We start from the raw sequence: 144,179 nt of genomic DNA, 5'->3' as shown, positions 1-144,179 counted from the left end.
TCCACATTCTCAGTTCCGAGAGATAAGTTTGTGTGAAAGCCCACCTTCAGCTATCTTGTTGGGAACACAAAGTTTCTTTTCAGTTGCAAACAACAATCCATATATCTATATGGGGAGGTTGTTGATTGAAATCGCTTTTACATTGAAAACTGCAGGATGTTCAAACCGGTACTAAGAAAGGTACTGAGAAATCAGAGTATGAGTTTCTCTTGCAACCGAAAAATTTGTGCTGGATGAACGAATGTTTCTCCACATGCTCAGATCTTAGAGATAAGTGTGTGTGAAAGCCATCCTTCACCTATCCTGTTGGGAACACAAAGATTTTTTTCACTAGCAAACTACTCTCCATATATATATAAGGAGTGGTTCAAGCTCCAATACTGTTTCACAGTGATAAGTAGAGGGATTTGAAACTGGCACTATGAAACAGACTGAGAAAGGACATTAAAAGTTCTGCAAATCTTTCCCTTTGTGCTAGATAAATGAACGTCCCTCCACATGTGCATTTTGTGAGAAAAGTTTGTGTGAAAGCCGTCTTTCACCTATCCTGATTGGAGCACAAAAATTTTTCGCTTCCAAACTACACACCATATATATATAAGGGGTGTTACAAGCTCCAAAACGGTTTTGATGTCTCTCCACATACTCAGTTCTGAGAGAAAAATTTGTGTGAAAGCCGTCCTTCACCTAGCTTGTTGAGAACACAAATATTTTTTTCACTTGCAAACTACACTCCATATATATATAAAGGGTGGTAAATCTCCAAAATGGTTTTACAGTGATAACTACAGGAAATTCAAGCTGGCACTATGATACAGTATGAGAAATAACAGTAAAAGTTTCCCCTGCAATTCGTTCCATTTGTGCTAGATAAACAAACGTCTCTCCACATCCTCAGTTCTCAGAGATAAGTGTCTGTGAAAGCTGAACTTCAGTTATCTTGTTGGGAACACAAAGATTCTTTTCAGTTGCTAACAACATTCCATACATATATATGGGGTGTTACTTCCTTCAACTCGGCTTTAGGAGGTAAACTGGAGGAACTTCAAACCAGCAATGGGAAACAGAATGAGAAACCAGAGTAAAAGTTTCTCTTAGAACCAATTCCCTATGTGCCAGACGAATGATCCACTGTCCACATGCTCAGATGTGGGAGATAATTGTGTGTGAAAGCTGTCCTTCACCTAGCTTGTTTTGAACACAGTTTCTATTCAGTTGCAAATTACACTGCATACATATATATGGGGAGGTGCTAACTTCAACTCTGTTTTACAGTGAATAATAGAGGAACTTCAAACCAGCAGTAGGAAACAGACTGTTAATCAGGAGAAATTTTCCTGCATCCCTTTCCCTTTGTTTCAAATGAACAAACGTATCTCCACATGCTAAGTTCTGAGAGATAAGTGTGTGTGAAAGACATACTTCAGCTAATTTGTTGGGAACGTAAAGATTCTCTTTAATTGCAAACTACAATCCTTACATACATATGGGGATGTACTATCTCCACCTCGGTTTTACTGTGAAAAATGCAGGATCTTCAAACCGGCACTAGGATACACACTGAGAAACCGGAGTTATAGTTTCTCCAGTGACCCGTTCCCTTCATGCATGTTGAATGAACGTCTCTACCCAAGCTCAGATCTGAGAGATAATTGTGTGTGAAAACCGTCCTTCACCTAGCTTGTTGTGAACACAAATATTCTTTTCAATTGCAAAATACAATACATGCATATATATGGGTAGGTGTAGCTTCACAAAGATTTTAAAGTGAAAAATGCAGGAAGTTCAAACTGGCAGTAGGAAACAGACTGAGTATCCAGAGTAAAAGTTTCACATGTAAACCTTTCTCTTTGTGCAAGATAAACAAACGTCTATCCAGATGCTCAGTTCTGACAGATAAGTGGGTGTGAAAGCTGTCCTTCACCTAGCTTGCTGGCAACACATATTTTTTTACATATGCCAACAACACTGCATACATAAATAAGGGACGGTACTAGATCCAACTCAGTTTTCCAGTGAAAACAACAGGAACTTCGAATAAGCACTAGGAAACAGACTGAGAAACCAGAGTGAAAGTTTCTCCTGCATCCCATTCAATTTTTACCAGACGTTCGAATCTCTCTCCACATGCTCAGTTCTGAGGGATAATAATCTGTGAAAGCCGTCCTTCACTAAACTCGTTGGGAACACAAAATTTCTTTTCAGTTGCAAAATACACTCCATACATATATATGGGGAAGTACTAGCCCAAATCGGGTTTTCAGTGAAAATTCAGGAAATTCCAACCGGCACTAGGAAACAGAATGAGAAACCAGATTAAAATTTCCCCTGAAACCCGATCCCTTTGTTCTAGGTGAATGAACGTCTCTCCACATGCTCAGTTCTGTGATAAAACTGTGTGTGAAAGCCGTCCTTCACCAAACTTGCTGGGAACACAGAATTTCTTTTCAGTTGCAAACTACACTCCATACAGATATATGGGGAGGTACTAGCTCCAACTCTGTTTTTCAGTGAAAACTTCTGGAAAATGAATCCGGTACTAGGAAACTGACTGAGAAACCAGAGTAAAAGTTTCTCCTGCAACCAGTTCCTTTTTGTGCCATATGAATGAATATCTCTCCAGATTCTCATTTCTGAGAGATAATGTTTGTGATAGCCATCCTTCACCTAGCTTGCTGGGAACCCATAGTTTTTTTCTATTGCAAACTACACTCCATACATAAATATGGGTATGTACTAGCTCCAAACTGCTTTTCCAGTGAAAACTGCAGGAACTTGAAACCGGCACTTGGAAACATACTGACAAAAAGTTTCTCCTGCGACCCGATACCTTTTGGCCAGATGAACGAATATGTCTCCAGTTGCTCAGTTCTGAGTGATAAATGTGTGTGAAAGCCGTTCATAAACTAGCATGTTGGGAACACAGAGTTTATTTCCAGTTGCAAACTATAATCCATACATACATATGGGGAGGTCTAGCTCCAAAAAGTTTTTACTGTGAATAATGAAGGAACTTCATTCTGGCACTAGGAAACAGACTGATATACAAGAGTAAAAGTTTCCCTGCAACCTGTTCCATTTGTGATAGATAAATGACATTCTCTCCACATGCTCTGTTCTGAGAGATAATTGTGTGTGAATATAGACCTTCATCTAGCTTGTTGGGAACACAAAGATTCTTTAACTTAGTAAAAAACTCTCCATAAATTTATATGGGGAGGTAGTAGCTCCAACTCTATTTTACAGTGGAAACTGCTTGAACTTCAAATGGGCACTATGAAACAGACTGAGAAACCAGCGTAAAAGTTTCTCCTGTCACCCTTTCCCTTTGTGCTGGATGAACAAACGTCTCTCCACATGTTCAGTTCTGAAGAGATAAGTGAGTTTGAAAGCCGTCCTTCTCCTAGCTTTTTGGGAAGACAAAGATACATTTCAGTTTCAAACTTCACTCCATACATATATATGGGGACGTACTAACTAGATCTCTGTTTTTTAGTGAAAACAGGAAGAACTTCAAACTGGCACTAGAAACAGAATGAAAAATCAGAGTAAGTGTTTCCCTGCAACCCGTTCCCTTCGTGCAAGATGAATGAAGGTCTCTCCACATGCTCAGTTCTTATAGATAATTGTGTTTGAAAGCCATCTTTCACCTTGCTAGTTGAGCACACAAAGTTTCTTTTAAGTTGCAAACAATAATCCATATATATATATTTGGAAGTACCAGCTCCAACTCGATTTTCCAGTGATTACTGAAGGAATTGAAACCTGCACTAAGAAACAGACTGAGAAAGCCGTGTAAAAGTTTCAACTACAACCAGTTCCCTTTTAGCTAGATGTAACAAAGTCTCTCCACATGCTCAGTTGTGAGAGATAATTTGTGTGAAAGCCGACCTTCAGCTATCTAGTTGGGAACACAAAATTTCTTTTCAGTTGCAAACAACTCTCCATACATACCTATTGGGAGGTTGTAGTTTCAACTCGGTGTTACTGAGAAAAGTGCAGGAATTTCAAACTGGCACTAGAAAAGAGACTGAGAAACCAGAGTAAGAGTTTCTCCTGCAGCGAAACTCTTTGTGCTAGATGAACGAACGTCTCTCCACATGCTCACTTTTGAGAGATATGTGTGTGTGAAAGCCGTACTTCACCTAGCCTGTTGGGATCACAAAGTTTCTTTTACCTTGCAAACTACACTCCATAAATATATAAGGGTTGGTACAAGGTCCAACACGGTTTTATTGTGAAAACTACAGGAAATTCAAACCAGCAGTATGAAACAGACTGAGAAACAATATTAAAAATTTCCCCTGCAAATCGTTCCCTTTGTGGAGGATGAACGATCGTCTCTCCACATGCTCAGGTCTGAGACATAAGTGTGTGTGAAAGCCGTCCTTCACTTAGCTTGTTGGGAACAGAAATTTTCTATTAAGTTGCAAACTACACTCCATACATATATACGGGGAGGTACTAGCAACCAATCGGTTTTATAGTGAAAACTGCAGGATCTTCAAACCGGCACAGGGAAACAGACTGTGAAAGAAGGGTAAACGTTTCTCCTGCAACCAGTTCCATTTGTGATAGTTGAACGAAAGTCTCTCCACTTGCTCAGTTCTGATAGATAAATGTGTGTAAAAGCCGACCTTCAGCTAGCTTGTTTGGAACACAAAATTTCTTTCTATTTGTATTCAACACTCCATACATATATATGGGGAAGTCGTAGCTTCAAATCGGTGTTACAGTGAAAACTGCAAGAATTTCAAACTGGCCCTAGGAATTAGACTGAGAAACCAGAGTAAGAAATGCTTCTGCAACTGAACCCTTTGTGCTAGATGAACGAAAGTCTCTCCACATGCTCAGTTCTGAGGGATAATTGGCTGTGAAAGCCTTCCTTCACCTATCCTGTTGGGATCACAAAGATTCTTTTCACTTGCAAAACAAACTCCATGTATTTATTAGGCGTGGTACAAACTCCAATATGGTTTTACAATGAAAACTACAGGAAATTCAAACCGGCACTATGAAACAGACTTAGAAAAAATAGTAAAAGTTTCTCCTGCAAATCTTTCCCTTTGTGGTGGCTGAATGATCATCTCTCCACATGCTCAGATCTGAGAGATAAGTGTGTGTGAAAGCCGTCCTTCTCCTTACTTGTTGGGAACACAAAGATTCATTTCAGTTGAAAACAACACTCCATACATATATAAGGGGAGGTACTTGCTTCAACTCGTTTTTTAGTTGTAAATGGCACGAACTTCAAAGCGGCAATGGGAAAAAGTCTGAGAAACCAGAATGAAAGTTTCTCTTAGAACCAATTCCCTATGTGCCTGACGAATGAACCTCTTTCCACAAGCTCAGTTCTGAGAGAAAATTGTGTGTGAAAGCCGTCCTTCACCTTGCTTGTTGGGAACACAGTTTCTTTTCATTTGCAAAATACACTCCATACATATAAATGTGGAGGTACTAGCTCCAAATCGGTTTTTCAGTGAAAATTGCAGGAAAATCAAACCAGCAACAGGAAACAGACTGAGAAACCTGAGTAAAAGTTTCTCCTGCATCCTGTGCCATTTGTGCAAGATGAACGATCGTTTCACCACATTCTCTTTCTGAGAGATAATTTTCTGTTTAAGCAGTCCTACACCTAGCTTGTTGTGAACACAAAGTTTCTTTTCACTTGCAAATTACACTCCATACATATATATGGGGAGATACTTGTTTCAAAAGTGTTTTACAGTGAAAACTGTTTGATCTTCAACCGGGTAATAGGAAAAAGACTGAAAACAATAGAATAATTTCACCTGCAACCCAATCTCTTTATCTCAGATGAATGATCCTCTATCCAGATGCTCATTTCTCAGTGATAAATGTGTGTGAAAGCTGTCCTTAAGCTAGAATGTTGGGAACACAAAGTTTCTTTTCATTTTCAAACTACACTCCATACATATATATGGGGAGTTCTAGCTCCAACAATGTTTTAATGTGAAAAATGCAGGAACTTCCAACAAGCTCTAGGAAACAGACTGAGTACCCAGAGTAAAAGTTTCCCCTGCAAAACATTCCCTTTGTGTCAGATGAACAATTGATTCTCCACAAGTTCAGTTCTGAGAGTTAAGTGTGTGTGTAAGCCTTCCTTCACCTAGCATGTTGGGAAAACATAGTTTTTTCCATTTGTGGAATACACTGCATAATTATATAAGGGGAGGAATTAGCTCCAACTCGTTTTTTCAGTGAAACTACAGGAAATTCAAACCGGCACTATGAAACAGAGTGAGAAACAACATTAAAAGTTTCTCCTGTGAACCGTTCCATTTGTGGTGGATGAACGACTTTCTGTCCACATGCTCAGTTCTGAGAGATAAGTGTGTGTGAAAGCCGTCCTTCAATTTGGTTGTTGGGAACACATAGTTTCTATTAAGTTGCAAACTACACTCCATACATATATACGGGGAGGTACAAGCTCCAACTCGGATTTATAGTGAAAATTGCAGGATCTTCAAACTGGCACTTGGAAACAGACTGAGAAACGAGAGTAAATGTTTCTCCTGCAAGCCATTCCATTTCTGCTAGATGAAAGAAAGTCTCTCCAAATGCTCAGTTCTGAGAGAAAAGTTTGTGTGAAAGCCGTCCTTCACCTAGTTTTTTGGGAACAGAAAGTATCTTTTAAGTTGCAAATTATACTCTTTGCATATATATGGGGAGGTACTATCTTCAACACTGTTTTACAGTGAAAAATGCAGGAATTTCAAACCGGCACTACGAAATAGACTGAGTACCCAGAGTAAAAGTATCTCCTACAACCCATTCCATTTATGCCAAATGAAGGAACATCCCTCCACATGCTCAGTTCTGAGAGATAATTGTGTGTGAAAGCCTTCCTTCACCTAGCTTGTTTGGAATTCAAAGTTTCTTTTGTGTTGCAAACTACACTCCATACATTAATATGGTTAGGTTCTAGCTCCAAATTGGTTTTCCTGTGAAAATTGCAGGAAGTTCAACCCAGCACTAGGAAACACACTGACAAACCAGAGAAAATTTTCCCCTGCAATCAGATCCCTTTGTTCCATATGAATGACCCTCTATCCAGATGCTCATTTCTGAGTGAAAAATGTGTGTGAAAGCCGTCCTTAAACATGTTAGGAACACAAAGTTTCTTTTCAGTTGCAAACTACACTCCATACATATATGTGGGGAGGTCTAGCTCCAGCAAGTTTTACTGTGAAAAGTGCAGGAAATTCAAAACGGCACTAGGAAACAGAGTGAGAAAGATGAATAAAAGTTTCCCTGCAACCCGTTCCCTTTGTGCTAGATGAACAATCGTCTCTCCACATGCTCAGTTCTGGGAGATAAGTGTGTGTGAAAACCTTCCTTCACCTAGCTTTTTGGGAACACAAAGTTTGTTTTACATCGTAGACTACAATTCATACATATATTTGGGGAGGTACTAGTTCCAACTCTGTTTTACAGTGAAATCTGCAGGAACTTCAAACTGGCTCCAGGAAACAGACTGAGAAACCAGAGTAAAAGTTTCTTCTGCCACCCGTTCCCTTTGTGCTAGATGAATGATCGTCTCTCCGCATACTCAGTTCTGAGAGATAAGTGTGTGTGAAAGCCATAATTCAACTAGCTTGTTAGGAACAGAAAGTTTCTTTTCTGTTGCATACTTCACTTCATACATGTATATGGGTAGGTACTTGCTAGAAGTCGGCTTTGCTGTGAAAATTGCAGGAACTTCAAAGCGGCACTAGAAACAGACTGAAAAACCACATTAAATGTTTCCCTGCAATCCGTTCCCTTTGTGCAAGATGAACGAAAGTCTCTCCACATGCACAGTTCTGAGAGATGTGTGTGTGTGAAAGTCGTCCTTCACCTAGCTTGTTGAGAACACAAAGTTTCTTTTCAGTTGCCAACAACACTACATATATATATTTGGGATGGTACAAGCTCCAAATCCGTTTTCCCGTGAATACTGCTGGAACTTCAAACCGGCACTTGGAAACAGACTGAGAAAGCCGAGTAAATGTTTCTCCTGCAAACCGTTCCCTTCATGCTAGATGAACGAACGTCTCTTCACATGCTTAGTTCTGAGAGATATGTGAGTGTGAAAGCCGTACTTCACTTAACTTGTTGGGAACACAAAGTTTCTTTTAAGTTGCAAACTACCTTCCATACACAAATATGGGTAGGTACTATCTCCAACTCAATTTTCCAGTGAAAACTGCAGGAACTTTTAACCAGCACAATGAAACAGACTGAGAAACCAGAGTAAAATTTCTCCTGCCACCCGTTCCCTTTTGCTTGATGAACGATCGTCTCTCTTCATGGTCAGTTCTGAGAGATAAGTGTGTGTGAAAGCCGTCCTTCACCTAGCATTTTGGGGCCACAAAGTTTATTTTCAGTTGCAAACTACACTCCATACATATATATGTGGAGGTACTAGCTCCAACATGCTTTTACAGTGAAAACTGCAGGAACTTCAAACCGGCACTAGGAAATTGACTGAGAAACAAAATTAAAACTTTCTCCTGCTACCCGTTCCCTTTGTGATAGATCAAAGACCGATTCTCCACATGCTCATTTCTGAGAAATAAGTGTCTGTGAAATCCTTCCTTCACCTAGCTTGTTTGGAACACAAAGTTCCTTTTCATTTGCTAACTACACTGCATACATATATATGGGGATGTACTAGCTTCAACTCCTTGTTACAGTGAATATGGGAAAAATTCTTACTGTGTGGGAAGGTCAAAGCTCCCTCCACGAAGAAACCTGGGGACACAGATGTTTTCTTGTACTATGAAGTACAGTGAATAACTTCCCTGTCCATTGGAATACACTCACTGCTACTTGGGTTTCAGGTCAAACTCCCGCCTTTCCCTGTATACCCGCCCCAGTAAACACTCAAGGAATGCATGCAAAGGACTTATATCAGATACAAGAAGCTGCTGTCAGATGACGGAACCTCACGAAAGTTAGCATTCCTTAACAAGTCTGAATGTGTAATGGCGGGGCTAGTCTCCTCCACACAGGTACTTGGGGTCACAATTGTTCCCTGGTAGGAGGATCTCATTAATTACCTCCCCTTTTCTTGGGGAGGAACTCAGTGTTTCTTGGCTTTCCAGAACAACCCCCAAATTTCCCTGTCTGCATGCCCGAGGCAGCACTCTGTGAAGGCACGTGAATGTCTTCTTAGAAATCCAAGGTGCTGCAGACCGAATACGGACTTGCCCCATACTCAGCATACAGGAAAATATTTGAGTGTGTATGGGAGTTTGTGAGCCACCCTTCATGCAGTTACCTGGGGTCTCAGGTGTTCCCTGGTTGGTGAAATTCCTCTAATTACCTCACCTTTGTATCAGAAGCAGGCAGTTACTTGGCTTTCCAGCCCATCCCAAATCTTTCCCAGGCAGCTTGCCCTAGGAAACTCTCAGGGAAGACACTATAGGGGCAAGGAGTAGATTCCAGGCACTGGTGAAAGAAGACAAATCCTCTGCACACTTAGCATTCTGGAACACGCTGAGGATGGGGAGTAAGTGGATAGCCGCAATCCACACATCTTCCTGGGGAAACAGGTATTCCCTGGTAGTGGGAGTTTAGCTAATTACCTCCCATGTCCATGAGGTGGCACTCGCTGCTACTTGGCTTTCTAGGAAACCCAGCATTTCTCTGGAAGCTCACCATTTGAAACACTCAGGAAATCCAAGTGAAGGGCTTCTAGGAGATCCCAGGAAGTACTGACAGAAGATGGAATCTCCAGACAATCAGCAATCCAGAACATGGCTGAGTTTGTGGGGGAGGGGCGAGATGCCCTCCACGCAGCAAACTTAGGTCACAGGTATTCCCTAGCAGGGGCATTCCACTAACAACCTCACCTATCCATGCAGAGAGACAAGCTGTTACTTGGTTTCCAGCCCAACCCCTGCCTTTCCTTTGCAGCATGCCCTAGGAATCACTCAGGGAAAGCACGAGAAAGTTTTCTAGGAGAACCCAGGAGCTGCTTATAGAAGATGGGACTTCCCCACAAACAGCATTCCAAAACAAGTCTGAGTGTGTGGGTAAAGTTGGGTGCCACCCAACTTGCAGGAATCTGAGGTCACAGTGTTAACAGTTAGGGGGATGTCCATTAATCACCTCCCCTGTCCATGGGGAGGCACTCGCTTCTACTTGGATTCCTAGTCCAAACCCCGAATTCCCTGGCAGCCCGCCTTGGAAACTCTCAGGGAGGGCACGCGAAGTGCCTCTAGGAGATCCCAAGCCCTGCTGAGACAAGACGGAACCTCCCCACACTAGCATTCTGGAACACATTTGAGTGAGTGGGGGAGTTGTTGTAGCACCCTCCACACAGCAACCTGGGGTCACAAGTGTTCCCTGCTTAGGGGAAATCCTCTAATTACCTCTCTTTGCATGGGATGCACTCACTGATACATGGCTTTCGAGCCCAACCCTTGCCTTTCCTGGCAGACCTCCCTAGGAATCACTCAAGGAAAATACGCAAAATGCTTCTAGGAGATCCCAGGCCTTGCTGAAAGAAAACAGAATCTTCCCACACTCAGCATCCCGGAATACAACTGAGTATTTTCAGTAGAGGATGTGCCACTCACCACGCAGCTGCCTGAGATCACAGGTGTTCCCTGGTCTGGGGGAGTCCACTAAATATATATCCTGTCTATAGGGGGCACTCACTGCTAATTGGCTCACTAGCCCATTCCCCGGCTTTCCATGGAAGCCAACACAGTGAAACACACAGGGAAGAGACGCAAAGGCTTCTTGGTTATCCCAGGCTCTGCTGACAGAAGACGGAACCTCCCCACACTCAGAATTCCGGACCAAAGCTGAGTGTGTGAGGGAAAGGGCAAGGCGCACTTCAGGCAAAAACCTAGGTTCACAGTTGTTCCATTACAGGGGTTTGTTCACTAAATACCTGAAATTATGAAAATGAGGCACATGCAGCTACTTGGCTTTTCAGCACAAACCCCACATATTCCTGGCAGTCTGCCCTAAGAAACACTAAGGTAATGCACACGAATAACTTCCAGGAGATCCCAGACACACCTGACAGAAGATGGAACCTCCCCACACTCAGCATTTGGGAACATTGCTGAGTGTGTGGGAGAGTGGGTGAGGTGCCCTCCACGCAGCTACCTGAGGTCACAGATGTTCCGTTGTCAGGAGGTTCCACTAATTCCCTCCCAAGTCCATGGGGAGACACTCGCTATTTCTTGAGTTTTGAGCCCTAACCCAGCCTTCCTCTTGCAGCCCGCACTAGGAAATTCTGAGGGAAGTCAGGCAAAAGACATCTAGGAGATCCCAAGTGCTGCTTACCGAAGACTGAACCTCCCCACACTAAGTATTCGGGAACACATCTGAGTGTGTGGTGGAGAGTGTGAGGTGCCTACATGAAGCAACTTGAGGTCATAGATGTTTCCTTGTAGGGGGAACTCCACTGAAAACCTCCCCTGTCCATTGGGAGACACTCGCTGCTACTTGGATTCCAGGCCCAACTCCCGCCTTTCCCTGTAAGCCCGCTCGAGGAAACACTCAGGGAATGCACACGAAGGGCTTATATCAGTTCCCAGGCGTTGCTGTCAGAAGACGGAACCTCACAAAACTTAGCATTCCTGAACCAGTCTGAGTGTGCATTGGAGGGATGAGGGTCATACACGCAGCTAATTGGGGTCACAAATGTTCCCTTGTAAGAGGATGTGCGTTAATAACCTCCCCTGTGATTGGGGAGGAACTCGGTGCTACTTGGCTTCCCAACCTAACCACCTAACTTCCCTGTTTGCACACCCTATGAAACACTCAGGGAAGGCACGTGAAAGTCTTCTTGGAGATCCCAGGTGCTGCAGACACAATACGCATCTGCCCCATACTCACCATACAGGAAAATATTTGAGAGTGTGGGGGAGATGATGAGCCGCCCCCCTTGCAGTGAACTGGTGTCTCATGTGTTCCCTTGTCTGTGGAAATCCTCTAATTACCTTACATGTGCATATGAAGCCCTCACTTTTACTTACTTTCCAGCCCATCCCGCTACTTTCCCTGGCATCTTGCCTTGGAAACATTCAGGGAAGAAACATTAAGGGCTTCATGGGGATCCCAGGCACTGGGGACATGAGATAAAAGCTCCGCACACTAGCATTCCTGAACACAGCTGAGGTAGGGGTGTATGTGGGGAGTCGCACTCCATGCAGCAACCTGGGGTCACAAGTGTTCCCTGCTTGTGGAAATCCTCTAATTACCTCTATTTCCATGGGATGCACTCACTGATACTTGGCTTTCGAGCCCAACTATTGCCTTCACTGGCAGCCCGCCCTAGGATCACTTAAGGAAAATACGTGAAGGGCTTCTAGGAGATCCCAGTCTTTGCTGATAGAAGACAGAACCTCCCCACACTCAGCATTCTGGAACACATATGAGTGTGTGAGGGAGTTGGGGAGCAAACATCCAAGCAGCTAACTTGGTTCAGAGGTATTTCCTTGTACGGGTAAGTCCACAAAATAACTCCACCATCAATGGGGAGGAACTGGATGCTACTTGAATTTCCATTCTAACCCCCACCTTTCCCTTGAAGCCCACCCTAGGAAACATTCAGGGAAAGCATGCAATGGCTATTAGGGGATGGCAAGCGCTGTTAAGAAAAGACAGAACCTCCCCACACTCAGCATTCCAGAACACATCTGAGTGATATTGGGTGGTGGGGAGCCAAAATTCACTCAGCTAACTGGGGTTATATGTGTTCCCTGGCAGGGGGAATTTCGGTTATTACTTCCAATGTCCATGGGGAGGCACTAGCTTCTTCTTCAATTTCCACCCCAACCCTCGCATTTCCCTGGAAGCCCGCCCTAAGAAACTCTGAAAGAAGGCAGGCAAAGGGCTTCTAGGGGATCCCAGGCACTTCTGGCAAAAGACTTATCCTCCCCACACTCAGTAATCAGGAACAAGGCTGAGTGAGTTCTGGAGGTGGGAAGCCACCCTCCACACAAATAGCTGGGGTCACAGGTGTTCCATGGTAGGGGGAACTCTGCTAATACCTCCCCTGTCAATGAGGAGGCAGAAGCTGCTTCTTAGCTTTCCAGGCAAACCAACGCTTTTCCCTATCAACCCACTCTTGGAAACACTCAGTGTTTGAATGCAAAGGGCTTCTTTGAGACCCCAGGCGTTTCTGAAAAGACATGTATCCTCCCCACACTCAGCCTTCAAGAACACATCTGAGTGTGTGTGATAGGTGGGGAGCTGCCCACCTAGCAGCTCTATTTGGTCAGAGGTGATCCCTAGTACTGGTAATTCCGCTAAATACCTCCCTTTTCAATGTTGAGGAACAGGAGTTTACTTGGAATTCCAATCCTACCCCAACTTTTCCCTGGCAACCTGCCCTATGAAACTCTCAGGAAATGCACACGAGTGGCTCCTAGGAAATCCCACGTGCTGCTGACAAAAGACGGAACCTCCCAAATCTCAGCACACAGGAACATGTCTGAGTGTGTGGGAGAGGGGGCGAGGAGCCTCCAGACAAATACCTGGGGTCAGAATAGTTCCCTGGTAGGAGAAAGTCCTCTAATTACCTCCCCTGTCCTTGGGGAAGCACTCGGTGCTCCTTGGGTTTGCAGCCCAATGACCTAATTTGATTGGCTGCCAGCCGTAAGAAATACTGAAGGAAGGCATGTGAAAATCTTCTAGGGGTTCCCAATCTCTGCTGACAGAAGAAGGACCCTCCCCACAATCATTATTCCAGAACACAGCTGAGTGTGTGGGGGATATTGGGACATGCCTTCCATGCAGTTACGTGGTGTCACAGGTGTTCCCTTTTATGGGGTTGTCCGGTAAATACCTCCAGAGTCCTTGGGGGGAACTCATGGATACTTGGCTTTCCAGCTCAACCCAAACATTTCCCTGGAAATCTGTGCTAGATATCACCCAGGGAAATCATGCAAAAGGCTTCTCAGTGATCCCTGGCACTGCAGACATAAGATGGATCCTCCCCACACTCAGTGTACCGGTACAAGTCTGAATTTGTTGGGGAGGTGGGGAGACACCCTTCATGAGGTTACCTGGGGTCACAGGTGTTTCCTGGTAGGGAGAATTTCACTAATTACTTCCCAATTGTATGGGAAGCACTCACTGCTACTTGGGTTTCCAGCCCATCCTGAACCTTACCCTGGCAGCTAGCACTTGGAAACACTCAGTGAAGACATGCGAACAGCCCCAAGGATATCCCAGACACTGGTGAAAGAAGACGAATCCTCTGCACACTCAGCATTCTGGAACACGTCTGAGTGTGTGGAAGAGGTGGCATTCCACGCTCCACACAGTTTCCTCAGGACACACATATTACCTGTTAAGGGGGATTCCGCTAAATACCTCCCTTGTCAATGGGGAGCCACTCACCACTACTTGGATTTCAAGCTCAACCCCCACATTTCCCAGGCAGCCCACACTTTGAAACACTCATGGAATGCCCATGAAGGGATTCTATGTGATCCCAAGCACTCCTGACTGATGTCGGAATCTCCCAACACTCAGCATTTGGAAACATGACTCAGTGTGTGTGAGAGGTGGCGAACCACACTCCACTCAACTACCTGGGGTCACAGGTGTTCCCTGGTAGGGGAATGTAGGTAATTACCTCCCCTGTCCATGGCAAGGCAGTCACTTCTAATTGGCTCACCAGCACAAACCACACATTTACCTGGATCCCGCCCTAGGAAACACTCATGGTAATCACGTGAAGGGCTTCATGGAGATCCCAGGCTCTGCAGACAGAATAAGGATCTGCCCCATACTCAGCGTACAAGAAAATGTTTCAGTGTGTGAGGGAGTTGGTGAGCCTTCATTCATGCAGCTAACAGGGGTCTCAGATGTTCCATGGTCAGTGGAATTCCACAAATTTCATCGCCTGTGTATGTGAAGCACTCACTGTTACTTGGGTTTCCAGCCCATTCCTCATCTTTCCCTGGCAGCTTGCCCTAGGAAACACTCAGGGAAGACACGCTAAGGTCTATAAGGAGATCACAGGCACTGGTGAAACAAGGTGAAACCTCAGCACACTCAGCATTCAGGAACACGGCTGAGGTTGGGGAGTATTTGGGGAGACACACACCACGCAGCTTCCTGGGGACACAGGTGTTCCCTGGTCTTATTGAGTCCACTAAATATATCCCCTGTCCATGGGGAGGCACTCACTGTTAATTAGTTCACCAGCACAATCCCCGGCTTTCCCTGGCATTCAGCCCTCTGAAACACACAGGAAAGGCACACAAAGGCTTCATGGTTATCCCAGGCTCTGCTGACAGAAGGCGGAACTTCCCCACACTCAGAATTCTGGACCAAAGCTGAGTGTGTGAGGGAAAGGGCAAGGCGCACTTCAGGCAGATACCTAGGGTCACAGGTGTTTCATGGCAGGGGTTTGTCTGCTAAATACCTCAAATTATCAAAAGGAGGCACACGCTGCTGCTTGGATTTCCAGCACAAACCCCGTATTTTCCTGGCAGTCTGCCCAAAGAAACACTCAGGGAATGCACACGAATGGGTTCCAGGAGCTCACAGGCACTCCAGACAGAAGACAGAACGTCAACAAACTAAGAAATTGGGAACATTGCTGAGTCTGTGGGAGAGTGGGCGAGGTGCACTTCACAAAACTAACTGAGGTCAAAGATTTTTCATGGTAGGGGGAATCCACTAATATCCTCCTGGGCCATGGGGAGACACTCACTCTTACTTGTGTTTCCAGCCAAACTCAGCCTTTTCCTTGCAGCCAGCACTAGGCAACTCTGAGTGAAGTCACGTGAAAGACATCTAGGAGATCCCAGACGCTGCTTACAAAAGACTGAACATCCATACACTCAGTATTCGGGAACACGTCTCAGTGTGTGGTGCAGTGTTTGAGGTGGCTCCAAGAAGCTAAATGAAGCCACATGTGTTCCCTTGTAGGGGGAAGTCCACTGAATACTTCCCCAGTCCATTGGGAGGCATTCGCTGCTACTTGGACTTCAGGCCCAAACCCCGCCTTTCCCTGTAAGACCGCCCCAGGGAACACTCAGGGAATGCACGCAAAGGGCTTATAGCAATTCACAAGTGCAGCTGTCACAAAACAAAACCTTAAGAAACTTAGCAATCCTGAAGATTTCTGAGTAATTATGGGAGTTGCGAGTCTCCTCCATGCAGCTACTTGTGGTCACAACTTTTCCCTGTTAGGAGGATGTCCGTTAATTTCATCCCCCGTGCTTGGGGACGAACTCGTTGCTACTTGGGTTTTCAGCCAAACCACAGAATTTCCCTGTCTGCACGCCCTATGAAACACTCAGGGAAGCCACGCAAATGGCTTATAAGAGATCCCAGGTGCTGCAGACAGAATACGAATCTGCCCCATACTCAGCATACAGGAAAAATTTTGAGTTTGTGGGGCAGGTATTGAGCCACAAATTATGCAGCTACCTGGGGTCTCAGGTGTTCCTTGGTGGGTGGAATTCCTCAAATTACCTAGCATGTGCATGTGACTCACTCACTGCTACTTGGCTTTCTAGAATATCCCGAGTCTTTCCATGGCAACTTGCCCTAGGAATCTCTCAGTGAAGACATGCTAAGTGCTTCAAGGAGATCCCAGGCACTGGTGACAGAAGATGAAACCCCCGCACACTCAGCATTCCGGAACAAGGCTGAGGTTGGGGAATAGGTGGGGATCCACAATCCATGCAGCTTCCTGGGGACACAGGTATAACCTGTTAGGTGGAGGTCCGCTAATTACCTCCCCTGTACATGAGGTGGCACTAACTGCTTTCTGGCTTCCCATGAAATCCTGCATTACCCTGGCAGCTCGCCCTATGAAACACACAGGAAAAGCAAGTGAAGGGCATCTAGGAGATCCCAGGACATACTGACAGAAGATGGATACTCCCCACAATCAGCAATCTGGAACATGCCTGAGTGTGTGGGTGGGGGCGAGGTGACATACACACAGCAAACGTAGGTCACAGGTGTTCCCTGGTAGGGGTATTCCACTAATAACCTCCCCTGTCCATGCAGAGAGACAAGCTGTTACTTGGCTTTCCAGCCAAGCCCCTGCCTTTCCTTTGCAGCACGCCCTAGGAAACACTCAGGGAATGCACGAGAAAGATTTCTAAGAGAACCCAGGAGCTGCTTATAGAATACGGGACCTCCCCACACTCAGCATTACAGAATACTTCTGAGGGTTTGCGTGATTTGGGGTGCCGCCCAGCATACAGGTATGTGAGGTCACAGTGTTAAGTGTTAGGGGGAAGTCCGTTAATTACCTCCCCTGCCCGTGGGGAGGCACTCGATTCCACTTGGATTTCAAGACAAACCCCGACTTCCCTGGCAGCCTGCCCGAGGAAACTCTCAGGGAGGGCACGCGAAGTGACTCTAGGAGTTCCCAGGCCCTTCAGAGAGAAGACAGAACCTCCCCACTCTAGAATTCCAGAACAAGTTTGAGTGTGTGGGGGAGGTGGTTTAGCACCCACTATGCAGCAACCTGGGGTCACAAGTGTTCCCTGCTTTAGGGAAATACTCTAAATACCTCTATTTGCATAGGATGCACTCTCTGATACTTGGAATTTAAGCACAACCCATGCCCTTCCTGGCAGCCCGAACTAGGAATCACTCAAAGAAAATACATGAAGTGCTTCTAGGAGATCCCAGGCCTTGCAGACAGAAGACGGAACCTCCCCAACCTCAGCATTCTTGAACACATCTGAGTGTGTGAGGGAGGTGGGAACAGACATCCAAGAAGCTATATTTCTTCAACGTGATTCCTTGTAAGTGTAAGTCCGAAAAATATCTCCACAATCAATGGGGAGGAACAGGATGCTACTTGGATATCCATCCCAAACCCCACCTTGCCCTGGAAGCCCGCCTTAGGAAACAATCTGGGAAAGCAAGCAATTTCGAATAGGGGATGAGAGTCGCTTCTTTCAAAAGACACAACCTCCCCACAATCATCATACCAGAAGATGTCTGAGTGTGTCTGGGAGATGGGGATCCACAATTCACCCAGATAACTGGAGTTATATGTGTTCATTTATAGGGGGAATTTCGCTTATTACCTACCCTGTCCATAGGGAGGCACTCGATGCTACTTGGATTTCCTGCCCATCCCTCGCATTTCCCTGGCAGCCTGCCATAGGAAACACTCAAAAAAACCTGGTGAATGGTTTCTAGGTGATCCAGGACCTTCTGGCAAAAGACATATCATCCCCAATTTCAGCAATCCAGAACAAGCGTGAGTGAGTTGGGGAGGAGTGAAGCCACCCTCCATGCAGCAAGCTGGGGTCACAGGTATTCCATGGTAGGGTGAACTTTGCTAATACATCCCCTGTCAATGAGGAGGAACACTCTGTTACATGGCTTTCCAGGCAAACCAACGCTTTTCCCTGTCAAGCCACCATAGGAAACAATCAGTGTTTGAACAGAAAGAGCTTCTTGGAGACCCCAGGCGTTGTTGACAAGTGACGGAACCTGCCAACTCTCAGCTTTCTGGAACAAATATGACTGTGGGTGATATGTGGGAAGCGGCCAACCTGGAAGCAATACTTGGTCACAGGTGTTCCCTTCTACTGGTTATTCACTTAAAACCTCCCTTTTCAATGATGAGGAACAGGTGGATACTATGATTTCTGATCCATCTCCCAATTTTCCCTGACATCCTGCCCTAAAAAACACTCAGGGAATGCACGCAAATTGCTTCCAGGAAATCCCAGGAACTCCTGACAGAAGACGGAACCTTTACAAACTCAGCAATTGGGAACATGGCTGAGTGTGTGGGATAGTGGGCGAGGTGCAATCCACGCAGATATATTAGGTCACAGATGTTCCATGGTAGGGGGAATCTGTTAATATCCTCCCCAGTTCATGGGGAGACACTCGGTATTACTTGTGTTTCCAACCCAATCCCAGCCTTTTACTTGCAGCCCACACTAGGACACTCTGAGTGAATTCACGTGAAAGACATCTAGGAGACCTCAGGCCCTGCTTACTAAAGACCGAACCTCCATACACTCAGTATTCGGGAACACGTCTGAGTGTGTGGGGGAGGGTGTGAGGTGGCTCCACGAAGTTAAATGTGGTCACAAATGTTCCCTTGTAGGGGGAAGTCCACTGAATACATCCCCTGTCCATTGGGAGGCATTCGCTTTTACTTGGATTTCAGGCCCAACCCCCGCCGTTCCCTGCAAGACCGCCCCAGGGAACACTCAGTAAATGTACGTGAAGGGCTTATAGAAATTCCCAAGTGCAGCTTTCAGAAAACGAAACCTCAAGAAACTTAGAATTCCTGAAGTAATCTGTGTACTGATGGGAGTTGCGAGTCTCCTCCATGCAGCTACTTGGGGTCACAACTTTTCCCTGTTAGGAGGATGTCCGTTAATTTCCTCCCCTGTGCTTGGGGACGACCTTGGTGATACTTGGGTTTCGAGCACAACCACCGAATTACCCTGTCTGCACACCATATGAAACCGTTAGGGAAGGCACGCTAAGGGCTTCCTAGAGATCCCAGGCACTGCAGACAGAATACGGATCTGCCCCATACTCAACATACAGGAAAATTTTGAGTGTGTGGGGGAGATAGTGAGCCACCGTTCATGCAGCTACATGGGTTCTCAGGTGTTCCCTTTTTGGTGGAATTCCTCTTTACCTAGCATGGGCTTGTGACTCACTCGCTGTTACTTGGCTTTCGACACCATCCCGAATCTTTCCATGGCAACTTGCCATAGGAATACCTCAGGGAAGACATGCTAAGTTCTTCAAGGATATCCCAGGCACTGGTGAAAGAAGATGAAACCTCTGCACACTCAGCATTCCTGAACAAGGCTGAGGTTTGGGATTATGTGGGGAGACAAAATCCACGCGGTTTCCTGGGGACATAGGTATACCCTGTTAGGGGGAGTTCTGCTAATTACCTCCCCTATACATGAGGTGGCACTCACTTCTACTTGGCTTCCCATGAAATAACGCATAACCCTGGCAGCTCGCCCTATGAAACACACAAGAAATACATGTGAAGGGCTTCTAGTAGATCTAAAGGCCTACGGAAAGAAGATGGAAACTCCCCACAATCAGCAATCTGGAACATGCCTGAGTGTGTGGGGGGGCTAGGTGCCCTACACACAGCAAATGTAGACCAAAGGTGTTCCCTGGTAGGGGTATTCCACTAATAATCTCACCTGGCCATACAGAGACACAAGCAGTTTCTTGGGTTTCCAGCCAAACCCCTTCCTTTCCTTTGCAGCATGCCCTAGGAAACTCTAAGGGAATGCATGAGAAATTTTTCTAGGAGAACCCTGAAGCTGTTTATAGAAGCCGGGACCTCCCACACTCAGCATTCCAGAATAAGTCTGAGTATTTGGGTGAGGTGGGGTGCCGCCCAGGTCACAGTGTTAAGTGTTAGGGGGAAGTCCATTAATTACCTCCCCTGTCCATGGGGAGGCACTCACTTCTACTTGGATTTCTAGACCAAACCCCGAATTCCCTGGCAGACCTCCCTAGGATAATATCTTGGAGGGCAAGCGAAGTGCCTCTAGGAGATCCCAGAACCTGCTGAGAGAAAACAGAACTTCCCCACTCTAGCATTCCGGAACACGTTTGAGTGTGTGGGGGAGGTGTTGTAGCGCCCTCTATCCAGCAACCTCGGGTCACAAGTGTTCCCTGCTTGAGGGAAATCCTCTAAATACCTACTTTGCATAGGATACACTTCCTGATACTTGGCTTTCAAGCCCAACCCTTGCCCTTCCTGGCAGCCGGATTTAGGAATCACTAGAGGTAAATAAGTGAAGGGCTCCTAGGAGATCCCAGGCCACGCTGACAGAAGATGAAACCTCCACACCCTCAAGTTATGGAACATATATGAGAGTGAGACTGATTTGGGAACATACATCCAAGAAGCTATATTTGCTCAACGTAATTCCTTGTACGTGTAAGTCTGCAAATTATCTCCGCAGTTAATGGGGAGGAACAGGATGATACTTGCATTTCCATCTCAAACCCCAACTTTCCCTGGAAGCCCGCCCTTGGAAACATTCTGGGAAAGCAAGAAATGGTTATTAGGGGATGCCAGTCGCTGCATACAAAAGACACAACCTCCCCACAATCATCATACCAGAAAATGTCAGAGTGGTTTTGGGAGATGGGGATCCACAATTCACGCAGCTACCTGGGGTTATATGAGTTCTTTATGGGGGTAATCCGCTTATTACCTCCCCAGTCCATAGGGAGGCACTTGCTGTAACTTGGCTTTCCTGCCCTTCCCTCATATTTCCCGGGCAGCCTGCACTAGGAAACACTCAATAAAGCAGGTGAAGGGCTTCTAGGTGATCCAGGTGCTTCTGGCAAAGACTTATCATCCCCCCAATCAGCTATCCGGAATAAGTGTGAGAGATTTGGGGAAGTGGATAGCAGCCTTCCACACAGCTAGATGGGGTCACAGGTGTTCCATGGTAGGGTGAACTTCGCTAATACATCCCCTGTCAGTGAGGAGGCAAACGCTCTTACTTGGATTTCCAGGCAAACCAACTCTTTTCCCTGTCAGTCCACCCTAGGAAACACTCAGTGTTTGAACACAAAGGGCTTCTTGGACACCCCAGGTATTGCTGACAAGAGACGGAACCTGCCAACTCTCAGCATTCTGGAACATATCTTAGTGTGTGTGATATATGTGGATCGGCCAACCTGGATGCAATATTTGGTGACAGGTGTTCCCTACTACTGGTAATTCCGCTTAGTACCTCCATTGTCAATGATGAAGAACAGGTGGATACTTGGGTTTCCAAACCAACCCCCACTTTTCCCTGGCATCCCGCCCTAAGAAACACTCAGGGAATGCACGTGAATTGCTTCCAGGAGATCCCAGGCACTCCTGACAGAAGATGGAACTTCTACAACTCAGCAATTGGGAACATTGCTGAGTGTGTGAGAGAGTGGGCGAGGTGCACGTCACGCACCTAACTGAGGTCACAGATGTTCCATGGTAGGGGGAATCTGCTAATTTCATCCCCAGTCCATGGGGAGACTCTCACTTTTACTTGTGATTCCTGCCCAAACCCAGCGTTTTTCTTGCAGCCCACACTAGGAAACTCTGAGTGAAGTCACCCAAAAGTCATCTAGGATATCTCAGGCGCTGGATACAAATGACTGAGCCTCTATACACTCAGAATTCTGGAACAAGTCTGTGTGGGGGATGGTGTGAGGTGGAACCACGAAGCTACCTGTGGTCACAGATGTTCCCTTGTAGGGTGAAGTCCACTGAATACTTCCCCAGTCCATTGGGAGGCATTCACTGCTCCTTGGATTTCAGGCCCAAACATAGCCTTTCCCTGTAATACATCCAAGGTAACACTCAGGGAAAGCACATGAAGGGCTTATAGCAATTCCCTTGTGCAACAATCAGAAAATGAAACCTCAGGAAATATAGCATTCCTGAAGAATTCTGAGTATATATGGAAGGGACGAGTCTCCTCCATGCAGCTACTTGGGGTCACAACTTTTCCCTTTTAGGAGGATGTCCATTAATTTCCTCCCCCGTGCTTGTGGAGGAAATCAGTACTACATGGGTTTGCAGCCAAACCACCGAATTTCCCTGTCTGCACGCCCAATGTAACACTCAGGTAAGGCACGAGAAGGGCTTCTTAGAGTTCCCAGATGCTGCAGACAGAATACGGATTTGCCCCATAATCAGCATACAGGAAAATTATTAGTGTGTGCAGGAGACTGTGAGCCAACATTCATGCAGCTACCTGGGGTCTCAGGTGTTCCCTGGTCGGTGGAATTCCTCAAATTACCTAGCATGTGCTTATGACTCACTCGCTGTTACTTGGCTTTCTAGACTATCCCGAATCTTTCCATGGCAACTTGCCCTAGGGATCTCTCAGGGAAAACATGCTAATTGCTTCAAGGAGATCACAGGCACTGGTGACAGAAGACGAAACCTCCGCACAATCAGCATTCCAGAACAAGGCTGAAGTTTTGGAGTATGTGGGGAGCCGCAAAACACACAGGTTCCTGGGGACACAGGTATACCCTGTTAGGGGGAGTTCCGCTAATTACCTCCCCTGTACATGAGGTGGCACTTGCTGCTACTTGGCTTCCCATGAAATCTAGCTTTACCCTGGAAGCTCGCCCTATGGAACACACAGGAAATGCAAGTGAATGGCTTCTAGAAAATCCCAGGGCCTACTGACAGAATACGGAAACTCCCCACAATCAGTAATCTGAAACATGCCTGAGTGTGTGGGTGTGTGCGAGGTGCACTGCACGCAGCAAACGTAGGTCAGTGGTGTTCCCTGATAGGGTTATTCCACTAATAACCTCACCTGCCCATGCGGAGAGACAAGCTTTACTAGGCTTTCCAGCCAAGCCCCTGCATTTCCTTTGTAGCACACCATAGGGAACTCTCAGGGAACGCACGAGAAAGTTTTCTAGGGGAACCCAGAAGCTGCTTATAGAAGACAATACCTCCCACACTAAGCATTCCAGAATAACTCTGAGTATTTGGGTGAGGTGGGGTTCCGCACAGCTTGCAGGTACCTGAGGTCACATTGTTAATCGTTACGGGGAAGTCCGTTAATTACCTCCCATGTCCGTGGGGAGGCACTCACTTCTACTTGGATTTCTATTCCAAACCCCGACTTCCCTGGCAGCCCGCCCTAGGAAACTCTCAGGGAGGGCACGAGAAGTGCCTCTAGGAGATCCCAGGCCCTGCTGAGAGAAGACAGAACCTCCACACGCTAGCATTCCAAAACACGTTTGAGTTTGTGGGGGAGTTGTTGTAGCGCCCTCTACACAGCATCATGGGGTCACAAGTGTTCCCTGCTTGAAGGAAAACCTCTAATTACCTCTTTTTGCTTAGGATGCACTCGCTGATACTTGGATTTCAAGCCCAACCATTGCCTTTCCTGGTAGCCCGACCTAGGAACCACTCAAAGAAAATACGTGAAGGGCTTCTAGGGATTCCCAGTCCTTGCTGCCAGAAGACGGAATCTCCCCACCCTCAGAATTCTGGAACATATCTGAGTATGTGAAGAATTTGGGAACAGACATCCAAGAAGCTACATTTGTTCAACGTGTTTCCTTGTACGTGTAAGTCCGCAAAATATCTCAACCATCAATGGGGAGGAACAGGATGCTACTTGGGTTTCCATCCCAAACACCAGCTTGCCCTGGAAGCCGGCCCTAGGAAACATTCTGGGAATGCAAGCAATGGCTATTAGGGGATGTCAGTCGCTGCTTACAAAAGTCACAACCTCCTCACACTCATCAAACCAAAAGACGTCTGAGTGTGTTTGGGAGATGGGGATCCACAATTCACCCAGATAACTGGGGTTATATGTGTTCCTTTGTAGGGGAAATTCACTTATTACCTCCAATATCCATCAGGAGGCACTCGCTGCTACCTGCCTTTCCTGCACATCCTTAGTATTTCCCGGTCAGCCTGCCCTAGTAAACACTCAAAAAAGCAGGTGAAGGGCTTCTAGGTGATCCAGGCACTTCTGGCAAAGTCATATCATCCCCCCACTCAGCAATCCGGAACAAGTGTGAATGAGTTGGGGAGGTGGGAATCTGCCCTCCACGCAGCTAGATGGGGTTGCAGGTGTTCCATGGTAGGGTGAACTTCACTAATACATCCCCTGTCATTGAGGAGGTACATGCATTTACCTGAATTCCCAGGGAAACCGAAGCTTTTCCCTGTCAGCCCACCCTAGGAAACACTCAGTGTTTGAAAGCAAAGGGCTTCTTGGAGACCCCAGTCGTTGCCTTCACGAGATGGAACCTGCCAACTCTCAGCATTCTGGAACAAATCTTAGTGTGTGTGATATATGTGGAGCGGCCAGCCTGGAAGCAAAATATGGTCACAGGTGTTCCCTACTACTGGTTATTCCACTAAAAACATACCTTGTCAATGGTGAGGAACAGGCGGATACTTGGATTTCCAAACCAACACCCTATATTCCCTGGTATCCCACCCTAAGAAACACTCAGGGAATGCACGTGAAATGCTTTCAGGAGATCCTAGGCACTCCTGAACAGAAGACGGAACCTCCAAAATATCAGCAATTTGGATCATTGATGAGTGTGTGGGAGAGTGGGTGAGGTGACTTCCATGCAGCTTTCTGAGGTCACATATGTTCAAAGTTAGGGTTAATCCACTAATTTCCTCCCCAGTCCATGGATTTACACTCGCTATTATTTGTATTTCCAGCCCCAAACCAGCCTTTTCCTTGCAGCCCACAATAGGAAATTCTGAGTGAAGTCACCTGGAAGACATCTAGGAGATCCCAGGCGCTGCTTAAAAAAGATTGAAACTTCATACACTCAGTATTCGGGAACACGTCTGAGTGTGTGGGGGAGGGTGTGAGGTTACCCCACAAAGCTACATGAGGTCACAGATGTTCCCTTGTAGGGGGAAATCCACTGAATACCTCCCCTGTCCATCGGGAGGTTTTCACTGCTACTTGGATTTCAGGCCCAACTCCCACCTTTCCCTGTAACCCCGCCCCAGTAAACACTTAGGGAATGCACACGAAGGGCTTATAGCAGTTTACATGAGCAGCTGTCAGAAGACGAAACATCACAAAAATTAGCATTCCTGAAGAATTCTGAGTACATATGGGAGGGGCGAGTCTCCTCCACCCAACTGCTTGGGGTCAAAACTTTTCACTTTTAGGAGGATGTCGGGTAAATTCCCCCCCTGTACATAGGGAGGAACTCAGTGCTACTTGGGTTTCCAGCCAAACCACCGAATTTCCCTGTCTGCACGCCCTATGAAACACTCAGGGATGGCCCACGAAGGGCTTTTTAGAGATCCCATGTGCTGCAGACAGAATACAGATCTGCGCCATACTCAGCATACAGGAAATAATTTGACTGATTGGGGGAGGCAGTGAGCCACCATTCATGCAGCACCTAGAGTCTCAGGTGTTCCCTGGTCGGTGGAATTCGTATAATTACCTCGCATGTGCACGTGAATCACTCGCTGTTACTTGGCTTTCTAGCCCATACCGCATCTTTCCCTGGCAGCTTGCCCTAGGAATCTCTCAGGGAAGACATGCAAAGTGCTTCAAGGAGATCCCAGGCACTGGTGAGAGAAGACAAAACCTCCGCACACTCAGCATTCCGGAACAAAGCTGAAGATAGGGAGCAGTTTGTAAGCTTCACTCTATGCAGCTTCCTAGAAACACAGGTATTCCCTTTTAAGGGAGGTCCACTAATTACCTCCCATTTACATGAGGTGGCACTCACTGCTACTTGGCTTACATTTAAATCATGCATTACTCTGCCAGCTCACCGCGTGAAACACAAAGGAAATGCAATCGAAGGGCTTCTAAGAGATCCCAGGACCTACTGACAGAAGACAGAGACTCCCCACAATCAGCAATCTGGAACATGGCTGAGTATGTGGGGGTGGGGCCAGGTGACCTACACGTAGCAAACGTAGGTCACAGGTGTTCCCTGGTAGGGGTATTCCACTAATAACCTCACCTGTCCATGCAGAGAGACAAGCTGTTACTTGGCTTTCCAGCCAAGCCCCTGCCTTTCCTTTGCAGCATGCCCTAGGAAACACTCAGGGAATGCACGAGAAAGATTTCTAAGAGAACCCAGGAGCTGCTTATAGAATACGGGACCTCCCCACACTCAGCATTACAGAACACGTCTGAGTGTTTGGGTGAAGTGGGGTGCCGCCCAACATGCAGTTACCTGAGGTCACAATGTTAAGTGTTAGGGGGAAGTATGTTAATTACCTTCCCTGCCAGAGGGAGGCACTCACTTCTACTTGGAATTCTAGTCAAAACCCCGACTACTCTGGCAGCACAGCATAGAAAACTCTCAGGGAGGGGACGAGAATTGACTCTAGGAGATCCCAGGCCATGCAGAAAGAAGGTGAAACCTCACCACTATAGCAATTTGGAACACATTTGAGTGTGTGGGGAAGTTGGTGTTGCACACTCTACGCAGCCACCTTGGGTCACAAGTGTTCTCTGCTTGAGGGAAATCCTCTAATTACCTCTGTTTGCAAAGGATGCAATCCCTGATACTTGGCTTTCAAGACCAAGCATTGAACTTCCTGGAAGGCCTACCTAGGAATCACTCAAGGAGAATACATGAAGGGCTTCTAGGAGATCCCTGGCCTTGCTGAGAGAAGACGGAAACTCCTCATCTTCAGCATTCTGGAATACATCTGAGTGTGCGAGGGAGGTGGGAAAAGACATCAAAAAAGCAATATTTGTTCAACGTGTTTCCTTGTACGTGAAAGTCCGTAAATTATCTCTGCTGTCAATGGGGAGTAACAGGACGCTACTTGGATTTCCATCCCAAACCACACCTTGCCCTGGAAGCTCGCCCTAGGAAACATTCTGGGAAAGCAAGCAATGGCTATTAGGGGATGCCAGCCGCTGATTAAAAAAGGCACAACCTCCCCACACTCATCATTCCAGAACACGTCTGAGTGTGTTTGGGAGTTGGGGGTTCCACAATTCACGCAGCTACCTGGGGTTATATGTGTTCCTTTATAGGGGGAATTTCGCTTATTACATCCCCAGTCCATAGGGAGGCACTCACTGCCACTTGGCTTTCCAGACCATCCCTCACATTTCCCTCGGAGTCCACCCTAGGAAACACTCAAAAAAGGCAGGTGAAGGGCTTCTAGATTATCTAGGCACTTCTGGCAAAAGACATATCATCCCCGATTTCAGCAATCCGGAACAAGCTTGAGTGAGTTGGGGAGGTGGGAAGCCACCCTCCAAGCAGCTAGCTGGCGTCACAGGTGTTCCATGTTAGGGTGAACTTCGGTAATACATCTCCTGTCAATGAGGAGGAACATGCTGTTACGGGGATTTACAGGCAAACTGAAGGTTTCCCCTGTCAGCCCACCCTAGGAAACACTCAGTGTTTGAACACAAAGGGCTTCTTGGAGACCCCAGGCGTTGCTGACAAGAGATGGAACCTGGAAACTCTCAGCATCCGGAACATATCTGAGTGTGTGATATATGGGGAAAGGCCAATCTAGAAGCAAACTATGGTCACAGGTGTTCCCTACTACTGGCAATTCCACTAAATAAATCCCTTGTCAATGATGAGGAACAGGTGGATACTTGGATTTCCAATGCAACCCCCCCTTTTCCCTGGCATTCCACCCATAGAAACACTCAGGGAATGCACGCGAATTTCTTCGAGTAGATCCCAGGCACACCTGATAAAAGACGGAAAGTCTACCAACTCAGCAATTGGGAACATTGCTGAGTGTGTGGGAGAGAGGACGAGGTGCACAGCACAGTTTTCTGAGGTCATATTTGTTCCATGGTAGAAGGATTCTGCTAATTTCCTCCGCAGTCCATGGGGAGACACACGCTATTACTTGTGTTTCCAGCCCAAACTCAGCCTTTTCCTTGCAGCCTGCAATAGGAAACTCTGACTGAAGTCACGTGAAAGACATCGAGGAGATCCTAGGCGCTGCTTACAAAAGACTGAACCTCCATACACTCGGTAATCTGGAACACGTCTGAGTGTGTGGGGGAGGGTGTGAGGTTACACCACGAAGATACCTGAGGTCACAGATGTTCCCTTGTAGGGGGAAATCCACTGAATACCTCCCCTGTCCATCGGGAGGTTTTCACTGCTACTTGGATTTCAGGCCCAACTCCTGCCTTTCCCTGTATCCCTGCCCCAGTAAACACTTAGGGAATGCACACGAAGGGCTTATAGCAGTTCACATGAGCAGCTGTCAGAAGATCAAACATCACAAAACTTAGCGTTCCTGAAGAATTCTGAGTACCTATGGGAGGGGCAAGTCTCCTCCATGCAGATACTTGGGGTCACAACTTTTCACTCTTAGGAGGATGTTGGTTAAAATCCTCCCCTGTACATGGGGAGGCACTCAGTGCTACTTAAGTTTCCTGCCAAACCATGGAATTTCCCTGTCTGCACACCCTATGAAACATTCAGGGAAGGCACATGAAGGGCTTTTTAGAGATCCCAGTTGCTGCAGACAGAATACAGATCTGCCCCATACTCAGCGTACAGGAAAATTTTTGAGTGTGTAGGGGAGACAGTGAGCTGCCATACATGCAGCTACCTGGAGTCTCAGGTGATCTCTGTTCGGTGGAATTCCTCTAATTACCTAGCATGGGCATGTGAATCACTCATTGTTACTTGGATTTCCATCCCATCCCACGTCTTTCCCTGGCAGCTTGCCCTAGGAATCTCTCAGGGGAGACATGCAAATTGCTTCAAGGAAATCCCAGGCACTGGTGACAGAACACGAAACTTCCGCTCACTCAGCATTCCAGTACAAGGCTGAAGTTGGGGAGCAGGTGGGTAGCCGTACTCCACGCAGCTTCCTGGGGACACAGGTATTCCCTTTTAGGGGGAGTTCTGCTAATTACCTCCTCTGTACATGAGGTGGCACTCACTGCTACTAGGCTTCCCATGAAAACTTTCATTAACCTGGAAGCTAGCCCTATGAAACACATAGTGAATGCAAACGAAGGGCTTGAAGGAGATCCATGAACCTGACAGAAGATGGTAACTCCCCACATTCAGCAATCCGGAACATGGCTGAGTGTGTGGGGGTGGGGCCAGGTGCACTTCACGCAGCAAACTTATGTCAAAGGTGTTCCCTAGTAGGTGTATTCCACTAATAACCTCACCTGTCCATGCAAAGAGCCAAGCTGTTACTTGGATTTCCAGCACAGCCCCTACATTTCCTTTGCAGCACGCCCTAAGAAACACTCAGGGAACGCATGAGAAATTTTCCTAGGAGAACCCAGTAGCTGCTTACAAAAAACTGAACCTCCCAACAGTCAGCATTCCAGAACACGTCTGAGTGTTTGGGTGAGTTGGGATGCCGCCCAAATTGCAGGTTCCTGAGGACACAGTGTTAACTGTTAGGGGGAAGTCCGTTAATTACCTCCCCTGCCCATGGGGAGGCACTTGATTCTACTTGGATTTCTAGTCGAAATCCCAACTTCCCTGGCAGATCACCCTAGGACAATCTCAGGTAAGGCACGCAAAGTGCATCTAGGAGACCCCAGGCCCTGCTGAGAGAAGACGGAACCTCCTCATTCTAGAATTCTGGAACACTTTTGAGTGTGTGGGGGAGGTGGTGTAGCACCCTCTATGCAGCAACCTGTGTTCACAAGTGTTCACTGCTTGAGGGAAATCCTCTAAATATCTCTCTTTGCATACGATGCACTCAATGATACTTGGCTTTCAAGCCCAACCATTTTTCTTCCTGGCAGTCCGACTTAGGAATCACTCAAGGAAAATACATGAAGGGCTTCTAGGGGATCCCAGGCCTTGCTGACAGAACACGGAAACTCCACACCCTCAGCATTATGGAACAAATCTGAGTGTGCGAGGGAGGTGGGAAAAGACATCAAAAAAGCAATATTGGTTCAACGTGATTCCTTGTATGTGAAAGTCCACAAATTATCTCTGCCGTCATTGGGGAGTAACAGGATGGTACTTGGATTTCTATACCAAACCACACCTTGCCATGGAAGCCCGCCCTAGGAAACATTCTGGGAAAGCAAGCAATGGCTATTAGTGGATGCCAGCCACTGATTAAAAAAGGCACAACCTCCCCACACTCATCATTCTAGAACACGTCTGAGTGTGTTTGGGAGTTGGGGTTCCACAATTCATGCAGCTACCTTGGGTTATATGTGTTCCTTTATAGGGGGAAGTTCGCTTATTACCTCCCCTGTCCATAGGGAGGCACTCGCTGCCAATTGACTTTCCAGCACAACCCTCGCAATTCCCTCACAGTCCTCCCTAGGAAGCACTCAAAAAAGGCAGGTGAAGGGCTTCTAGGTTATCCAGGCCCTTCTGGCAAAAGACGTCATCCCCGATTTCAGCAATCCAGAACAAGCATGAGTGAGTTGGGGAAGTGGGAAGCTGCCCTCCACGCAGCTATCTGGGGTCACAGGTGTTCCATGGTAGGGTGAACTTCACTAATATATCCCCTGTGAATGAAGAGGAATATGCTGTTACATGGATTTCCAGGCAAACCAAAGTTTTCCCCTGTCTGACCACCATAGGAAGCACTCAGTGTTTGAACACAAAGGGCTTGTTGGAGACCCCAGGCGTTGCTGACAGGAGACGGAACCTGCCAACTCTCAGCATTCTGGAAGAAATCTGAGTGTGTGTTATATGTGGGGTGTGGATAACTTGGAAGTAATATATGCTCACAGGTGTTCACTACTACTGGTAATTCCCCTAAATACCTCCCTTATCAATGATGAGGAACATGCAGATATTTGCATTTCCAATTCAACCCCCAATTTTCCCTGGCATCCCGCCCTAAGAAACACTCAGAGAATGCAGGTGAATTGATTGCAGGAGACCCTATGCACTCCTGACTGAAGACAGAACCTCTACAAACTCAGCATTTGGCAACATTGCTGAGTATGTGAGAGAGTGGGCAAGGTGCCCAGCATGCAGCTTTCTGAGGTCAATTTTGTTCCATGGTAGGAGTATTCCACTAATTTCCTCCCAAGTCCATGGGGAGACACATGTTTTACTTTTGTTTCCAGCCCAAACCCAGCATTTTCCTTGCAGCCCGCACTAGGAAACTCTGAGTGAAGTCACGCGAAAGTCATCTAGGAGATCCCAGGCACTGCTTACAAAAGACTGAACCTCCATACTCTCAGTATTCGGGAACATGTCTGAGTGTGTGGGGGAGGGTGTGAGGTGACTCCATGAAGCTACCTGATGTCACAGATGTTCCCTTGTAGGGTTAAGTCCACTGAAAACCTTCCCTGTCCATAGGAAGGCATTCGCTGCTACTTGGATTTCAGGCCAAAGTTCGCCATTCTCTGTAAGCCCACCCCAGGAAACACTTAGAGAATGCACACGAAGGGCTTATAGCAGTTACCTGGAGCAGCTGTCAGAAGACAAAGCCTCAGGAAACTTAGCATTCCTGAAGTATTTTGAGTACCTATGGGAGGGTGAGTCTCCTCCAAGCAGATAATTGGGGTCACATATTTTCCCTGTTAGGAGGATGTCTGTTAAATTCCTCCCCTGTGCTTGGGGAGGAACTCGGTGCTACTTGGGTTTCCAACCAAACTACCAAACTTCCCTGTATGCACGCCCTATGAAACACTCAGGGAAGACACGCGAATGGCTTCTTAGACATCCCAGATGCTGCAGATAGAATACAGATCTGCCCCATACTCAGCATACAGGAAATATTTTGAGTGTGTGGGGGAGATAGTGAGCCACCATTCATGCAGCTACCTGGAGTCTCATGTGATCCCTGGTCGGTGGAATTCCTCTAATTACCTAGAATTTGCGTGTGAATCACTCAGTGTTACGTGGATTTCCATCCCATCCCGCATCTTTCCCTGGCAGATTGCCCTAGGATTCTCTCAAGGAAAACATGCAAAGGGCTGTAAGGAAATCCCACGCACAGTTGACAGAAGATGTAATATTCGCACAATCAGCATTCCTTTACAAGGCTGAAGTTGTGGAGAATGTGGGGAGCCGCACTAAATGCAGCTTACTTGGGACATAGGTATTCCCTTTTAGGGGGAGTTCCGCTAATTACCTCCCCTGTACATGAGGTGGCACTCACTGCTACTTGGCTTCCCATGAAATCCCACATTAATCTGGCAGCTCGCCCTATGAAACAAATGCAAGCAAATGGTTTCTAGGAGATCCCAGGACCTACTGACAGGAAACTCCCCACAATCAGCAATCCAGAACATGGCTTTTGTGTGGGGGTGGGGCAGGGTGCCCTACATGCAGCAAACACAGGTCAAAGGTGTTCCCTTTAGTGGTATTCCACTAAAAACCTCATCTGTCCATGCAGAGAGACAAGCTGTAACTTGGCTTTCCAGCCCATCCCCTGCCTTTCTTTGCAGCATGCCCTAGGAAACACTCAGGGAACGCATGAGAATGTTTCCTAGAAGAATCCAGGGGCTGCTTACAGAAAACGGGACTTCAACACACTCAGCATTCCAGAACACGTATGAGCGTTTGTGTGAGGTGGGGTGCCACCCAAATTGCAGGTTCCTGAGGTCACAGTGTTAACTGTTAGGGGGAAGTCTGTTAATTACCTTCCGTGCCCATGGGGAGGCACTCGCTTCTACTTGGATTTCTAGCCCAAACACCAACTTCCCTGACAGCTCACCCTAGGAAACTCTCAGGGATTGAATGCGAAATGCCTCTAGGAGATCCCTGGCCCTGCTGAGAGAAGACGGAACCTCCCTTCTCTAGCATTCCTGAACATGTTTGAGTGTGTGGAGTAGGTGGTGTAGCGCCCTCTACACAGCAACTTGGGGTCACAAGTGTTCCCTGCTTGAGGAAAATCCTCTAATTACCTCTCTTTGCATACGATGCACTCGCTGATATTTGGTTTTCAAGGAGAACCCTTACCCTTCCTGGCAGAATGACTTAGGAATCACTGAAGGAAAATACATCAAGGGATTCTAGGAGATCCCAGGCCTTGCTGACAGAACACGGAAACTCCCCACCCTCAGCATTCTGGAACAAATCTGATTGTGGGACGGAGGTGGGAACAGACATCAAAGAAGGTATATTTGTTCAAAGTGTTTCCTTGTACGTGTTACTCCTCTAATTATCTCCACCGTCATTGGCGAGGAACAGGATGCTACTTGGATTTCCATCCCAACCCACATCTTGCCTGGAAGCCCGCCCTAGGAAACATTCTGGGAAAGCAAGCAATGGTTATTAGGGGATGCCAGCCGATGCTTACAAAAGGCACAACCTCCCCACACTCATTATTCCAGAAAACGTGTGAGTGTCTTCGGGAGTTGGGGTTCCACAATTCATGCAGCTACCTGGGGTTATATGTGTTCTTTATAGGGGGAAGTTCACTTATTACCTCCCCTGTCCATTGGGAGGCACTCGCTGCTACTTGGCTTTCCAGCCCAACCCTCGCATTTCTCTATCAGTCCACCCTAGGAAACACTCAAAAAAGGCAGGTGGAGGGTTTCAAGGTGATTCAGGTGCTTCTGGCAAATACATATCATCCCCAATTTCAGCAATCCAGAACAAGCGTGAGTGTGTTGTGGAGGTGGGAAGCCACCTTCCACGCAGCTAGCTGGGGTAAAAGGTGTTCCATTTTAAGGTGAACTTTGCTAAGACATCCCCTGTCAATGAGGAGGAACACGCTGTTACTGGGATTTTCAGGCAAACCAATGCATTTCCCTGTCAGCCTACCCTAGGAAAGACTCAGTGTTTGAACGCAAAGGGCTTCTTGGAGACACCAGGCATTGCTGACAAGAGAGGGAACCTGCCAACTCTCAGCATTCTGGAACAAATCTCAGTGTGTGTTGTATGTGGGGAGTGGCCAGCCTGGAAGAAATATATGCTCACAGGTTTTCCCTACTACTGGTAACTCCCCTAAATACCTCCCTTTTCAATGACGAGAAACAGGCAGATACTTTGATTTCCATTCCAACCCCCTCATTTCCCTGGCATCCTGCCCTAAATAACACTCAGAGAATGTACGTGAATTGCTTCCAGGAGATCTCAGGCATTTCTGACTGAAGACGGAACCTCTAAAATCTCAGCAATTGGGAACATTGCTGAGTGTGTGGGAGAGTGGGCGAGGTGCCCTCCATGCAGCTATCTGAGGTCACATATGTACAATGGTTGTGGGATTTCGCTAATATCCTACATATTCCATGGGGAGACACTCGCTATTACTTGTCTTTCCAGCCCAGTCTATGCCTTTCCCTTGCAGCCCACACTAGGAAACTCTGAGTGAAGTCACGTGAAAGGCATTTCGGAGATCTAAGGTGCTGCTTCCAAAGAATGAACCTCCATAAACTCAGTATTCGGGAACACGTCTGAGTGTATGGGGGAGGGTGTGAGGTGACTCCACGAAGCTACCTGAGGTCACAGATGTTCCCTTGTAGGGGGAAGTCCACTGAATACCTCCCCAGTCCATTGGGAGTCATTCACTGCTACTTGGATTTCAAGACCAACTCCTGCCTTTCCCTGTAAGCCCGCCCCAGGAAACACTTAGTGATTGCACATGAAGGGATTATAACAGTTCCAAGGAGCAGATGTCAGAAGATGAAACCTCACAAAAGTTAGTATTCCTGAAGAATTCTGAGTAGCTATGGGAGGGGCGAGTGACCACCATGCAGATAAATTAGGTCATATCTTTTCCCTGTTAGGAGGATTTCTGTTAAATTCCTCCCCAGCGCTTGGTGAGGAACTCAGTGCTACTTGGGTTTCCAGCAAAACCACCGAATTTCCATCTCAGCACGCCCTATGAAACACTAAGGGAAAGCACGTGAAGGGCTTCTTAGAGATCCCAGGAGCTGCAGACAGAATAAGGATCTGCACCAAACTCAGAATACAGGATAAATTTTGAGTGTGTGGGGATGATAGTGTACCGCCATTCATGCACCTACCTGGGGTCTCATGTTTTCCGTGGTTGGTGGAATTCCTCTATTTACCTAGCATATGCATGCATATCACTCGCTGATATTTGGAATTCCAGATCATCCGGCATGTTTCCATGGCAGATAGCCCTAGGATTCTCTCAGGGAAGACATGCCAATGGCTTCAAAGTGATCCCAGGCACTGGTGACAGAAGACGAAACCTCTGCACACTCAGCAGTCCGGAACAAGGTTGAAAATGGGGAGCATTTGTGGTTACGCACACCACACAGCTTCCTGGGGACACAGGTATTCCCTTTTTGGGGGAGGACCGCTAATGCCCTCCACTTAACATGAGGTGTCATTCACTGCTACTTGGCTTCCCATGGATTCCCACACTAAACTGGCAGCTCGCCCTATGAAACACATAGTAAATGCAAGAGAAGGGCGTCTAGGAGATCCCAGGACCTACTGACAGAAGATGTAAACTCCCGTAGCAGATGGGGAGCTGCTCTCCACGTAGCTTCCTGGGGACAAAGGTATTCCCTTTTTGGGGGAGGTCCTGTAATTAAACCCACTTTACATGAGGTGTCACTCACTGCTACTTGGCTTCCCATGAAATCCCACATTTCTCTGGCAGCTCGCCCTATGAAACACAGAGGAATTGCAAGTGAAGGGTTTCTATGATTTCCCAGGACCTACAGACAGAAGATGGAAACTCCCCACAATCAGCAATCTGGAATATTGCTGAGTGTGTGGGGGTGGAGGCGATGTGCGCTACACGCAGCAAACGTAGGTCACAGGTGTTCCCTGGTAGGGGAATTCCACTTATAACCTCACCTTTCCATGCAGAGAGACAAGGTTTTACTTGGTTTCCAGCACTGCCCCTGCATTTCCCTTGCAGCACACCCTAGGAAACACTCAGGGAACGCACGAGAATGATTTCTAAGAGAACCCAGGAGCTGCTTGTATAAGACGGGACCTCCAAACACTCAGCATTCCAGAACACGTCTGAGTGTTTTTGTGAGGTGTGGTTCGGCCCAGCATGCAGGTAAATGAGGTCACTGGGTTAACTGTTAGGGGGTAGTCCATTAATTACCTCCCCTATCCGTGGTGATGCACTCGCTTCTACTTCAATTTCAAGTCCAAACCACGTCTTCGCTGGCAGCCTGTAATAGGAAATTCTTAGAGAGGGCACGTGAAGTTCCTGTAGGAGTTCCCAGTCCCTGCTGAGAGAAGAAGGAACCTTCCCAATCTAGTATTCTGGAACATATTTGAGTGTGTGGGGGTGGTGGTGAAGCGCTCTCTACGCAGCAACCTGTGGTCACAAGTGTTCCCTGCTTGAGAGAAATCCTCTAATTACCTCTCTTTCCATACGGAGCACTCGCTTATAATTGGCTTTATAGACCAACCCTTGCCCTTCCTTACAGCCTGACCTAAGAATCACTGAAGGAAAATTCGTGAAGTTCTTCCAGGATATCCCAGGCGTTGCTGACAGAAGACGGAACCTCCCCACCCTCAGCATTCTGGAACAAATCTGAGTGTTTGAGGGAGTTGGGAACAGACATCGAAGAAGCTCCATTTGTTCAACGTGTTTCCTTGTACGTGTAATTCCGCAAAATATCTGTGCCATCAATGGGGAGGAACAGGATGCTACTTTGATTTCCATACCCACCCAATCTTGCCCGGGAAGCCCACACAAGGAACCATTCAGGGAAAGCAAGCAATGGCTATTAGGAGATGCCTGTCACTGCTTAAAAAAGACACAACCTCCCCACACTCATCATTCCAGAACACGTCTGAGTGCGTTTGGAGTTTGGGATCCACAATTCATGCAGCTATCTGGGGTTATATGTGTTCCTTTATAGGGGCAATTTTGCTAATTACTTCCCCTGTCCATGGGGAGGCACTTGCTACTACTTGGTTTCCAGCCCATCACTCGCATTTCCCGGGAAGACTGCGCCAGTAAACACACAAAAAAGGCAGGTGAAGGGCTTCTACCTGATCCAGGCGCTTCTGTCAAAAGACATATCATTCCCAATCTAAGCAACCCGGAGCAAAAGTGAGTGAGTTAGTGGGGTGGGAAGACGCCCTCTATGCAGCTAGCTGGGGTCTCAGGTGTTCCATGGTAGGTTGAACTTCGCTAATACATCCCCTGTCAAAGAGGAAGAACACACTGTTATGTGGATTTTCACTCAAACCAATGCTTTTCCCTGTCAGCCCACCCTAAGGAACACTCAGTGTTTGAACACCAATGGTTTCGTGGAGACCCCAGTATTTTCTTACAAGGGACAGAACTTGCCAACTCTCATCATTCTGGAACAAATCTGAGTGTGTGTTGTATGTGGGGAATGGCCAACACAACAGCAATATATGCTCACAGTTGTTTCCTACTAGTGATAATTCCGCTAAATACCTCCCTTGTCAATGATGAGGAACAGGCACATACTTGGATTTCCATTCCAAACCCCTCTTGTCCCTGGCATCCCACCCTAAGAAACACTCAGGGAATGCACATGAATTGCTTCCAGGAGATCCCAGGCACTCCTGATTGGAGACGGAACCTCTACAAACTCAGCAATTGGGAACATTGCCCAGTGTGTGGGAGAGTGGGCGAGGTGCAGTCCATGCAGATTTCTGAGGTCACATGTGTTCCATGGTAGGGTGAATCCGCTAATTTCCTCCCCAGTCAATGGGGAGACACTCGCTATTACTTGTGTTTCCAGCCCAAACCCAGTCTTTTCCTTGCAGCCCACAATAGGAGACTCTGAGTGAATTCACGCAAAAGACATCTAGGAGATCCCAGGTGCTGCTTACAAAAGACTGAACCTCCATACTCTCAGTATTTGGGAATACATCTGAGAGTTTGTAGGAGGGTGAGAGGTGACTCCATGAAGCTACCTCAGGTCACAGATGTTCCCTTGTAGGGGGAATTCCACTGAATACCTCCCCTGTCCATTGGGAGGCATTTGCTGCTGCTTGGATTTCAGGCACAACTGCCGCCTTTCCCTGTAAAACCACCACAGGAAACACTTAGTGAATGCACGCGAAGTTGTTATATCACTTACCAGGAGAAGCAGTCAGAAGACGAAACCTCACGAAACTTTGCATTCCTGAAGAATTCTGAATACCTTTTGGAGTGGCGAGTGTCCTCCTTGGAGATACTTGTGTTCAAAACTTTTCCCTTTTATGACAATATCCGTTAATTTCCTCCCCTGTGCTTGGGGAGGAACTCGGTGCTACTTGGGTTTAGAGCCAAGCCACCGAATTTCCTTGTCTGCATGCACTATGAAACACTCAGTGAAGTCACGCGAAGGGCTTCTTAGAGATCCAAGGCACTGCAGACAGAATACGGATCTACCCCATACTCAACATACAGGAATTATTTTGAGTGTGTGGGGGATATAGTGAGTCGCCATTCATGCAGCTCTCTGGGGTCCCAGGTGTTCCCTGATCGGTGGAATTCCTCTAAATACCTAGCATTTGCATGTGAATCACTCGCTGTTTCTTGGCTTTTCAGCCCAACCCGCATCTTTCCCTGGCAGCTTGCCCCAGGTATTTCTTAGTGAAGACATGCTAAATGTTTCAAGGAGATCCCAGGCACTGGTGACAGAAGACGAATCCTCCACACAGTCAGCATTCTGGATTAAGGCTTATGTTGGGGAGCAGATGTGGAGTCTCTTTCCACGCAGCTTACTGGGGACACAGGTATTCCCTTTTTGGGGGAGATCCACTAACTACCGCCACTGTATATTAGCTGTCACTCACTGCTACTTGGCTTCCCATGAAATCCTGCATTACCCTGGCAGCTCACCCAATGAAACACACAGGAAATGCAAGTGAACGGCTTCTAGGAATTCCCAGGGCCTACTGACAGAAGACGGAAACTCCCCAAAATCAGCAATCTGGAACATGGCTGAGTATTTGGGGGTGGGAGCGAGGTGCTCTACACTCAGCAAACGTAGGTCACAGGTGTTCCCTGGTAGGGGAACTCCACTAGTAAACTCACCTATGCATGTGGATAGACAAGCTGTTACTTGGCTTTCCAGACCTGCTCCTGCCTTTCCCTTGAAGCACGCTCTAGGAAACACTCAGGGAACACAAGAGAAAGATTTCTAGGAGAACCCAGGTTCTGCTTATAGAAGACGGGACCTCGAAACACTCATCATTCCAGATCAAGTGTGAGTGTTTGTTTGAGGTGGGGTGCTGCACAACATGCGGGTAAATGAGGTCACTGTGTTAACTTTTAGGGGGAAGTCCGTTAATTGCCTCCCCTATCCGTGGTTATGCACTCACTTCTACTTCAATTTCTAGTCCATACTATGTCTTCGCTGGCAGCCCATCCTAGGAAACACTCAGAGAGGGCACGAGAAATTCCTGTAAGAGATCCCAGTCCCTGTTGAGAGAAGAAGGAACCTCCCAATTCTAGCATTATGGAACACATTTTAGGGTGTGGGGGAGATGGTGAATTGCTCTCTACGGGGAATATATGTAATTACCTCCCCTGTCCATGGGGAGGCACTCAATTTTAATTGGCTCACAAGCCCAAACCCATCATTTCCCTGGAGTCTGCCCTAGGAAATACTCATGGTAATAACACGAAGGTCTTCTAGGATTTCCAGACGCTTAAGATAGAAGACCTCACCTCCACACACTCAGCAATGTGGAACTAACCTGTGTTTGTGGGGGAGTAGGTGAGCCACCATCCAGGAGCTAACTGGGATCACAGGTGTTCCCTTGTAGGAGGAACTCTGCTAATTATCTCATTGTCCATGGGGAGGCACTCGCTGCTACTTGGCTTTCCAGATCATCCCCCACCTTTTCAATGCAGCCCTTGCTAAGAAACACACAGGGCAGACACACGAACAGATTCTAGGTGATCCCAGGTGCTGCTGACTGATGACGGAACCTCCCCACACTCAGCATTCCAGAATACGACAGAGTGATTGTCGAAGAGGGCGTGCCACACTCGAAGCAGCTACCTGAGGTCATAGGTGTTCCCTGGTCTGGAGAATTCCTCTAAATTTCTCCCTTTCCATGGGGAGGCACTTGCTGCTAATTGGCTCACCAGCCCAATCCCCGTTTTCCCTGGCACACAGCCTTCTGAAACACACATGGAAAGCATGTGAAAGGCTTCTTGGTTATCCCAGGCTCTGCTGACACAAGACGGAACATCCCCACACTCAGAATTCCGGAACACATGTGAGTGTGTGAGAGAAAGAGAGAGGCGCCCTCCAGGCAGGTACCTAGGGTCACAGGTGTTCCATGGCAGGGGGTTGTCAGCTAAATACCTCAAATTGTCATGCAGAGACAAGGGCTGTTACTTGGCTTTCAAGTAGAAACCCCTCATATTCCTGGCAGTCTGCCCTTACACTCAGGGAATGCACACGAAAGTCTTCCAGGAGAACCCAGGCACTCCTGACAGAAGATGGAACCTCCCCACACTCAGCATTTGGGAACATTGCTGAGTGGGTGGGAGAGAGGGCTAGGTGCCCTCCACAGAGCTACCTGAGGTCACAGATGTTCCATGGTAGGGGGATTTTGTTAATTTCCTCCCCAGTTCATGGGGAGACACCTGCTATTACTTGAGATTCCAGCACAAACCCAGCCTTTCCCTTGCAGCCTGCACTAGGAAACTCTGAGGAAAGTCACACGAAAGACATCTAGGATATCCCAGGCACTGCTTATAGAAGACTGAACCTCCCCAAACTCAGTATACGGGAACAATTCTGAATGTGTGAGGGAGGGTATGAGGTGCCTCCATGACGGTACCTTAGGTCACAGATATTCCCTTGTAGGGGGAATTACACTGAATACCTCCCCTGTCCTTTGGGAGACACTCACTGCTACTTCGATTTCAGGCCCAACTCCCGCCTTTCCCTCTAAGCCCACGCCAGGAAACACTCAGGCTATGCACCCGAAGGGCTTATATCAGATCCCAGTTGCTGCTGTCAGAAGACGAAACCTCATGAACTTTAGCATTCCTGAACAAACCTGAGTGCGTATGGGAGGGGCCAGGCTCTTCCACACAGCTATTTGGGGTCACAATTGTTCTGTGGTAGGAGGATGTCCATTAAATACCTGCCATGTGTTTGCAGAGGAACTCGGTGATACTTGGCTTTCCAGCCCAACCACAGAATTTCCCTGTCTGCACGCCCTAGGAAACACTCATGGAAGGCACATGAAAGGATTCTTGGAGATCCCAGGTGCTGCAGACAGAATACGGTTCTACCCTAAACTCAGTGTAGAGGAAAAAGTTTGAGTGTGTGGGGGAGTTGGTGAGCTGCAATTCATGCAGCTACCAAGGGTCTCAGGTGTTCCCTGGTAGGTAGAATTCCTCTAATTACTTCACCTCTGCATGTGAAGCACTCGCATTTACTTGGATTTCCAGCCCATCACGCAACTTTCCCTGTCAGCTTGCCGTAGGAAACACTCATGGAAAACAGGCTAAGGATTGCAAGGAGATTCTAGGCACTGGTGACAGAAGACCAAACTTCCGCACACTCAGCATTCTGGAACATGGCTGAGGTTGGGGATTATGAGGGGAGCTGCACTCCACGCAGGTTCCTGGGGACAGAGGTATTCCCTGGTAGGGGAAAGTACGCTAATTTCCTCCCTAGTCCATGGGGAGGTACTCGCAGCTAATTGGCTCACCAGCCCAATCCCCATATTTCCCTGGTAGCCAGCCCTCTGAAACACACAGAGAAGGCACCCGAAAGGCTTCTTGTTTATCCCAGGTGCTGCTGACAGAAGACGGAACTTCCCCACACTCAGAATTCCGGAAAATATCTGAGTGTGTGAGAGAAAGAGTGAGGCGCCCTCCAGGCAGATACCTAGGGTCACAGGTGTTCTAAGGCAGGGGGTTGTCCGCTAAATACCTCAAATTATCATGCCGAGTCACACATTGACACTTGGATTTCCAACACAAATCCAGTATTTTCTTGGAAGTCTGACCTAAGAAACACTCAGCGAATGCACAGGAAGGAATTCCAGGTGATCCCAGGCACTCCTGACAGAAAACGGGACCTTCCCAGACTCAGCATTTGAGAACGTTGCTGAGTGTGTGGGAGAATGTGTGAGGTGCCCTCCACACAGCTACCTGAGGTCACAGATGTTCCATGGTAGGGGGATTCTGCTAAATTCCTCCCCAGTCCATGGGGTGAAACCCACAATTAATTGAGTTTCCAGTACAAACCCAGCCTTTCCCTTGCAGACTGCACAAGGAAACTCTGAGGGAAGTCACATGAAAGACATCTAGGTGATCCCAGGTGCTGCTTATAGAAGACTGAACCTCCCCACACTCAGTATTCGGGAACACGTCTGAGTGTGTGGGGGAGGGTGTGAGTTGCATCCACGAAGCTACTTGTGGTCACAGATGTTCCCTTGTAGGGGGAAGTCCACTGAATACCTCCCCTGTCCATTGGGAGGCATTCGCTGTTACTTGGATTTCAGGCCCAACTCCTGCCTTTACCTGAAAGCCCACCCCAGGAAACACACAGGGAATGCACATGAAGGCCTTTTAGCAGTTCACAGGAGCAGCTGTCAGAAGATGAAACCTCACAAACTTAGCATTCCTGAAGAATTCTGAGTACATATGGGAGGGGCGTGTCTCCTCCAAGCAGCTACTTGGGGTCACAACTTTTCCCTGTTAGGAGGATGTCCGTTAATTTCCTCCCCTGTGCTTGGGGAGGAATTCAGTGCTACTTGGGTTTCCAGCCAAACCACGGAATTTCCCTGTCTGCACGCCCTATGAAACACTCAGTGAAGGCACACAAAGGGCTTCTTAGAGATCCCAGGTGCTGCAGACAGAATACGAATCTACCCCATACTCAGCGTACAGGAAAATATTTCAGTGTGTATGGGATTTGGTGAGCTACCCTTCATGCAGTTACCTGTGGCCTCATGTGTTCCCTGGTTGGTGAAATTCCTCTAATTACCTCTCCTGTGCATGTGAAGCATGTGGTTACTTAGCATTCTAGCCCATCCCAAATCTTTCCCTGGCAGGTTTCCCTTTGAAACACTCAGGGAAGACTCGATAGGGGCTAGAAGGAAATCCCAGTCACTGGTGACAGAAGACGAAATCTCCACACACTCAGCATTCTGGAGCATGGCTGACATTGGGGAGTAGTTGGAGAGCCTCAATCCACACAGCTTCCTGGGGACACATGTATTGTCTGGTAGTGGGACTTCCGCTAATTTCCTTCCATGTCCATACGGTGGCTCTCGCTGCTACTTGGCTTTCCAGCAAACCCAGCATTTCTCTGGCAGCTCGCCCTTTGAAACACTCAGGAAATGCAAGCAAAGGGCTTCTAGGAGATCCCAGGAGCTACTGACAGAAGACGGAAACTCCCCACAATCAGCAATCCAGAACATGACAGTTTGTGGGGGAGGTGGCGAGGTGCCCTCCATGCAGCAAACGTAGGTCACAATGTTTCCTGGTAGGGGTATTCCACTAATAACCTCACCTATCCATGTGGATAGACAAGATGTTATTTGGCTTTCCAGTCCAACCCCTGCCTTTCATTTGCAGCACGTCCTAGGAATCACTAAGTGAAAACATGAGAATATTTTCTAGGAGAACCGAGGAGCTGCTTATAGAAGACGGGACTTCCCCACACACAGCATTCCAGAACACGTCTGAGTGTTTGGGTGAGGAGGGGTGCCTCCCACCATGCAGGTACCTGAGGTCACAGTTTTAACTGTTAGGGGGAAGTCAGTTAATTACCTCCCCTTTCCATGGAGAGGCACTTGCTTCTACTTGGATTTCTAGTCCAAACCCAGACTTCCCTGGCAGCCCGCCCTAGGAAACTCTCAGGGAGGGCACGTAAACTGCCTCTAGGAGATCCCAGGCCCTGCTGAGAGAAGGAACCTCCCCATATTAGCATTACGGAACACATTTGACTGTGTGGGGGAGGTGGTTTACAGCACTCCATGCAGCAACCTAGTGTCACAAGTGTTCCCTGCTTGGGGGAAATCCTCTAATTACCTCTCTTTGCATGGGATGCAATCGCTGATGCATGGCTTTCGAGCCCAACCCTTCCCTTTCCTGGCAGCCCTCCCTAGGAATCACTCAAGGAAAATATGCGAAGTGCTTCTAGGGGATCCAAGGCCTTGCTGACAGAAGACGGAACCTCCCCACCCTCAGCATTCTGGAATACAACTTAGTGTTTTTGGTAGGGGTTGTGCTGCACTCCACACAGCTGCCTGAGGTCACAGGTGTTCCCTGGTCTGGGGGATTACACTTAATATATACCCTGTCCATAGGGAGGCACTTGCTGCTAATTGGCTCAACAGCACAATCCTCGGCTTTCACTGGCAGCCAGCCCTCTGAAACACACAGGGAAGGCACACAAAGCGTTCTAGGTTATCCCAGGCTCTGCTGACAGAAGATGGAACATTCCCTCACTCAGAATTCCAGACCAAATCTGAGTGTGTGAGGGAAAGGGCAAGGTGAACTTCAGCCAGATACCTAGTGTCACAGGGGTTCCATGACAGGGGTTTGTCCGCTAAAAACCTGAAATTATGAAAAGAAGGCACTCACAGCAACTAGGCTTTCCAGCATAAACCCCGCATTTTCCTGGCAGTCTCCCCTAAGGAACACTCAGGGGATGCACACGAAGGGCTTCCAGGAGATCCCAGACACTCCTGACACAAGAGGGAACTTCCACACACTTAGCATTTGGGAACATTGCTGAGTGTGTGGGAGAGTGGGTGAGGTGCCCTGCATGCAGCTATCTGAGGTCACATATGTTCCATGGTAGGGGGATTCCGCTAATTTCCTCCCCAGTCCATCGGGAGGCGCTCGTTATTACTTGAGTTTCAAGCACTAACCCAGCCTTTCCCTTCCAACCCACATTAGGAAACTCTGAGGGAAGTCACGCGAAAGACATCTAGGGTATCCCAGGCACAGCTTACCGAAGACTGAACCTCCCCACACTCAGTATTCGGGAACACGTCTGACTGTGTGGGGGAGGGTGTGAGGTGACTCCACGAAGCAACCTGAGGTCACAGATGTTCCCTTGTAGGGGGAACTCCTCTGAACTCCTCCCCTGTCCATTGGGATACACTCGCTGCTACTTGGATTTCAGGCCCAACTCCCGCCTTTCCCTGTAAGCCCAACCCAGGAAACATTCAAGGAATACACGGGAAGAGCTTATATCAGATCCCAGGTTTTGCTGTCAGAAGATGGAACCTCACGAAACTTAGAATTCCTGAACCAGTCTGAGTGCGTATTGGAGGGGCCAGGCTCCATCATGCAGCTAATTGGAGACACAACTTTTCCCTGGTAAGAGGATGTCCGTTAATTACCTCCCCTTTGCTTGGGGAGGAACTCTGTGCTCCTTGGCTTTCCAGCCCAACCACAGAATTTCCCTGTCTGCACGCCCTAGGAAACACTCAGGGAAGGCATGTGAAAGGCTTCTTGGTGATCCCAGGTGCTGCAGACAGAATATGCATCTGCGCCATATTCAGCATACAGGAAAAATTTTGAGAATGTGGGGGAGTTTGTGAGCCACCCTTCTTGCAATGAACTGGGGTCTCATGTGTTCCCTTGTCTGCGGAATTCCTCTAATTACCTTGCTTATGGATATAAAGCCCTCGCTTTTACTTGGCTTTCCAGCCCATCCTGCATCTTTCCCTGTCATCTTGCCTTGGAAACACTCAGGGAAGACACGATAAGGGTTTCATGGGGATCCCAGGCACTGGGGACATGAGACAATACCTCCGCACACTCAGCATTCCCGAACATGGCTGAGGTTGGGGAGTATGTTGGGAGTCGCACTCCATGCAGCAACCTGCGGTCACAAGTGTTCCCTGCTTGGGGGAAATCCTCTAATTACCTCTATTTCCATGGGATGCAATCACTGATACATGGCTTTTGAGCCCAAATCTTGCCTTCCCTGGCAACCCGCCCTAGGATCTCTAAAGGAAAATACGTGAAGGGCTTCTAGGAGATCCCAGTCCTTGCTGACAGAAGACGGAACCTCCTCACACTTAGCATTCTGGAACACATCTGAGTGTGTGAGGGAGTTGGGGAGCAAACATCCACACAGCTTTCTTGGTTCAGAGGTGTTTCCTTGTACAGGTAAGTCTACAAAATAACTCCGCCGTCATTGGGGAGGAACTGGATGCTACTTGGATTTCCATTCCAAACCCCACCTTTCCCTGGAAGGCCGCCCTAGGAAACATTCAGAGAAAGCATGCGATGGCTATTAGGGGATGCCAAGCACTGCTAAAAAAAAAAAAAGATCCTCCCCACACTCAGCATTCCAGAACACGTTTGAGTGAGTTTGGGAGGTGGGGATCCACAATTCACGCTGGTACCTGGGGTTATAAGTGTTCCCTGGTAGGGGGAAGTTCGGTTATTACTTCCAATGTCCATGGGGAAGCACTAGCTGCTACTTCAATTTCCAGCCCAACCCTCGCATTTCACTGGCAGCCCGCCCTAGGAAACACTCAGAGAAGGCAGGCAAAGGGCTTCTAGGGGATCCCAGGTGCTTCTGGCAAAAGACTTATCCACCCCACACTCAGCAATTAGGAACAAGGCTGAGTGAGTTCGGGAGGTTGGAAGCTGCACTCCACACAGCTAGCTGGGGTCACAGGTGTTCCATGGTAGGGGGAAATCCGCTGATACCTCCCATGTCAATGAGGAGGCACAAGCTGCTTCTTGGCTTTCCAGGCAAACCAACGCTTTTCCCTATCAGCCCACTCGAGGAAACACTCAGTGTTTGAAAACAAAGGGCTTCTTCAAGACCCCAGGCATTGCTGAAAAGAGATGTATCCTCCCCACACTCAGCCTTCAAGAACATATCTGAATGTGTGTGATAGGTGGGTAGCTGCCCACCTCACAGCTATATTTGGTCAGAGGTGTTTCCTAGTACTGGTAATTCTGCTAAATACCTCCCTTTTCAATCTTGAGGAACAGGCGGATACTTGGAATTCCAAACCTACCCCAACTTTTCCCTGGAATCCCGCCCTAGGAAACTCTTAAGAAATGCATGCGAGTGGTTCCTAGGAGATCCCACGCAATGCTGACAAAAGATGCAACCTCCCAAATCTCAGCACACAGGAACATGTGTGAGTGTGCGGTGGAGGGGGCGAGGCACCACCAGACAAATACCTGAGGTCACAATTGTTCCCTGTTAGGAAGAAGTCCTCTAATTACCTCCCCTTTCCTTGGGGAAGGACTCGGTGCTCCTTGGGTTTGCAGCCAAATGACCTAATTTGCTTGGCTGCCAGCCATAAGAAACACACAGGGAAGGCAAGCAAAGGGTTTCTAGGGGATCCCAGGCTCTGCTGACAGAAGATGGAACCTCCACACAATCACACTTCTGGAACAAGGCTGAGTGTGCTGGGGATATTGGGACCCACACTTCATGCAGTTACGTGGCGTCAAAGGTGTTCCCTGTAAGGGGGTTTTCCAGTAAATACCTCAAGAGTCCTTGGGAGGAACTCATGGATACTTGGCTTTCCAGCTCAACCCTCTCCTTTCCCTGGAATTCTGTGCTAGGTATCACCCATGGAAATCACGTGAACAGCTTCTCAGTGATCCCTGGCGCTGCAGACATAAGATGGATCCTCCCCACACTCAGGGTACGGGAACAAGTCTGAGTGTGTTGGGAATGTGAGGAGCCAACCTTCATGCAGTAACCTGGGGTCACAGGTGTTCCCTGGTCTGGGGAAGTTCGCTAATTACATCCCATTTGCATGGGAAGCACTCTCTGCTACTTGGGTTTCCAGCCCATCCAGCACCTTACCCTGGCAGCTAGCACAAGGAAACACTGAGGGAAGACACGCGAATGGCTTCAAGTATATCTCAGTCACTGGTGAAACAATACAAATCCTCGGCACACTCAGCATTCTGCAACATGTCTGAGTGTGTGGAAGAGGTGGCATTCCGTGCTCCACACAGCTTCCTGGGGACACACGTATTCCCTGGTAAAGGGAAGTCTGCTAAATACCTCACTTGTCAATGGGGAGCACTCAATACTACTTGGATTTCAAGCTCAACCGCCACTTTTCCCAGGCATCCCGCCATTTGAAACACTCAGGGAATGCACATGAAGGGCTTCTAAGAGATCCCAGGTGCTCGTGACTGATGTCGGAAGCTCCCCAACGTCAGCATTCTGAAACACGCCTCAGTGTGTGGGTGAGGAAGTGAGCCACACTCCACTCAACTAACTGGGGTCACAGGTGTTCCCTGGTAGGGGGAATGTAGTTAATTACCTCCCTTGTCCATGGGGAGACACTCATTTCTACTTGGCACACCTGCCCAACCCCTGCATTTCACTGCAACCTGCCCTAGGGAACACTCACGGTAATCACGTGAAGGGCTTCTAGGAATACCAAGCACTGATGTTAGAAGACTTCAACTCCCAACACTCAGCAATGCGGAACAAATCTTAGTGTGTGGGGGAGGAGGCGAGCCACCCTCCAGCAGCCAAATGCGATCACAGGTGTTCCCATTTAGGAGGAACACCGCAAATTATCTCATTGTCCGTGGGGAGGCACTCGCCTTATTTGTCTTTCCAGCCAATAACCTTCATTTTATTTGCAGCCCGCGCTAAGAATCACACAGGGCAGACACGCAAACAGAATCTAAGTGATCCCAGGTGCTGTTGACTGAAGATGGAACCTCCCCACACTCAGCATTCTGGAATACAACTGAGTGTGTCAGTAGAGGGCGTGACATGCTCCACGCAGCTACCTGAGTTCACAGGTGTTCCCTGGTCTGGGGAATTCCACTAAATTTCTCCCTGTCCATGGGGAGGCTCTTGCTGCTAATTGGCCCACCAGCCCAATCCCCATATTTCCCTGGCAGCCAGACCTCTGAAACACACAGGGAAGGCACACGAAAGGCTTCTTGGTTATCCCAGGTGCTGCTGACAGAAGATGGAACTTCCCTACACACAGAATACTGCAACAAATCTGAGTGTGTGAGAGAAAGGGCAATGCGCAATTCAGGCAGATTCCTAGAATCACAGATGTTCCATGGCAGGGGGGGTTTCAGCTAAATACCTGAAATTATCATTAGGAGGCATGCACTGCTACTTGGCATTCCAGCACAATCCCAGCATTTTCCTGGCCGTCTGCCCTAAGAAACACTCAGGGAATGCACACGAATTGCTTCCAAGTGATCCCAAGCACTCTTGCCAGAAGACGGAATGTCCCGACACTCAGCATTTGGGAACATTTATAAGTGTGTGGGAGAGTGGGCGAGGTGACTTCCACAGAGCTAACTGAGACCACAGATGTTCCATGATAGGGGGATTCCGCTAAATTCTTCCAGGTCCATGGGGAGACACTCGCTATTACTTGAGTTTCCAGCCGAAATCCATCCTTAACCTTGCAGCTCCCAATAGGAAACTCTGAGTGAAATCATGCTAAAGACATCTGGGAAATAACAGGCACTGCTTACAGAAGACTGAACCTCCCCACACTCAGTATTCGGGAACACGTCTGAGTGTGTGGCGGAGGGTGTGAAGTGACTTCACGAAAATACCTCAGGTCACAGAAGTTCCCCAGTAGTTTGAAGTCCCCTGAATATCTCCCCTGTGCATTGGGAGGCATTCACTGCTACTTAGATTTCAGGCCCAACTCCCGAATTTACCTGTAAGCCCACCCCAAGAAACACTCAGGGATCACACGCGAAGGGCTTATTGCAGTTCCTAGGCACAGCTGTCAGAAGACGGAACCTCACGAAACTTAGCATTCTGAACAATTGTGAGTGCCTATGGGAGGGGCGAGTCCCCTCCACGCAGTTACTTGGGGTCAAAACTGTTCCCTGTTAGGAGGATATCCATTAATTACCTCCCCTGACCTTGGGGAGGAACTCGGTGCTACTTGGGTTTCCAGGCAAACCACCGAATTTCCCTGTCTGCACGCCCTATGAAACACTCAGTGAAGGCACGCGAATGGCTTCTTAGAGATCCCAGGCGCTGCAGACTAAATACGCATCTGCCGCATACTCAGCATGCAGGAAAAATTTTGAGCGTGTGGGTGAGTTAGTCAGCCGCCATTCATGCAGCTACCTGGGTACTCAGGTGTCCCCTGGTCAGTGGAATTCCTCTAATTACCTCGCATGTGCACCTGAATCACTCGCTGTTACTTGGCTTTCTAGCCCATACCGCATCTTTCCCTGGCAGCTTGCCCTAGGAATCTCTCAGGGAAGACATGCTAAGGGCTTCAAGGTGATCCCAGGCTCTGGTGTCAGAAGACGAATCCTTCACACAATCAGCATTCCGGAACACGGTTGAGGTTTGAGAGTAGGTGGGAAGCCGAACTCCATGAAGATTCCTGGGGACACAGATATACCTTTGTAGGGGGAGGTCCGCTAAATTCGTCCCAAATGCATGAGGTGGCACTCGCTTCTACTTGGCTTCACACGAATTACCACATTATCCAGGTAGCTCGCCATTTGAAACACACAGGAAATGTAAGCGAAGGGCTTCTAGGAGATCCCAGAAGCTGCTGACCGGAAATGAAAACTCCCCACCATCAGTAATCTGGAACATGGTTGAGTGTGTGGGGATTATGTCGCAAACTTAGGTCACAGGTGTTCCCTGGTAGGAGTATTCAACTATTAACCTCATCTGTCAATGCGTAGAGACAAGCTGTTACTTGGGTTTCCAGCACAGCCCCTGCTTTTCCTTTGCAACACGACCTAGGAAACACTCAGGGAATTCATGAGAAATTTTTCTAGGAGAACACATGTGCTACTTATGGAAGACGGGACTTCCCCACACTCAGCATTCCATAACACGTCTGAGTGTTTGGGTGAAGTGGGGTGCCACACAACATGCAGATACCTGAGGTCACAGTGTTAACTGGTAGGGGGAATTCCATTAATTACCTCCCCTCTCCGTGGGGAGGCACTCGCTTCTACTTGGATTTCTAGCCCAAACGCCGACTTACCTGGCAGCACACCAAAGGAAACACTCAGAAATGGCACGTGAAATGCCTCTTGGAGATCCCAGTCCCTGCTGAGGGAAGACAGAACCTCCCAACACTAGCATTACGGAACACGTTTGAGTGTGTGGGGGAGGTGGTGTACCGCCCTCTACATAGCAATCTGGGGTCACAAGTGTTCCCTGCTTGAGGGAAATCATCTAATTATCTATCTTTGCATGGGATGCACTCAGCGATACTTGTCTTTGAGCACAACCCTTGCCCTTCCTGGCAGCCCGCCCAAGGAATCACTCAAAGGAAGAATGTGAAGGGCTTCTAGGAGATCCCAGACCTTGCTGACAAAAGAAGAAACCTCCCCACACTGAGCATTCTGGAACACATCTGAGTGTGTGAGGTAGGTGTGAACAGATATCCACGAAGATTCATTGGTTCAAAGGTGTTTCCTTGTAGGGGTAAGTCTACAAATTATCTCCACCATCAATGGGAAAAAAGAATGCTACTTGGATTTCCATCCCAACCCCCACCTTGCCCTGTAAGACTGTCCTAGGAAACATTCTGCGAAAGAAGGGAATGGCTGTTAGGGGATGAAAGTCGCTGCTCACAAAAGACACAATCTCCCCACAATCACAATTCCAGAACACATCTTAGTTTGTTTGGGTGTTGGGGAAAACGATTCATGCAGCTACATGGCGATATATGTCTTCCTTTATAGGGGGAAGTTTCCTTATTACCTCCTCAGTCCATGTGAAGGCAGTCCGTGCTACTGGGATTTCCAGCACAGCCCTCACATTTCCCTGACACCCAGCCCTAGGAAACACTTAAAGAAGGGAGTCGAAGGACTTCTAGGGGATCCAGGCTCTTTTGGACATAGACATATCATCCCACAACTCAGCAATTCGGAACAAGCCTGAGTGAGTTGGGGAGGTGGGAAGCCGCCACCCACGTAGTTAGCTAGGGTCACAGGTATTCCATGGTAGGGGAATCTCCGCTAATATATCCCCTGTCAATGAGGAGGAACACATTTTTACTTTAATTTCCTGGCAAACCAATGCTTTTCCCTGTCAGCCCCCCTGGGAAACACTCAGAGTTTGGAACCAAGAAGCTTCTTGGAGACCACAGGCATTGCTGACAAGTGACGGAACCTGCCAACTCTCAGGATACTGGAACAAATCTGAGTGTGTGTGATATTTGGGGAGCGGGCATCCTGGCAGCCGTATTTGGTCACAGGTGTTCCCTAGTACTGGTAATTCCGCTAAATACCTCCCTTGACAATGATGAGGAAAAGGAGGATAATTGGTATACCAATACAACCCCACTTTTCCATGGCATTCCACCATATGAAACACTCGGGGTATGAAAGCAAATGTCTCCTAGGAGATCCCATGCACAGTTGACTAAAGACGGAACCTCCCAAATCTCAGCAGTGCGGAACACGTCTGTGTGTGCATGGGAGTGGATGAGGCACCGCAAAGAAATACCTGGGGTCACAATTTTTTCATGGAAGGAGGAATTCCTCTAATTACATCCCCTGTCCTTGGGGAAGGACTCGGTTCTCCTTTGGTTTCAGCCTTTCGACTTAATTTCCCTGGCTTCCAGCCGTAAGGAACGCTCACAGAAGGCATGCAAATGGCTTCTAGGGAATCCCAGTCTCTCCTGAAAGAAGACGGAACCTCCCTACAATCACAATTCCGGAAAAGAGCTGAGAGGGTTGTGGATATTGGGAGCCACCCTCCACGCAGTTACGTGGCTTCACAGGTGTTCCCAGTTAGGGGGTTGTCCTGAAAATACCTAAAGAGTCCCTTGTAGGATCTCGTGGATACTTGGATTTCCAGCTGAACCGCCTCCATTCCCTGGAATACTGTGCTAGTTATCACCCACAAAATCACGTGAAAGGCTACTCGTTGATCCCTGGCATTGCAGACATAAGGTGGACCCTCTCCACACTCAGCGTACTGGAACAAGACTGAGAGTGTTGGGGAAGAGGTAGCCAAACTACATGGAGTTAGCTTGGATCACAGGTATTCCGTGGTCTGGGGAAGTTTCCTAATTACTTCCCATTTACATGGGAAGCACTCACTGCTTCTTGGTTTTCAAGCCAATCCCACACCTTAACCTGGAAGCTAGCACTAGGAAAATCTCAGGGAATACACGTGAACAGCTTCAAGGATATCCTAGGCACTGGTGAAATAAGACGAATCCTCGGCACACTCAGCATTCCAGAACACGTCTGAGTGTGTGGATGAGGTGGCATTCCGTTGACCAGGCAGTTCCCTGGGGACACAAGTATTCCCTTGTAAGAGGACATCCGCTAAATACCTCCCATGTCAATGGTGAGCCACTCTGTGCAACTCGGATTTCAAACTCAACCCCAACATTTCCCAGGCAGTCTGCTCTCTAAAACACTCAGGGCATGCAAAGAAACTTTTTCTAGGTGATCCCAGGCAATGCTGACTGAATCCGGAGCCTCCCCACAATCAGCATTCCGGAATACGACTGAGTGTCTTTGTTAGAGGGCGTGCCATACTCCACCCAGCTACCAGAAATCACAGGTGTTCCCTGGTCTGTGGAAGTCCAATAAATTACTCCCTAGTCCATGGGGAGGCACTGTCTACTAATTGGCTCACCAGCTATTTCCCCGTGTTTCCCAGTCAGCCAGCCCTCTGAAACACACAGGGAAGCACGTGAAAGGCTTCTTGGTTATCATAGTGCTGCTTACAGAAGATGAAACTTCCTCACAATCAGAATACTTGAACAAATCTGAGTGTGTGAGAGAAAGGGCAATGCGCAATTCAGGCATATACCTAGGGTCACACGTGTTCCATGGCATGGGGTTTTCCGCAAAATACCTGAAATTATCGTTAGGAGGCATGTGCTGCTACCTGGCTTTCCAGCACAATCCCAGCATTTTCCTGGCCGTCTGCCCTAAGAAACACTCAGGGAATGCACACGAATTGCTTCCAAGTGATCCCAAGCACTCTTGCCATAAGACAGAATGTCCCGACACTCAGCATTTGGGAACATTTATTAGTGTGTGGGAGAGTAGGTGAGGTGACTTCCACGCAGCTAACTGAGATCACAGATGTTCCCTGGTAGGGGGATTCCAATAAATTTCTCCCAAGTCCATGGGGAGACACTCGCTATTACTTGAGTTTCCAGCCGAAACCCATCCTTAACCTTGCAGCTCCCACTAGGAAACTCTGAGTGAAATCATGCTAAAGACATCTGGGTGATAACAGGCACTGCTTACAGAAGACTGAACCTCCCCACACTCAGTATTCGGGAACACGTCTGAGTGTGTGGCGGAGGGTGTGAAGTGACTCCACAAAAATACCTGAGGTCACAGAAGTTCCCCAGTAGTTTGAAGTCCCCTGAATATCTCCCCTGTCCATTGGGAGGCATTCACTGCTGCTTAGATTTCAGGCCCAACTCCCGAATTTACCTGTAAGCCCACCCCAAGAAACACTCAGGGATCGCACGTGAAGGGCTTATTGCAGTTTCTAGGCACAGCTGTCAGAAGACGGAACCTCACGAAACTTAGCATTCTGAACAATTGTGAGTGCCTATGGGAGGGGCGATTCACCTCCATGCAGATACTTGGGGTCAAAACTGTTCCCTGTTAGGAGGATGTCCGTAAATTTCCTCCCCTGTGCTTGGGGAGGAACTTGGTGCTACATGGGTTTCCAGGCAAACCACCGAATTTCCCTGTCTGCACGCCCTATGAAAATCTCAGTGAAGGCACATGAATGGCTTCTTAGAGATCCCAGGCGCTGCAGACAAAATACGCATCTGCCGCATACTCAGCGTGCAGGAAAAATTTTGAGCGTGTGCATAGTTTTTGAGCCGCCATTCATGCAGCTACCTGAGGACTCAGGTGTTCCCTGTTCGGTGGAATTCGTCTAATTACCTTGCATGTGCACGTGAATCACTCGCTGTTACTTGGCTTTCTAGCCCATACCGCATCTTTCCCTGGCAGCTTGCCCTAGGAATCTCTCAGGGAAGTCATGCTAAGTGCTTCAAGGAGATTTCAGGCACTGGTGACGGAAGACCAAACCTTCGCACACTCAGCATTCCGGAACATGTTTGAGGTTTGAGAGTAAGTGGGAAGACGCACTCCACACAGATACCTGGGGACACAGATATTCCTTAGTAGGGGGATGTCTGATAAATTCCTCCTAAGTGCATGAGTTGGCAGTCACTTCTACTTGGCTTCCCACGAATTCCTGCATTATCCTGGCAGCTCTCCGTTTGAAACACACAGGTATTGCAAGCGAAGGGCTTCTAAGGTATCCCAGAAGCTGCTGACTGGAAAGGAAAACTCCCCACCTTCAGCAATCCGGAACATGGTTGAGTGTGTGGGGATTAGGTCAGCAAAATTATGTCACAGGTGTTCCCTGGTAGGGGTATTCAACTATTAACCTCATCTGTCAATGCGTAGAGACAAGCTATTACTTGGGTTTCCAGCACAGCACCTGTATTTCCTTTGCATCACGACCTAGGAAACACTCAGGGAATTCACGAGAAATTTTTCTATGAGAACCCAGGAGCTACTAATGGAAGACGGGACTTCCCCACACTCAGCATTCCATAACACGTCTGAGTGTTTGGGTGAAGTGGGGTGCCGCCCAACATGCAGGTACCTGAGGTCACATTGTTAACTGTTAGGGGGAATTCCATTAATTACCTCCACTCTCTGTGGTTTGACACTCGCTTCTACTTGGATTTCTAGTCCAAACGACGAATTCCCTGGCAGCCCGCCCAAGGAAACTCTCAGAGAGGGCACAAGAAATGCCTGTTGGAGATCCCAGTCCCTGCTGAGGGAAGACGGAACCTCGCAACACTAGCATTCCGGAACACGTTTGAGTGTGTGGGGGAGGTGTTGTAACGCCCTCTACACAGCAACCTGTGGTCACAAGTGTTCCCTGCTTGAGGGAAATCATCTAATTATCTCTCTTTCATGGGATTTACTCGACTATACTTAAATTTTGAGCCCAACCCTTGCCCTTCCTGGCAGCCCACCCAAGGAATCACTCAAAGAAAGAACGTGAAGGGCTTCTAAGAGATCCCAGGCCTTGCTGACAGAAGACAGAACCTCCCCACACTCAGCATTCTGCATCAAATCTGAGTGTGTGAGGGACGTGGGAACAGATATCCACGAAGATTCATTGGTTCAAAGGTGTTTCCTTGTACGGGTAAGTCCATAAATTATTTCCACCATCAATGGGAAAACAGGATGCTACTTGGATTTCCATCCCTACCCCCACCTTGCCCTGTAAGACCGCCCTAGGAAACATTCTGGGAAAGCAGGCAATGGGTATTAGGGGATGCCAGTCGCTGCTCAAAAAAGACACAATCTCCCCACAATCATCATTCCAGAACTCATCTTAGCTTTTTGGGAGTTGGAGAAAACATTTCATGCAGCTACATGGGGATATATGTCTTCCTTTATAGGGGAAGTTTCCTTAATACCTGCCCAGTCCATTTGAAGGCAGTCACTGCTACTGGGATTTCCAGCACAACCCTCACATTTCCCTGACATCCAGCCCTAGGAAACACTTAAAGAAGGGAGGTGAAGGACTTCTAGGGGATCCAGGCTCCTTTGGAGATAGACATATCATCCCACAACTCAGCAATTAGGAACAAGCCTGAGTGAGTTGGGGAGGTGGGAAGGCACCCTGCACGTACCTAGATGGGGTCACAGATATTCCATGGTAGGGTGATCTCCGCTAATACATCCCTTGTCAATGAGGAGGAACACAGTTTATCTTGGATTTCCAGGCAAACCAACGCTTTTCCCTGTCAGCCCCCCTAGGAAACACTCAGAGTTTGAAACCAAAGGGCTTCTTTGAGAACACAGGCGTTACCAACAAGAGAAGGAACTTGCCAACTCTCAACATACTGGAACAATTCTGAGTGTGTGTGATATGTGGGGAGTGGACAACCTGGCAGCAGTATTTGGTCACAGGTGTTCCCTAGTACTGGTAATTCCACTAAATACCTCCCTTGTCAATGATGTGGATAAGGCGGATACTTCGTTTACCAATCCAACCCCCAGTTTTCCGTGGCATACCGCCATAAAAAACACTCAAGATATGCAAGCAAATGTCTCCTAGGAGATCCCATGCACTGTTGACAAAAGACGGAACCTCCCAAATCACAGCAGAGCGGAAAAAGTCTGTGTGTGTTTGGGAAGGGATGAGGCACCTGAAAGAAATACCTGGGGTCACAATTTTTCCCTGGAAGGAGGAAGTCCTCTAATTACATCCCCTGTCCTTGGGGAAGGACTCGGTGCTCCTTGGGTTTCAGACTTTCTACCTAATTTCCCTGGCTGCCAGCTGTAAGAAACACTCACGGAAAGCATGAAATGGCTTCTAGGGGATCCCAGACTCTCCTGAAAGAAGGCTGAACCTCCCCACAATCACAATTCTGGAACAGAGTTGAGTGGGTTGGAGATATTGGGAGTCACACTCCACGCGGTTACGTGGATTCACAGCTGTTCCCTTTTAGAGGGTTGTCCTGAATATTCCTCCAGATTTCTTTGCAGGATCTCGTGGATACTTGGATTTCCAGCTGAACCCCCTCAAATCCCTGGAATTCTGCGCTAGTTATCACCCATGGAAAACACGTGAGAGGCTTCTTGTTGATCCCTGGCATTGCAGACATTAGGTGGACCCTCCCCACACTCAGCATACCGGAACAATTCTGTGTGTGTTGGGGAGGAGGGGGCCAAACTTCATGCAGTTACATGGGGTCACAGGTATTCTGTTCCTGGGGAAGTTCATTATTTACTTCCCATTTGCATGGGAAGCACTCACTTCTACTTGGGTTTCCAGCCCTTCCCACACCTTAACCTGGAAGCTAACACTAGTAAACACTCAGGGAAGACACGTGAATGGCTTCAAGGATATCCCAGGCACTAGTGATAAAAGATGAATCCTCGGCACACTCAGCATTCCAGAACACGTCTGAGTGTGCAGATGAGGTTGCATTCCATGGTACAGGCAGTTTCCTGGGGACACACGTATTCCCTGGTAAGGGGACATCCGCTAAATACCTCCCTTGTCAATGGTGAGCCACTCTGTGCTACTTGGATTTCAAGCTCAACCCCCAAATTTCCCAGGCAGCCCGCTCTCTGAAACACTCAGGGAATGCAAACGAATGGCTTCTAATTGATCCCAGGCGCTCCTGACTGATATCAGAATCTCACCAATCTCAGAATTCGGAAACACGCCTAAGTGTGTGGGGGAGGTGGCAAAACGCACTCCACTGAACAACCTGGGGTCACAGGTATTCTTTGTAGGGGGAATGTAGAAAAATACCTCCCCTGTCCTTGGGGAGACCCTCGTTTCTATGTGGCTCACCAGCCAAACCACCCATTTCCTTTGAGGCCGCCCCAGGATACAATCACGGTAATCAAGTGATGGCTTTCCAGGGTATTCCTGACGCTGCTGATAGTAGACCTCACCTCCCAACCCCCAGCAATGCAGAACAAAGCTGAGTGTGTGGGGGAGTATTCAAGCCACACTCCAGTAGCTAAATGGAATCACAGGACTTCCCACGTAGGAGGAACTCCACAAATTATCTCATTGTCCATGTGGAGGCACTCACTGCTACTTGGATTTCAGGAACATTCCCCACATTTTCCTATCAACCCATGCTGTGAAACACACAGGGAAGTCACATGAAAGTCTTCTAAGTGATCCCAGGCACTGCTGCCTGATGACAGAACCTCCCCATACTCAGCATTCTGAAATACAACTGAGTGTTTTCACTAGTGGGCTTGCCGTGTTCCATGCAGCTGCCTTAGGTCACAGGTGTTCACTGGTCTGGAGAAGTCCAATAAATAACTCCCCTGTCCATGGAGAGGCACTCACTACTAATTGGCTCACCAGCCCTTTCCCTGGGTTTCCCTGTCACCCAGCCCTCTGAAACACACAGGGAAGCACGTGAAAGGCTCCTTGGTTATCCCAGGTCTGCTTACAGAAGACGGAACTTCCTCACAATCAGAATTCTTGAACAAATCTGCGTGTGTGAGAGAAAGGGCAATGCGCACTTGAGGCAGATACCTAGGGTCACACGTGTTCCATGGCAGGGGGTTTTCCGCTAAATAACTGAAATTATCATTAGGAGGCATGCGCTGCTACCTGGCTTTCCAGTACAATCCCAGCATTTTCCTGGCCATCTGCCCTAAGAAACACTCAGGGAATGCACACGAATTTCTTCCAAGTGATCCCAAGCACTCTTGCCAGAAGACAGAACGTCCCCTCATTCAGCATTTGGGAACATTGGTGAGTGTGTGGGAGAGTGGGTTAAGTACATTCCACGGAGGTACCAGAGATCCCAGATATTCCCTGGTAGGGGGATTCCGCTTATACCCTCCCAAGTCAATGGAGAGGCACTCGCTATTACTTGAGTTTCCAGCCCAAAGACAAACTTACCTTTGCAGCCCGCACCAGGATACCCTGAATGAAATCACGTGAAAGACATCTAGGAGATCCCAGTGCTGCTTAGAGAAGACTGAACCTCCCCACACTCAGTAATCGGGAACACGACTGTGTGTATGCGTCAGGGTGTGAGGTGAGCCCATGAAGCTACATGAGGTCACAGAAGTTGTCTTCTAGGGGGAATTCCACTGAATGCCTCCCCTGCTCATTGGGAGGCATTCACTGCTACTTGGATATCAGGCCCAACTCATCCCTTTCCCTGAAAGCCCGACGCAGGAAACACTCAAGGAATGCACGGGAATGGCTTATAGCAGTACACTTGCGCAGCTGTCTTAAGACGGAATCTCATGATACTTAGCATTCCTGAAGAATTCTGAGTGCCTATGGGAGGGGAGTTTCCTCCATGCAGTTTCGTGGGGTCACAACTGTTCCCGGTTAGAAGGATGTCCATTAAATACCTCCCCTGTGATTGGGGAGGAACTCGGTGCTACTTGGGTTTCCAGGCAAACCATCTAATTTCCTTGTCTGCACAGCCTATGAAACACTAAGGGAAGGCACGCAAAGGCTTCTTAGAGATCCCAGGTGCTGCAGGCAGAATACGCATCTGCCCCATACTCAGCATACAGGAAAAAATTTGAGTCTGTGGGGGAGTTGGTGAGCCACAATTCATGCAATTACCTTGGGTCTCAGATGTTCCCAGGTCGGTGGAATTCCTTTAATACCTCGAATGTTCATGTGAATCACTCGCTGTTACTTGGATTTCCAGCCTATCCCACATCTATCCCTGGCAGCATGCCCTAGGATACTCTCAGGGAAGACATGATAATGGCTTCAAGGAGATCCCAGGCTCTGGCGTCAGAAGACAAAACATCTGCACAATCAGCATTCTGGAACATAGCTGAGGTTGGGGAGTAGGTGGGAAGCCAAACTCCACACAGATTCCTGGGGAGACAGGTATTCCTTTCTAGGGGGAAGTCCATTAATTACCTCCCCATTACATGAGGTGGCACTCGCTGCTACTTGGCTTCCCATGAAATCCCGCATTACCCTGGCAGCTCGCCATTTGAAACACACAGGAAATGCAAGCAAAGGGATACTAGGTTATTCCAGGAACTGATGACCAAAGACAGAAACTCCCCACAATCAGCAATCAGGAACATGTGTGTGTGTGTGTGGGTGGGGTGTGGTGCTCTCCATGTAGCAAACTCTGATCACAGGTGTACCCTGGTAGGGGTATTCCACTATTAACCTCACCTGTCCATGTGTAGAGACAAGCTGTAACTTGGCTTTCCAGCACAGCTCCTGCATTTCCTTAGCAGCAGGCCCTAGGAATCACTTAGGGAAGTCACGAAAAGTTTTTAGGAGAACCCAGGAGCTGCTTATAGAAGACGAGACCTCCCCACACTCAGCATTCCAGAACACGTCTGAGTGTTTGGGTGAAGTGGGGTGTCGCCCAACATGCAGGCATCTGAGTTCACAGTGTTAAATATTAAGTGGAAGTCCATTAATTACCTCCAATGTCCCTGGGGATGTACTTGCTTCTTCTTGTAATTTAAGTCTAAACTCCGACATGACTTGTGGCCCACCGTAGCATACTCTCAGGGAGGGCCCACGAAGTTCCTCTTGGAGATATCAGGCCCTTCTGAGGGAAGACGGAACCTCCGAACACTAGCAATCTGGAACACATTTGAGTGTTGGGGGGGTGGTGTACCGCACTCTAGGAAGCAAACTGGCGTCAAAAGTATTCCCTGATTGAGGGAAATCCTCGAATTTCCTCCCTTTGCATGGGATGCACTCGGCGATACTTGGCTGTCGAGCCCAACCCTTGCCCTTCCTGGCAGCCCGCTTGTGGAATCACTCAAAGAAAGTACATGAAGGGCTTCTAGGAGATCCCATGCCTTGCTGACAGAAGACAGAACCTCCCCACACTCAGCATTCTGGAACACATCTGAGTGTGTGAGGGACGTGGGAACAGACATCCATGAAGATACATTGGTTCAAAGGTGTTTCCTTGTATGGGAAAGTCCGCAAATTATCTCCACAGTCAATGGGAAGAATATGATGCTACTTGGATTTCCATCCCAAACCCCACCTTGCCCTGGAAGCCCGCCCTAGGAGACATCCTGGGAAAGCAGGCAAAGGCTATTAGGGGATGCCAGTCGCTGCTTACAAAGGACAAAACCTCCCCACACTCATCATTACAGAAAATATCTGAGTGTTTTTAGGGGTTTTGGGGAACCAAAATTCACGCAGCTACCTGGGGTTATATGTCTTCATTTATAGGGGGAGATTTGCTTATTACTTCCTCAGTCCATGGGGAGTCACTCACTGCTACTTGGCTTTCTAGCCCATCCCTCATATTTCCCAGGCAGCCTGCACTTGAAACACTTAAATAAGGCAGGTGAAGGACTTCTAGGGGATCCAGTCTCTTCTGTCCATAGACATATCTTCCCCAGTCTCAGAAATCTGTAACAAAACTTAGTGAGAAGTGTAGGTGGGAAGCCACCATCCACGCAGCTAGCTGGGGTCACAGGTGTTCCATGTTAGGGGGATCTCCTCTTATACAAACCCGGTCAATGAGGAGGAACACGGTTTTACCTGGATTTCCAGGCAAACCAATGCTTTTCCCTGTCAGCCACCCTAGGAAACCCTCACTCTTTGCAAAGGGCTACTTGGAGACCCCAGACGTTGCTGACAAGACACGGAACCTGCCAACTCTCAGCATACCGGAACAAATCAGAGTGTGTGTGATATTTGGGTAGCAGACAACCTGGCAGCAATATTTGGTCTCAGGTGTTCCCTAGTACTGGTAATTCCGCTAAGTACCTCCATTGTCAATGATGAGGAAAAGGCGGATACTTGGTTTTCCAATCCAACCCCCAGTTTTCTGTGGCATCCCGCCATATGAAACACTCAGGGCATGCAAGCAAATTTCTCATAGGATATCCCACGTGCTGTTGACAGTAGACGGAACCTCCCAAATCTCAGCAGAGCGGAACATGTCTGTGTGTGCATGGGAGGGGATGAGGCACTGCAAAGAATTACCTGGGGTCAAAATTTTTCTCTGGAAGTAGGAAGTTCTCTAATTACATCCCCTGTCCTTTGGGAAGGACGCAGTCTCCTTGGGTTTCAGCCTTTCAACCTAATTTCCCTGGCTGCCAAGCATAAGAAACCCTCACGGATGGCATGCAAATGGCTTCTAGGGGATCCCAGTCTCTCCTGAAATAAGACAGAACCTCCCCACAATCACAATTCTGGAACAGAGCTGAGTGGGTTTGGGATTTTGGGAGCCACACTCCACATAGTTACATGGCGTCACAAGTGTTCCCTGTTAGGGGGTTTTCTGGTAAATACCTCCAGAGTCCTAGGGAGGATCTCGTGGATACTTGGCTTTCCAGCTGAACCCCCTCCATTCCCTGGAATTCTGCGCTAGTTATCACCAACAGATATCACGCAAAGGCTTCATGGTGATCCCTATCTATGCAGACAAATGATGGATCCTCCCCTTTCCCACCATGCGGGAACATTCTGAATGTGTTGGGGAGGAGGGAGCCACAATTCATGCAGTTACCAGTGGTCACAGGTTTTCCTTGGTCTGAGGAAATTTGCTAATTATTTCCCATTTGCATGGGAAGCACTCCTTGCTACTTGGGTTTCCAGCCCATCCCAAACCTTAACCTGGCAGCTAGCAATAGGAAACACTCAGTGAAGACACGTGAATGGCTTCAAGGATATCCCAGGCACTAGTGATAAAAGATGAATCCTCAGCACACTCAGCATTCCAGAACACGTCTGAGTGTGTGGATTAGGTGGCATTCCATTGTCCAGGCAGTTTCCTGGGGACACACGTATTCACTTGTAAGGGGACATCAGTTAAATACCTCCCTTGTCAATGGGGAGCCACTCAGTGCTACTTAGATTTCAAGCTAAGCCCCCACATTCCCCAAGCAGCCCGCTCTTTGAAACACTCAGGGAATGCACACAAACGGCTTCTAATTGATCCCAGGAGCTCCTGACAAATATCAGAATCTCACCACACTCAGAAAACGGAAACACGACTAAGTTTGTGGGGGAGGTGGCAAAACGCACTCCACTCAAAAACCTGGGGTCACTGGTGTCCCTTGGTAGGGTGAATGTAGGTAAATACCTCCCCTGTCCTTGGGGAGACACTCATTTCAACGTGGCTCACCAGCCCAACCCCCATATTCCCTTGGAGCCCAACCTAGGTTACAATTACGGTAATCACATGATAGCTTTCTAGGATATTCCAGATGCTACTCTTAGTAGACCTCACCTTCCAAAACTCAGCAATGCAGAACAAATCTGAGTGTGTGGGGGAAGATGCAAGCCACCATCCAGCAGCTAAATGGACTCACAGGACATCCCATGTAGTAGGAACTCCAGAAAATATCTCATTGTCCATGTGGAGGCACTCATTTCTACTTGGGTTTCAGGAACATCCCCAGCATTTTCCTGTCATCCCATGCTGTGAAACAGACAGGGTAGGCACACGAAAATCTTCTAGGTGATCCCAGGCTCTGCTGACTGAAAATGGAACCTCCCCACACTCAGCAATCTGGAATACGACTGAGTGCTTTCACTAGAGGGCATGCCGAGTTTCACGCAGATGCCTTAGCTCAGAGGTGTCCCCTGGTCTGGGGAAGTGCACTAAATTAATCCCCAGTCCATGGGGAGACACTCGCTTCTACTTGGCTCACCAGCCCAACCCCTGCATTTCCCTGGAGCCCGCCCAAGAAACAATCACGGTAATCACGTGATGGCTCTCTAGAATATTCCAGAAGCTGCTGAGAGTAAACCTCACCTCCCAAAACTCAGCAACGAGGAACAAAGCAGTGTGTGGGGTTGAGGATGCAAGCCACTCTCCAGCAGCTAAATGGGATCAATTGTGTTCCCTTGTACGAAGAACTGCATAAATTATCTCATTATCCATGTGGAGGCACTAACTGCTACTTGGCTTTCACTTGCATCCCCCATGTTTTCCTGGCATCCCATGCTTTGAAACATACAGGGCAGGGACATGAATGTCTTATAGGTGATCCCAGGCCCTGCTGACTAAACACGGAACCTCCCCACAATCAGCATTCTGGAATAAGACTGATTGTTTTAAGTAGAGGGTGTGCCGAGTTCCATACAGTTGCCTTAGGTCACAGGTGTTCATTGGTCTGGGGAAATCCACTAAATAACTCCCCTATTCATGGGGAGGCACTCACTGCTCATTGGTTCACCAGCTCAATCCCCGGATTTCCTGTCAGCCAGCCCTCTGAAACACACAGGGAATGCACGAGAAAGGCTTCTTGGTTATCCCAGGTGCTGCTTACAGAAGAAGGAACTTCCCCACCCTCAGAATTCTGGAACAAATCTGAGTGTGTCAAAGAAAGGGCAATGCGTAATTCAGGCAGATACTTATGGTCACAGGTGTTCAATGGCAGGGGGTTGTCCGATAAATATATTAAATTATCATTAGGAGGCACATGCTGCTACTTGGCTATCCAGCAAAATCCCAGCATTTTCCTGGCAGTCTGCCCTAAGAAACACTCAGGGAATGCATACGAATTGCTTCCAAGGGATGCCAAGCAATCCTGCCAAAAGACAGAACCTCCCCAATCTCAGCATTTGGGAACATTGATGACTGTGTGGGAGAGTGGGCGAGGTGCCTTCCACGCAGCTACCAGAGATCACAGATGATCCATGGTAGGGGGATTCTGCTAATTTCCTCCCCAGTCCATGGGGAGTCACTCGCTATTACTTGAGTTACCTGTCCAAACACAAACTTACCCATGCAGCCCCCACTAGGATACCCTGAAGGAAGTCACACAATAGACATCTAGGAGATCCCAGCGCTGCTTAGAGAAGACTGAACCTCCCCACACTCAGTATTCGGGAACATATCTGAGTGTGTGCAGGAGGGTGTGAGGTGAACCCACAAACCTACCTGAGGTCACAGAAGTTCCCTTCTAGGGGAAGTCCCCTGAATACCTCCCCTGCCCATTGGGAGGCATTCACTGCTACTTGGATATCAGGCCCAACTCACGCCTTTCCCTGTAAGCCTGCCTCAGTAAACACTCAGGGAATGAACACGAAGGGCTTATAGCATTTCCCAGGTGCAACTGTCAGAAGACGGAACCTCACAAAACTTAGCATTCCTGAAGAATTCTGAGTGCCTATGGGAAGGGTGAGTCTCCTCCACGCAGTTACCTGGGATCACAACCTTTCACGGTTAGGAGGATGTCCATTAATTACCTCCCCTGTGCTTGGGGAGGAACTCGGTGCTACTTGGGTTTCCAGGCAAACGACTGAATTTCCCTGTCTGCACACCCTATGAAACACTCAGGGAAGGCATGCAAAGGGCTTCATAGAGATCCCAGGAGCTGCAGACAGAATACGCATCAGCCCCATACTCAGCATACAGGAAAAAATTTTGAGTGTGTGAGGGAGATGGTGTGCCAAATTTCATGCAGATACCTTGGGTCTCAGGTGTTCCCTGGTCGGTGGAATTGCTCTAAATACCTCGCATGTGCATGTGAATCTCTTGCTGTTACTTGGATTTCCAGACAATCCCGCATCTTTCCCTGGCAGCATGCCCTAGGAATCTCTCAGGGAATACATGTTAATGGCTTCAAGGAGATCCCAGGATCTGGTGAGAGAATATGAAACCTCCCCACAATCAGCATTCCGGAACATGGCTGAGATGGGGAGTAGGTGGGAAGCCGCACTCCACGCAGATTCCTGGGGACACAGGTATTCCTTTCTAGGAGGAAGTCCATTAATTACTTCCCCCTTACATGAGGTGACTCGCTGCTACTTGGCTTCCTACAAAATCCCACATTAACCTGGCAGCTCGCCATTTGAAACACACAGGAAATGCAAGCAAAGGGCTTCTAGGAGATTCCAGGAACTGCTGACCAAAGACAGAAACTCCCCACAGTAAGCAATCAGGAACATGGGTGTGTGAGTGGGGGTTGTGGCGAATTGCCCTCCATGAAGCAAACTCGGATCACAGGTGTTCCCTGGGAGGGGTATTCCACCATTAACCTCACCTTTCCATGCATAGAGACAAGGTATATGTTGGTTTCCAGCAGAGCTCCAACATTTCCTTTGCAGCACGCCCTAGGAAATATTTAGGGAATTCATGAGAAAGTTTTCTAGAAGAAACCAGGAGCTGCTTATAGAAGACGGGACCTCCCCACACTCAGCATTCCAGAACATGTCTGAGTGTTTGGGTTAAATGGGGTGCCGCCCAAACTGCAGGTACTTGAGGTCACAGTGTTAACTGTTAAGGGGAAGTCCATTAATTACCTCCCTTGTCCGTGGGGAGGCACTCACTTCTACTTGGAATTTAAGCCCAAACTCTGACTTGCCTTGTGGCCCGCCCTAGGAAACTCTCAGGGAGCGCACACGAAGTTCCTCTTGGAGAAACCAGGCCCTGCTGAGGGAATACGGATCCTCCCAACACTAGCAATCCGGAACACATTTGAGTGTTGGGGAGGTGGTTTACCACCCTCTACGCAGCAAACTGGGGTCACAAGTATTCCCCGCTTGAGGGAAATCCTCGAATTACCTCTCTTTGCATGGGATGCACTCGGCGATACTTGGCTGTCGAGCCCAAACCTTGCCCTTCCTGGTAGTCTGCCTGAGGAATCACTCAAGGGAAGAACGTGAAGGGTTTCTAGGAGATCCCATGCCTTGCTGACAGAAGACAGAAACTCCTCACACTCAGCATTCTGGAACACATCTGAGTGTGTTTGGGAGGTGGGAACAGACATCCACGAAGGTACATTCGTTCAAAGCTGTTTCCTTGAATGGGTAAGTCTGCAAATTATCTCCACAGTCAATGGGAAGAATATGATGCTACTGGATTTACATCCCAACCCCCATCTTGCCCTGGAAGCCCACCCTAGGAGACATCCTGGGAAAGCAGGCAAAGGCTATTAGGGGATGCCAGTCACTGCTTACAAAAGACACAACCTCCCTACACTCATTATTGCAGAAAACACCTGAGTGTGTTTGGGATTTGGGGAACCAAATTCACGCAGCTACCTGGGGTTATGTCTTCCGTTATGGGGGAGATTTGCTTATTACTTCCCCAGTTCATGGGGAGTCACTCGCTGCTTCATGGCTTTCCAGCTCAACCCTCATAATTCCCAGGCAGCCCGCACTTGAAACACTTAAATAAGGCAGGTGAAGGACTTCTAGGTGATCCAGGCACTTCTGGCAATAGACATATCTTCCCCACTCTCAGAAATACGGAGCAAAACTGAGTGAGATGGGTAGGTGGGAAGCCGCCCTCACGCAGCTAGCTGGGGTCACAGGTGTTCCATGGTAGGGGGATCTCCGCTTATACATACCTGGTCAATGAGGAGGAAGATGGTTTTACCAGGATTTCCAGGCATACCAATGCTTTCCCTGGTCAGCCACCCTGGGACACACTCATTCTTTGACTGCAAGGGGCTACTTGGAGACCCCAGATTTTGCTGACAAAAGATGGAATCTGCCAACTCTCAGCATACTGGAACAAATCTGATTGTGTATGATATGTGTGGAGTGGACATACTGGCAGCAAAATTTGGTCACAGGTGTTCCCTAGTACTGGTAATTCCGCTAAGTACCTCCATTGTCAATGATGAGGAAAAGGTGGATACTTGGTTTACCAATCCAACCCCCACTTTTCTGTGGCATCCTGCCATAAAAAACACTCAGGGCATGCAAGTGAATTTCTCATAGTAGATCCCACGTGCTGTTGACAGAAGACGGAACCTCCCTAATCTCAGCAGAGCGGAACAAGTGTGTGTGTGCATGGGAGGGGATGAGGCATTGCAAAGAAATACCTGGGGTCAAAATTTTTCTCTGGAAGTAGGAATTTCTCTAATTACATCCCCTGTCCTTCGGGAAGGATGCAGTTCTCCTTGGGTTTCAGACATTCGACCTAATTTCCCTGGCTGCCAGCCATAATAAACCCTCACGGATGGCATGCAAATGGCTTCTACAGTATCCAAGTCTGACCTGAAAGAAGACGGAACCTCCCTACAATCACAATTCTGGAACAGAGCTGAGTGGGTTGGGGATTTTGGAAGCCACACTCCACACAGTTATATGGCCTCACAGGTGTTCCCTGTTAGGGGGTTCTCCTGAAAATAACTCCAGTGTCCTTGGGAGTATCTCATTGATACTTGGATTTCCAGCTGAACCCCCTCCATTCCCCGGAAGTCTGTGTTAGTTATCACCCACGGAATTCACACGAATGGCTCTTCATTGATCCCTGTTGCTGCAGATATAAGGTGGACCCTCCTCAAACTCAGCGTACCGGAAATAGTCTGAGTGTGTTGGGGAGGAGGGAGCCACACTTAAAGAAGTTACCTTGGGTCACAGGTATTCCGTGGTCTGGGGAAGATCGCTAATGACTTCCCATTTGCATGGGAATCACTCACTGCCACTTGTGTTTCCAGCACATCCAACACCTTAACCTGGAAGCTAGCACAAGGGAACACTCAGAGAAGACACGTGAACGGCTTCAAGGATATCTCAGGCACTGTTGAAAAAAGACAAAACCTTGGCACACTGAGCATTCCAGAACACGTCTGATTGTGTGGATGAGGTGTCATTCCGTGTTCCAAGCAGTTCCCTGGGGACACACATATTCCCTGTTAAGGGGATATCCGCTTAATACCTCCCTTGTCAATGGTTAGCCACACAGTGCTGCTTGGATTTCAAGCTCAACCCCCACATTTCCCAGGCAGCCCCCTCTCTGAAACACTCAGGGAATTCACACAAACGGCTTCTAAGTGATCCCAGGCGCTCCTGACTGATATCAGAATCTCACCAACTCAGAATTCGGAAACACGACTCAGTGTGTGGGGAAGGTGGCAAAACGCACTCCACTCAACAACCTAGGGTCACAGGTGTTCTTTGCAGGGGGAATGAATGTAAATACCTCCCCTGTCCTTGGGGAGACTCTCATTTCTATGTGGCTCAAAATCCAAACCCCCCATTTCCTTGGAGCCCCAGGAATCAATCACGGTAATCACACGATGGCTTTCAAGGATATTCCAGACGCTGTTGATAGAAGACCTCACCTCCCAACCCTCAGCAATGCGGAAAAAAGCTGAGTGTTTGGGATAGGAGTCAAGCCACCCTCCAGCAGCTACATGGAATCACATTACTTCCCATGTATGTGGAACTCCACACATTATCTCATAGTCCATGTGGAGGCACTCACTGCTACTTGGCTTTCAGGAACATCCCCCACATTTTCCTGTCATCCCATGCTGTGAAACACACATTTAAGTCACACAAATATCTTCTAGGTGATCCCAGGTACTGCTCACTGAAGACGGTTCCTCCCCACACACAGCATTCTGGAATAAGACTGAGTGTTTTCACTTGAGGGCGTGCCGAGTTCCACGCAGCTGCTTTTGGTCACAGGTTTTCACTTGTCTGGGGAAGTCCTCTAAAATTATCCCCGTCCATGGGAAGGAACTCGCTGCTCATTGGCTCACCAGCCCATTCCCTGGATTTCCCTGTCAGCCAGCCCTCTGAAACACACATGGAAGCACGAAAAATGATTCTTTGTTATCCCAGGTGCTGCTTACAGAAGACGGAACTTCCCCACACTCAGAATTCTGGAACAAATCTGAGTGTGTGTTGGAAAGGTCAATGCACACTTCATGTAGATACCTAGGGTCACACGTGTTCCATGGCAGGGGGTTTTCCGCTAAATACCTGAAATTATCATTAGGAGGCATGTGCTGCTTCTTGGCTTTCCAGCACAATCCCAGGACTTTCCTGGCAGTCTTCCCTAAGAGACACTCAGGTTATGCGCACAAATTGCTTTCAAGTGATCGCAAGCGTTCTTGCCAGAAGACTGAACGTCCCAACAATAGCATTCTGAAACGTTTGAGTGTGTTGGAGAGGTGTTGTACCGCCCTCTACACAGCAACCTGGGGTCACAAGTGTACCCTGCTTGAGGGAAATCATCTAATTACCTCTCATGCATGGGATGAACTCGCTGATACTTGGCTGTCGAGACAAACCTTGCCCTTCCTGGCAGCCCACCCAAGGAATCACTCAAAGAAATTATGAGAAGGGTTTCAAGGTGATCCCAGGCCTTGCTGACAGAAGACGAAATCCCCCTCATTCAGCATTCTGGAACTCATCAGACTGTTTGAGGGATATGGGGACAGATTTCCAAGAAGATACATTTGTTCAAAGTTGTTTCCTTGTATGAGTAAGTCAGTAAAATATCTCCACCGTCAATTTGAAGAAAAGGATGCTACTTCTATTTCCATCCCAAACCCCAAATTGCCCTGGAAGCCAGCCCTAGGAAACATTCTGGGAAAACAAGCAATGGCTATTACGGGATGCCAGTCGCTGTTTACAAAAGACACAACCTCCCCACACTCATCATTCCAGAAAAGATCTTAGTGTTTTGGGGAGTTGGGGAAAACAATTCATGCAGCTACATGGGGATATATGTGTTCCTTTACAGGGGAAAGTTTCCTTATTACCTCCCCAGTCCATGTGGAGGCAGTCACTTCTACTGGGATTTCCAGCACAACCCTCACTTTTCCCTGGCACACAGCCCTAGAAAGCACTTAAAGAAGGCAGGTGAAGGACTTCTAGGGGACCCAGGCTCTTTTGTCCATAGACATATCTTCCCCAATCTCAGTAATCCAGAACAACACTGAGTGAGTTGGGGAGGTGGGAAACCACCCTCTATGTAGCTAGCTGGGGTCACAGTTGTTCCATTGTAGGGGGATCTCCACTAATACATCCCAGGTCAATGAGGAGGAACACGCAGTTACTTTGATTTCCAGGCAAACCAACGCTTTTCCCTGTCAGCCCACCTTAAGGACCACTCAGTGTTTGAATGCAAATGGCTTCTTGGAGACCCCAGGCATTGCTGACAAGAGACGGAACCTGCCAACTCTCAGCATTCTGGAAGAAATCTGAGTGTGTATGATATATGGGGAGTTGCCAACCTGGCAGCAATATTTGGTCATAGGTGTTCCCTAGTACTGGTAATTCCGCTAAATACCTCCCTTGTCAATGATGAGGAACAGGTGTATACTTGGATTTCCAACCCAACCCCCACTTTTCTGTAGCATCCCGCCATAAGAAACACTCAGGGTATGCAAGCAAAAGTCTCCAAGGATATCCCATGCATTGCTGACAAATGATGGAACCTCCCAAATCTCAACATAGTGGAACATGTCTTTGTGTGCATGGGAGGGGATGAGGCACTGCAAAGAAATACCTGGGGTCACAATTATTCCCTGGAAAGAGGAAGACCTCTAATTACCTCCACTGTCCTTGGGGAAGGACTCGGTGCTCCTTGGGTTTCAGCCTTTCTACCTAATTTCCCTGGCTGCCAGATGTAAGAAAAACTCACGTAAGTTATGCGAAGGGCTTCTAGGGTTTTCCAGTCTCTCCTGAAAGAAGACGGAACCTCCCCACAATCACAATTCCAGAACAAACCTGAGTGGGTTGGGGATAATGGGAGCCGCCCTCCACGCAGTTACGTGGCATCACAGGTGTTCCCTGTTAGGGGGTTTTCCTGTAAATACCTCCAGAGGTCTGGGGAGGATCTTGTGGATACTTGGCTTTCCAGCTGTACCCCCTCCTTTCCCTGGTAGTCTGCACTAGGTATCACCCACGGAAATCAAGGAACATCTTCTCAGTTATCCCTCTTTTTGCAGGCATAAAATGGACCCTCCCCACACTCAGCGTACTGGAAAATTTCTGAGTGTTTTGGGGAAGATGGAGCCACAATTCAAGAAGTTACCTTGGGTCACAAGTGTTCCGTGGTCTGGGGAAGTTCGCTAATTACTTCCCATTTGCATGGGAAGCACTCACTGCTACTTGGGTTTCCAGCACATCCCGCAACTTAACCTGGCAGCTAGCACTAGGAAACACTCCGGGAATACACGCAAACAGGTAGTATGATATCCCAGACACTGGTGAAAGAAGATGAATCCTACGCACACTCAGCATTCCAGAATGCTGGAATTCTGAGTATGTGGGCGAGGTGGTATTCTGCACTAAAAGCAGCTTCCTGGGGACAGACGTATTCCCTGGTAAGGGGACATCCACTAAATACCTCCCTTGTCATTGGGGAGACACTCAATGCTACTTGGATTTCAAGCTCAACCCCCAAAATTCCCAGGCAGCACGCTCTTTTAAACACTCAGGGAATGCACACGAACGGCTTCTATTTGATCCCAGGCGCTCCTGACTGATATCAGAAACTCCCCACGCTCAGAATTCAGATACACGCCTAAGTTTTTGGGTGAGGTGGCAAAACGCACTCCACTCAACAACCTGCATTCACAGGTGTTCCTTGGTTTGGGGAATGTAGGTAAATACCTCCCCTGTCCTTGGGGAGACTCTTGTTTCTACGTGGCTTACCAGCCAAACCCCCACATTTCCCTTGAGCCCTCCCTAGGAGACAATCACGGTAATCATGCAATGGGTTTCTATGATATTCCAGACGCTGCTGATTGTAGACCTCACCTCCCAACCCTCAGAAATGCAGAACAAAACTGTTTGTGTGGTGGAGGAGGCAAGCCACCTTCCAGCAGCTAAATGGAATCACAGGACTTCCAATGTAGGTGGAACTCCACAAATTATCTCATTGTCCATGTGGAGGCACTCACTGCTACTTGGCTTTCAGGACAATCCCCCGCATTTTACTGTCATCCCATGCTGTGAAACACACAGGGCAAGCACACGGATGTCTTCTAGGTGATCCCAGGCACTGCTGACTGAAGACGGAACCTCCCCACACTCAGCATTCTGGAATACAACTGAGTGTTTTCTCAGGAGGGCGTGCTGAGTTCCACGCAGCTGCCTTAGGTCACAGGTGTTCACTTGTCTGGGGAAGTGCACTAAATAAATCCCCTGCCCATGGGGTGGCACTCACTGCTAATTGGCTTACCAGTCCAATCTTTGGCTTTCCCTGGCAGCCAGACCTCTGAACCACACAGGGCAGGGATGCGAATGACTTCTAGTTGATCCCAGGTGCTAATGACTGAAGACGGAACCTCCCCAATCTCAGCATTATGGAATAACACTGAGTGTTTTTGGTAAAGGTCGTGCCACACTCCACACAGCTGCCAGAGGTCACAGGTGTTTCCTGGTATGGGGAAGCCCACTAAATAACTCCCAGTCCATGGGGAGGCACTCACTGCTAATTGGCTCACCAGCCCATTCCCCGGCTTTCACTGGCAGCCAGCCTTCTGAAACACACACGGAAGGCATGCAAAAGGCCTCTTGGTTTTCCCAGGTACTGCTGACAGAAGACGGAACTTTCCCACAATCAGAATACAGGCACACATCTGAGTGTGTGAGAGAGAGGGCAAGAAGTAATTCAGGCAGTTATCTATGGTGACAGCTGTTCCATGGCCTGGGGTGTTCCAATAATTACCTGAAATAATCATGAGGTTGCACTCACTTCTATTTGAATTTCCAGCACCCTCCCAGCATTTCCCTGGCTGTCTGCCCTAAGAAACACTCAGGGAATGCACACGAATTTCTTCCAAGTGATCACAGGCACTCCTGACACAAGACGGAACCTCCCCACACCCAGCATTTGGGAACATTGATGAGTGTGTGAGTGAGTGGGTGATGTGCCCTCCACGCAGCTACTTGAGGTCACAGTTGTTCCCTTGTAGGGGGAAGTACACTGAATACCTCCACTGTCCATTGGGAGGCATTCACTGCTACTTGGATTTCAGGCCAAACTCCCGCCTTTCCCTGTAAGCCCCCCCCCCAGGAAACACTCAGGGAATGCACTCGAAGTGCTTATAGCAGCTCCAATGTGCAGCAGTGAGAAGACGGAACCTCACGAAACTTAGCATTCCTGAACAATTCTGAGTGCCTATGGGAGGGGCGAGTCTCCTCTATGCAGCTACTTGGGGTCACAAGTGTTCCCTGTTAGGAGGATGTCCGTAATTACCTCCCATGTTCTTGGGGAGGAACTCAGTGCTACTTGGGTTTCAAGGCCAACCACCGAATTTCCCCGTCTGCACGCCCTATGAAACAGTCAGGGAAGGCACACGAATGGCTTCTTAGAGATCCCAGGTGCTGCAGACAAAATACGGATCTGCCCCATATTCAGCGTACAGGAAAAATTTTGAGTGTGTTGGTGAGTTTTTGAGTAACCATCCATGCAGCTACCAGGGATCCCAGGTGTTCCCTGGTTGGTGGAATTCCTCTAATTACCTCGCAAGTTCATGTGAATCACTCACTGTTACTAGATTTTCCAGCCGATCCTGCATCTTTCCCTGGCATCTAGCCTTAGGAATCTCTCAGGGAAGACATATTAAAGGCTTCAAGGGGATCCCAGGCTTTGGTGAAAGAAGATGAATCCTCGACACACTCAGCATTCCAGAAGAAGTCTGAGTGTGTGGAAGAGATGGCATTCCATGCTCCAGTCACCTTCCTGGGGACACAAGTATTCCCTGGTAAGGGGACATCCACAAAATACCTGTCTTGTCATTGGGGAGCCACTCAGTTCTACTTGGATTACAAGCTCAAACCCCGCATTTCCCAGGCGGCCCACTCTTTGAAACACTCAGGGAAATGCACATGAATGGCTTCTAAGTTATCCCAGGTGTTCCTGACTGATATAGGAATCTCCCCACACTCAGAGTTCGGAAACACGCCAAAGTGTGTGGGGAGTTGGCAAAACGCACTCCACTCAAATACCTTGGGTCACAGGTGTTCCCTGGTATGGGGAATGTAGGTAAAAAGCTCCCCTGTCCTTGGAGAAGCACTTGTTTCTTCGTGGCTCACCAGCCCAAAGCCCGCATTTCCCTGGATTCCACCCTAGGAAACAATCACGGTAATCACGTGATGGCTTTCTAGGATATTCCAGACGGTGCTGATAGAAGTCCTCACCTCTCAACACTCAGCAATGCGGAACTAAGCTGAGTGTGTGGGGGAGGGGGCGAGCCACCCTCCAGCAGCTAACTGGGATCACAGCTATTCTCATGTAGGAGGAACTCCACAAATTATCTCATTATCAATGTGTAGGCACTTGTTGCTACTTGGATTTTAGCCCCATCCACCGTCTTTTCCTGGCAACCCGCACTATGAAACATACAGGGAAGGCACACAAAAGTCTTCTAAGTGATCCCAGGCCCGGCTGATTGAAGACAGAACCTCCCCACCCTCAGCATGTGGGAACAATGCTGAGTGTGTTGGAGAGTGGGCAAGGTGACCTCCACACAGCTGCCTGAGGTCACAGGTGTTTCCTTGTTTGGGGAATTCCACTAAATATCTCTCCTGTCCATGGGAAGGCACTCCCAGATAACTGGCCCACAAGCCCAATCCCCAGTTTTCACTGGCAGCCAGCCCTCATAAACACACACGGAAGGCAAACAAAAGGCCTCTTGGTTATCCCAGGTGCTGCTGACAGAAGACGGAACCTCCCCACACCCAGCATTTGGGAACATTGATGAGTGTAAGGGATAGTGGGTGATGTGCCCTCCACGCAGCTAGCTGAGGTCACAGATGTTCCATGGTAGGATGATTCCGCTAATTTCCTCCCCAGTCCATGAGGAGACACTTGCTATTACTTGAGTTTCCAGCAAAATCCCAGCCTTTACCTTGCACTCCCAACTAGGAAACTGTGAGGGAAGTCATGCAAAAGACATCTAGGAGATCCCAGGAGCTGCTTACAGAAGACTGAACCTCCCCACACTCAGTATTCGGGAACATGTCTGAGTGTGTGGGGAAGTGTTTGAGGTGACTCCACGAAGCTACAGGAGGTCACAGATGTTCCCTAGTAGGGGGAAGTCCACTGAATACCGCCACTGTCCATTGGGAGGAATTTGCTGCTACTTGGATTTCAGGCCCAATTCCTGCTTTTCCCTGTAAGCCCGCTCCAGGGATCACTGAGGGAATGCACGCAAAGGGCTTATAGCAGTTCCCAAGTGCAACTGTCAGAAGACGGAACCTCACGAAACATAGCATTTCTGAACAAGTCTTAGTGCATATGGGAAGGGCGAGTCTTCTCCATGCAGCTAATTGTGGTCACAATTGTTCCCTGGTAGGAGGATGGCCATTAAATACCTCCCCTGTGCTTGTGGAGGAACTCAGTGCTATTATGTTTCCAGCCAAACCAAAGATTTTCCCACACTACAGGCACTGTGAAACACTCAGAGAAGGCACACAAAGGGCTTCTTGTAGATCCCAAGTGCTGCAGACAGAATAATGATCTGCCCCATACTCAGCATACAGGAAATAGTTTGAGTGTGTTGGGGAGTTGTCGAGCCGCACTTCATGCAGCTACCTTGGGTCTCAGGTGTTCCATGGTCGATGGAATTCCTATAATTTTCTCACCTGTGCATGTGAAACACTCGCACTTACTTTGTTTTCCAGCCCATCCCGCATCATTCCCTGGCAGCTTGACCTAGGAAACACTCAGGAATGACAGGGTAATTGCTTCAAGGCATCCAAGGCACTGGTGATAGAAGACTAACTTCTGCACACTCAGCATTCTGGAACAAGGCTGAGGATGGGGAGTAGCTGGAGAGCTAAACTCCACGCAGCTTCCTTGGGGCACAGGTATTCCCTGGTAGGGGAAGTCTGCTAATAACCTCCCATGTCCATGAGGTGGCACTCACTGCTACTTGTCTTTCCAGAAACCCACATTTCGCTGGCAGCTCGCCCTTTGAAACACTCAGGAAATGCAAGTGAATGGCTTCTAGGAGATCCCAGGATCTAATGACAGAAGACGGAACCTCCACACAATCAGCAATCTGGAACATAGCTGAGTGGGTGTGAGATGGGGTGAGGTGCCCTCCACTCAGCAAACTTAGGTCACAGGTGTTATGTGGTACGGGTGTTCCACAATTTAACTCCTCTGTCCATTTCGAGAGACAAGTTTTTACTTGTCTTTCCGGGCCAACACCTGCCTTTCTTTTCAGCACACGCTACGAATCACTCATGGAAGGTATGAGAATGTTTTCTAGGAGAACCAAGGTGCTGCTTATAGAAGACGGAACCTCCCCACACTCAGCATTCCAGAACAAGTTTGAGTGTGATGATGAGGCGGGGTTCCGCCTGAAGTCAAATTGTTAACTGTTAGGTGGATATCCATTAATTACCTCCCCTGTCTGTGGGGAGGCACTCAATTATACTTAGATATCAAGTCCAAACCCCGACCTCCCTTGCAGCCCGCCCTACAAAACACTCAGTTTGGGCACGCAAAATGATTCTAGGAGATCCCAGGCCCTGGTGAGAGAAGACAGATCCTCCCCACACTAGCATTCTGGAACACGTTTGAGTGTGTGTGGGAAGTGCGGTACCGCCCTCCACCCAGCATTCTGAGGTCACAAGTGTTCCCTACTTGGGGGAAATCCTTTAATAACCTCTCATTGCATGGGATGCACTCGCTGATATTTAGCTTTCGAGACCTACCCATGCCTTACATGGCAGTCTGCCCTAGGAATCACTCATGGAAAATACACAAAGGACTTCTAGGAGATCCCAGGCCTTGCTGACAGAAGATGGAACCTCCCCACACTCAGCATTCTGGAACTCATCTGAGAGTGTGAGGGAGGTGGGGAGCAGACTTCCACACAGCTACCTTGGTTCTCATGTGTTTTCATCAATGGGAAAGTCCTCAAAATATCTCTGAGGTCAATGGGTTGGAACAGGATGCTACTTGGATTTCCATCCCAACCCCCAAATTTCCCTGGAAGGCGACCCTATGAAACATTCTGGGAAAGCAGTCAATGGCTATTAGGGGATACCAGGTGCTGCTTACAAAAGACACAACCTCCCCACACTCAGCATTCCAGAACATGTCTGAGTGTGTTTGGGAAGTGTGGAGCCAGAATTCACGCAGATACATGGTGTTATAAATGTTCCCTTGGAGGGGGAAGTTCGCTTACTACCTCCCCTTTCCATGGGGAGGCACTCGATGCTACTTGGCTTACCAAAACAACCCTCCATTTCCCTGGCAGCCTGCCCTTGGAAACACTCAAAGAATGAATGTGAACGGCTTCTATGGGATCAAAGGTGATTCTGGCCATTAATTTAACTTTCCCAATCTCAGCTATCCGGTACAAGGCTGAGTGAGTTGGGGAGGTGGGAAGCCGCCCTCCACACATCTAACTGGGGTCACAGGAGTTCCATGGTAGGGGGAAATCCACTAATATCTCCCCTGTCAATGAGGAGGAACACACTGTTACTTGGCTTTCTAGGCAAACCAACTCAGTTCCCTGTCATCCCACTCTAGGAATCACTCAGTGAACGCAAAAGGCTGTACGGAGACCCCACGCGTTGCTGACAAGAGAAGGAACCTCCCAACACTCGGCATTCAGGCACAAATCTGAGTGTGTGTGATAAGTGCGGAGCTGCAAACCTCGCAGCTATATTTGTTCACAGGTGTTCTCTAGTACTGGTAATTCTGCTAAATATCTCCCTTGTCAATGTAGAATTACAGGCGGATACTTGGATTTCCAAACAACTTCTAATTTTCCTTGGTATCCTGCCCTAGAAACACTCAGGATATGCACGTGAATGGCTCCTAGGAGATCCCAAGCGCTGCTGACAAAAGACGCAATCTCCCAAATCTCAGCAAACCACAACACATCTGAGTGTGTGTGGGAGGGAGCGAGATGCCTCCAGATAAATACCTTGGGTCACAATTGTTCCCTGTTAGGAGGAAGTCCTCTAAATACCTACTCTGTCCTTGGGGAAAGACTCAGTGCTCCTTGGTTTTTCAGCCCAATGAACTAATTTTACTAGCTTCCAGCCGTGAGAAACACTTAGGGAAGACAAGCAAAAGGCATCTAGGGGATCCATGTCTCTGCTGATAGAAGATGGAACCTCCCCACAATCCCTATTCTGTAACACGTCTGAGTGTGTGGGGGATATTTGGAGCCACCCTCCAAATGGCGTTACATGGTGTTCCCGGTTAGGGGATGTCCAGGAAATACCTCCAGACTCCTTGGGAAGAACAAGTGGATAGTTGTCTTTCCAGATAAACCCCCTCCTTTCCCGGGAAGTCTGCGCTAGTCATCACCCAGGGAAATCATGCAAATGGCTTCTCGGTGATCCCTGGTGCTGCAGACATAGGATGCATCCTCCCCACACTCAGCGTATGGGAACAAGTCTGAGTGTGTTGGAGATGGGGGGTGCCAAAGTTCATGCAGTTACCTGGGGTCACAGTTGTTCCCTGGTCTGGTGAAGTTCGCTAATTTCTTCTCATTTACATGGGAAACACTCACAGCCAGTTGAGTTTCCTGCCCATCCCACACCTTAACTTTGCAGCTAACACTAGGATAAACACAGGGAAGACACTTGAATGGCTTCAAGGTTATCCCAGGAAGTGGTGAAAAAGACGAATCCTTGGCACACTGAGCAATCTGGAACATGTCTGAGTGTGTGGAAGAGGTGACATTCCGTGTTCCACAAAGATTCCAGGGGACACACATATTACCTGGAAGTGGGAGTCCGCTAAATACCTCCCTTGTCAATGGGGAGCCACTCAGTGCTAATTGGACTTCAAGTTCAACCCCCACATTTCCCAGGCAGCCCGCCCTTTGAAACACTCAGTGAATGCACATGAAGGGCTTCAGAGAGATCCCAGGCTCTCCTGACTGATGTCGGAATCTCCCCAACTGAGCATTCTGAAACATGACAGAGTGTGTGGGGGAGGTAGCGAGCCACACTCCCCTCAAATACCTGGGGTCACAGGTGTTCCCTGGTAGGGGGAATGTAGGTAATTACCTACTCTGTACATGGTGAGGCATTCGCTTCTACTTAGCTCACCAGCAGAACCTACGAATTTCCCTGCAGCCAGCCCTGGGGAACACTTAAATAATCATTGCAAATGGCTTCTTGGAGATCCCAGGCACTACAGACAGAATAAAGATCTGCCCCATACTCAGCGTACAAGAAAATATTTGAGTGTGTGAGGGAGTTGGTGAGCCACTCTCCTTGCAGCTACCTGGGGTATCAGGTGTTCTCTTTTCAGTGGAATTCCTCAAATTACCTCACCTGTGCATGTGAAGCACTCGCTGTTACTTGGCTTTCCAACCCATTCCGCATATTTCCCTGGCTGCTTGCTCTAGGAAACTCTCAGGGAAGACATGATAAGGGCTTTAAGGAGCTCCCAGGCACTGGTGACAGAAGACGAAACCTCAGCACACTCAGCATTCTGGAACACAGCTGAGGTTGAGAAGTAGGTAGGGGGCCACACTCCATGCAGCTTCCTGGGGTCACAGGTATTCCCTTGTATGGGAAGGTACGCTAATTAACTCCTCAGTCCATGAGGTGGCACACGCTGCTACTTGGCTTTCCAAAAACCCCCTTATTTCCCTGGCAGATCGACCTTTATAACACTCAGGAAATGAAAGCGAAGGGCTTCTAGGAAATCCAAGGAGCTACTGACAGAAGACGGAACCTCCACAAAATCAGCACTGGGGATCATGCCTGAGTGGGTTGGGGAGGGGCGAGGTGACCTCCATGCAGCAAACTAAGGTCAAAGGTGTTACATTGCAGGGGTATTCCTCTAATTACATACCCTGTCCATGCAGAGAGACAAACTGTAACTTGGCTTTCCAGCTCAACCCTTGCCTTTCTTTGCAGCACGACCTAGGAAACACTCAGGGAAGGCACAAGAAAGTTTCTAGGAGAAACCAGGAGCTGCTTATAGAAGACGGACCCTCCCAACACTCAGCATTCCAGAACACGTCTGAGTGTGTGGGTGTAATGGAATGCCGCCCACCATGCATGTATCAGAATTAATGTTGTTAACAGTTAGGGGGAAGTCCTTTAATTACCTCCCCTCTTCGTGGGAAGGTACTCACTCCTGCTTGGCTCAGCAGCTGAACCCCTGCATTTCCCTGTGGCCCGCCCTAGGAAAAACACACGGTAATCATGGGAAGGGCTTCTAGGATATTCCAGGCACTGCTGATAGAAAACCACACCTCCCCACACTCAACAATGTGGAAGAAGTCTGAGTCTGTGGGGGAACAGTCGAGCCACCCTCCAAAAGCTAACTGCAATCACAGGTGTTCCCTTGTAGGAGGAACTCCACTAGTTATCTCATAGTCCTTGGGGAGGCACTTGCAGCTACTTGGCTTTCCAGCCTATCCCCCTCCTTTTCCTGTCACCCCACGCTAAGAAACACACAGGGCAGGCACGTGAACCACTTCTAGGAGTTCCCAGGCACTGCTGACAAAAGACGGAACCTCCCAAATCTCAGCAAACTGGAACACGTCTGAGTGTGCGGGGGAGGGTGCGAGGTGCCTCCACACAAATATCTGGGGTCACTATTGTTCCCTGGTAGGAAGAAGTCCTCGAAGTCCTCTAAATACCTACTCTGTCCTTGGGGAAAGACTCGGTGCTCCTTGGGTTTTCAGCCTAATGAACTAATTTTCCTAGCTTCCAGCCATGAGAAACACTCAGGGAAGACACGCGAAAGGCATCTAAGGGATCCCTGTCTCTGGTGACAGAAGAAGGAACCTCCCCACAATCCCTATTTCAGAACACGTGTGAGTGTGTGGGGGATATTTGGAGCCACCCTCCATGCAGTTACATGGCATCACAGGTGTTCCCTGTTAGGGGGTTGTCCAGTAAATACCTCCAGACTCCTTGGGAAGAACACATTGATACTTGTCTTTCCAGCTAAACCCCCTCTTTCCCAGGTAGTCTGTGCTATTTATCACCCAGGGAAATCACAAAAACGGCTTCTAATTGATCCCTGATGCTGCAGACATAAGATGGATCCTCCCCACACTCAGCATTCCAGAATAAGACTGAGTGTTTGTTGTAGAGGTCGTGCCAAACTCCATGCAGCTACCTGAGATCACAGATATTCCCTGGTCTGGGGAAGTCCACTAACTACCTCCCCTGTCCATGGGGAGGCACTCGCTACTAATTGGCTCACCAGTCAAATCCCCGTGTTTCCCTTGCAGCCTGCCTTCTAAAACATACAGGGAAGGCACATTAAAGGCTTCATGGTTATCACAGGCACTGCTGACAGAAGACGGAACTTCCCCACACTCAGAATTCTTGAACACATCTGAGTATGTAAGAGAAAGGGCTAGGCGCCCTCCAGGCAGATACCTAGGGTCATAGGTGTTCCATGGCAGGGGTTTGTCGGCTAAATACCTGAAATTATCATGTGGAGACACGCACTGCTACTTGGCTTTCCAGAACAAACCCCACATTTTCCTGGCATTCTGCCCTATGAAAGACTCAGTGAATGCACGTGAAGGGCTTCCAGGAGATCCCAGGCATTCCTGATAGGAAACGGGACCTCCCCACACTCAGCATTCTGGAACACATTTGAGTGTGTGAGGGAGGTGGGGAGCAGACAACCACGCAGCTACCTTGGTTCACAGGTGTTTCCTTGTATGGTTATTCCGCAAAATAATTCCACCATTAACGGGGAAGAACAGGAGGCTATAACCCAAACTTTTCCCTGGAAGAGCACCTCAAGAAACATTCAGGGAAAGTATGCAATAGCTATTAGGGGATGACAAGCACTGTTACAAAAGACAGAACCTGCCCACACTAAGCATTCCAGAACATATCTGAGTGAGTTTCAAATTTGGGGAGCCAAAATTCACGAAGCTACATGAGGTTTTAATTGTTCCCAGGTAGGGGATATTTCTCTTATTAACTCCAAATTCCATGGGGAATCACTCGCTGCTACTTGGTTTTCCACCCAACACTCGCATTTCCCTTGGAAGCCCGCCCTAGGAAACACTCAAAGAATGCAGGCGAAGGGCTTCTAGGGGATCCCAGGTGCTTCTGGCAAAAGACTTATCCTCACCACTCTCACCAATCTGGAACATATCTGAATGAAATCGGGAGGTGGGAAGCCACATTACACGCAGCTAGCTGGAGTCACAAGTGTTCCATTGAAGGGGAACTCTGCTATTAACTCCCCTGTCAATGAGGAAGAACATGCTGCTACTTGAATTTCAAGGGAAACAAACGCTTTTCCCTGTCACCGCATGTTTGGAAGCACTCAGTGTTTGAATGCAAAGGGCTAATTGGAGACCCCAGGCGTTGCTGACAAGAGATGGATCCTCCCAACTCTCAGCATTCTGGAACACATCTGAGTGCGTGTGATAGGTGGGGAACTGCCCACCTCGCAGCTATATTTGGTCACAGGTGTTCACTAGCACTGATAATTCCACTACATAACTCCCTTGTCAATGCTGAGAAACAGGTGGATAATTGGATTTTGAAACTAAACTCCACTTTACCTTGGATCCATCCTAGGAAAACACTCAGGGAATGAATGCGAATGGCTCCTAGGAGATCCCATGCACTGCTGAAAAAAGAAGGAACCTTCCAAATCTCAGCACACCAGAAAATATCTGAGTTGTGGGGGAGGTTGCGAGGCACCTCCAAATAAATACCAGGGGTCACTATTGTTCCCTGGTAGGAGTAAGTCCTCTAATTTACTCTTCAGTCCTTGGGGAAGGACTCGGTGCTCCCTGGGTTTGCAGCCCAACGACCTAATTTGCCTGGAATCCAGCCATAAGAAACACTCAGTGAAGGCATATGATGGGCTCCTAGGGGATCCCAGGATCTGCTGACAGACGATGGAACCCCCATACAATCACAATTCAGGAACACGGCTGAGTGTGTGCATTTATAGGGAGCCACCCTCCACACTGTTATGTGGTGTCACAGGTGTTCCAAATTTGGGGGTTTTCCGGTAAATACCTTCAGATTCTAAGGGAGGAACTCATGAAAAATTGGACTTACAGCTCAACCACCTCCTTTCCCTGGAAGTCTGCGTTATTTATCACCCATGGAAATCACGCAAACGGCTTCTAATTGATCACTAGGGCTGCAGACATAAGATGGATCCTCCCCACACTCAGCGTACAGGAGCAAGACTGAGTGGGTTGGGGAGGTGTGGAAACACCCTTCATGAAGTTACCTGGGGTCACGGGTGTTCTGTGGTCTGGGGAAGCTCGCTAATTACTTCCCATTTGCATGGGAGGCACTCACTGCTACTTGGGTTTCCAGCCGATCCTGCAGCTTATCCAGGCAGCTAGCACTAGGAAACACTCAGGGAAAACACGCAAATGGCTTCTTGTTAACCCCAGGTTCTGCTGACACAAGACGGAACTTCCCCACACTCAGAATTCCGGAACACATCTGAGTGTGTGGGAGAGTGGGCGAGGTGCCCTCCACACATCTTCTTGAGGTCACAGATGTTCCCTGGTATGGGGATTCCGCCAATTTCATTCCCAGTCCATGTGGAGACACTAGCTTCTTCTTGGCTCACCAGTCCAAGCCCCGCATTTCCATGAAGCCCGCCCAAGAAACAATCACGATAATCACGCGATGGCTTTCTAGGATATTCCAGACGCTGCTGATAGTAGACCTCACCTCCAAAAACTCAGCAATGAGGAAACAAGTGAGCATGTGGGGGGAGGAGGAGAGCCACCCTAAAGCAACTAAATGGGATCACTGGAGTTCCCTTGTAGGAGGAAATCCACAAATTATCTCATTGTCCATGTGGAGGCACTCGCTGCTACTTGGCTTTTAGGCCCATCCCCCGCATTTTCCTGGCATCCCGTGCTGTGAAACACACAGGTCAGGCACGTGAACTTCTTCTACGTGATCCCAGGCACTGTTGACTGAAGACGGAACCTCCCCACAATCAGCATTCTGGAATACAACAGAGTGTTTTTGGTAGAGGACGTGACGTGCCCAAAGCAGCTGCCTGTTGTCACAGGTGTTAACTGGTCTGGGGAACTCCACAATATATATACCCTGTCCATGTGGAGGCACTCGCTAATAATTGGCTCATGAGCTCATTCCCCGGCTTTCACTTCCATCCAGCCTTCTGAAACACACAGGGAAGGCACATTAATTGCTAATTGTTTATCCCAGGCACTGCTGACAGAAGATGGAACTTCCAGACACTCAGAATTCTGGAACACATTTGAGAGTGTGAGAGACAGGGCAATGCAGAATTCAGGAAGATACCTACGGTCACACGTGTTCCATGGCATGGGGTTGTCAGCTAAATACCTGAAATTATTTTTAGGAGGCACGTGCTGCTACTTGGCTTTCCAGCACAATCCCAGCATTTTCCTGGCAGTCTTCCCTAAGAAACACTCAGGGAATGCACACGAATTTCTTCCAAGAGATCCCGGGCACTCCTGACAGAAGACGGAACCTCCCCACACCCAGCATTTGGGAACATTGATGAGTGTGTGAGTGAGTGGGTGATGTGCCCTCCACGCAGCTACTTGAGGTCACAGATGTTGCTTGGTAGGGGGATTCTGCTAATTCCTTCCCGAGTCCATGGGGAGACACTCGCTATTACTTGAGTTTCCACCCCAAACCAATCTTTTCCCTTGCAGTCCCCACTACGAAACTCTGAGGGAAGTCATGCGAAAGACATCTAGGAGATCCCTGGTGCTGCTTACAGGAGACTGAACCTCCCCACACTCAGTATTCAGGAACACGTCTGAGTGTGTGGGAGGATGTGAGGTGACTCCACGAAGCTACCTGAGGTCACAGATATTCCCTTGTAGGGGGAAGTCCACAGAATACCTCCCCTGTCCATTGGGAGGCATTGTCTTCTACTTGGATTTCAGGCCCAACTCCCACCTTTCCCTGTAAGCCCGCCCCAGGAAACAATCAGGGAATGGATGCGAAGGGCTTAAACAGTTCCCATTTGCAGCTGTGAGAAGACGGATCCTCACGAAACAGCATTCCTGAAAAATTCTGAGTGCCTATTGGTGTTGCGAGTCTCCTCCATGCAGCTACTTTTGTTCAAACTGTTCCGTGTTAGGAAGATATCCGTTAATTACCTCCCCTGTGCTTGGGGAGGAACTCGGTGCTACTTGGGTTTCCAGCCAAACCAAGGAGTTTCCCTGTCTGCACGCCATATGAAACACTCAGGGAAGGCACGTGAATGGCTACTTAGAGATCCCAGTTGCTGGAGACAGAATACGCATCTGCCCCATACTCAGTGTACAGGAAAAATTTTGAGTTTTTGAGGGTGTTGGTGAGCCACAATTCATGCAGCTACCAGGGGTCTCAGGTGTTCCCCGGTTGGTGGAATTCCTCTAATTACCTCGCATGTGCATGTGAATCACTCACTGTTACTTTGATTTCCAGCCCATCCCGCATCTTTCCCTGGCAGCTTGCCCTAGGAATCTCTCAGGAAAGACATGTTAATGGCTTCAAGGAGATCCCAGGCATTGGTAAAAGAAGACGAATCCTCAGCACACTCAGCATTCCGGAACACATCTGATTGTGTGGAAGAGGTGGCATTCCACGCTCCAAGCAGCTTCCTGGGGACACACTTATTCCCTGATAAGTGGACATCCGCTAAATACCTCCCTTGCCAATGCGGAGCCACTCAGTGCTACTTGGATTAGAAGAAAACCCCCCATATTTCCCAGGCAGCCCGCTCTTTGAAACACTTAGGGAATACACCTATATGGCTTCTAAGAGATCTCAGGCGCTCCTGACTCATATCGGAATCTCCCCACACTGAGAATTCGGAAACAAGCCAAAGTGTGTGGGGAGTTGGCAAAACGCACTCCACTCAAAAATCTTTGATCACAGGTGTTCCCTGGTAGGGAGAATGTAGGTAAATAGCTCCCCTGTCCTTGGGGAGGCAATCGTTTCTATGTGGCACACCAGACCAAACCCTGCATTTCCCTGAATTCCACCCTAGGAAACAATCACGGTAATCACGTGATGGCTTTCTAGGATATTCCAGACGCTGCTGATAGAAGACATCACCTCTCAACACTCAGCAATGCAGAACTAAGCTGAGGGTGTGGGTGAGGGTATGAGCCACCCTCCAGCAGCTAACTGGGATCAAAGCTGTTCCCTTGTTGGAGGAACTACACAAATTATCTCATTGTCCATGTGGAGGCACTCACTGCTACTTGGCTTTCAGGCCCATTCCCTGCCTTTTCCTGGCAGCCCGCATTAGGAAACACACAGGGCAGGCACACAAACGGCTTCTAGGTGATTCCAGTCCCTGCTGACAGAAGATACAACCTCCCCACTATCAGCATGTGGGAACAATCCTGAGTGTGTGGGAGAGTGGGCGAGGTGCCCTCCACGCAGCTGCCTGAGGTCACAGGTGTTTCCTGTTCTGGGGAAGTCCACTAAATACCTCTCCTGTCCATGGGGAGGCACTCCCCGCTAATTGGATCACCAGCCCATTCCCCGGCTTTCACTAGCAGCCAGCCCTCTGAAATACACACGGAAGGCATGCAAAAGGCCTCTTGGTTATACCAGGTGCTGCTGACAAAAGACGGAACTTCCCCACAATCAGAATTCTGGAACAAATCTGAGTGAGAAAGAGGGCAAGGAGCACTTCAGGCAGTTACCTAGGGTGACAGCTGTTCCATGGCCTGGGGTGTTCCACTAATTAACTGAAATTATCATGAGGTGGCAAACGATTTTATTTGGCTTTCCAGCACACTCCCATCATTTTCCTGGCATTCTGCCCTAAGAAACACTCAGGGAATTCACATGAATTTCTTCCAAGTGATCCTAGGCACTCCTGTCAGAAGACGGAACCTCCCCAAACCCAGCATTTGGGAACATTGATGAATGTGTGGGAGAGGGGGCGATGTGCCCTCCATGCAGCTACCTGAGGTCACAGATGTTCTATGGTAGGATGTTTCTGCTAATATCCTCCCCAGTCCATAGGGAGACACTCGCTATTACTTGTGTTTCCAGCCAAAACCCAGCCTTTCCCTTGCAGCCTCCACTAGTAAACTCTGAGGGAAGTCATGCAAAAGTCAACTAGGAGATCCCAGGCGCTGCTTACAGAAGACTGAACTTCCCCACACTCAGTATTCAGGAACACGTCTGAGTGTTTGGGAGGATGTGAGGTGACTCCAGGAGGCGACCTGAGGTCACAGATGTTCCCTTGTAGGGGGAAGTCCACTGAATACCTCCCCTGTCCATCGGGAGGTTTTCACTGCTACTTGGATTTCAGGCCCAACTCCTGCCTTTCCCTGGAAGCCCGCCCCAGGAAACACTCAGTGTATGCATGCGAAGGGCTTATATTAGATCCCTGGCGCTGCTCTCAGAAGATGGAACCTCACAAAACTTAGCATTTCTGAACAAGTTTGATTGCGTATGGGAGGGGCGAGTATCTTCCACTCAGCTAATTGTGTCACAATTGTTCCCTGGTAGGAGGATGGCCATTAATTACCTCCCCTATGCTTGAGGAGGAACTCAGTGCTCTTTGGTTTCCAGCCAAACCAAAGATTTTCCCTGTCTGCACGCCCTATGAAACACTCAGTGAAGGCACGCAAAGGGCTTCTTGGAGATCCCAGGTGCTACAGACAGAATAAGTATCTGCCCCATACTCAGCGTATAGGAAATAGTTTAAGAGTGTGGGAGAGTTGGTGAGCCGCCATTCATGCAGCTACCTTGGGTCTCAGGTGTTCCTTGGTGGATGGAATTCCTATAATTTCCTCATCTGTGCATTTGAAACACTCGCAGTTACTTTGTTTTCCATACCATCCCGCATCTTTCCCTGGCAGCTTGACCTAGGAAACAGTCAGGGATGACAGGGTAATTGCTTCAAGGCATCCAAATCACTAGTGATAGAAGAGAAACCTCCTCACACTCAGCATTCCAGAACACGGCTGAGGTTGGGGAATAGGTGGGGAGCCACACACCATGCAGATTTCTGGTGGCACAGGTATTCCCTGGTAGGGGAAGTCCGCTAATTTCCTCCCTTATCCATGGGTGGCACTAGGTGCTACTATTCTTTCCAGGAAAACCAACATTTTGCTGGCAGCTCGCCCTTTGAAACACTCAGGAAATGCAAGCGAATGGCTTCTAGGAGATCCCAGGATCTACTGAAAGAAGATGTAACCTCCTCACAATCAGCAATCCGGGACATGGCTGAGTGTGTGAGGAATGGGGCGAGGTGCCCTCCACTCAGCAATCTTAGGTCACAGGTGTTATTTTGTATGGGTGTTCCGCAATTTAGCTCCCCTGTCCATTTCGAGAGACAAGGTTTTACTTGTCTTTCCGGGCCAACCCCTGCCTTTCTTTTCAGCACACCCTACGAATCACTCATGGAAGGTATGAGAATGTTTTCTAGGAGAACCAAGGTGCTGCTTATAGAAGACGGAACCTCCCCACACTCAGCATTCCAGAACAAGTTTGAGTGTGATGATGAGGCGGGGTTCCGCCTGAAGTCAAATTGTTAACTGTTAGGTGGATGTCCATTAATTACTTCCCCTGTCTGTGGGGAGGCACTCAATTATACTTAGATATCAAGTCCAAACCCCGACCTCCCTTGCAGCCCGCCCTACAAAACACTCAGTTTGGGCACGCAAAATGATTCTAGGAGATCCCAGGCCCTGGTGAGAGAAGACAGATCCTCCCCACACTAGCATTCTGGAACACTTTTGAGTGTGTGTGGGAAGTGCGGTACCGCCCTCCACCCAGCATTCTGAGGTCACAAGTGTTCCCTACTTGGGGGAAATCCTTTAATAACCTCTCATTGCATGGGATGCACTCGCTGATATTTAGCTTTCGAGACCTACCCATGCCTTACATGGCAGTCTGCCCTAGGAATCACTCATGGAAAATACACAAAGGACTTCTAGGAGATCCCAGGCCTTGCTGACAGAAGATGGAACCTCCCCACACTCAGCATTCTGGAACTCATCTGAGAGTGTGAGGGAGGTGGGGAGCAGACATCCATGCAGCTACCTTGGTTCTCATGTGTTTTCATCAATGGGAAAGTCCTCAAAATATCTCTGAGGTCAATGGGTTGGAACAGGATGCTACTTGGATTTCTATCCCAACCCCCAAATTTCCCTGGAAGGTGGCCCTATGAAACATTCTGGGAAAGCAGTCAATGGCTATTAGGGGATACCAGGTGCTGCTTACAAAAGACACAACCTCCCCACACTCAGCATTCCAGAACATGTCTGAGTGTGTTTGGGAAGTGTGGAGCCAGAATTCACGCAGATACGTGGTGTTATAAATGTTCCCTTGGTGGGCGAATTTCGCTTACTACCTCCCCTTTCCATGGGGAGGCACTCGATGCTACTTGGCTTACCAAAACAACCCTCCATTTCCCTGGCTGCCTGCCCTTGGAAACACTCAAAGAAACTTCCAAATGATTTCTAGGGGATCACAGGTGCTTCTCGCCAATTAATTTATCCTCCCCCACTCAGCTATCCAGAACAAGGCTGAATGAGTTGTGGAGGTGGGAAGCCGTCCTCCACGCAGCGAGCTTGTGTCACAGGTGTTCCATTGTAGGGGAACTCCTCTAATACCTCCCCTGTGAATGAGGAGGGACACGCTGCTTCTTGGCTTTCTAGGCAAACCAACTCAGTTCCCTGTCATCCCACTCTAGGAATCACTCAGTGTTTGAACGCAAAAGGCTGCTTGGAGACTCCAGGCATTGCTGACAAGAGAAGGAACCCCCCAACACTCAGCATTCTGGCACAAATCTGAGTGTGTGTGATAGGTGCGGAGCTACACACCTCACAGCTGTATTTGGTCACAGGTGTTCTCTAGTACTGGTAATTCTGCTAAATACCTCCCTTGTCAATGTAGAATTACAGGCGGATACTTGGATTTCCAAACCAACTCCCAATTTTCCCAGGCATCCCTCCCTAGAAACACTCAGAAAATGCACGCGAATGGCTTCTATGAGATCCCATGCGCTGCTGATCAAAGACGGAACCTCCCAAATCTCAGCAAACCAGAACAAATCTGAGTGTGTGGGGGAGGGAGCGAGGTGCATCCAGACAAATATCTGGGGTCACAATTGTTCCCTGTTAGGAGGAAGTCCTCTAAATACCTACTCTGTCCTTGGGGAAAGACTCGGTGCTCCTTGGGTTTTCAGCCCAATGAACTAATTTGCCTAGCTTCCACCCATGACAAACACTCAAGTAAGACACACAAAAGGCATCTATGGGATCCCTGTCTCTGCTGACAGAAGAAGGAACCTGCCCACAATCCCTATTCCGGAACACGTCTGAGTGTGTGGGGGATATTTGGAGCCACCCTCCATGCAGTTGGGTGCCGTCACAGGTGTTCCCTGTTAGGGGGATCTCCGATAAATACCTCCAGACTCCTTGGGAAGAACTCATGGATACTTGTCTTTCCAGCTAAACCCACTCCTTTCCCTGGAAGTCTGTGCTAGTAATCACCCAGGGAAATAATGCAAACGGCTTCTTGGTGATCCCTGTGGCTGCAGACATAAAATGCATCCTCCCAACACTCAGCATACGGGAACAAGTCTGAGTGTGTTGAGAATTTGGGGAGCCAAACTTCATGCAGTTACCTGGGGTCACAGTTGTTCCCTGGTCGTGGGAAGTTCGCTAATTATTTCTCATTTGCATGGGAAGCACTTAATGCCATTTGAGATTTCAGCCCATCCCGCACCTTAACTTTGCTGCTAGCACTAATATACACACAGGGAAGACACACAAAAGGCTTCAAGGATATCCCAGGAACAGTTTAAAGAAGACGAATCCTCCACACACTCAGCATTCTGGAACATGTCTGAGTGTATAAGAGGTGGCATTCAGTGCTCCACACAGATTCCAGGGGACACACGTATTACCTGGAAGTGTGAGTCCGCTAAATTCCTCCCTTGTCATTGGGGAGCCACTCAGTGCTACTTGGATTTCAAGCTCAACCTCCACATTTCCCAGGCAGCCCGCCCTTTGAAACACTCAGTGAATGCACACGAAAGGCTTCTAAGAGATAACAGGCGCTCCTGACTGATGTCAGAATCTCCCCAACTGAGCATTCTGAAACATGACAGAGTGTGTGGAGGAGGTGGCAAACCACACTCCACTCAAATATGTGGGATCACAGGTGTTCCCTGGTAGAGGGAATGTAGGTAATTACCTCCCCTGTACATGGCGAGGCACTCGCTTCTACTTAGCTCACCAGCACAACCTACGAATTTCCCTTAAGCCCGCCCTGGTGAACACTTTAAATAATCAATGCAAAGGGCTTCTAGGAGATTCCAGGTGCTGCAGACAGAATAAGGATCTGCCCCATACTCAGCGTACAAGAAAATATTTGAGTGTGTGAGGGAGTTAGTGAGCCACTCTTCTTGAAGCTACCTGGGGTATCAGGTGTTCCCTGGTCAGTGGAATTCCTCAAATTATCTCACCTGTGCATGTGAAGCACTCGCTGTTACTTGGCTTTCCATCCCACTTTGCATATTTCCCTGGCTGCTTGCTCTAGTAATCACTCAGGGAAGACATAAGGGCTTTAAGGAGCTCCCAGGCACTGGTGACAGAAGACGAAACCTCTGCACACTCAGCATTCTGGAACACAGCTGAGGTTGAGGAGTAGGTGGGGAGCCGCACTCCATGCAGCTTCCCGGGGTCACAGGTATTCCCTTGTATGGGGAGGTACGCTAATTACCTCCTCTGTCCATGAGGTGGCACTCGCTGCTACTTGGTTTCCAATAACCCCCGCATTTCCCTGTCAGCTCGCCCTTTATAACACTCAGGAAATAAAAGTGAAGGGCTTCTAGGAGATCCCAGGAGCTACTGACAGAAGACAGAACCTCCCCAAAATCAGCATTCAGGAACATGGCTGAGTGGGTGGGGGAGGGGTGAGGTGACCTCCACGCAACAAACTAAGGTCAAAGGTGTTACATTGAAGAGTTATTCTTCTAATTACCTACCCTGTTCATGCGGAGAGACAAGCTGTTACTTGGATTTCCAGCCCAACCCTTGCCTTTCTTTGCAGCACGACCTAGGAAACACTCAGTGAATGCACGAGAAATTTTTCTAGGAGAAACCAGGAGTTGCTCATAGAAGACGGAACCTCCCAACACTCAGCATTCCAGAACACGTCTGAGTGTGTGGGTGTAATGGGATGCCGCCCACCATGCAGGTACCTGAATTAACAGTGTTAACTGTTAGGGGGAAGTCGGTTATCTCCCCTCTTCATGGGAAGGCACTCGCTCCTACTTGGCTCACCAGCCGAATCCCTGCATTTCCATGCGGCCCACCCTAGGAAAAACACACAGTAATCACGCGAAGGGCTTCTATGATATTCCAGGCACTGCTGATAGAAAACCTCACCTCCCCACACTCAGCAATGTGGAAAAAGTCTGAGTCTGTGGGGGAACAGCTGAGCCACTCTCCAGCAGCTAACTGCTATCACAGGCATTCCCTTGTAGGAGGATTTCTGCTAGATATCTCATAGTCCTTGGGAAGGCACTTGCTGCTACTTGGCTTTCCAGCATATCCCCCATCTTTTCCTGGCAGCCCACGCTAAGAAACACACGGGGTAGACACTTGAATGTCTTCTAGGTGATCCCAGGAGCTGCTGAACAGAAGACGGAACCTCCCTACACTCAGCATTCTGGAATAAGACTGAGTGTGGTAGAGGATGTGCCGCACTCCATGCAGCTACCTGAGATCGCAGATCTTTCCTGGTCTGGGGAAGTCCATTAAATACCTCCCCTGTCAATGGGGAGGCTCTCGCTACTAATTGGCTCACCAGCCCAATCCCCGTCTTTCCCTTACAGCCAGCCCTCTAAAACATACAGGGAAGGCATGTGAAAGGCTTCTTGGTTATCCCAGGTGCTGCTGACAGAAGACAGAACTTCCCCATACTCAGAATTCCAGAACACATCTGATTATGTGAGAGAAAGTGCGAGGCGCACTCCAGGCAGATATCTAGGGTCATAGGTGTTCCATGGCAGTGGTTTGTCCGCTAAATACCTGAAATTATCATGCAGAAACATGCGCTGCTACTTGGCTTTCCAGAAGAAACTTCACATTTTACTGGCATTCTGCCCTATGAATGTCTCAGTGAATGCACATGAAAGGCTTCCAGGAGATCCCAGGCACTCCTGACAGAAAATGGGACCTCCCCACACTCAGCATTCTGGAACACATTTGAGTGTGTGAGGGAGGTGGGGAGCAGACAACCACGCAGCTACCTTGGTTAACAGGTGTTTCCTTGAACGGTTATTCCACAAAATACTTCCACAGTTATTGGAGGAAGAACAGGAGGCTACTTTAATTTCCAGACCAACCCCCAATTTTCCCTGGAAGAGCACCCTAAGAAACATTCAGGGAAAGCAGGCAATTGCAATTTGGGGAAGACAAGCGCTGCTTACAAATGACAGAACCTCCCCACACTCAGCATTCCAGAACATATCTGAGTGAGTTCAAAACATGGGGAGCAAAAATTCATGAAGTTACATGAAGTTTTAAGTGTTCCCAGGTAGGGGAAGTTTTGCTTATTACTTTCAAAGTCCATGGGGAAGCACTCGCTGCTACTTGGTTTTCCACCCAACCCTCACATTTACCTTGGAAGCCCGCCCTTGGAAACACTCAAAGAATGCAGGTGAAGGGCTTCTAGGGGATCCCAGGTTCTTCTGGCAAAAGACTTATCCTCACCACTCTCACCAACCCGGAATATATCTGAATGAAATCGGGAGGTGGGAAGCCATATTACACACAGCTAGCTGGGGTCACAGGTGTTCCATTAAAGGGGAACTCCGCTAATAACTCCCCTATCAATGAGGAAGAAAACGCTGCTACTTGGATATCCACGGAAACAAACGCTTTTCCTTGTCAGCCTACACTTGGAAGCACTCAGTGTTTGAATGCAAAGGGCTACTTTGAGACCCTAGGCGTTGCTGACAAGAGATGGATCCTCCCAACACTCAGCATTCCGGAACACATCTGAGTGCGTGTTATAGGTGGGGAACTGCCCACCTCGCAGCTATATTTGGTCACAGGTGTTCCCTAGCACTGATAATTCCACTACATACCTCCCTTGACAATGTTGAGGAACAGGTGGATACTTGGATTTCCAAACTAACCCCCACTTTACCTTGGCATCCATCCTAGGAAAACACTGAGGGAATGAATTTGAATGGCTCATAGGAGATCCCATGTGCTGCTGACAAAAGAAGGAACCTTCCAAATCTCAGCACACTGGAACATATCTGAGTTGCAGGGGAAGGTGCGAAGCGACTCCAAACAAATACCAGGGGTCACAATTTTTCCCTGGTAGGAGTAAGTCCTCTAATTTACTCCTCAGTCCTTGGGGAAGGACTCGGTGCTCCCTGGGTTTGCAGCCCAACGACCTAATTTGCCTGGATGCCAGCCATAAGAAACACTCAGTGAAGGCACATGAAGGGCTTCTAGGGGATCCCAGGATCTGCTGCCAAAGACAGAACCTACCCACATTCAAAATTCTGGAACAGAGCTGAGTGGGTGTGGGATATTCGGAGCCTAGGGAAATGCATCTTTCCCTGGCAGCATGCCCTAAGAATCTCTCAGTAAAGACATGCTAAAGATTTCAAGGAGCTGCCAGGCAATGGTGACAGAAGACGAAATCTCCACACACTCAGCATTCCGGAACACGGCTGAGGTTGGGGAGTTGGTGAGAAGCTGCACTCCACAGAGTTTCCTGGGGACACAGGTATTCCCTGGTAGGCGGAGGTCAGCTAAATACCTCCACTTTCCATGAGGTGGCTTGCTGTTATTAGGTTTCCCATGATATCCTGCATTACCCTAGCATCTCGAAATTTGAAACACACAGGAAGTGCAAGTGAAGCGCTTCTAGGACATCCCAGGTGCTGCTGACAGAAGATGGAAACCCTATAATCAGCAATCCGGAACATGACTCAGGGTGTGGGGGTGGGGGCGAGGTGCATTCCACACAGCAAACTTAGGACATAGGTGTTCCCTCGTAGGGGTATTCCAGTAATAACCTCACCTGTCCATGCGGAGAGACAAGATTTTACTTGGATTTCCAGCCCAGCCCCTGCATTACCTTTGCAGCATACCCTAGGAAAACATCAGGAAGGAACGAGAAAGATTTCTAGGAGAACCCAGGAGATGCTTATACAAGACGGGACCTCCCCAAACTCAGCATTCCAGAACAAATCTGAGTGTGTGGGTGATGTGGGGTGCCGCCCAACATGCAGGTACCTGAAGTCACATTGTTAACTGTTAGGGGGATGTCCTTTAATTACCTCCCCTGTCAGTGGGGAGGCAATTGCTTCTACTTGGATTTCCAGTCCAAACCACGAATTCCCTGGCAACCCGCCCTAGGAAACTCAGGGAGGGCACGCAAATTGCCTCTATGACATCCCAGGCCTTGCTGAGAGAAGATGAAACCTCCCAACACTAGCATTCCGGAACACGTTTGAGTGTGTGGGGGAGGTGGTGTAGCGCACTCTATGCAGCAAACCGGGGTCACAAGAGTTCCCTTCTTGAGGGAAATCATCTAATATCCTCTCTTTGTATAGGATGAACTTGCTGATACTTGGCTGTCAAGCCCAACACTTGCCCTTCATGGCAGCCCACCCAAGGAATCACTCAAAGAAAACACGTGATGATCTACTAGGAGATCCAAGGCCTTGCAGACAGAAGACTAAACCTCCCCACACTCAGCTTTCTGGAACACATCTCAGTGTGTGAGGGAGTTGGGTATAGACATCCACGAAGCTACATTGGTTCAAAGGTGTTTCCTTGTATGGGTAAGTCCGCAAAATATCTCTGCCATCAATGGGGAGGAACAGGATGCTACTTGGATTTCCATCCCAACCCCCACCTTGCGCTGGAAGCCCACCCTAGGAAGCATTCTGGGAAAGCAAGCAATGGCTATTAGGGAATGCCAGTCGCTGCTTACAAAAGACAAAACCTCCCCACACTCATGATTCCAGAACACGTCTGAGTGTGTTTGAGAGTTGGGGAACCACAATTCACGCAGCTAACTGGGGTTATATGTCTTCCTTTATAGGGGAAAGTTTGCTTATTACCTCCCAGTCCATGAGGAGGCACTCGCTGCTAATTGTCTTTCCAGGACAACCCTCACATTTCCCTGGCAGCTCGCCCTAGGAAACACTAAAAGAATGCAGGTGAAGGGCTTCAAGGGGATCCAGGCTTTTCTGGCCAAAGACATATCATCCCCACTCTCAGCAATCCAAACGAAGCCTGAGTGAGTTGGGGAGGTGAGAATCTGCCCTCCACACAACTAGCTGTGGTCACTGGTGTTCCATGATAGGGGGAAATCCGCAAGTACCTCCCCGGTCAGTGAGGAGTAACACTCTGTTACTTGGATTTACAGACAAACCAACGCTTTTCCCTGTCAGCCCACCGTAGGAAACACTCAGTGTTTGAATGCAAAGGGCTTCTTGGAGACCTCAGGCGTTGCTGACAAGAGAAGGAACCTTCCAACTTTCAGCATTCCGGAACAAATCTGAGTGTGTGTGGTATGTGGGGGGCGGCCAATCTGGCAGCAATATTTGGTCAAAGGTGTTCCCTAGTACTGGTAATTCTGCTAAATACCTCCCTTGCCAATGATGAGGAACAGGCAGATACTTCGATTTCCAATCCAAAACACAATTTTCCCTGACATCCCACTGTAAGAAACACTCTTGGAATGCAAGCGAATGGCTTCTAGAAGGTCCAAAGCGCTGCTGACCAAAGATGCAACATCCCAAATCTCTGCACAGCCGAACACGTCTGTGTGTGCATGGGAGGGGATGAGGCACCGCAAAGAAATATCTGTTGTCACAATTGTTCCCTGGAAGGAGGAAGTCCTCAAATTACCTATTGTGTCCTTGGTGAAGGAGTCGGTTCTCCTTGGGTTTGCAGGCCTTCGACCTAATTACCCTGGCTGCCAGCAGTAAGAAACATTCACTGAAGGCATGCAAAGGGGTTCTAGGGGATCCTAGTCTACCCTGACAAAAGACAGAACCTACCCACATTCAAAATTCTGGAACAGAGCTGAGTGGTTGTGGGATATTGGGAGCCGCCCTCCACGTAGTTATGTGGCGTCACAGGTGTTCCCTATTAGGGGGTTGTCCTGTAAATACCTCCAGAGTCCTTGGGAGGATCTCATGGATACTTGGCTTTCCAGCTCAACCCCCTCTTTCCCTGGAAGTCTGCGATAGTAATCACCCAAGGAAATCACGCCAACTTCTCGGTGATCCCTGGTGCTGCAGACATAAGATGGATCTTCCCCACACTCAGCATACCGGAACAAGTCTGAGTGTGTTGGGGAGGTGGGGGGACACCCTTCATGCAGTTACATTGGGTCACATTTGTTCCATTTTCTGGGGAAGTTCGCTAAAAACTTCCCATTTGCATGGGAAGCACTCACTGCAACTTGGGTTTCCAGACCATCCCGCACCTTAAACTGGCAGTTTGCACCAGGAAACTTTCAGGAAAGACACGCGAATGGCTTCAAGGATATCCCAGGCACTGGTGAAAGAAGAAGAATCCTCGGCACACTCAGCATTCCGGAACACGTTTGAGTACATGTAAGAAGTAGCATACCGTGCTCCAAGCAGCTTCCGTGAGACACACGTATTCCCTGGTAAAGTGACATCTGCTAAATACGTCCCTTGTCAATGGGGAGCCACTCATTGCTACTTGGATTTCAAGCTCAACCCCCGCATTTCCCAGGCAGCCCGCTCTTTGAAACACTCAGGGAATGCACATGAAGGGCTTCTAAGAGATCCCAGGCGCTCCTGACTGATGTCGGAATCTCCCCTACTGAGCATTCTGAAACATGACTGAGTGTGTGGAGGAGGTGGCGAACCACACTCCACTCAAATATGTGGGATCACAGGTGTTCCCTGGTAGGGGGAATGTAGGTAATTACCTCCCCTGTACATGGTGAGGCATTCGCTTCTACTTAGCTCACCAGCACAACCCACGTATTTCCCTAAGCCTACCCTGGGAAACACTTGAAGTAATCATGCAAAGGGCTTCTTGGAGATCCCAGGCACTGCAGACAGAATAAGGATCTACCCCATACTCAGCATACAAGAAAATATTTGAGTGTGTGAGGCAGTTGGTGAGCCACTATTCTTGCAGCTACCTGGGGTCTCAGGTGTTCCCTGGTCAGTGGAATTCCTCAAATTACCTCACCTGTGCATGTGAAGCACTCGCTGTTACTTGGCTTTCCATTCATTCCCGCATATTTCCCTGGTTGCTTGCCCTAGGAAACACTCAGGTAAGACATGAACAGGGCTTTAAGGAGATCCCAGGCACTGGTGACAGAAGACAAAACTTCTACACACTCAGCATTCCGGAACATGGCTGAGGTTGGGGAGTATATGTGGAGCTGCACTCCATGCAGCTTCCTGCAGTCACAGGTATTCCCTGGTGCAGGGAGGTCCACTAATTCCCTCCACTGTCCATGAGGTGGCACTCACTGCTACTAGACTTTCCAAAAAACCCCACATTTCCCTGGCAGCTCACCCTATAATAGACTCAGGAAATGAAAGTTAAGGGCTTCTAGGTGATCCCAGGAACTAAAGACAGAAGACTGAAACTCCCCTAAATCAGCACTCGGGAACATGACTGAGTGTGTAGGGGATGGGCGTCATGACCTCCACACAGCAAACTAAGGTCAAAGGTGTTACCTTGTAGGGTTATTCCTCTAATTACCTACCCTGTCCATGCGGGAGAAAAGCTGTTACTTGGCTTTCCAGCCCAACCCTTGACTTTCTTTGCAGCATGACCTAAGAAACACTCAGGGAAGGCACGAGGAAATTTTCTAGGAGAAACCAGGAGCTGCTTATAGAAGACGGGTGCTCCTCACACTCAGCATTCCAGAACACATCTGAGTGTTTGTGTGTAATGGGATGCCGCTCACCATGCAGGTACTTGAATTAACAGTGTTAACTGTTAGGGGGAAGTCTGTTAATTACATCCCCTGTTCATGGGGAGGCACTCATTCCTACTTGGCTCACCAGCCAAACCCCCGCCTTTCCCTGCAGCCCACCCTAGAAAAACACACAGTAATGAAGTGAAGGGCTTCTGGGATATTCCAGGCACTGCTGATAAGAAACCTCACCTACCCACACTCAGCAATGTGGAACAAGTCTGAGTGTGTGGGGGAAGAGTTGGGACAGCCTCCAGCAGCTCACTTTGATCACATGTGTTCCCTTGTAGGAGGAACTCCGCTAGTTATCTCATTGTCCTTGGGGAGGCACTTGCTGCTACTTGGTTTTCCAGCATATGCCCCTCATTTTCCTGTCAGCCCACGCTAAGAAACACACAGGGAAGGCATGTGAATGGCTTCTAGGTGATCCTAGGTGCTGCTGACCGAAAACGGAAACTCCCCACACTCAGTATTCTTTAATAAGTCTGAGTGTTTCAGGTAGAGGTCGTGCCACACTCCATGCAGCTACCTGAGATCACAGATATTCCCTGGTCTGGGGAATTCAACTAAATACCTCCCCTGTCCATGGGGAGGCACTAACTACTAATTTGCTCACCAGCCCAATCCACGTCTTTCCCTGGCAGCCAGCCCTCTAAAACATACAGGGAAGGCACGCAAAAGGCTTTTTGGTTATCCCAGGTGCTGCTGACAGAAGACGGAACTTCCCCACACTCAGAATTCCGGAACACATCTGAGTGTGTGAGAGAAAGGGTGAGGCGCCCTCCAGGAAGATACCTAGGGTCACGGGTGTTTCATGGCAGGGGTTTGTCCGCTAAATACCTGAAATTATCATTCGGAGACATGCGCTACTACTTGGCTTTCCAGAACAAACCCTGCATTTTCCTGGCATTCTGCCCTACGAAACAGTCAGAGAATACACACGAAGTGCTTCCAGGAGATCCCAGGCACTTCTGACAGAAAACGGGACCGCCCACACTCAGCATTCTGGAACACATTTGAGTGTGTGAGAGAGTTAGGGAGCAGACAACCACGCAGCTACCTTGGTTCACAGGTGTTTCCTTGTATGGTTATTCCACAAGGTAATTCCACATTTATTGGGGGAAGAACAGGAGGCTACTTGAATTTCCAGCCCAACCCTCACTTTTCCCTGGAAGATTGCCCTAAGAAACATTCAGGGAAAGCACACAATGGCTATTAGGGGATGGCAAGCGCTGCTTACAAAAGACAGAACCTCCCCACACTCAGCATTCCAGAACATATCTGAGTGAGTTCCGGGTGTAGGGAGTCACAATTCACGAAGCTACATGAGGTTATAAGTGTTTCCTTGTAGGGGTAATTTCGCTTATTACCACCATATTCCATGTGGAGGCACTCGCTGCTACTTGATTTTCCACCCAACCCTCACATTTCCCTTGGAAGCACACCCTAGGAATCACTCAAAAAATGAAGGCAAAGGGCTTCTAAGGGATCCAAGGCGCTTCTAGTAAGACTTATCCTCACCACTCTCACCAATCCGGAACATATCTGAGTGAGATCGGGATGTGGGAAGCCACCCTACACGCAGCTAGCTGGGGTCACAGGTGTTCCATTGAAGGGGAACTCTGCTAATAACTCCCCTGTCAATGAGGAAGAACATGCTGCTCCTTGGATTTCCAGGGAAACAAACGCTTTTCCCTGTCACCCCACACTTGGAAGCACTCAGTGTTTGAACGCAAATGGCTACTTGGTGACCCCAGGCGTTGCTGACAAGAGATGGATCATCCCAACACTCAGCATTCTGAAACACTTCTGAATGCATGTGATAGGTGAGGAGCTGCCAACCTTGCAGCTATATTTGGTCACAGTTGTTCCCTAGCACTGGTAATTCCGCTATATACCTCCCTTGTCAATGTTGAGAAACAGGTGGAAACTTGGATTTCCAAACTAACTCCCACTTTTCCTTGGCAATCATCCCAGGAAAACACTCAGGGAATGCACACGAATGGCTCCTAGGATATCCCATTCGCTGATGACAAAAGACGGAACCTCCCAAATCTCAGCACACCGGAACACGTCTGAGTATTTGGGGGAGTGTGCGAGGCACCTCCAGATAAATACCAGGGGTCTCAATTGTTCCTTTGTAGGAGTAAGTCCCCTAATTAACTCCCCAGTCCTTGGGGAAGGACTCGGTGCTCCCTGGGTTTGCAGCCCAATGACATAATTTACCTGGATGCCAGCCATAAGAAACACTCGGGGAAGGCCAGTGAATGGCTTCTTCTGTAACCCAGGCTTTGCAGACAGAAGACGGAACCTCCCCACAATCACAATTCTGGAACATGTCTGAGTATGTGGGGGTACATGGAGCCACCCTCAACACAGGTATTTAGCATCACAGGTGTTCCATCTCGGGGGTTGGCATGGAAATACTTCCACGTTCCTAAGGGAGGAAATCACAGATAATTGGATTTCCAGGTAAACCCCCTCCTTTCCCTGGAAGTCTACACTATTTATCACCCAGGGAAATCACGTAAATGGCTTCTTGGTGATCCCTGGTGCTGCAGACATAAGATGGATCCTCCCCACACTCAGTGTACCGGAACAAGTCTGAGTGTGTTGGGGAGGTGGGGGGACATCCTTCATGCAGTTACCTGGGGTCACAGGTGTTCCCTGGTCTGGGGAAGTTAGCAAATTACTTCCCATTTGCATGGGAGGCACTCACAGCTACCTAGGTATCCAGCCCATCCCACACCTTTATCTGGCAGCTAGCACTAGGAAACACTGAGGGAAGACACGCAAACGGCTTCAAGGATATCCCAGACACTGGTGAAAGAAGACGAATCCTCGGCACACTCAGCATTCTGGAACACATCTGAGTGCGTGGAAGAGGTGACATTCTGTGCTCCACTCAGCTACCTGGGGACACAGGTATTCCCTGGTAAAGGGAATCCGCTAAATACCTCCCTTTTCAATGGGGTGCTACTCATTACTACTTGGATTTCAAGCTCAACGCCCGCATTTCCCAGGCAGCCCGACCATTGAAACACTCATGGAAGGTACACGAATGGCTTCTAAGAGATCCCAGGTGCTCGTGACTGATGTCGGAATCTCCCCACACTCAGCATTCAGAAACATATCAAAGTGTGGGGCAGAGGTGGTGAACTTCAATCCTCTCAATTAACTGGGGTCACAGGTGTTCCCTGGTAGGGTGAATATAGGTAATTAACTCCCCTGTCCATGGGGAGGCACTCGCTTCTTATTGGCTCACAAGCCAAACACCCACATTTCCCTGGATCCCGCCCGAGGATACACTCACGATAATCACTCGATGGGCTTCTAGGTTATTCCAGCCACTGCTGATAGAAAACCTCACCACCCACTACTCAGCAATGCGGAAAAAATCTGTGTGTGAGGGGGAGGAGTGAGCCACACTCCAGGGTCTAACTGGGATTAGAGGTTTTCCCTTGTAGGAGGAACTCCACTAATTATCTCATTGTCCATGGGGAGGCACTCATGGCTACTAGGCTTTCCAGCCCATTTCCCGCATTTTCCTGGCAGCTCGCGCTAAGAATCCCACAGGGAAGGTACGCAAATGGCTTCTTGTTGACCCCAGGTTCTGCTGACAGAAGACGGAACATCCCCACACTCAGAATTCTGGAACAAATCTGAGTGTGTGAGAGAAAGTGCAATGCGCACTTCAGGGAGATACCTAGGGTCACAGGTGTTCCATGGCAGGGGTTTGCCCACAAAATACCTGAAATTATCATGAGGAGGCACGTGCTGCTAATTAGCTTTCCAGCACAAACCTCGCATTTTCCAGGCATTCTGCCCTAAGAAACACTCAGGGAATGCACACGAATTGCTTCCAAGAGATCCCAGGCACTTCTGCCAGAAGACTGATCCTCCCCACACTCAGCATTTGGGAACATTGATGAGTTGTGTGAGAGTGGGTGAGGTGCCTTCCACACAACTACCTGAGGTCACAGATGTTCCATGGTAGGGGGATTCCACTAAATTCTTCCCCAGTCCATAGGGAGACACTCGTTATTCTTGAGTTTCCAGCCGAAACCCAGCTTTTCCCTTGCAGACCCCACTAGGAAACTCTGAGGGAAGTCATGCAAAAGACATATAGGAGATCCCAGGTGCTGCTTAAAGAAGACTGAACCTCCCCAAACTCAGTATTTGGGAACAAGTGTGAGTATGTGGGAGAGGGTGTGAGGTGAATCCACGAAGCAACCTGAGGTCACAGATGTTCCCTTGTAGGGGGAATACCACTGAATACCACCTCTGTCCATTGGGATGAATTCAATCCTACTTGGATTTCAGACCCAACTCCCACCTTTCCCGGTCAGCCCACCCCAGGAAACACTCAGGGAATGCACGTGAAGGGCTTATAGCAGTTCCCAGGTGCAGATATCAGAAGACGGAACCTCACAAAACTTACCATTCCTGACCAAATCTGAATGCCTATGGGATGGAAGAGTCATGTCCATGCAGCTACTTGGGGTCACAACTGTTTCCTGTTAGGAGGATGTCCGTTAATTACCTCCCATGTGCTTGGGGAGGAACTCGGTGCTACTTGGGTTTCCAGACAAACCACCGAATTCCCTGTCTGCACGCCCTATGAAACACTCAGGGAAGGCACTTGAAGGGCTTCTTAGGGATCCCAGGTGCTGCAGACAGAATACGGATCTGCCCCATACTCAGTGTACAGGAAAAATTTTGAGTGTGTGGGGGAGTTGGTGAGCCGCCCTTCATGTGGCTCCCTGGGGTCTCAGGTTTTCCCTAGTGGATGGAATTCCTCTAATTACCTCGCATGTGCAAGTGAATCAGTCGTTGTTACTTGGCGCTCCAGCCCAATCCGCATCTTTCCCTGGCAGCTTGCCCTAGGAATCTCTCAGGGAAGACATGCCAAGGGTTTTAAGGGGATCCCAGGTACTGGTGACAGAAGACGAAACCTCCGCACACTCAGAATTCCGGAACATGGCTGAGGTTGCGGAGTAGGTGGGGAGCCACACTCCAAGCAGCTTCCTGGGGACACAGGTATTCCCTGGTAGGGGGAGGTCCACTAATTACCTCCCCTGTCCATGAGGTGACACTCCCTGCTATTTGGCTTCCCAGGAAATCCTGCATTACCCTGGCAGCTTGCCTTTTGAAACACACAGGAAATGCAAGCAAAGGGCTTCTAGGAGTTCCCAGGAGCTACTGACAGAAGAAGGAAACTCCCCACAATCAGCAATCTTGAACATGGCTGAGTGTGTGGGGGTGGGGACGAGGTGCCTTCCACGCAGCAAACTTAGGTCACAGGTGTTCCCTGGTAGGGGTATTCCACTAATAACCTCACCTGTCCATGCCGAGAGACAAGCAGTTACTTCGTTTTCCAGACCAGCCCCTGCCTTTCCTTTGCAGCACGCCCTAGGAAACACTCAGGGAAGGCATGAGAAAGTTTTCTAGGAGAACACAGGAGCTGCTTATAGAAGACGGGACCTCCCCACACTCAGCATTCCAGAACACGTCTGAGTGTGTGGCTGAGGTGGGGTGTCGTCCACCATGCAGGTAACTGAGGTCACAGTGTTAACTGTTAGGGGGAAGTCTATTAATTTCCTCCCCTGTATGTGGGGAGGCACTCGCTTCTACTTGGATTTCTAGTCCAAGCCCCGACTTCCCTGGCAGCCCATCCTAGGAAACTCTCAGGGAGGGCATGCAAAGTGCCTGTAGGTAATCCCAGTCCCTGCGGTGAGAAGACGGAACCTCCCCTAACTAGCATTCTGGAACATGTTTGAGTCTGTGGGGGTGGTGGTGTAGCGCCCTCTACGCAGCAACCTGGGGTCACAAGTGTTCCCTGCTTGAGGGAAATCCTCTAATTACCTCTCTTGGCAGGGGATGCACTCACTGATACTTGGCTTTTGAGCCCAAACCTTGCCCTTCTTGGCAGCCCCCCCAAGGAATCACTCAAAGAAAATACATAAAGTGCTTATAGGAGATCCCAGTCCTTGCTGACAGAAGATGAAACCTCCCCACACTCAGCATTCTGGAACAAATCTGAGTGTGTGAGTGAGGTGGGAACTGACATCCACGAAGCTACATTGGTTCAAAGGTTTTTCCTTGTTCGGGTAATTCCGCAAAATAACTCCGTCGTCAATGGGGAGGAACAGGACGCTACTTGGATTTCCTTCCCAACAACCACCGTGCCCTGGAAGCCCACCCTAGGAAACATTCTGGGAATGCAGGCAATGGCTATTAGGGGATGCCAGTGGCTGCTTACAAAAACACAACCTCCCAAAACTCATCATTCCAGAACACGTCTGAGTGTGTTTGGGATTTGGGGGACCATGATACATGCAGCTTCCTGGGGTTATATATCTTCCTTTATAGGGGGAAGTTTGCTTATTACCTCCCTAGTCCATGGGGAGGCACTCGCTGGTTCTTGTTTTTCCAGCCCAACCATCGCATTTCCATGGCAGCCCACCCTAGGAACACTCAAAGAAGGCAGGTGAAGGGCTTCTAAGGGATCCAGGCGCTTTTGGCCAAAGACATATCATCCCCACTTTCAGCTATCCGGAACAAGCCCGAGTGATTTGGGGAGGTGGGAACCCATATGCTACGCAGCTAGCTGGGGTCTCAGGTGTTCCATGGAAGGGGGAAATCCACTAATACATCCCCTGTCAATGAGGAGGAATACATTGTAACTTGGCTTTACAGACAAACCAACGCTTCTCCCTGTCAGCCCACCCTAAGAAACACTCAGTGTTTGAATGCAAAGGGCTTCTTGGAGACCCCAGGCATTGCTGTCAAGAAACGTAACCTTCCAACTCTCAGCATTCTGGAACAAATCTGAGTGTGTGTGATATGTGGGGAGCGGCCAAACTGGCAGCAATATTTGGTCACAGGTGTTCCCTAGTACTGGTAATTCCACTAAATACCTCCCTTGTCAATGATGAGGAACAGGCGGATTCTTGTATTTCCAATCCAACCCCCACTTTTCCCTGGCATCCCGGCCTAAGAAACACTAAGGGTATGAAAGTGAATGGTGGCTAGGTGATCCCACTCGCTGCTGAAATAAGACGGAACATCCCAAATCTCAGCACAGCGGAACACGTCTGTGAGTGCAGGGGAGGGGATGAGGCACTTCAAAGAAATAACTGGCGTCCTATTTGTTCACTGGAAGTAGGAAATACTCATTATTTCCACTGTCCTTGGTAAAGGACTCGGTGCTCCTTGGGTTTGCAGCACTTCGACAAAATTTCCCTGGCTGCCAGCCATAAGAAACACTGACTGAAGGCATGCAAAGGGCTTCTAGGGGATCCCAGTCTCTCCTGACAGAAGTTGGAACCTCCCTACAGACACAATTCCGGAACAGAGCTGAGTGTGTGTGGGATATTGTGCGCTGCACTCCACGCAGTTATGTGGCCTCACAGGTGTTCCCTGTTAGGGGGTTTTCTGGTAAATACCTCCAGAGTCCTTGGGAGGATCTCACAGATATTTGGATTTCCAGCTCAACCCCCTCCTTTCTCTGGAAGTCTACACTTGGTATCAACCATGGAAAACACAAGAATGGCTTCTCGGTGATCCCTGGCACTGCAGACATAAGATGGATCCTTCCTAAAATCAGCATACCGGAACAAGTCTGAGTGTGTTGCGCAGGAGGGAGCCACACTTCATGCAGTTACCTGGGGTCACAGGTGTTCCGTGGTCTGTGAAAGTTTGCTAATTACTTCCCATTTGCATGGGAGGCACTCGTTGCTACTTGGGTTTCCAGCCGATCCCGCAGCTTATCCTGGCAACTAGCACTAGGAAACCCTCAGGGAAGACATGCAAACGGCTTCAAGGATATCCCAGGCACTGGTGAAAAAGACGAATCCTCGGCAAACTCAGCATTCTGGAACACGTCTCATTGTGAGGAATAGGTGGCATCCCACGCTCCAAGCAGCTTCCTGGCGACACATGTATTCCCTGGTAAGGAGACATCGGCTAAATAACTCCCTAGTCAATGTGGAGCCACCCAGTGATACTTGGATTTCAAGCTCAACCCCTGCATTTCCCAGGCAGCCCGCTCTTTGAAACACTCAGGGAATGCACACAAAGGGCTTCTAAGAGATCCCAGGTGCTCCTGACTGATATCGGATACTCCCCACACTCAGAATTTGGAAACACGCCTAAGTGTGTGTGGGAGGTGAGGAAACACACTCCACTCAACTACCTGGGGTCACAGGTTTTCCCTGGTAGGGGGAATGTAGGTAAATACATCCCCTGTCCTTAGGGAGACACTGGCTTCTACTTAGCTCACCAGCGCAACCCCCACATTTCCCTGTAGTCCACCCTAGGAAACAATCACGGTAATCATGCGATGGCTTTCTAGGATATTCCAGACGCTCCTGATAGAAGACCTCACTTCACAAAACTCAGCAATGCGGATCAAAGCTGAGTGTGTGGGAGAGGATGTGAGCCAACCAACCCCCAGCAGCTAATTGGGATCACAGTTGTTCCCTTGTAGGAGGAACTCCACAAATTATCTCATTGTCAATGTGGAGGCACTTGCTGCAACTTGGCTTTCAGGCCCATCCCCCGTCTATCCCGGTCAGCCCGCACTATGAAACACACAGGGCAGGCACGAGAAAGGTTTCTAGGTGATCTCAGGCACTGCTGACAGAAGACAGATCTTCCCCAAAATCAGCATTCTAGAATACGCCTGAGTGTTTTCGGTAGAAGGCGTGCCATGCTTCACACAGCAGCCAGTGTCCACAGGTGTTACCTGGTCTGGGGAAGTCCAATAAATTAGTCCCCTGTCTATGCAGAGTCACTCGTTTCTAATTGGTTCACCAGCCCAATCCCTGGCTTTCACTGGCATCCAGACCTCTGAAATACACATGGAAGGCACACGAAAGAATTCTTGGTTATCCCAGGTGCTGCTGACAGAAGATGGAACTTCTCCATACTCAGAATTCAGGAACAAAACTGAGTGTGTGCAATAAAGGGTGAGGCGCCCTCCAGGCAGAAACCTATGGTCACAGGTGTTCCATAACAGTGGGTTTTAAACTAAATACCTGAAATTTTCATGAGGAGGCACGTGCTGCTATTTGGCTTTCCAGCACAAACCCTGCATTTCCCTGGCAGTCTGCCATAAGAAACACTCAGGGAATGCACACGAATTGCTTCCAGGAGATCCCAGACACTCCAAACAGAAAACTGAACCTCCCCAAACTCAGAATTTGGGAACATTGCTGAGTGTGTGGAAGAGTGGGTGAGGTGCCCTCCACGCAGCTATCTGAGGTCACAGATTTTCCATGGTAGGGGGAATCCGCTAATTTCCTCCCCAGTAATGCGGAGACACTCAATATTTCTTGCGTTTCCAGCACAAACCCAGACTTTCGCTTGCAGCCTGCACAAGGAAACTCTGAAGGAAGTCACGAGAAAGACATCTAGGAGATTCCAGGCTCTGCTTAGAGAAGACTAAACCTCCCCAAACTCAGTATTCGGGAACATGTCTGAGTGTATGCGGGAGGGTGTGAGGTGATTCAACGAAGCTACAAGAGGTCACAGATGTTCCTTTTTAGGGAGAATTCCACTGAATACCTCCCCTGTGCATTGGGAGACGGTCGTTTCTACTTGGATTACAGGACCAACACACGACTTTAACTGTAAGCCCGCCCCAGAGAACACTAAGGGGATGAAAGTGAAGGGCTTATAGCAGTTCCCAGGCACAGTTGTCAAATGACGGAACCTCACGAAACTTATAATTCCTGAACAATTCTGAGTGCCTAAAGGAGGGGAGAGTCACATCCATGCAGCTATTGCAGTCACAATTGTTTCCTGTAGGTAGGATATACGTTAATTACCTCCCATGTGCTAGTGAAGGAACTCGGAGCTACAAGGATTTCCAGCAAAACCATGATATTTAACTCTCTGAACGCCCAATAAAACACTCAGGGAAGGCACGTGAAGAGCTTCTTAGAGATCCGTGATGATGCAGACATAATACAGATCTGCACCATAATCAGCATACAAGAAAGACTTTGAGTGTGTGTCGGAGTTGGTGAGCCACAATTCATGCAGCTACCTGGGGTCTCAGCTGTTCTCTAGTCAGTGGAATTCCTCTAATTACCTCGCATGTGCAAGTGAATCACTCATTGTTACTTGGCTTTCCAGCCCATCCCGCATCTTTCCCTGGCAGCTTGCCCTAGGAAACTCTCAGGGAAGACATGCTAAGGGCTTCAAGGAGATCCCAGACACTGGTGGCAGAAGTCGAAACCTCCACACACTCAGCATTCTGGAACACGCCTGAGGATGGGGAGTAGGTGGGGAGCCTCACTCCATGCAGCTTCTTGGGGACACAGGTATTCCCTGGTAGGGGGAGTTCCGCTAATTACCTCCCCTGTACATGAGGTGTCACTCGCTTCTTCTTGGCTTTCCAGCCCAACCCTTGCATTTCCCTGGGAGCCCGCCCTAGGAAACACTCAAAGAATACAGGCAAATGGCTTCTAGTGCATCCCAGATGCTTCTGGCCAAAGACATATCATCCCCACTCTCAGCAATCTGGAACAAGCCTGAGTGAGTTGGGGAGTTGGGAAGCTGACTTCCATGCAACTAGCCTGGATCACAGGTGTTAAATGGTAGGGGGAACTCCACTAATACCTCCCTGGTCAATGAGGAACAACACGCTGCTACTTGGCTTTCCAGGCCAACCAACGCTTTACTGTATCAGCCCACCTAAGGAAACACTCAGTGTTTGAACGCAAATGGCTACTTGGAGACCCCAGGCGTTACTGACAAGAGACAGAACCTCCCAACTCTCAGCATTCCAGAAAAAATTTGAGTGTGTGTGATATGTGGGGAGCGGCCAACCTGGTTGCAATATTTGGTCACAGGTGGTCTCTAGTACTGGTAATTCCGCTAAATACCTCAGTTGTCAATGATGAGGTACAGGAGGATACTTGGATTTCCAATACAACCCCCACTTTTCCATGGCATCCCGCCCTAGGAAACACTCAGGGAATGCACGAAAATTGCTCCTAGGAGATCCCACATGCTGCAGACAAAGACAGAACCTCCCAAATCTCAGCACAGCGGAACACATCTGTGAGTTCAGGGGAGGGGATGAGGCACCTCAAAGAAATACCTGGGGTCAAAATTGATCCTTGGATGGAGGAAGTCCTCTAATTACCTCCCCTGTTCTTGGGGATGGACTCGGTGCTCCTTGGGTTTGCAGCACTTCGACCTAATTTCCCTGGATGCCAGTTGTAAGAAACACTCATGTTAGGCATGCAAATGGCTTCTAGGGGATCCAAGTCTCTGCTGACAGAAGACGGAACCTCCCCACAATCACAATTCCAGAACATGGCTGAGTGTGTGGCGGATATTGGGAGCCGCCCTCCATGCACTTACGTGGCGTCACAGGTGTTTCCTGTTAGCGGGTTTTCTGGTAAATACCTCCAGAGTCCTTAGGAGGAACTCGTGGACACTTGGCTTTGCAGCTCAACCCCTCCTTTCCCTGGAATTCTGCGCTAGGTATCACCCACGGAAAACACTAGAATGGCTTCTCAGTGATCCCTGGCACTGCAGACAGAAGATGGATCCTCCCCATTCTCAGCATACTGGAACAAGTCTGAGTGTGTTGGGGAGGAGGGAGCCAACTTTCATGCAGTTCCCTCACATCAGAATAGTTCCCTGGTCTGGGGAATTTCGCTAATTACCTCCCATTTGCATGGGAAGCACTCACTGCTACTTGGGTTTCCAGCCCATCCCACAGCTTAACCAGGCAGCTAGCACTAGGAAACACTCAGGGAAGACATGCAAACGGCTTCAAAGATATCCCAGGCACTGGTGAAAGAAGATGAGTCCACGGCACACTCAGCATTCTAGAACACGTCTGAGTGTGTGGAAGAGGTGGTATTCCATGCTCAACGCAGCTTCCTGGGGACACACGTATTCCCTGGTAAGGGGAAGTCCGCTAAACACCTCCCTTGTCAATGGGGATCCAATCACTGCTACTTGGATTTCAAGCTCAATCCCCGCATTTACCAGACAGCCCACTATTTGAGACACTCAGGGAATGCACACGAAGGGCTGCTAAGATATCACAGGTGCTCCTGACTGATATCGGAACCTACCCACACTCAGAATTCGGAAACACTCCTAAGTGTGTGGAGGAGGTGGCAAAACGCACTGCACTCAACTACCTGGGGACACAGGTGTTCCCTGGTTGGCAGAATGTAGGTAAATACCTCCCCTGTCCTTGGGGAGGCACTGGCTTCTAATTGGCTCAACTGCCCAACCACGGCATTTCCCTGGATTCCGCCCTAGGAAACAATCATGGTAATTACTCAAAGGCATTCTAGGATATTCCAGACTCTGGTGATAGAAGACCTCACCTCCCAACACTCAGGAATGAGGAATAAATCTGAATGTGTGGTGGAGGAGGCGAGCCACCCTCCAGTAGCTTACTGGGATCACAGGTGTTTCCCTGTAGGAGGAACTCCACAAATTATCTTATTCTCCAGGTGGAGGAACTCGAGCTACTTGGCTTTCAGGCCCATCCCCTGCATTTTCCTGGCAGTCCCTGCTAAGAAACACACAGGGCAGGCAGGAGGATGTCTTCTAGGTGATCTCAGGCGCTGCTGACTGAAGTCGGAACCTCCCCAAACACAGCATTCCAGAATACGACTGAGTGATTTCGGTAGAGGGCGTGCCGCACTCCACGCAGCTGCCTGAGGTTACAGGTGTTCCCCGGTCTGGGGAAGTCCACTAAATATCTCCCCTCTCCATGCGGAGGCACTCGCTGCTAATTGGCTCACCAGCCTATTCCCCGGAATTCCGTGGCAGCCAGCACACTGAAACACACAGGGAAGGCACGCGAAATGCTTCTTGGTTATCCCAGGCACTGCTGACAGAAGATGGAACTTCCCCACACTCAGAATTCAGGAACAAAACTGACTGTGTGGGAGAAACATTTCAGGAAGATACCTAGGGTCACAGGTGTTCCATGGCAGGGTGTTGTCCACTAAATACCTGAAAATATCATGAGGAGGCATGCGCTGCTAATTAGATTTCCAGCACAAACCTCGCATTTTCCTGGCAGTCTGCCATAAGAAACACTCAGGGAATGCACACAAATGGCTTCCAGGAGATCCCAGGCACTCCTAACAGAAGACGGAACCTCCCCACATTCTCAGAATTTGGGAACATTGCTGAGTGTGTGGGAGAGTGGGTGAGGAGACTTCCACGCACTTATCTGAGGCCACAGATGTTCCATGGTAGGGGGATTCGGTAATTTCCTCCCCAGTAATGCAGAGACACTCGTTATTACTTGCGTTTCCAGCCCAAACCCAGCCTTTCCCTTGCAGCCCGCACTAGGATACTCGAAGGAAGTCACGCAAAAGACATCTAGGAGATCCCAGGTGCTGCTTACAGAAGACTGAACCTCCTCACACTCAGTATTCGGGAACACATCTGAGTGTGTGGGGGATGGTGTGAGGTGACTCCACGAATCTACATGAGGTCACAGATGTTCCCTTGTAGGGGGAATTCCACTGAATATCTCCCCTGTCCATTGGGAGGCATTCACTCCTACTAGGATTTCAGGCACAACTCCCGCGTTTCCTGGTATGCCCGGCCGTGAAAACACTCAGGGAATGTACTCGAATGGCTTATAGCAGTTCCAGGTACAGCTGTCAGATGACAGAACCTCACGAAACTTACCATTCCTGACCAATTCTGAGTGTCTGTGGGAGGGGCGTGTCACGTCCATGCAGCTACTTAAGGTCATATCTGTTCAATTTTAGGAGGATGTCCGTTAATTACCTCCCTTGTGCTTGGGGAGGAACTCGGTGCTACTTGGGTTTCCAGCCAAACCACCGAATTTCCCTGTGAGCACGCCCTATGAAACACTCATGGAAGGCACGTGAAGGGCTAATAAGAGATCCAGGCACTGCAGGCAGAACACAGATCTGCCCATACTCAGCTTACAGGAAAGATTTTGAGTGTCTGGGGGATTTGGTGAGCCACCACTCATGCAGCTACCTGGGGTCTCAGCTGTTCTCTGGTCATTGGAATTCCTCTAATTACCTCGCATGTGCAAGTGAATCACTCATTGTTACTTGGCTTTCCAGCACAACCCGCATCTTTCCCTGGCAGCTTGCCCTAGGAAACTCTCAGGGAAGACATGCTAAGGGCTTCAAGGAGATCCCAGACACTGGTGGCAGAAGTCGAAACCTCCCCACACTCAGCATTTGGGAACATTGATGAGTGTGTGGGAGAGTGGGCGAGGTGCCCTCCATGCAGCTATCTGAGGTCACAGATGTTCCATGGTAACTGGATTCCGCTATTATCCTGCCCAGTAATGCGGAGACACTCATTATTACTTCGATTTCTAGCCAAAACCCAGCCTTTCCCCTGCAGCCCGCACAAGGAACCTCTGAAGGAACTCACGTGAAAGACTTCTAGGGGATCCCAGGTGCTGCTTACAGAAGACTGAATCTCCCCACACTCAGTATTCGGGAGCACATCTTAGTGTGTGTTGGAGGGTGTCAGGTGACTCCACGAAGTTACCTGAGGTCACAGATGTTCCCTTGTAGGGGGAAGTCCACTGAATACCTCCCCTATACATTGGGAAACACTCACTGTTACTTGGATTTCAGGCCCAACTCCCGCCTTTCCCTGTAAGCCAGCCCCAGGAGTCACTCATGGAATGCACGAGAAGGGCTTATAGCAGTTCCAAGGCGCAGCTGTCAGAAGATGGTACCTCACGAAACTTAGCATTCCTGTACAATTCTGAGTGCCTTAGGGAGGGGCGAGTCTCCTGCACGCAGGTACTTGGGGTCACAACTGTTCCCTCTTAGGAAGATGTCTGCTAATTACCTCCATGTGCTTGGGGAGGAACTCGATGCTACTTGGGTTTCCAGCCAAACCACCAAATTTCCCTGTGTGCACGCCATATGGAACACTCAGGGAAGACACACAAAGGGCTTCTTAGAGATCCCAGGTGCTGCAGGCAGATTACGGATCTGCCCCATAATCAGCATACAGGAAAAATTTTGAGTGTGTGTGGGAGTTGGTGAGCCGCAATTCATGCAGCTACCTGGGTCTCAGGTGTTCCAAGGTCGGTGGAATTCCTCTAGTTACCTCGTATGTGTGTGTGATTCACTCGCTGTTACTTGGCTTTCCAGCCCATCCCGCATCTTTCCCTGGCAGCTTGCCCTAGGTATCTCTAAGGGAAGACATGTCAACGCCTTCAAGGAGATCCCAGGCACTGGTGAAAGAAGATGAAACGTCTGCAAAATCAGCATTCCGGAACACGGCTGAGGTTGGGGAATAAGTGGGAGCCGGACCCCACGCAGCTTCCAGGGGACACATGTATTCCCTGGTAGGGGGAGTTCCGCTAATTACCTCCCCTGTACATGAGGTGGCACTCGCTGCTACTTGGCTTTCCAGCCTAACCCTCACATTTCCCTGGCAACCCGCCCTAGGAAACACTCAAAATAAGGCAGGCGAAAGGCTTCTATGGGATCCAGGTGCTTCTGGCCAAAGACATATGATCCCCACTCTCAGCAATCTGGAACAAGCCTGAGTGAGTTGGGGAGGTAGGAAGCCTCCCTCCTTGCAGCTAGCTGGGGTCACAGGTGTTCCATGGCAGGGGGAACTCCGCTAATACTTCCCCTGTCAATGAGGAGGAAAACGCTGTTACTTGACTTTCTCGACAAACCAATGATTTTCCCTGTCAGCCCACAATATGTAACAACCCGTGTTTAAACGTATAGGGCTTCTTGGAGTCTGCAGGCATTGCTGACATGAGACGGAACCTCCCAAATCTCAGCATTCCGGAACAAATCTGAGTGTGTGTGATATGTGGGGAGCGGCCAACCTGGCAGCAATATTTGTCACAGTTTTTCCCTAGTACTAGTAATTCCTCTAAATACTTCCCTTGTCAATGATTAAGAACAGGCAGATAATTGAATTTCCAATCCAACCCCCACTTTTCCCTGGCATCCCGCCCTTGGAAACACTCAGGGAATGCACGTGAATGGTTCCTATGAAACCCAATGTGCTGCTGACAAAAGATGGATCCTCTCAAATCTCAGCACATGGAACACGTCTGTGAGTGCAGGGGAAGTGATGAGGTACCTCAAAAAAATACCTGGGTTCACAATTGATCCTTGGATGTAGGAATTCCTCTAATTACCTCCCCTGTCCTTGGGGACGAACTCGATGATCTTTGGATTTGCAGCCCTTCAACCTATTTTCCCTGGCTGCCAGCCATAAGTACACTCACGGATGGCATGCAAACTGCTTCTAGTGGATCCAAGTCTCTGCTGACAGAAGACATATCCTCCCCAAAATCCCAATTCCGGAAAACGGCTTAGTGTGTGGGGGATATTGTGAGCCACCCTCCAAGCAGTTACGTGGCGTCACATGTGTTCTCTTTTAGGGGGTTGTCTGGTAAATACCTCCAGAGTCCTTGGGGGTATATCGTGGATACTTGGCTTTCCAGCTCAACCCACTCAATTCCCTGGAAGTCTGAGCTAATTATCACCCACAGAAATCACACGAACGGCTTCTCGGTGATCCCTGGCACTGCATTCATAAGATGGATCCTCCCCATACTTAGTGTACTGGAACAAGTCTGAGTTTGTTGGGGAGGAGGGAGCCATCCTTCATGCAGTTACCTGGGGTCACAGTTGTTCCCTATTCTGGGGAATTTTTCTAATTACTTCCCACTGCTACTTGGGTTTCCAGCCCATCCCACACCTTACCCTGGCAGCCAGCATTAGGAAACACTTAGGGAAGATGTCCTACCAGCTTCCAGGTGATCCCTGGCACTGGTGAAAGAAGACGAATTCACGGCACTCTCAGTATTTCAGAACACGCTGAGGTTGTGGACTAGGTGGGTCGCCGCACTCCACGCAGCTTCCTGGGGGCACAGGTATTCCCTTTTAGAGGGACGTCTGTTAATTACCTCCCTGTACATGAGTTTTCACTCGGTGCTACTTGGCTTTCCAGCCCAACCCTCGCATTTCCCTGGCAGCCCGCCCTAGGGAACACTCAAAGAATGCAGGCAAATGGCTTCTTGGGAATCCCAGGCTCTAGTGAATGAAGACGAATCTGTGGCAAACTCAGCATTCTGGAACAGGTCTCAGTGAGTGGAAGAGGTGGCATTCCGTGCTCCATGCTGATACCTGGGGTCACAGGTGTTCCCTGGTAAGAGTATGTCCTCTAAATACATCCCCAGTCCATGTGGAAGGACACAGTTTAATTTTGGATTCCGGCCAAACCCCCACCTCTCGCTGGTCAACAGCACTAGAGAACACTCAGGGATGATACAAGAAGTGCTTCTAGGAGATCCCAGTCGCTGTTATAGATGATGGAACCTCCAAATACTCAACTTGCAAAACATGAATTACTATGTTGGGGAGGTGGAAAGCCGACCTCACCGCAGCTACCTGGGTTTGCAGGTGTTCACTGGTAGGGGGAAGTTCGCTAATTACCTCACCTGTTCTTGGGGAGGGACACACATCTACTTGGATTTCATCCCAAAATTCCATTTTCCCTGGAATAGGAAACAGTCAGGGTAGGTACGGGAATGGCTTCAAGGAGTCCCAGATGCTACTGACAGAAGACGGGAACTCCCCACACTCAGCATTCTGTACCATGCCTGAGTGTGTTGGGGAACTGGTGATCCAACTTCCACACAGTTACATGTGGTCACAAGTGTTCCCTGTTGTGGTGAATTTCTCTAATAACCTCCCTTGTCCATGGGGATGCACTCGCTGCTACTTGGATTTCCAGCACAAACCCCACCTTCTTGGTAGCCCGCCCTATGCATCACTCAGAAAAGGCAAGTGAAGGGCTTGTAGGAGATCCCAGGCGCTTCTGACAGAAGACAGATCTTCCGCATACTTAATATTCCTGTACAAGACTGAGTGTGTGAGGGAAGTGGGGTGCCGGCATGCACGCAGTTATCTAGGGTCACAGGTTTTACACTGAAGGGGGAAGTCCTTTAAATAATTTCCCAGTCCATAGAGAGGGACTCCCTGCTACTAGGATTTCCTGACAAATTCCCTCCTTTCCCTGGCAGTCTGTTTATTAAACTCTCAGTGATGCCACGTGAAAATCTTCAAAATTATCCCAGGTTCTGCTGACAGAAAACGGAACCTCCCCAAACTCTGCTTCCATACCAAGGCTGAGTGTGAAATGGAATGCAGAGAGCCACCCTCCTTACAGCTACCTTGGGTCAGATGTGTTCCCTGTTAGGAATTACTCTAATTACCTCCCCTGTCCATGGGGAGGCACTCACTGTAACCAGCCAAACCCCCACATTTTCCTGTACGATAGGGCTAGGAAACAGGGAAGACACACGAAGTTCTTCTTGGAGATCCCAGGTGCTGCTGATAGATGATGCAAGTTCCACACACTCAACATTCTGGATAAGTGTGAGTGTGTGTGGGAGTGATGGAGAACTCCACGCAGCTACCAAGGCTCACAGACTTTCCCTGATATGGGGAAGTCCGCTATTTCAATCCTCTGTCCATGGGGAGGCAATCGCTGCTACTTGGCTTTCCAGCAACATCCCCATATTTCCATGGCAACCCGCCCTTAGAAACTCTCAGAGAACACATGTGAAGTCCTTCTATGAGATTCAAGGTGCTGCTGACTGAAGACAGAACGTCCCCACACTCAGTATTCTGAAACAAGCTGAGTGTGGGGGGAAGTGGGGCACCGAATTCCACGTGGCTACCTGGGTTCACAATTGTTACCCTGAAGGGGGAAATCCGCTAATTATCTCCCCTGTCAATGGAGAGGCCCTCGCTGCTACTTGGCTTTCCTGCCCAGCCACCAAATTTCCCAGGTAGTCCTCCTTAGCAAACACTCTGGGATGCCACCCAAAGAGCTTCTAGTGTATCCCAGTCCCTGCTGGATGAAAATGGCCCTCCCCAAACTCAGCTTCCGAAACACGGCTGTGATTGCAGGGGAAGGTGGAGAGCCACACTCCATGCAGCTACATGGTGTCACAGGTGTTCCATAGTAGGAGGAAGTCCTCTAAATACCTCCCCTGTCCATGGGGAGGCAGATGCTTTAATTTGGTATTCCAGCAGAACCCCCCACCTTTCCCTGGCTGACAGTGCAATGGGACACTCGGAAGACATGAAATGGGCTTCTAGGGGATCACAGGCACTGCTGATAGATGATGAAACCTCCGCATACTCAGCTTCCAGAACATGAATGTGTGTGATGGGGAGGTGGAAAGCCGACCTCACCGCAGATACCCGGGGTCTCAGCTGTTCCCATTTATGGGGAATTACACTTAATACCTCCCTTAAGCTGGCGATCCACCCTCCACACAGATAGCTGGGGTCACAGGTGTTCCCTGTTATGGGGAATTCCGCTAATAACCTACACCATCCATAGTTAGGCACTCACTTATACTTGCATTTCCAGCAAAAGCCCCTCTTTTAACTGGTAGCCAACCTTAGGAATCACTTGGGGAAGACAAATGAATGGCTTGTAGGAGATCTCAGGTGTTGCTGACAGAAGATGAATCCTCCACAATCTCAGGTTCCAGACGCACATGAGTGTTTAGGGGAAGGTGGAGAGGTGTGATCCATACAGCTACCTGGGGTCACAGGTGTTCCCTGGTAGGAGGAAATCCTCTAAATACATCAACAGTCCATGAGGAAGCACACGCTTTAAGTTGGGATTCCAGCCAAACCCCCAGTTTCGCTGGTCGACAGAGCTACAGAACACTCAGGGAAGACAATCAAAGGGCTTCTAGGAGATACAAGGTGCTGCTTAGAGATGATGGAACCTCCCAATATTCAGCTTCCAGAACATGAATTGGTATGTTGGGGATGTGGAAAACAGACCTCACCGCAGCTATCTGGGTTCACAAATGTTCCCTGGTAGGAGGAATTCCGCTAAATACCTCCCCTGTTTTTGGGGAGGGACACACTTCTACTTGGCTTTTATTCCAAAATTCGATTATCCAAGGAATCCCACCTAGGGAATACTCAGGGAAGGCACGGGAAGGGCTTCAAGGAATCCCAAAGGCTGCTGACAGAAGACGAAAACTCTCCACACTCAGCATTCAGGCACAATGCTGAGTGAAAGGAGTAGATGAGGAGCAGCCCTCTACAAAGTTACATTGGGTCACAGTTGTCCCTGGGTTGGATGAATTCCGCTAAGTGCTTCCTTTGCCCATGGGGAAGCACTCATTGCTACTTGGATTTACAGCTCATACCACAAATTACCCTGGAATCCCTCCATAGGTAACACTGCCAAAATGCAAGCAAAAGGATTCTAGGAGACCCCAAATTCGGCTGACTGTAGATGGAAACTCCTCACAATCAGCATCCCTTGACAAGTGTGAGTGGGTTTGGCAGCTGTTGAACCACACTCCACACAGCTACCTGGTGACACTTATGTTCCCTGGTAGTGGGAATTCCACTAAATACCTCCCCCGTCCACATGGAGACTCTTGTTTCTACTTTGTTCCCCAGGCCAACTAAAGCCCTTTCCTTGTAGCCGTCCTATGATACACTCAAAGAAGGCATACAAATGTTTTCTACGAGAACCAAGACACAGCTGACAGAAGACCGAACCTCCCAACACTCAGCATTCTGTAACATGCCTGAGTGAGCTGGGGATCTGAACTCGACTCAGTTAACTGTGGTCACAAGTGTTCCCTGTTACCAGGAATTTCACTTATTACCTCACATGTCCATGGGGAGGCACTCGCTGATACTAGGAATTCCAGGACAAACACCGCCTCCTTGATAGCCCGCCCTATGAATCACTTTGGGAAGGCTAGTGAAGGGCTTGTAGAAGGTCACAGGCACTTCTGACAGAAGACAATCCTCTGCATACGTAGCATTCTGGCCCAAGTCTGAGTGTGTGAGGGAGTAGGGGTGCTGACATCCCCGCATTTATCTTGGGTCACAGGTTTTACACTGAAGAGGGAAATCCACTAAATATATCCCCAGCCAATGGAGAGTCACACGCTGCTACTTGGCTTTCCTGGCAAATCCCCTCATTTCCCTTGCAGCCCATTTAAAATACACTCAGTGATGCCACGTGAAAAGCTACAAAAGTACAACAACTGCTGCTGACAGAAAACGGAACCTCCCCAAACTCAGCTTCCAGAACATGGCTGAGAGGGTAGTGGAAGTTGGAGATCCAACCTCCTTGCAGCTACCAGGAGTCACAGGTGTTCCCTGTTGGGAGGAATTACTCTAAATACCTCCAATGTCCATGGGGAGGCACTCACTGTAACTTAGGATTCCAGCACAACTCCCACATTTTCCTGGTCAACAACACTAGGAAACAGTCAGGGAAGGCAATCAAAGGGCTTGTAGGAGATCCCAGGCGCTGCTGATAGATGACAGAAACCCCCCACACTCAGCATTCCGTATAAGTCTGAGTGTGTGTGGTAGGAATTGAGAACTCCACTCAGCTACCAATGTTCATAGGTGTTTCCTGGTAGGGGGAAGTCCTCTAATTCAGTCCTCTATCCATGGGGAAGCAATCACTGCTACTTTAATTTCCAGCAACATCCCCATATTTCCCTGGCAGCCCGCCCTTAGAAACTCTCAGGGAAAACACGTGAATTCCTTCTATGAGATTCAAGGTGCTACTGCCTGAAGATGGAACCTCCCCACAATCACCATTCTGGAAAATGGCTGACGGTTTTGGGGATATGGCGAGCCACACTCACGCAGTTACATGGGTTCAGAGGTGTTCCCTGGTAGGGGGAATTCTGCTAAATACCTCCACCATACTTGGATAGGCACTCAATGATACGTGGATTTCCAGCAAAACCCCCAAATCTCCCTGGTAGTCCGAGCTAGGAATCACTCAGGAAAAGCACATGAAGGGATTGTAAGGGATCCCAGGTTCTGCTGGCAAAAACGGAACCTCCCCACACTCAGCATTCTGAAACATGGCTGAGTGTGGGGGGAAGTGGGGCGCCGAAATCCAAGTGGCTACCTGGGGTCAAAAGTGTTACCCTGAAGGGGGAAATCTGCTAATTACTTCCCCTGTCCATGGAGAGGCCCTCGCTGCTTCTTGGCTTTCCTGCTCAGCCAACACGTTTCCCTGGAAGCCCTCCTTAGCAAACACTCAGGGATGCTACCCGAAGAGCTTCTAGAGTATCCCAGTCCCTGCTGAACGAAAATGGTCCTCCCCATCTCAGCTTCTGAAAAATGGCTGTGATTGCAGGGGAAGTCGGAGAGCCACACTCCATGCAGCTACCTGGTGTCACAGGTGTTCCCTGGTAGGAGGAAGTCCTCTAAATACCTCCCCTTTCCATGGGGAGGAACACGCTTTAATTTGTTATTCCAGTAAAACCCCTTTCCCTGGCTGACAGCACAATGGGACACTCAGAAGACACACAATGGTCTTCTAGGATATCCCAGGTGCTGCTGATAGATGATGGAACCTCCCCATACTCAGCTTCCAGAACACGAATGAGTGTGTTGGGGACGTGGAAAGCCGACCTCATCGCAGATAACTGGGGTCTCAGCTGTTCCCTTTTATGGGGAATTCCGCTAAATACCTCCCCTATCAATGGGGAATTACTCGCTGCTAATTGGATTTCCAGCCCAACTCCCGAATTTCCCTCACAGACCAAGCGATGAAACACTCAGGGAAGTCATGTGAAGGGCTTCTTGGAGAGCCGTGTTGCTGCTGACAAAATGAGAAACCTCCCCACACTTATCATTACAGAACATGACTGAGTGATTAAGAGAGTTGTGGAGCAGTACTCCACGCAGCTGCCAAGAGTCACAGGTTTTCCCTGGTTAGGGAATTCTGCTAATTCAGTTCTCTTTCCATGGGGAGGGAATCAATTCTAATTGGCTTTCCAGCAATATCTCTATATTTCCCTAGCAGCCCACCATAAGAATCTCTTGGTGAACACACGTGAAGTGCTTCTAGGAGATCCCATGTGCTGCTGACTGAAGAAGGATTCTCCCAACACTCAGCATTCTGGAACATGGCTGAGTGTGTTGAACCTGGTGATCAACCTTCCAAGCAGATAGCTGGGGTCACAGGTGTTCCCTGTTACAGGGAATTCCACTAATTAACTACCCATTCCATGGGTAGGCACTCACTGATAATTGGACTTCAAGCAAAACCCCTCGTTTCCCTTGTACCCAACCTTAGGGATCACTCGGGAAAGGCAAATTAATGGTTGTAGGAGATCACAGGTGCCACTGACAGAAGACGGATCCTCCCCAATCTCAGCTTCCAGACACGTCTGTGTGTTTAGGGGAAGGTGGAGAGCTGCCCTCCATGCAGCTACCTGGGGTCACAGGTGTTCCCTGGTAGGAGGAAGTCCTATAAATACATCCTCAGTCCATGTGCAAGCACACGCTTTAAATTGGGATTCCAGCAAAAACCCTGCCTTCCACTGGTCAACAACACTAGACAACACTCAGAGAAGACACTCGAAGGGCTTCTAGGAGACCCCAGGCACTGCTTATAGATGATGGAACCTCCCCATACTCAGCTTCCAGAACATGAATTAGTATATTGGGGAGGTGGAAAGCTGACCTCACCGCAGCCCCCTGGGTTCACAGGTGTTTCCTGGTAGGGGTAATTCTGCAAATTACCTCCATTTTTCTTGCAGAGGGGCTCACTTCTACTTGGCTTTAATCCCAAAATTTGATTTTCCCTGGAACCCTGCATATGAAACACTCAGGGAAGGCATGGGAAGGGCTTCAAGGTGTCTGAGACACTGCTGACCGTAGATTTAAATTCTCCACACTCAGCATTCAGGCACAATTCTGAGTGAGTGTGGGAGGGGAGGAGCAGCCCTCTACGCATTTATATGGGGTCACAGTTGTCCCTGTGTAGGATGAATTCCGCTAATTGCCTCCCTTGTCCACGGGGAGGCACTCATTGCTACATGAAATTGCAGCTCAACCCCCACCTTTCCCTGGAATCCCTCCAAAGAAAACACTCCGGAAATGCACGCAAATGGTTTCTAGGAGATCCCATTTTCAGCTGACAGTAGATGGAACCTCCTCACACTCAGCATACCTTTACAAGTTTGAGTGTGTGTGGGAGCTGTTGAGCCACAATCCACACAGCTACCTGCGGTCACAGGTGTTCCCTGGTAGTGGGAATTCCACTAAATACATCTCCCATTAATGTGGAGACACTCATTGCTACTTGGATCCTCAGGAAAACCACTGCCTTTTCCTTACAGCCTGCCCTAGGAAAAACTCAGTGAAGGCATACAAATGTTTTCTTGGAGATCCAAGTCACTGCTAACAGAAGACGGAACCTCCCAACACTCAGCATTCTGGAAAATGCCTGAGTGTGTTGGGGAGCTGGTGAGCCACCTTTCACACAACAACCTGTGGTCAGAATTGTTCCCTGTTATGGTGAATTTTGCTAATTACCTCCCCTGTCCATGGGGAGGCACCCACTGCTACTTGGATTTCCAGTACAAACCCCGCCTTCCTGGTAGCCTGCTCTATGCCTCACTCAGAGAAGGCACATGAAGGGCTTGTAGGAGATCCCAGGCAGTTCTGACAGAAGACAGAATCTCCGCAACCTTAGCATTCTGGCCCAATACTGAGTGTGTTAAAGATGTGGGGTGCCAACATCCACATAGTTATATGTGGTCACATGTTTTACACTGAAGGGGGAAGTCCTGTAAATAATTCCACAGTCCATAGAGAGGCACTCACTGCTACTTGGCTTTCCTGCCAAATTCCCTCCTTTCCCTGGCTGCCCATTTAAGGAACACTCAGTGCTGCCAAGTGAACAGCTTCTAGAGTATCCCAGGTGCTGCTGACAGAAAATGGAACCTCCCCAATCTCAGCTTCTAGACCACAGCTGAGTGTGTATTGGAAGGCGAAGAGCCAACCTCCTTGCAGTTACCTGGGGTCACATGTGTTCCCTGTTAGGAGGAATTACTCTAAATACCTCCCCTGTCCATGGGGAAGCACTTGCTGTAACTTAGGTTTCCAGCCCAACCCCAACATTTCCCTGGATGGCAGCCCTAGGAAACACACAGGGAAGACAATCAAAGGGCATCTAAAATACCCAGTTGCTGCTGACAGGTGTCAGATCCTCCCCACACTCAGCATTCCAGATAATTTTGAGTGTGTGTGGGAGGGATGGAAAAACCCACACAGCTACCAAGGCTCACAGGTGTTCCCTGGTAAGGGGAAGTCCGCTAATTCACTCCTCTGTCCATGGGGAGGCAATCTCTGCTACTTGGCTTTCCAGCAACATCCACATAATTCCCTGGCAGCCCGCCCTTAGAAATTCTCAGGGAAACCACGTGAAGTCCTTTTATGGGACTCCAGGTGCTGCTGACCAATGATGGAACTTCCCAACTCAGCATTTTGGAAAAATTCTGAGTGTGTTTGGAGCTAGTGAGCCAAACTCCACACAGATAAATCAGTTCAAATTTGTTCCCTGTTATGGGGAATTCCGATAATTACCTCCTGTTTCCATGGGTAAGCACTTGTAGATACTTGAATTTCCTGCAAACCCCCAACATTCCCTGGTAGTCAGCATTAGGAATGACTCAGTTAACACAAGTGAAGTGCTTGTAGGGGATCCCAGGTGCTGCTGGCAGAAAACGGAATCTCCCCACACTCAGCATTCTGAAACAAGGCTGAGTTTGAGGGGAAGTGGGTCGCCAAAATCCACGAGGCTACTTGGGGTCACAAGTGGTGCCCTGAAGGGGGAAATTTGCTAAATACCTCCCCTGAACATGGAGAGGCCCTCGCTTCTACTTGGCTTTCCTGCCAAGCCACAAACTTTCCGTGGCAGCCCTCTTTATCAAATACTCAGGGATGCCACCCGAAGTGCTTCTAGAGTATCCCAGTCCCTGCTGAGCGAAAATGGTCCTCCCCAAACTCAGCTTCTGAAACTCGGCTGTGATTGTAGGGAAGGCGTATAGCCACATTCCATACAGCTACCTGGTGTCACAGGTGTTCCCTAGTAGAAGAAATTCCTCTAAATACCTCCCCTGTCCATGGGAAGGCACACACTTTAATTTGGTATTCCAGCAAAGCCCCAACTTTCCCTGGCTGACAGCATAATGGGACACTCAGAAGACACGCAATGAAATTCTAGGTGATCGCATTTGCTGCTGATAGATGATGGAACCACCCCTTACTCAGCTTCCAGAACATGAATTCATATGTTGTGGAGGTGCAAATCTGACCTCACTGCAGCTACATGGGTTCACAGGTGTTCCCTGGTAGGGGGAATTCCGCTAATTACTTCTCTTCTTGGGGAGGGACACACTTCTACTTGTCTGTCATACCAAAATTCGATTTTCCCTGGAATCCAGCCTAGAAAACACTCAGGGAAGGCACGGGAAGGGTTTCAAGGAGCCCCAGATGCTACTGACAGAAGACGGATACTCCCCACACTCAGCATTCTGGAACATGCCTGAGAGTGTTGGGGAGCAGGTGATCCGACATAAACACAGCTACCTGGGGTCACAAGTGTTCCCTGTTACAGTGAATTTTGCTAGTTACCTCCCCTGTCCATGGGGAGGCATTCGCTGCTAAATGGATTTCCAGCACAAACCCTGCCTTCCTGGTAGCCCGCCCTATGCATCACTCAGAGAAGGCAAGTGAAGGACTTGTAGGAGATCCCAGGTGTTTGTGACAGAAGACAGAACCTCTGCAACCTTAGCATTCTGGCCCAAGACTGAGTGTGTGAGGGTGGTGGGGTGCCGACATCCACACAGTTAACTGGGGTCACAGGTTTTACACTGAAGGGGGAAGTCCGCTAAATACATCCCCAGTCCATGGAGAGTCACACGCTGCTACTTGGCTTTCCTGCCAAATCCCCTCCTTTCCCTGGTAGACCGTTTAAAAAACACTCAGTGATGCCACATGAAAAGCTTCAAAATTATCCCAGGTGGTACTGACAGAAAACGGAACCTCCCCACACTCAGCATTTCCGATCAAGTCTGAGTGTGTTGGGGATTTTGGGAGCCGCCATTTATGCAGCTACCTGGGGTCACAGGTGTTCCCGGGTAGGAAGAATTCTGCTAATTAGCTTCCCTGTCTATGGGGAGGCTCTCGATGCTCCTTGTCGTTCCAGCAGAAACCCTGCCTTTCCCTGACAGCCCGCACTTGGAAACACAGGGAAAGCAAGCAATGGCGTTATAAGGGATCCCAGGCGCTGCTCACAGAAGATGGAGCCTCCCGACTCTCATCATTCCGGAACATGACACAGTGTGTGGTGGATGTGGGGAGCTGCAGTCCATGCAGTTACCTGGTGTCACAGGTGTTCCCAGGTAGGGGGAATCTGCTAATAACATCCCTTCTCCATGTGGGGTCACTCATTCTACCTGACATTCCAGACAAACCCACACCTTTCACTGGCATCCCGTCCTAGGAAACACTCAGGGAACTCACACAAAGGGCTCCTAGGAGATCCCATGTGCAGCTGAGAAAAGACGGAAAATACCCACACTCAGCATTCCGGAACTCGTCTGAGTGGTGGGGTAGGTGGGGAGCTGCCCTCCACGAACCTACCTGAGGTCACAGTTGTTCCCTTGTAGGGGTAATTCCACTAATTACCACCCCGGTCCATGGGGAGGCACATATTGCTACTTAGATTTCCAGCCAAACTCCCGCCTTTCACTGGGAGCCCGCCCTAGGAAACACTCAAAGACATGCGAAGTGCTTCTAAGATTTCCCAGGTTCTGCTGAAGAAGACGGAAACTCCCCACATTCAGCATTCCAGCACATGTCTAAGTCTGTTGGGGAGGTGATGAGCCGCCCTCCATGCAGCTACCTGGGGTCACAGGTGTTACATAGTAGGAGGAACTTCTCCCGCCTTTCCCTGGCAGCCCGCCTTGGAAACACTCAGGAAAGTCACGTGAATGACTTCTCAGAAACCCCAGGTGCTGCTGACAGAAGACAGAACCTCCCCACAGTCAGCATTCCTGAACAAGAATGAGTGGGTGAGGGATGTGATGAGGAGACACCAACACAGCTACCTGGGGTCACCGCTGTTCCTCGCTAATTAGCTGCCCTGTCCATGGGGAGGTTCTCAGTGCTCCTTGGGGTTCCAGCACAACCCCTGCCTTTCCCTGTCAGCCCGCACTTGGAAACACAGGGAAAGAAAGCACAGGGCTTCTTGGAGATCCCAGGTGCTGCTCAGAGGAGATGGAGCCTCCCCACTCTCATCATTCTGGAACACAACTCAGTGTGTTGTGGAGGTGGGGAGCTGCACTCCACACAGATACCTGGGGTCACAGGTGTTCCCTGGTAGGGGTAATTCCGCTAATTAACTCCCTTGTCCATGAGGAGGCACTCGCTGCTACTTGGTTTTGCAGCCAGACCCCCGCTTTTTTTTGCAGCCTGACACCCCTCCCTAGGAAACACACAGGGAAGATCCGTGAATGGCTTCCAGGAGATCCCAGGAGCTGTTGACAGAAGACGGAACCTCCCAACCGTCAGCATTCCTGAACAAGAATGAGTGTGTGCGGGATGTGATGAGGAAACCACAACGCAGCTATATGGGGTCACCACTGTTCCCTGGTAGGGGGAACCCTGCTAATTATCTCCCTTGCCAATGGGGAGACTCTTGCTGCAAATTGGTTTCCAGCACAACCCCCACGAATCCCTGGCAGCACGCCTTCGGTAATATTCAGGGAATGCACGTGAAACGTTTCCAGGAGATCCCAGGTACTGCTGAGGGAAGACAGAATCTCTCCACACTCAGCATTCTGAAACACGACTGAGTGTGTAGAGGAGGTGTTGAGCCACCACCTACGCAGCTACCTGGGGTACAGGTGTTCCCTGGTCAGGTAATTCCGCTAATTACCTCCCCTGTCCATGGGGAGGCACTCGCACTTAATAGGCTTTCCAGCTCAACCCCCGCCTTTTCCTGTAAGCCCGTCCTAGGGAACAATCATGGAAGGCAAGCAAAGGGCTTATCAGAGATCCCAGGCGCTGCTGACAGAAGAAAGAACCTCACCACACTCAGAATTCTGGAGCACGGCCGAGTGTGTAGGGGAGGGGGCATGGTGAAATCCACGAAGCTCCCTAGGTACACAGTTTTTTCCTGGATTGGGGACGTCCGGTAATTACCTCCCCTGTCCATAGGGAGGCACTCTCTGCTACTTGGTTTTCCAGCCAAGCCACAGCATTTTCCTGGCAGACCGCCCTAAGAAAAATTCAGGGAATGCAAGTGAAGGGCTTCAGGGAGATCCCAGGCTCTGCTGATGGAAGACGGAACCTCTCCACATTTAGCATTCTGGAAAACATTTGAGTGTGTGGGGGAGGTGGGGAGCCAGTCTTCACGCAGCTATATGTGGTCTACAGGTGTTCCCTGGTAGGGGGATATCCGCTAATTACCTTCCTTTTCCATGGGGAGGCACTTGCTGCTACCTGGACTTCCAGCACATCTCCCGCCTTTCCCTGGCAACTCGACCTAGAAAACCTTCATGGAAGGCACGCAAAGGGCTTCTCAGAGATCCCAGGCTCTGCTGATTGAAGATAGAACCTCCTCACACTCAGCATTCAGAAACAAATCTGAGTGTGTGTGGGATTGGGGGAGTCAACCTCCAGGCAGATAACTTGTGTCACAGGTGTTTCCATGTAAGGGGAAGTCTGCTAATTACCTCACCTGTCCATGTGGAGGCAGACTTTTCTACTTGGGATTCCAGCCCAACCCCCAGCTTTCCCTGGAGCCCACCCAAAGAAACAATCAGGGAAAGCACATGTATACTTTCTAGGTGATCCCAAGCTCTGCTGTTAGAAAATGAAACCTCCCCTCACTCAGCATTCCGGAACAAGGATGAGTGTGTGGGGGAAGTGGGGAGCCGCCGTCCACGCAGCTATCTGTGGTTACAGGTGTTCCCTGGTTGGGGTAAGTCCGCTAATTAACTCCCCTGTCCATGGGGAGGATCTTGCTGCTACGTAGCTTTCCAGCCTTTCCCTGTCTTTCCCTGGCAGACCGCCCAAGGAAACACTGTGGGAAGGATCACAAATGCCTTCTAGGGGAACCCAGGCGCTGCTGACAGAAGACAGAACCTCCAGACACTCAACATTCTGGAACACTGCAGAGTGTGTGGGGGATTTGGCGAGGTGCACTCAACATAGCTCCATAGGGACTCAGGTGTTTCCTGGTAGGGGGAATGCCACTAATTACCTCCCTTTCCATGGGGAGCCACTTGCTTCTACTTGGTTTTCCAGCCCAACCCCAGCATTTCCCTGGCAGCCCGCCCTAGGAAACAGTCAGGGAAAGTACCAGAATTGCTTCTAGGAGATCCCAGGCTCTGCTGACAGAAGACAGAAACTCCCCACACTCAGCATTCCAGAGCAAGCCTGAGTGTGTGGATGAGTGGGTGAGGTGCCCACCACATAGCTCACTGGGGACATAAGTGTTCCCTGGTAGGGGTAATTCCACAAAGTACCTCCACATTCCATGGGGAGGCACTTGCTGCTACTTGCTTTCTGCCAAACCTCCGTCTTTTCCTGTCATCCTGCACTAAGAAACAATCATGGAAGACACACATAGGGCTTCTAGGAGAACCCAGGTACTGCTGTCAGATGACAGAACCTCCCAATACTCAGCATTCTGGAACACGTCTGAGTGTGTGTTGGAGGAGTGGAGCAGCCATCCACACAGCTACCGGGGTTGCAGTAGTTCCCTTTAGGGGGAAGTCTTCTAATTACCTCCCATGTCCATGGGGAGTCACTCGCTGCTACTTGGTTTTTCAGCCCAACCACACCTATCCCTGGCAGCCCGACCTAGGAAACACTCAGGGAAAGTACACGAATGACATTTAGGTTATCCCATGTGCTGCTGACAAGGCAGAAAATCCCCACACTCAGCATTCTGGAATAAGTCCAAGTGTGGGGGATTTGGCACGGTGCATTCCACGTAGTTCCCTGGGGACGTATGTGTTCCCTGATAGGGAGAAGTCCACTAATTACCTCCACTGTCCATGAAGAGGTGCTCACTGCTACTTGGATTTCCAGCTGAACCCCAGCTTTTCCTTGGCAGCCCGCTCTATGAAACACTCAAGGAAGGCACATGAAGTTCTTGTTGGAGATCCTAGGTCCTGTTGAGAAAAGACAGATATTCCCCACACTCCACATTCCAGAACAAGCCTGAGGGTGTGGGGGAGGTTGGTTGCCACCCTCCATGCAGCTTCATGTGGCCACAGGTGTTCCCTGGTAGGAGGAATTCCGTTAAATACCTCCCCTGTCCATAGGGAGGCACTCGCTGCTACTTGGGTTTCCAGCCAAAACCCCACATTTCCCTGGCAGCCAGCCCTAGGAAACACTCAGTGAAGACATGCAATGTGCTTCTACAAGATCCCATGTGTGGCTAATAGTAGAAGGTACCTCCCCACACTCAGCAGACTTGAACATGTCTGTGTGTGTGTGATATTTAGAGAGCCGCTCTCCACGAAGCTAACTGGGGTCACAAGTTTTCCCGGGTATGGGGAAGTAGGCTAATTATCTCGCCTGTTGATGGGGAGGCACTCACTGCTACTTGGCATTCCAACCCAAACACCGCTTTTCCCTGGCAGCCCGCCCAATGAAATACACTTAGGGAAGGCACGCAAAGGGCTTCTAGGAAATCCAAGGCGCTGCTGACTTAAGACGCTACCTCTTCACACTCAGCATTCCAGGAGAAGGCTGAGTGTGTGGGAGGTGGTGAGCCAAACTCCATGAAGCTACATTGGGTCACAGGTGTTCCCTGGTAGGGGGAATTTCGCTATTTCCCCATTCCATGGGGTGGCAAATGCTGCTACCTGGCTTTCCAGCACAAGCCACGCCTTTACTTGTCAGACTGCCCTAGGAACACTCAGGAAAGAAACGTGAAAGGCTTCTATGTGAGCCCAGGCGCTGCTGGGCTCAGAAGACGGAACCTCCCCACACTCAGCATTCCAGCAAACGGCAAAATGGGTGAGGGACATTGCGAGCCGCCATGCACACAGCTACCTGGGGTCACAGGTGTTCCCTGGTAGGGGAAGTTCGCTAATTATCTCCCCAGTCCATGGGGAGACTCGCTGTTACTTTGTTTTGCAGCCAAACCTCTGTTTTTCCCTGGCAGTCTGCCCTATGGAACTCTCAGTGAAGGCACAAGAAAGGCTTTAGGACATCCCAGATGCTGCTGACAAAAAACGGAACTTCCACACCCTCAGCATTCTGGAACATGTCTGAGTGTGTGGGGGAATGGGGATCCGCCCTCCTCTCAGATACCTGGGGTCACTGGTGTTTCCTGGTTGGGGGAACTCCGCTAATTATCTCCATTTTCCATGGGAAGGCACTTGCGGCTACTTGGATTTCCAGCCCAACCTCCTTTTTTCCTGGCTGCTTGCATTAATATACACTCAGGGATGGCACACAAAAGGCTTCTCGGGGATGCCAGGCTCTGTTGACAGATGATGGAACTTCCCCATTCTCAGCATTCCCGTACACGACTGAGTGTGTGTGGGAGGTGGGGAACCACAATCCATGCTGCTACCTGGGGTCAAATGTGAACACTGGTATGGGGAATTCTGCTAATTCCCTTCCCTTTCCATCGGGAAGCACTTGCTGCTACTTCCATTTCCAGCAAAATCCCCACATTTCCCTGGAAGCCCGCCCTAGGAAACACTCAGAGAACACACACAAAGGGCTTCTAGAAGATCTCAGGCACTGATGACAGATGACATAACCTCCCCACACTGAGCATTCCGGAACATGGCTGAGTATGTGTGGGAGGTGATAGCCGCACTCCACGCAGCTATATTGGGTCACAAGTGTTCCCTGGTAGGGGGAAGTCTGCTAATATCCTCCCTGGACCATGAGGAAGCACTCGCTGCTACGTGGTTTCCAGCACAACCCCCACCTTTCCCTGGCAACCCCCCCTAGGAAACACTCAGAGAAGACACGTGAAGGGCTTCTAGGATATCCCTGGTGCTGCTGACAGAAGATGGAACCTCCCCACACTCAGCATTTGGGAACATGGCTGAGTGTGTAGGGGAGGGGTGAGGGGCAACCACACATATAACTGGGGTCAAAATTGTTCCCTGGTAAGGGGAAGTCCGCTAATTTACTACCCTGTCCATGGGGAGGCACACACTGGAACTTGCATTTCCAGGACAACCTCCACCTTTCCCTGGCAGCCCGCCCAAGAAACACTACGAGAATTCACATGAAGGCTTCTAGGAGAGCCCAGATGCTGTTGCAGAAAGACGGAACCTCCCCACACTCAGCATTCCAGAACATGGCTGAGTGTGTTGGGTACCTGGCGAGACTCCCTACAAGCAGTTACCTGGTTTCACAGGAGTTCCCTGATAAGAGATGTCTGCAAATTACTTCCCCAGTCCATGGGGAGGCACTCGCAAATAATCGGCTTTCCAGTCAAATCCCCATTTTCCCGTTTCAGCCCGCCTAGGAAACACTCAGTGATGAAACCTGACAGGCTTCATTGAGATCCCAGGCACTGCTGACAGAAGATGGAACTTCCTGACACTCAGCATTCTGGAACAAGTATGAGTGTGTTGGGGAGTTGGGGAACCAAACTTCACGCAGCAAACGGGGGTCACAGGTGTTCCCTGGTAGGTGGAAGTCTGCTAAATACCTCCCCAGTCCATGGGGAGGCACTCACTGCTACTTAGTTTTGCCCAACCTCAGCCTCTCAGTTGCAGCCTGCACTGAGAAAAACTCAGGGTAGGCAAGCTTAGAGCTACTACGAGATCCCAGGCACTGCTGACAGAAGACAGAACCTCTTCACACTCAGCATTGCAGAAAACGTCTGAGTGTGTTAGTGGCTGAGCTGCCTTCCATACAGCTACCTAGGTTCACAGGTGTTACCTGGTAGGGAGAATTCCGCTAATTAACTCCACTGTCCATGGAGAGGCACTCGCTGCTATTGGTTTTCCAGCCAATCCACCACATTTCCCTGGCAAGCTGCAATAGGAAGCACTCAGGGAAGGCACGCAAAGGGCTTCTAGGAGATTCCAGTCGCTGCTGACTGAAGACGGAACCTCCCCACACTCAGAATTCCATAACAAATCTCAGTGTGTTATGGAGGAAGGGAACACCCATCCATGCAGTTACCTGTGGTCACATGTGTTCCTTAGTAGGCAGAATTGCGCTAAATACCTCCCTGTCCTTGCAGAAGCACTCGCTGCTACTTGGCTTTACAGCAAATTCCTTGCTTATTTCTGGCACAACACCCTAGTAAACACTCATGGGACAAACACGAAGTGCTTCAAGGTGATCCCAGGTGCTGTTAACAGAAGGCAGAACATCCCCTCATTCAGCATTCCAGAAAAAGGCTGAGTGTGTGGTTGATGCGGGGAGACACGCTCCAAGCAGCAATGTGGGTTCACAGGTTTGCCTGGATGGGGGAAGTCGAATAATTACCTCCCCTGTCCATGCGGAGGCACTCATTGCTACTTGAATTTCCAGCTCAAGCCATGCACTTCCCTGGCAGCCCGCCCTAGGAAACACTCAGGGAAGGCATGCATAGGGCGTCTAGGAGATCCCAGTGGCTGCTTAGAGAAGACAGAACCTTCCCACACTCAGCATTATGAAACAAGCCTGAGTGTGTGGTGGAGATGCTGAGCCGCCCTCCACGCAGTTATATGGGTCACAGGTGTTCCCTAGCAGGGGGAAATCCTCTAATTAACTCCACTGTCCATGGGGAGGCACTTGAGCCACTTGGATTTTGAGCCAAACCCCAGCATTTCCCTGGCAGAACACCCTATGAAACACTCAGGGAAGACAAGCGAAAGACTAGGTAATCCCAGGCTCTGCTAACAGAAGATGGAACCTACCCACACACAGCATTCCAGAACAAGGCTGAGTGTGTGGGGTAGGTGGGGATCCATCATACATGCAGCTACTTGAGAGCACCGGTGTTCCCTGGTAGGGAGAATTCCGCTAATTAACTCTGCTGTCCATGGGGAGGCACTTGCTTCTACTTGGTTTTCCAGCCAATCCACCACATTTCCCTGGAAACCCACACAAGGAATCACTCAGGGAAGGCATGCAAAGGCTTCTAGGAGATCCCAGTCACTGCTGACTGAAGACGGAACCTCCCCACACTCAGAATTCCATAACAAATCTCAGTGTGTTGCGGAGGAAGGGAACACCCCTCCACACAGCTACCTGTGGTCATAGGTGTTCCATGGTAGGCAGAATTGAGCTAAATACCTCCCTGTCCTTGGGGCGCACTCACTGCTACTTTGATTTACAGCACATCGCTTGCTTATCCCTTGCACACCGCCCTAGGAATCCCTCATGGAACACATGCAAATTGCTTCAAGGAGATCCCAGGCACTGTTAACAGAAGATGGAACCTCCCCACATTCAGAATTCTGGAACAAGTCTGAGTATGTGGTTGATGTGGGGAGCAGCAACACTCCACACAGCAAACTGGGTTCACAGGTTTGCCTGGAAGGGGGGAGTCGAATAATTACCTCCCCTGTCCATGCAGAGGCACTCGCTGTGACTTGGTATTCCAGCAAAACCCCCTCATTTCCCTGGATGGCCGCCCTATGAAACACTAAATGAAGATAAACTAATGGATTCTAGGAGATCCTAGGAGATGCTGACAGAAGAGGAAACGTCCCCACACTCATCATTCCAGAACAAATCTGAGTGTGTGTAGGAGGTGGGGAGCTGCCCTCCATGTAGCTGACTAGTGTCACAGATGTTATCTGATAGGGGGAATTCTGTGACATATCTCCCCTGTCCATGGGGAGTCACTCGATGTTATTTGGATTTCCACCTTAAACCCCTGTGTTTCCTTGGCAGTCCGTCCAATGAAACACTCACGGTAGACACAGTAAAGGCTTATATGAGATCAGAGTCACTGCTGACAGAAGAACCTCCCCACACTCAGGAAACCAGAACATGTTTGAGTGTGTGAGGGAGGTTGTGTGCCACCCTTCACGCTGCAACCTGGGGTCAGAGGTGTTCCATGGTTTGGTGATGTCTGCTAATTTCCTCCCAAGTCCATGGGGAGACACTTCTTGCTATTTGGGTTTCCAGCCAAACCCCCACATTTTCCAGACAGCCTGGCATATGAAACACTCATTGAAGGCATGCATAGGGCTTCTTGGATATCACAGTAGCTGCTTATAGAAGACTGAACCTCCCCACACTCAGCATTATTAAGTGTGTGTTGGAGATGCTGAGCCGAACTCCACACAGCTATATGGGGTCACAGCTGTTCCCTGGTATGTGGAATTCAGCTAATTCCCTCCGAATTTCAAGGGGGGCACTCGGTGCTACATGGATTTACAGTCAAACCCCCAAATTTCTCTGGCAGCCTGCACTAGGAAACACTCAGGGAACACAATGAAGTGCTTTTAGGAGATCCCAGGTGCTGCTAACAGAAGATGGAACCTACCCACACACAGCATTCCAGAACACGACTGATTGTGTGGAGGAGATGGCAAGCCATCCTTCACACAGCTGCCTGGAGTTAAAATTGTTCCCTTTTAGGGGGAATACAGCTTATTACCTCCCCTGTCCATTGGGAGGCACTCGATGTTACTTGGATTTCCACCACAACCCAAGGCTATTCTTGGCAGTCCGCCCTCTGAAACACTCAGGGTAGACACCATAAAGGCATATATGAGATCACATTCACTGCTGACAGAAGAAGGAACCTCCCCACACTCAGCAGTCCAGAACACGCCTGAATGTGAGGGGGAGTTGGTGTGCCACCCTCCACGCTGCTACCTGGGGTCACAGGTGTTCCGTGGTTTGGTGATGTCCGCTAATTTCCTCCCAAGACCATGGGGAGGCACTTGCTGCTACTTGGGTTTCCAGTCAAACCCCCACATTTCCCAGACAGCCCTGCCTAAGAAACACCACATGGAAGGCATGCATAAGGCTTCTTGGAGATCCCAGTAGCTGCTTATAGAAGACGGATCCTCCCCACACTCAGCATTACGGAACATGACTGAGTGTGTGTTGGAGGTGCTGAGCCGAACTCCACACAGCTATATGGGGTCACAGCTGTTCCCTGGTAGGTACAAATCTGCTAGTTACCTCCCAAGATCATGGGGGATACTTGCTGCTACTTGGATTTCCAGCACAACCCCCACCTTAACCTGGCAGCACGCCATAGGAAACCACAGTCAAGGCAGGCAATGGGCTTCTTGGCGATCCCAGGCTCTGCTGACAGAAGACAGAAGCTCCCCACCCTCAGCATTCTGGAACATGGCTGAGTGTGTGTAGGCGATGGGGAGCCGCCCTCCATGCAGTTGCTTAGGGTCACAGTTGTTATCTGATAGGGGGAAGTCCGCTAACTACCTCCCCTGTCCATGGGGAGGTACTCATGGCTACTTGGAATTCCAGCCCAAACCCTGCCGTTCCCTGGCAGCCAACCCTATGAAACACTCAGGGAAGGCAAGTGAAAGGCTTCTAGGTAATCCCAGGCTCTGCTAACAGAAGATGGAACCTACCCACACACAGCATTCCGGAACAAGGCTGAGTGTGTGGGGTAGGTGGGGATCCATCATACACGCAGCTACCTGAGATCACAGGTGTTCCCTTGTAGGGAGAATTCCACTAATTAACTCCACTGTCCATGGAGAGGCACTCACTGCTATTGGATTTCCAGCCAATCCACCACATTTCCCCGGCAGCCCACACTGTGAAGCACTCACTGAAGTCACGTAAATGGCTTCAAGGAGATCCCCGTCACTGCTGACAGGAGATGGAATCTCCCTACACTCAGCATTCCAGAACACGGCCATCAGTGTGCAGGAGGGGGCAAGTTGACATCCACATAGCTCCCTGGGTACACAGGTGTCTCCTGGTAGGGGGATGTCCAGTAATTACCTCCCCTGTCCATGGGGAGGTATGGGCTGATAATTGGTTTTCCAGTCAAGCCACAGCATTTCCCAGGCAGACCTCCATAAGAAAAATTAAGGGAATGCAAGTGAATGGCTTCTAGGAGATCCCAGGAGATGCTGACAGAAGAAAAAACCTCTCCATATTGAGCATTCCGGAACAAGTCTGAGTTTGTGGGGGAGGTGGAGAGCCACACTTCACGCAGCTTCATGGGGTGTATATGTGTTCCCAGGTAGGGGCATTTCCACTAAATAACTTCCATGTCCATGGGGATGCACTTGATGTGATCTGGATTTCCAGCTGAAACCCCAACTTTCCCTGTCATCCCACCATAAGAAAACCTCACAGAAGGCACCAAAGGGATCCTAGGAGATCACAGGAGATGCTGATAGAAAAGGCAACCTCCCCATACTCAGCATTCAGGAACAATTCTGAGTGTGTGTGGGAGGGGGGAGTCATCCTCCACAAAGCTACTTTGGGTCACATGAGTTCCCTGGTAGAGGGAAGTCCGCAAAGTAACTCCCTTGTCCATGAGAAGGCACATGTTTCTACTTAGTATTCCAGCCCAACACCAGCATTTCCCTGGCAGCCCACACTAGGGAACACTCAGGGAATGCACCTGAAGGGCTTATCAGAGATCCCAGGTGCTGCTGACAGAAGATGGAACCACCCCAGACTCAGCATTCCAGAACACATCTGAGTGTGTGGGGGATTTGCTGAGCTGCCCACCACGAAGATACCTGGGGACACAGGTGTTTCCTCGTAGAGGTAAGTCCGCTAATTACTTCCCTGTATATGGGGAGGCACTCGCTGCTACTTGAATCCAGAAAACTGCCCGCATTTCCCTGGCAGCCCGTCATAGGAAACAATCACAGAAGGCATGCGAAGGGCTTCTAGGAGATCAGAGGTGCTGCTGAAAGAAGACAGGACCTCCCCACACTCAGCATTCCGGAACACGCCTGAGTGTGTGGTGGATGTGGGTAGTCACAATCCTCGCAGCTACCAGAGGTCACAGATTTTCCCTGGTAGGGGGTAGTCTGATAATTAACTACCGTATCCATGAGGAGACACTCGCTGCTACTGGGTTTCAGGCCGATCCCTCGCCTTTACCTGTCAGCAAGCTCTAGGAAACACTCAGGTAAGACACAAGAAGGGCTTCTAGGATAAACAAGGAGCTGCTGAATAAAAGATGGAACCTCCCCACCCTCAGCATTTGGGAACACGTCAGTGTGTGTGTGGGAGTTTGGGAGCCTCCCTAATCACAGCTAAATTGGGTAAAAAGTGTTACCTTGTAGGGGAATTCAGCTAATTATATCCCCTGTCCATGGGGAGGAAGAAACGGCTACTTGGCTTTCCAGGAGATGCCCCCACCTTTCCCTGGAATCCTGCCCTAGGTAACACTCAGGAAACACACAAGAAAGGCTTCTAGGTGATTCTACACACTGCTGACAGAAGACAGAACATTCCCAAGCTCAGCATTCCATAACAATCCTCAGTGTGAAGTGGAAGGGTTTTGGCCACACTCTATGCAGCTATCTGGAGTCATAGGTGTTCCCTTGTAGGAGGAAGTAAGCTAATTACCTTCCCTTTCCATGGGGAGGCACACGTGGCACCCTGGCTTTCCTGTCCAACCCCAAGCTTTCCCTGAAAGTCTGCCCTAAGAAGCACTCAGGGAAGGAATGCGAATGGCTTCTAGGGGATCCCAAGCTCTGCAGATATAAGACGGAACCTCCCCATACTCAGCATTCTGGAACAAGGCAGAGTGCAGGGAGGAGGTGTTGAACCACCCTCCAGCAGCTACCTGGGCTAACAGTCGTTCCCTCATAGGAGGAAGTCCACTAATTACCTCACATTTCCATGGGGATGCACAAGATGTTACTTGGCTTTCCAGCCCAACCCATGCATTTCCTTGGCAGCCCGCCCTAGGAAACAATCAGGGAAATCATTTGAAAGTCTTCTAGGAGATCCCAGGTGCTGTTGAAAGAAAAAGGAACCCCTCACACTCAGCATTCCGGAGCAAGGCTGAGTATGTGGGTGAGTGGGCGAGGTGATTTCCACGTTTCTCTCTGGGGATATAGGTTTTCCCTGGTAGGGGTATATCCATAAATTACCCCCCCAGTCCATGGGGAGGCAGTAGCTGCTACTTGGTTTCTCCGAAACCTCCGCCTTTCCCTGGCAGCCCGCACAGAGAAACAATCAAGGAAGTCACACATAAGGTTTCTATGAGTTCCTAGGCACTGCTGACAGATGACAAAGCCTCCCCACACTCAGCATTATGGAACATGGCCGAGTGTGTTGGGGAGTTTGGGAGCCGATCTCAATGAATCTTCCTGGGGTCCCAGGTGTTCCCTGCTTGGGGGATGTACGATAATTACGTCCCCTTACCTTCTGGAGGCACTCGCTCCTATTTGGTTTTCCAGCCCAACCCCCACTTTTCCCTTGCAGCCTGCCCTTTTAAATCCTCAGGGAAGGCACTCAATTGGCTTCTAGGAAATCCCAGGTGCTTCTGGCACAAGACAGAGCCTCCCCACACTCAGCATTCCGGAACAACACAGAGTGTGTGGTGAAGGTGAGAAGCTGTCATCCACACAGCTACCTGGGGTCACAGATGTTCCCTTCTAGGGGGATATCCGCTTATTAACTCCCCTGTCCTTGGGGAGGCACTCGCTGCTGCTTGGATTTCCAGCCAAACACCCCCATTTCCCTGGCAGCCCGCCCTATGAAACACTCTGTGTAGCCATGAGTAGGGCTTCAAGGAGATCCCAGAAGCTGCTTATAGAAGATGGATCCTCCCCACACTGCATTCCAGAACACGTCTGTGTGTGTGGTGCATGTGCCAAGCCACACTCCACGCAGCTACATGGGGTCACAGGTGTTCCCTGTTAGGAGGAATTGCGCTAAATACATCCCCTGTCCATGGGTGGCCATCGCTTCTAGTTGAGTCTCCAGCACAAACCCCGCATTTCTGTGGTAGCCTGCCATAAGAAAAACTCTGTGAATGCACACTTAAGCAATCTAGGAGATTACAGGAACTGTTATAGAACATGGAACCACCCCACACTCAGCATTCTGGAGCAAGACTGGGTGAGAGTTGGAGAGCCCGAGCCACACTCCATGCAGATACATGGGTTCAGAGGTGTTCCCTGGTAGGTGGAATTCCGCTAATTACCTCCCCAGCCCTAGGGGAGGCAATCACTGCTACTTGGCTTTACAGATCAACCCCTGCCTTTCCCTGGCAGCCCGCAATATGAAACACTCAGTGAACAAAAGCGAAGGACTTCTAGGAGATCCCAGGTGCTGCTGAATGAAGATGAAACTTCCCCACACTCAGCATTGTGGAGAACGTGTGTTGGTGGTGGGGATCCGCATTCCACACAGCCACATAGTGTCACAGGTATTCCCTGGTAGGGGGAATTCCACCAATAATCTCCCCTGTCCAAGAAGATGCACTCGCTACTACTTGGATTTCCAGCCCATCCACAACTTTTCCCTGGAAACCCGCAATAAGAAACACTCAGGGAACACATCCAAAAGGCTTCTAGGAGATCCCAGGCTTTGATGAATGATGATGAGACCTCCCAACATTCAGCATTCCGGAACAAGTCTGAGTGTGTGGTGGATGTGGGGAGCCACAATCCACGCAGCAAAATTGGGTCACAGGTTTCACTGGATGGGGGAATTCAGCTCATTACCTCCCCAGTCCATGGGAAGGTACTCGCTTCTAATTGGATTTCTAAGCCACCCCAACATTTGCCTGGCAGCCCGCCCTAGTAAAAACTCAGGGAATGCAAGTGAACACCTTCTAGGAGATCCCAGGCACTGCTGACAGAAGACGGAACCTCCCCACACTCAGCATTCTGGAACATGTCTGTGTGGGGTATTTGGGGAGCTGCACTCCACGAAGCTACCTGGGGTCACAGGTGTTCCCTGATAGGGGATGTCCGCTGATTACCTCCCCTGTCCATCGGGAGGCACTCACAGCTACTTGGTTTTCAAGCCAAACATCTCCCTTTCCCTAGCAGACCGCCCTAGGAATTCCTCATTTAAGGCACTAAATTGGCTTCTAGGAAATCCCAGGTGCTGCTTATAGAAGACAGAACCTCCCCACACTCAGCATTATGGAACACTACTAGTGTGTTGTGGAATTCCAGAGCCACCTTCCACGCAGCTAAATTGGTTCACAGGTGTTCCCTGGTAGTTGGAAGTCCGCTAATTACCTCCCTACTACATGGGGAGGTACTCGCTGCTACATGGATTTTCAGCACAACCTCTGCCTTTCCCTGGCCGCCCACACTAGGAAACACTCAGGGAACACACGTGAAGGACTCCTAGGAGATCCAAGGCACTGCTGAAAGAAGACGGAACCTCCCAACAGTCAGAATTCTGGAACACGTCTCAGTGTGTTGGGGAGGAAGGAACACTCCCGCACGCAGCTACCTGGGGTCACAGGTTTTCCCTGGTAGGCGGAATTGTGCTAAATTCCTCCCCTGTCCATGGGGACAAACTCCCTGCTTCTTTGCTTTACAGCCCAACCCCCACCTTTCCCTGGCAGCACGCACAGGGAAAAACTCAAGGAACACACGCAAAGGGCTTTTAGGAGATCCCACGCACTGCTGATAGGAGACGGAACCTCCCAACAGTCAGCATTCTGGAACAACGTTGAGTGTGTAGTGGATGTGGGGAGCAACATTCCACGCAGTAACCTTGGTCACAGGATTCCCTGGACGGGGGAAGCCGGGTAATTAACTCCCCTGTCCATGGTGAGATACTAGCTGATACTTGGATTTCCATCCTAACAGCTGACTTTCCCTAGAAGCCCGCCCTAGGAAATCCTGAGGGAAGGCATGCAATGTGCTTCTAGGAGATCCAAGGAGCTGCTGACACAATACAGAACCTCCCCACACTCAGAATTCTGGAACACGCCTGTGTGGGGGAGGTGGCGAGCCACCCTCCAATCAGATAACTAGGATCAAAGGTCTTCCCTGGTAGGGGAATTCCACTAATTACCTCCCGTTTCCATGGGGAGGCATTTGCTGCTAATTGGCTATTCAGAACATCTCTGGCCTTTACTTGATGGACCGAAGTAGGAAAAACTCTGTGAAGGCAAGCTAATGGCTTCTAGGAAATCCCAGGAGCTGCTTATACAAGATGGAACCTTCCCACTCTCAGCATTCCGGAACAAGGCTGAATGTGTGGTGGTTCTGGGGAGCCGCACTTCACGCAGCAACCTGAGGTAACTGGATTCCCTGGAAGGGGAAGTCGGCTAAATTTCTCCCCTGTGCATGGCGAGGCTCTTACTGCTACTAGGATTTCCAGCCAAACCCCAGCATTTCCCACGCAGCCCGCCCTAGGAAAAATTCAGGGAATACAAGCTAATGGCTTCTAGGAGATCCTAGGCTCTGCTGAAAGAAGATGGAGCCTCCCCGTGCTCAGCATTCCAGAACATGCCTGAGTGTGTGAGGGATGTTGGGAGCCACCATCCATGCAGTTACCTGAGGTCACAGATATTCCCTGGTAGGAGGTAGTCCAATAATTACCTTCCATTTCCATGAGTAGACACTCGCTGATACTTGGTTTCAGGCCCATCCCTCGCCTTTACCTGTCAGCATGAACTAGGAAACACTCAGGTAAGACACAAGAAGGGCTTCTAGGATATACCAGGTGCTTCTGACAAAAGACAGAACCTCCCAACCTTCAGCATTCGGGAACATGACTCTGTGTGTTTGGGAGATTGGGAGCCACCATACTCAGAGCTAAATTGGGTAACAAGTGTTCCCTTGTAGGGGGAAATCAGCTAAATAAATCTCCTGTCCATGGGGAGGAAGAAGCTGCTACTTGGCTTTCCAGGTGATCCGCCATATTTCCCTGGCATTCCGCTCTAAGTAATACTCAGGGAACACACATGAAGGGCTTCTAGGTGTTCCACGCACTGGTAACAGAAGACGGAACTGCCCCACACTCAGCATTCCATAACAATCCTCAGTGTGTGTTGGAAGGGGTGAGCAAGCCCTACACAGAAATCTGGAGTCATAGGTGTTCCCTT

Source organism: Camelus dromedarius, chromosome Y (assembly GCF_036321535.1).
Source record: "Camelus dromedarius isolate mCamDro1 chromosome Y, mCamDro1.pat, whole genome shotgun sequence".
In the NCBI taxonomy this organism is placed as follows: Eukaryota; Metazoa; Chordata; class Mammalia; order Artiodactyla; family Camelidae; genus Camelus; species Camelus dromedarius.
Note: the sequence above shows the minus strand (reverse complement) of the source record.